General features: G+C 32.5%; 8 protein-coding genes and 1 long non-coding RNA gene across 10 annotated transcripts; 6 read left to right on the top strand and 3 right to left on the bottom strand.

Moving 5' to 3' along the window:
* The first annotated feature begins 2658 nt into the window (after positions 1-2658).
* Positions 2659-5842, top strand: LOC132713000 (uncharacterized). Its single transcript, XM_060695438.1, has 3 exons — positions 2659-3314; positions 4503-4744; positions 5433-5842. Exons 1-3 carry the CDS (start codon positions 3284-3286, stop codon positions 5463-5465), a joined length of 306 nt encoding a protein of 101 aa, XP_060551421.1. The 5' UTR covers positions 2659-3283; the 3' UTR covers positions 5466-5842.
* A 6894-nt stretch (positions 5843-12736) lies between these two features.
* LOC132712994 (phosphatidylinositol 4-kinase beta-like) lies at positions 12737-60894 on the bottom strand. The gene is made up of 14 exons (XM_060695431.1): positions 60751-60894; positions 42710-43904; positions 37706-37823; positions 35985-36119; positions 35226-35365; positions 27314-27480; positions 26692-26782; positions 25829-25965; positions 24066-24253; positions 19514-19703; positions 18468-18733; positions 17764-17899; positions 16429-16549; positions 12737-15860 (listed from the first exon to the last, which is right to left on the bottom strand). The coding sequence occupies exons 2-14, from the start codon at positions 43467-43469 to the stop codon at positions 15676-15678; spliced, it is 2634 nt and encodes an 877-aa protein (XP_060551414.1). The 5' UTR covers positions 43470-43904; positions 60751-60894; the 3' UTR covers positions 12737-15675.
* Positions 60895-64981: 4087 nt separating this feature from the next.
* On the top strand, positions 64982-66358 carry LOC132712995 (uncharacterized). The gene has a single exon (XM_060695432.1). It carries the CDS (start codon positions 64982-64984, stop codon positions 66356-66358), a length of 1377 nt encoding a protein of 458 aa, XP_060551415.1.
* Positions 66359-69057: 2699 nt separating this feature from the next.
* LOC132712996 (uncharacterized) lies at positions 69058-69749 on the top strand. Its single transcript, XM_060695434.1, has 2 exons — positions 69058-69172; positions 69466-69749. The coding sequence occupies exons 1-2, from the start codon at positions 69058-69060 to the stop codon at positions 69732-69734; spliced, it is 384 nt and encodes a 127-aa protein (XP_060551417.1). The 3' UTR covers positions 69735-69749.
* A 20544-nt stretch (positions 69750-90293) lies between these two features.
* Positions 90294-97074, top strand: LOC132712986 (epidermal retinol dehydrogenase 2-like). Its single transcript, XM_060695425.1, has 6 exons — positions 90294-90739; positions 91831-92015; positions 92834-92965; positions 93945-94189; positions 95248-95373; positions 96822-97074. The coding sequence occupies exons 1-6, from the start codon at positions 90586-90588 to the stop codon at positions 96916-96918; spliced, it is 939 nt and encodes a 312-aa protein (XP_060551408.1). The 5' UTR covers positions 90294-90585; the 3' UTR covers positions 96919-97074.
* Positions 97075-97425: 351 nt separating this feature from the next.
* LOC132712987 (uncharacterized) lies at positions 97426-99554 on the top strand. Its single transcript, XR_009623391.1, has 2 exons — positions 97426-98408; positions 98442-99554. It is a non-coding gene; the product is annotated as an uncharacterized LOC132712987 (long non-coding RNA).
* Positions 99555-114107: 14553 nt separating this feature from the next.
* On the bottom strand, positions 114108-116845 carry LOC132712988 (uncharacterized). The gene is made up of 2 exons (XM_060695426.1): positions 116687-116845; positions 114108-114407 (listed from the first exon to the last, which is right to left on the bottom strand). Exons 1-2 carry the CDS (start codon positions 116741-116743, stop codon positions 114123-114125), a joined length of 342 nt encoding a protein of 113 aa, XP_060551409.1. The 5' UTR covers positions 116744-116845; the 3' UTR covers positions 114108-114122.
* Positions 116846-118392: 1547 nt separating this feature from the next.
* LOC132712989 (elongation factor 1-alpha) lies at positions 118393-125970 on the top strand. 2 transcript variants are annotated; one of them, XM_060695427.1, is made up of 7 exons: positions 118393-118415; positions 122196-122373; positions 122630-122798; positions 123339-123517; positions 123750-124029; positions 124602-124858; positions 125419-125970. In XM_060695427.1, the coding sequence occupies exons 1-7, from the start codon at positions 118411-118413 to the stop codon at positions 125776-125778; spliced, it is 1428 nt and encodes a 475-aa protein (XP_060551410.1). In that variant the 5' UTR covers positions 118393-118410; the 3' UTR covers positions 125779-125970. The 2 variants fall into 2 exon arrangements, with proteins under 2 accessions (XP_060551410.1, XP_060551411.1); XM_060695428.1 differs by lacking the exon at positions 118393-118415 and adding an exon at positions 120966-121112.
* An 11181-nt stretch (positions 125971-137151) lies between these two features.
* Positions 137152-138296, bottom strand: LOC132712997 (uncharacterized). The gene is made up of 2 exons (XM_060695435.1): positions 138147-138296; positions 137152-137339 (listed from the first exon to the last, which is right to left on the bottom strand). Exons 1-2 carry the CDS (start codon positions 138259-138261, stop codon positions 137152-137154), a joined length of 303 nt encoding a protein of 100 aa, XP_060551418.1. The 5' UTR covers positions 138262-138296.
* Positions 138297-140248: the final 1952 nt, after the last annotated feature.

The raw sequence follows: 140248 nt of genomic DNA on the forward strand, positions 1-140248 counted from the left end.
TTGATGTGTCTAAACATCATATTATATGACAGAATGATCAATTCTAAACGTTTTTAGGCAAAACCATTATAATTGATCCTTTACAAACTTTCCTACTAGCAACTGCAGGTTCCAAGTGTTGTTATTTTTAGCTGTAAAATATGCACCATACTTATCTCGGTGCTGTACTTTTCTGGTCCTCGGGAACCATTGATTCAAACATTACACGTTAACACGTTCAGTATTGAGTGTTTACAGCCGCTTAAGCCGGTGATTGATTAGAGTGAGGGGAGAAGTGTAGGGCAGAGTCCAGTAAACCAAACATGTAATTTTCAGCTATTTATTATTGTTTTTATTGCACTCTTGAGATCTTCACATGCCAGATGTTTTTCTTCCCCTATTGCAATATATCTGTATTCAATGTTATAAGAAGACATCACGATTCACAGAGCTTACCAAAACAATCATTGTACAATATGCTTTACAGATTCTAGCGATGCTGGACCTAATAACAATAAAAATGACAATGACGTTGATGAATCTGCCCTACAGAATGTGGTCAATGATATTTATAGACAACTAAAAAACTTGTATACAAATGTTGAAAATGGTAGGTATGTTGTAGATATGAGAATCAGTACTGACAATTCATTTTGCTTGAATACAAAATAATGTTTATATATATTCTTGATTTTAAATAAAACTCACGCTAACATCACTCTCAAACAATCAATTTCTATATGAAATCACAATAATAATCTAAAATGGAAAAACACCGAGTTAAGAACGCGCAGCCAAAGCTTCCGCAAGATCAAAGAGTTCACCTTAGGCTCCTGAATGGTGCTAAAAGTATGACCAGAATCCGAAAACATATACCAAAAAGCAAGGAATTTACCAATAAAGTGATCAAAAACCTTACGAACAATGCATTAAGAGGACATGTAAATTCTATGTATGGGAGAGAAACATGTTTCCAAACAATTCATGTGCAGGACAGAAACAAGATTCAACGCAAATGAATAGCTATAATATAAATCGTCACCTTAGTTCAATAACTGGGAAACTCCTAATAAATTTAGGACTGCACTTAGGTGACGAATGTATTTATAACTGGTAGCAAATAGACCGTATTTTTGTAGATTTAGAGGGTGTTGCAATAGATAATTGAAGACAACAGACTAAAAATGCGTTATCGATTAATTTACATTTATATTCAATTTCAGCCGGAAATTCACGTGTGTACAATTCACTTAGTAGTCTTTACGAGATGTTATCCTGGAAATATGGCGAGGACTTTGCGGCGCTTGTCAGAGAAGAGTTACCTTTAGATGATGGTATTATTGTATAGCCAATACAAAATCATTAATATAGTTATATTATACATCATTTATATATAAACATTTCGATAAATATTTTGTACTGAAGAAATCTTAATGAAATAAAACCCAAATGTAATACTTTAAAATGACATTATGCCCACCCATGGGTATATAGTGGGTGAACAAGTGAAAGTCAAAATAAGTTTACATTTTGCCAAAAATCCTTTCAGATTTATAATTTACTTTATATAAACGATAAATAACTAACGTAGTCCAATGAAATTTCTGCAAATATCCATTGGAATTAACCATGCAATGTTCGATGAAAGTGGGGCAGTCTTTTTTATATTGAAGATTTATATTTCATCCTATACATTTTAAAGAAAAATAAATGCATCTCAACGCGACAATGAATAAATTAGAAATTAAACATAGTTAAATTCAAAATATGTCTTAAATATATTGATATCAATACGGTTACTGTCTCATATCTTTCCCTTATATCTATTTGTAGGAACAAAAATGCATGTGTAGTGTTTCTATTGTATGGTAAATATCATATGCTGGTTTCCAAGCAGTTTCCGGCCCCTAGCACTTTTTCGGCCCTTTATCAATTTCGTCCAGTATAATCTACTTTTACCATTAGGGCATCTATGTTATTTCATCAAATCAGAGAGACATTTTTTTCATGCAAACAGAGTTTAAAAAAAAAATAAACGATTTTAAATGTTTTAAGTTTTTACCTAATGTTTAAGTTACCTTTTAGAGAACAAAATTTTTTTTTACTTTTTTAAAAAGGGTGCTTTGGGGCCGGGAAAAACTGCGGGAAACCAGTACCGGGGGGAAAACAAAATTTTGAAACAAATTAAAATAAAATATACAAAACAAATGTAAAATTTAATAAAACCATTTTTTAAAAGGGTTATTCGCCCTTTTTTTTTAAAAAAAAACGAAAATTTTAAATATAAAATTTTTTTCCAGTTTGCGATGATCGGGTTAGACGGGAAAAAAATTTGAAAACCCAAAAAAAGAAAAAACCGGAACCCCGATCTATCCCAATCTCGACATGAATTATCTTCAAGACATAAATAAAATAAAAGTGATGTGTAAGTTTTGTTTTGTTTTTGTTTTCCCTAAGAGAAGGTCTTGATCAGATCCATTTAACGATGTCCATATCTAGTCGCAGTTAAAATAGATAGTTCTTGGACTGTTATATCCGAGTGAGTCACCTATCGAAGAGATATGTCTAGGTTCGGCCTGTCCCCGAACATTCAATTTTTTAAATTTTTTTTTTTTATTATTTTTTTCATTTTTTTAAAAAAAAGAATATGGCGATAGGATTTGGTGAATTAGGGAATCAGTCATTCACTATTCAATAGATATGTCAAGGACGTGCCTGTCCGGAGTCACTCATTCATAATAAAACGTAAGGGATGGGGAGTCAGTCATTCGTAGTATAACAGATAGGTCAAGGACTTGTTTGTGGACCTTTGTGGCCGAATGGTTACGGTAGTTGACTTCAAACCACTTGCCCTTCACCGTTGTGTGTTGGAAACTCTCAGGGACTTTGGATTCTTTCATGTGAGGAAGCTGTCCAGCTAGGTTGTTCTACTCAGGTGCCTGTTCGTGCCTGAAATAATACACGGAAAGACATCTGAGGTTTTCCTCCACCAGCAAAGCTGAAAAGTTGCAATATGACCTATACTGTGTTGTTTTGACGTAAAAACCTTACCAAAAACAAACAAAACCGGGGTCGGACAATCAAGGATAGTCCTATGACTTGTGTATGTCTGAGGACATCACTCATATAAACGAAATAGTTGTAGGACTGAAGTTTCAGGAGTCAGTCATTAATTATCAACTTAAAAGATCTAGGACAGTTGACTTGAAATTATATTTAACGTTCCAAATGTTTTTTTCTTATATTCGTTTGTTTATATGAGACAGTGACTGAGGATGAAAGAAACGCCGACTTTGTTAATGCAATGACACGTGCACTTCATAGGACCTATTCAGGTACCAACTCTATATAATTATTAAGATTTATAGCATCACATGTAGCAATCGATTTTGTTCAAACATAATTAACATATTTATTTTATACTTTTAAAGTATTACCATTATAAAGCACAGCGTTTTCCAATTACTTAGATTAAAATGTTTCTGAACATTTTAATACCAAAAGACCAAAAATCCAGGACTTCTCTTTTATGTCTATTGATAGAGTAATACATCCTTGGAAAATAATTTTAAAAGTGTCTTCCTGGATATATCACTTGGATACACCAAATGATCAAATGAATTCCAAAGGTCTGTTTTTTAATGACTTCCTCTATACATCTGTCAATTGCTGAAAGGTATTTTGTATATCTCTTACTTTTACTTAGAGCTGTCATTGATTCAGTGCAAAGCATATCAACGATATATCGATATGAAGTGACTAAAATCAACGATACACCGATATATCGATAATATCCTATACTCACTTGTCTGTCATTCACTTTCATACCTGTTTCAATCATTTCAGTCAAAAACATGTTCTGTACAGTGTCTTGTCCACTGCATGATTTTTACCAGACAATATTTTTTGTCACCATTGCTATGAAATAATTCCACTATATAACGAAAGCATAACATTAGATATAATAACTGTTTCTGCATATTTTTTGGGTGAATTGTATAATTTCTAGACATTAAAATATATAAGTCAAAAGTATCGATTTTTTTAAATGTGTATCGATTATTGATCGACAAAAAAATATCAACGATACATCGATATTGTCGATATCGATGACAGCTCTACAAGTTTTACTCGTGTTTTACTTAATATTTGCACTTTAGATAATTGACGGAATATTTGTCTTTGACTTTGGGATTATTGATTCTACTAATCTACGGATATTTTTTATTTAATACTGATTTTTATGGGGTATAAACTGTGTTGCCTTTGTCTGTCTATTTATGAACAAACACAAAAGAAAAATATTTGCTGACTATTATGGGTTATAACTGTGTTGCCTTTGTCAGTCTATTCATAAAAACAAAACAGAAGTCTGTAAAGTTTTTTTATCGATTGATTTATTTCCAGTATAATCACTATAAATAATTACCAAGCACATGAGAATTTCACTAACAATAAATATTCATTATTTTTATTATAAGATTTTCATTAATTAATTCTTTTATTAATTTTGCCGAATACAGAAGAATCTAATAGAGCAATGGAGAGTCAAACAAGTCCAGAAACTGAATCTATAGACGGACCGACAACTACTCCCGAAAGTGAATCATCAAATGAAGGTGATGGTCAAACTACAACACCAGAAGCAATTTCTACAAACACGCTGACGACAACTGACGCACCAACAACAACAGACGGTGATATCCAAACAGAGAGAAGAATCAAAGACAATGATCGAAAACTCGAGGAACTGTTGATACAAGAGGTATAGGGAATTGTGAAATAAAACATGTAATAAAATATCTATGCTAATTGCTTACATCGCTTTCTACGAGCCTATGTTTCTTGTATAAAACTTGCGTATTATAGTCTATGCCTGACATATGAGTTACAATTTATAAAAGTTATTTTACCTTTAATTAATTTACAACCAAGACACAATAATGTTATACCGTATTATCTAAACAATGACAAAAATTGGTTTCTTACTTAGATTAAATCTAGTATGTTTGTTTTGTTTTCTTTATATTGAAGTAGCGTATCTATTAGTTACTTCTACATAATTATGAGTCTGTATGCGTTTCTTTATTTATATTTACGAATTCATGTTTTCTTATTTATTCAAGAAGTAGTAGAGAGGCCCTTATACTACTTAAAGACATTTATAAATGACAACATATTATTAATTTCTCATGCACCTTACATCTATTATCGTTAACCTTTCATCTCATTATTTTACAAATAATGTACAATGAACTTGATAGACAACAGCTTTACTTTCAATAATAGTATCTCTATAAGAAGAATGGTTCTAGCTAGTATAAGGAAGAACTCTCTAAGAACTAGTATTTCATATTATCAAAGTTAAAGTTCCTTTTAAATTTTGTTTCTTTATTTGTCTAAAAGCGTGTTTGCATTAACCCGTATAAGATTATGTTTTCTCCCTCTTTCAGATTTTGAAGAAAAGGATTGGAAACAATTTATAGAATCGTGCCCTACCATGTACACGTTAGAGTACAATCACTCAAGAGACCAGGACATTGACAAAGGGAGGGAGGGAATTAATGAGAGAATTAATGAACGAGTGATTGATTGATTGATTGATTGATTGATTGAGTGAGTGAGTGAGTGAGTGAGTGAGTGAGTGAGTGAGTGAGTGAGTGAGTGAGTGAGTGAGTGAGTGAGTGAGTGAGTGAGTGAGTGAGTGAGTGAGTGAGTGAGTGAGTGAGTGAGTGAGTGAGAACATGTACATTGAACATGTATTATGATTAAAGTGATTTAACGGATTAGTTTTATTTTCAATAACCAAACAGAAAGAAAGAAAGAAAGAAAGAAAGAAAGAAAGAGAGAAAGAAAGAAAGAACGTTGCATGCTAATTAAATAGATATCATTTTTTTGCTTTGTAATACAATAATGCTTTGTTTATCTGTTATTAATAAATGATATTCACATAAGGAATTTATTTGATCATTTTTAAGCTGCCTCGACAAATGCTAGCCTCATTTAAAGACATATTGCACAATAAAAATTACATAAAATTATTTTTTTAAACTTTGCAGATTTTTGGGAAAATAAAAACAAAATTTTTTAAGAAAAAAATTGAGGGAAATTAATTTTATTTTCGCTTTAAATTGCCCCTTTAATTAGAAAATTTTATTGCCCATTTAAAGGGTCTTTTTCAAGGGCAGAAAATTTTTTACATAAACCCCTTAAAAAACTTTTTTTTTGGGGGTTTAGGGGTTATGGGTTTTAACAAAATAACAAAATTTTTTAATTAAATTTTTCTTTAAAAACATGTTTTTCCTAAACTCATTTTAAAAGTTTCAGCTAAAAATTTTTTCAAAAATGGGTTTAACTTTTTTAAGAAAAAAGGGAAAATTTTATTCCAAAGAAAATTGCTTTTAATTACAGGGGGGGGGGTGCTTTTAAAAATTTTCCCAATATGAAACCCCCATTGCCCAATTACCTAAAACCTTTTTTACCTTTTTCTTGAAAAACAATATTTTGGGCCCAAAGCAGTGCACGTTTCTGTGTTATTTTAACAAAATTTAATTATACTGAACTAATAAGAAAAGTATCATTTTAAACGAACAAATCTTTGGTCCACATGTGTTCGCCCGGGAATGTAATAATCAGTTTCGTCTTCCCTTTTAAACTACGGATTACATTTTGCCTGTTTTTTAAAGCCCCAATAACTGTCTTTTTCTCAGGGAAAACACTTAATTCAATAAATTAAAGCATATCCCCCAAAAAGGGGTTGATAAGTTTCTGCTAAAGGGCGCTTTATGGTGTTTGCCCCCTTTTAAAAGGTTTTTTTAAATTTTTTTTTTCATTAACTAAAAAACAAATTCCTAGCCCCTCCCAACTCATTAAAACCCTCAAGACATAAAAATTTTCCTTTTTGGAAAGGATTTTTTATCATTGTTTTTTTTTTGGGTTTTTTTTGTCCATTGTTTTATTTTTTACTCATCTTCGATTGACAAAGTTGAACATCTTAGGTCAATTTATGTTTTTGTCCAAATTTAGAAAAGTCACAAAAGGTCACACTTGATGGATGAAGTGAATAAACACAAACCTTTTAGTATTTGAATGAAAAAAGCGATTTATTTAAATGCCATAAATATATAAGGGGCAATCTAAAAACGTTTTCACACAAGAACAATCAACTGGGTGGAAAAAAACCGCCCCGCTAATAAAACAGATAAATTTGACAATTAAAAGAAAATAGATTTTTTGAACCATCCTCCATATGGTTGATCAAACACAAATCTTTGTAAAGAACGGCTTCATTGGGTTAACATATAAATACTGTAAAATAATGTTTGGAAACAATGCAAATGTAAAAAAGGAGAAAAATACAGAGTAATAACAAGAAAAGATTGATGCAAAAACCCTCAAAGGGCTCCCAAACAAGAAAAAAGGCCCGATGCAAATTTAAAAGGGAGATATAAAAATAACAAGATATTTTTATAAACTGTTTCAATGGGTTATTTTGGTTTTTTCCAGAATTGTAATTTTCACTTTAAAGAGGAACGAACGAAAAAAATTGTTTAAATTTTTTTATAATTTTATTGCAAAGCTTTGAAATTGAATTTACTTGTTATTTTAAAGATCGTGGGTTTTTTAGCAACGGGTATACAGTTAAATCATTTAAAATCCCTTTTGATAAAAGCTTGAAAAAAACCACCTTGTTGTAATTTTTCCCCTTAAATTTTGTTATCGCTAAAAAGCGGGAAAAACCCCCCCTTAAAACTTTTCTGTTACAAAAAGTAACAATTTTGACCCTTTTTTTTTACCAGGGTTTGGGGCATAAAAGTTTTTTTACCCCTAAAATTTTAATTTTTTTAATAAAAAAAAAAAGTTTTATGAATATTGTTTTCTTATCTTTTTTGTGTTTTATGCACTAACTTTTAATAGTATTTATTTTTTTATTTAGTTTTTTTTTTTTATTTTTTTTTTTTGAGTTTTCGTTTACTACTAAATTTTAAGAATTCGAATTGTCATAATGACCGGACGATTAAAGTCAAAAACTTAACTGGAAAAAAGCAGTAAAAATTATGTGAAACTTCAATATATAATAATTTTTTATTCTAAACAAGAACTGTACAAGTTTGGTATTTTTCTTTAATCATTTTTAAAATTATTAATCAATTGAATAAATCAATAAAATCTGATTGTAACTTTGAAAATTCCTCGGCAATCTTTTACTTAACACGAAATAAACAAATTAAAATAAAAAATGTTTCAAATTGAAATAGTGCCATCTTAAGCCTAAAAAGTACAATTTTTATCTCAATTTATTTGTAACATATTTAATGTTTTTATCCTCATATAGATAAAATAAAACATACGAATTGTGTTGTTGGGGTTTTTTTTCGAATTGTCATGTTTAATGTATAAATAATAATCAATAAATTTGAAGAGTTGATCTATTTTTTAAATTAATATTGTAGACAAACATCATTATTGAAAAAAAAGCCTTTATTATCTGTAAAATAATTTGTTTTCTTATAACGATATCAAACTCTACTCCAAAACCGGAAGAAGACCGGACAATAAACGTATGGTACTATTCGCCGGGTCGTCAAATAGACGCACGGAGAAGACCGGGAATTAAACCGACAGGAGTACATCACCCTCTAAGAGAAATAAGATTTTCGGAATGTTAGGGTCATCCAATCAACATTCTATTTAACAGCTTTCGGAAATAACATACCATAAATAAACCACTGTGTACTACAAAATGAATAAATAAAAAATACCCCGAAGAGCGCGATATTATTGTAACGGAAAAGGTTAATTAATTTTTGAAATGTTTGCATTGCGAAAAAATTCTGCCCAGTTCCGCTATTCATTTGTACAAAATCGCGACTCAAATTAATAATCAAGCCCCACTTCATACCGATCGGATGATCGGCTTTTATTAGGAAAAACTAAAAAAGGGGCACTCGAGAAGTTGCTGTTCCGCCCTTTCCACAAAAAATCTGATTTCATTTCTATAAAAGGCGCTCGCGCTTCGGCGGCGGACGCCAAATAACGTTTGAACAATGCGAAGGTAAACAAAGGCGAAAACTTCAAATTAAGTTCACACTAAAAAAATTACATAAAAATTAAAGTTAAATTGAAAAAATTGTGACAAACTTAGGAGGAGGAGGCGTTGGAGGAGGTGGTTTTCCAAAATTATATAACAATTTTTAGCGAGGAGCGTTCACGCACGCGAAGCTAAAACAAAGACTAATGGCTTTTAATTGATTGGTTAATCCAGACCACGTGATAAAAACCTGGTTTGTTTGATGGCTAAAAATTTCCTATAAAAGTCTGTTCCTAAAGCGTACTATAATTCCGTAAAAACAATTTAGAATGAATGCCCACAAAGACATAAAAAACTTTATGTCACCATTATCTTCTATTTAATGTTTTGTCCATTAGAGAAAGTCACAAAGTCACACTTGTATAGGATGAAGTGAAAACACAACTCAGTATTTGAATGAAAAATGGGCATTTAATTAAATGCCATAAAATAATATTGAAGCAGAACTAAAAATCGTTTTCACAAGAACATAACTGGGTGGAAAAAAACGCCACAAACCCCACCCAGAACGACCTACTGTGACTTGCCTAAGATGGACTGATGACAAAAAACCTAGTTGTACATTATATTACATTAAGGCAACCATATATACAAAGCCTAACATATAACCAATGACTGAACTGAACTGAACACAACTGATAGGGTATATTATGCATCAAAATAAAAATAAATTTGTAAATATTGTATCAAAAAAATATACAGAACATGACTGAACTGAACTGAACTGAACACAACTGATAAGGTATATTATGCATCAAAATAAAAATAAATTTGTAAATATTATATCAAAAAATTATACATAAGACTAGACTGAGAAAGTCTATGTGAGACAGTGTAAAATATGTGAACATTTGCAAGACTAGAATATAAAGTAAACAACATAGCAATATGACACTGTGTAAATGACCATTGCTCCTTACATTTAACTTCTGATCAAGTAAATGAAACTAATTTAATGGTCTTATGGCAAATGATCGACTTAATTTGACAATAAATATAATCTGAATGTCTTTTTTACCCGTTTGTTGACCCTAGGATCTAGACTTATTGAGTATCATAGAAATAAACAAAGCTTATCTAAAAGCGCTAGAAAAATAATTGATGCCGTGTAAACAGCTGCATTGACAATAACAGAAATTAATGATGTAGTTACTATAGTTACCAGTAAACAAAGCTGGGACTCATCCTTCTTTAAATTAACAGTAATCAGCCATGTGATTGTCAGAGTTAACAATGTATCATCGACATAAATTATTAGATCCTTATCATGATACGATAGTGCATAGTGGTTTCGTCCTTATTTTCTATTGCCCTCGTCATATGGTGCTGAAGGGTCGAAGGCATCCCATTCGTTTCATGTATAATTATAAGCTTTATACTATAACAAAAAAATTAATATAAGTATAACGATAGCAAATAGGAAAATATTTACATATAAGCTTAATCTGAGGCGTCCTGAAAAAAAATGTGTTGACCAATTTCCATTCTTTTTCAAAAGCCAATAATGTGTTTCTTTTGAAAGCTATAAGTCTGTTTTTATTGTATTGAAACTGAAGAAATAAAATGAGTCTAAATGGTAAATAAATACAAAGTTAATAAATTAATTTTAAAATATTTACGTAATGTTTATTATATAAAGTCGTTGATAGGTACATCTTATTTGGAAAAACAAAAAAATAATAGTTGTTTTCATGGAGCGTATAAGGGAGAAAAGTGGCTGAAAAAACGATGCAAACTCGATATCTTTAATAACACGGCTTTTGTAACATTGATCCTCGTAGAATTTTATGAAAAAAAAAACTTTTTTCGAAATAGTTTGAAAACTAACCAGAAGAGAGAAAATTGGAAAAAAACTGGTTTGAAGGCTATGATACGTTCCAAGATTATGTTCTCTTTTTTCATATTAAGAATGTGTAGAACTTACAAAATGATACATATTTAACTTACGGACATGCTGAGTAATGGTCAATTTTATATAGCAACCCATGAAACACGATAAAATGATATTTTGATGATTTTTATATATGTGTAAAATATCCATCTGTACTAATAAGCTAAGGCAAAGATCATTCTAGTATACGCGACCATTTTTAAACCTGCGGGTATGTTTTGTTTAAAGTCTGTAGTTACCAACACAACAAGGCAGTGCTACATACCAAAATCCTAGCTCTGGACATTGTATTTCCCTATATAAGTATGATTTTTTTCAATATAACGGGTATTGCTACAAATTTAAAAAGAAGTAGATATGCACGAGATAATGTTTCATGTTTTAATTGATTTGATATACTTTGAAAAACACTAGAACTTCGCGAGTCGGATGTGTCGCCTTGTGAACAGTATAGCTGTCACTTAGGCATATTCTTCTTTAATATAGGTTATTTATAGACACCACTCTTATAATTTACATGTTCTTGAATTTTAGTGGCATTTGAACTGATTGTAACAATGTTACATTAGGACTGATGTAGCTTGAATAGCTTTCATTGTGTAGGAGAATTGGCCCGGACAAAAATAAAGTATAATAATCAACAAAGGGAAATAACTCTAAGTACATAGTGGCGTTTTTTTAGGCACTGCACTTCTTCTCAAGGAGATATATCATCCTATGAAGTTTCATGTCCATAGCTCATAGTTTAGGAGAAATGGCATGGACATGAATGAAATATGAAAATTAACAAAGGCCAATAACTCTAAAAATAAGAAGTGCAGAGTACCAGTTTTGTACACTGTACTTCTTCTCAATAAGCTCTATCATCCTATGTTGTCTTTCATAGATAAGGAGAAATGGCCTGGGCAAAAATAAAGTATGAAAATTAACAAAGGGCAATAACTTAAACAAATAAGAAGTGCTGTTTCTTGTGCATTGCACTTCTTATTAATGAGATCTATCATCCTATAGGGTGTCAAGTCCATAGCTTTTACAGTTTAGGAGAAATGGCCCGGACAAAAATAAAGTATGAAAATTAACAAAGGACAATAACTCAAATTAAGAAGCGCAGGGTACACTGCACTTTGGGTCTTTGAGATATGCATGCATACCAAGTATGGAGTCAATTCGACTTATAGTGACTGGGTTATGCTGCATACAAGCATTAGGGGAACTCGCTGCGGACACCAACGCCGCCAACAAAAGTAACTTTTCAAGGCGACACAAGACATATTGCTATAATTTGAACAAATTTGGTAGATATGAATTAGAAGATGTGTCCTGCAAAATATCTAAGCTCTAGCTCTTGCGGTTTGAGAGACAGAACATTTTTAAAATTATTTTTTTACATGGAATGGAACTTTTTTTAAAATAGTTACATGCCAGGAACATTCCTGCCTAGTTTATGCAATATTGGCCCTATTGGTTTAGGATGAGACTAGTATTCAGTTGCTGCCTTCAGGTTAGGACTTGAAGCAAATGAACCCAATTTCAGGAGTGGGACAGGTATACTTTAGGCAAACATTAACCATACCATTCTGAACACATATACATTGGTTCAATTTAAAACCTCATGTCATGTAACTAAAAAAACAACGTCAAACTATCTTATATCTCATCACAATTTATTTCACACAATCTACATTTGAATAATGATAAAAATTTGCATTGATAAGATTGATTTAATCATATACACACATATATATAACATATAAATAAATATGATTTTTCTACACACAAAAAGAATATTGCTTACAGCATTGTTTTTTATATTCTATATTATCTGACATAGTAAAATTATACCTTATCTTGAAAACTTGGGTGGCTGAAAAAAATAAGCAAGAGGACCAGGATTGTTCTGCTCGCTAACCTGAATACTATAGCTGGAAAAGGTCATACTTTTCTATATATAAGTACAGAAATAGGTTATCACTGGGTCATGTTCAAGAAATTTAGTATATTAAACTTTAATGCCACATGCAAATTTGTAGTTAGAGTCCAAATTTAAGTATTATAGCTTAAAATTTCAAAAGTGGCAACATGGCTGAGTATTTAATTTGTCAGACAAGTAATCAAACGTAAATGATCGCTAGCCACATGGGTTCAAACCCCGTCAGGTGCAAGTCATTGTTTCCTTGTGCAAGAAACTTTACACTAATTGCTCAGTACTGGTTGGTTCCAGGAACAGATTGGAAAGTGCGTCTATAAGCTTCTAGCTTCCTACACAATCGAACTTAAGTAAATTCTGTATAAACCAAAGGTCAAAATCATGTGATTTACAAATGCTTGGGTAATTATGATATTATAGTTGAGGTACAGTAAATATCACATATTGTCACCTTAGTGCAGTAACGGAATAAGTCTTTCTAAATTTAAGAGAAGTTAATCAGTTATTGCACTAAAGTGGTGATATATACAGATGAGGATTTGACATTATTTAAATAACATAAAAATTTAATGCATTTTTTTTTTCACAGGTGATGAATAATCATCATAGATTTTTATTATTGTTATGAATTCAAGTAACTTTATTTTGAATTTGTTTAACTGTTTCAAAATTGTTGACATAAACATGACATATAAAGTCTATTTCTGAACCAACAAATATGAAAGCCCGCTAAACACTTCTCAGTGCTTTATAGTAAAACAGGAGCCCGACTATTTCTTCATTACAAACTCACAGAACTTGGCATATATGGTCCCATATCACTAGCAGAATTGTGATTATAATAGCCATAAATTGATTTATCACAAGGGCACTTAGGGCAAACCTAAAAGCTCAACATGGACAGGTAAAAAAAAACAATCTTTAAAGAAACGAACTATGTGGCCATTTCTTTCTTAAGTTTAGACTACGATTAAGTTTTACACTATAATACTGGAAACCACAATACTGGAAACCACAATACTGGAAACCACAGTGGAGAAATCATGTATCTTTTGGATAAAGTACATAGCGTTAAACTCTTGTAATACTGCCAAGATTTAGGTGATCTTTAGGTGATTATCTTAATTACTTTAAAACAAATTTTACTCGAATAAAGTGTATTCCTTGAAAAGCACCTTACTTGGTTGTTAATAACTTAAAGAGAAGTGTCTGATAGTCCATTAACCTTTTTAAATTAAATTTTCATAGACTGAGTTATAAATTTGATTTGACAATCTATATTTCACTTCCATTGTTCTCCATTGCTCCTGTCTGACACTAGAACTTCTTCGTAAAGAATGGTAAAATATTTATCGTAACTGAATTTTTATGCTTCTTTACTAAAATGTTTTCACTCTTATAAAATATAAATTTAAACTTATTTCAATACACAGGGTACTAGTACTTCAGAAAACTATATCATTGAAATAAAACAAGTCAAATTTTTACACAATTCATTAGATTGGTATGAAAAAAAAAACTTTTTTGAAAAAAAAAAAAATCATTTACAAACTGGCCATTTATAACATAAAATCACAGAGTTACTGGGGTAGGCTGCACATACAATATACATATAAGGTCATTTAAAACTCAGCCTCAATTTATTACACAAAATGCTGTTGTATTACAAATAAAGCATTGTGAATTCATAAATTAAGCACCGTTTATTTATAAATACAGCATTATAAATTCATGAATAAAGCACTGAGTATTTATTCATAAGTACAGTAGTTCAGTTCATGAATAAACAGCCCTATATCAGAATTAACAAATAGCCAATTCATAAATAAACAGCAAACTTTATGTATGAGAAGTAGTAGTTAATTTCATAGATAAACAGTCTGATCTATGGCATACATACACCAGTTTGTGAGTACCAAGAACAATTTATGCCGTAATCAATGTTGAATTTATGAACAAACAGTGTTTAATCAATTATTCTATATAAATTAAATTTCATGATATATTTTTTTCGTTTCTTTTTAATTAAAGCACTAATTGATGGGTGTTTCAGAGTGAAGTCTGAATAAAATGATTGGAGTAAACATAAAAATAACTTCTTGATGTGATGTAAAAACATAAAATCATAAATTCATATTTGCTACAATGCCTCAGAATTATATACATTCAAATAATAATTGTTCATGACTAAATGTTTTGACTATTTTCAAATTTTCATTGAAAAAAAACATCATTCATTGCATTGATATAAGTAAATTATAACCACGAAAAAATAACATCACAAAATCGTTCCATTAACTCAGCCACCAGCAATAACTGCTTTTTTACCATTTATCACAATATCTTGTCTTATTACCAACCATATAACCGTTTCACCGCTAAATACCTTAAAAAGCGGCTATAAGTCACAACTCTGCATTCGAAGCAGTAACATTTATCTAGTTAAATATCTTAAATGGACATGTCCATCATTCAAACTGGACATAACTGGTCATTACTATTCATAATCTGTTAGGGAAACTTTCCAAAATGTTTGCTGACTGAATAGAGAACAGTGCCGATCAAGATTAGATGGCACGGATGTGCCCTTTGACCTTGGTCAGCACTAGTAAAATCTGTTGCCATCCGCAGAGTAACAGTTATAAGACCACAATCATAAATTAACAAGCTTATCGTTGAACAAAGCACACTCGTTTACAATACTGTTGATTTTTTCGGCTGTTTCCTTTGTCCATCTATTGTATACTTGACTAAATGGTCTACCTAGAGTTAAAGTTCCTTTTATCATCACAATATTCCATTTGTGAAATACTGAAAACCGTCATACAGTTTTGTTGTAAGAGAATTTAAACTTGATTCCACCATGTTATCCACTAATAATTGTAATTGTTCCTCTGTTGTAGTGAGGTGAAATCGGTCTTTTAATGCCCTAATTGTACTAACGCCCTTACTAAAACACTGCAGCTGTGAACCTGTGAAAGGAAAAATGAGTTCATACTGTAATACTAACAACAAAATTTGTCAAATTATGAAATTTCACAGTTTTAAAACATAAAATTTAACAAACAGACAGAAAATCAAAAACATTCAAATCAAGTTCTTAATACTGGTACTTAATAAGAAAATTAATTTTGTAATTTGTTTTATAACTTTTTTTTGTTATGTTTAATGATAAACAAGAGCGGTAGGTAGGACAGCATGACTGACTTTTCTCACTGCTTGATAGTAACACAAGAAATGATGTAGAATTTTCTAAGTTCAAAAAGGGCCATAATTCAGTCAAAATCCAAGGAAGACTTATGTGCGTTAGGTAGTGACCACCAATAATGCTCTAAAAAAAGTGTGTGAAGTTTCAACCCATTCCATCTAGTAGGTTCAAAGATACCAACTTTTTACACAAAAACTTAATCAAAGTGTGACGCTGATGCATGGGTGATTACAATAACTCTCAGTATAACTAAAATTTGATGCCTGAGCGTTATAACAAAAGCTCTTAGTATTCTTCGAAAAGTCGAGCTAAAAATCTGCTGTGTCTGTTACCTGTTTGCATGATCTCAACAAGGGGGATAATCTTGTCCATGTGTTTCCTTGAAGCTACGAGACCTTGTAATATCAGAATCTTGAAATACTCAAACATGTCACTTCCTTCTCCACCCATCACCTACAAGTACATAATATAAAATATACTACATAAAAAAATTAACGAATATGTGTTTATCATGTATATAGGTAACCCTGATAGATGCAACCTTACAATGTCCGTAAGACATTTTTATTTTTGCTTTAGTCAAATGGCTAGCCATAACATAAAATATACTAAATAAGAACAATAAACAAATATGTGTTTATTATAAGTACGTGTATATAGGTAACACTGATAGAAGCAACCTTACAATGTCTGTAAGAAATTTTTAGTTTTGCAACTTTTGCTTAAAGTTACACGGCTACCCCTAAGATAAAATACTGTCTATGCTTGCAGTGCAGATTTAAAGGAGAAATTCCCGGCCCCCCACTTCCCGATAAATTTTACCCAAAAAAACATTCAAACCAAAATTTTCATTACTTTTTTTTAAAAAAATAACCTTTACATAAGAAAATTGCGCCCTCATTTATCTTCTTATACAAAAAAAATTTAAACCCTTTACATATAGGGACCCCCTGAAATCCTTATTTCTTTTGGGGTTTAAGTGTTTTAAAAAGGGCCCATAAGTCTTTTTAGCTTTTTTTGGAAAAACCTCAAATGTCCCTATAAAGCATTAATTTCCCCGCAAACCCAAAGGGCACTTAGCTAGAAACCCCTTTACTTTTTCCCTAAAAATTTAAATGTAGCTTTCCCCATTGGACCCGAATTCAAAGGGTTTAGGCAGGGTTGGAAGCTACCTTTTTGTGGGGAAGGAAAAATTTAAATAAGTGAGCTTTCTTGACCCTTATCATGTTGTATTTGTAAAACTGATTTGCCCTGCTTGGTACCTGAAACATTCTATTCAAATTTCAAAGGGATTTCAATATATAACAGTATAGAGCCTGATCAGACTGCGCAGCTTCACTAGATCTACATTTAAATTTCAAATTTTATATTTTAGGCTTTTTAATCTCAGTTGTACTCCTTTAACCTGCTAAGTTTTTCAAATGGACTGGTCCAGCCTCCATTTTTTGAAACAGTCCATTCCGTCTTAAAGGGATTTCAATACCAAAATACAAAAAATTAAAACTTTCAACAGTATAAAATGCAGGTCAAACTGCATGGATGAGCAAGCTGGACTGACTCTATACTAGTGGGAAAGGCTGACCACTTCCGGTACCGGCAGGTCAAAGGTTATTTCTTGCCTAAAGAGACCTCTTGAATTATCTAAGCTAACATTTACCACAACTTACCTCTGCAAATTCGTGTGTCAGTTTAAAGGCTGAATTTTCAAATCCTAGATTTTTACCAGGAGATGTAGACAAAATGAATCCAAAATCTATATGTATGATATGCCCCTCAGAATCCAGTAAAATATTACCGTTATGTCTGAAAGCAACAATAACAAATATTACATAAGTCTGTATAATAAATGGATATTACATTTAAATCTGAAAAACAAAGAAATGCTACCATCATGTTTGAAAAACAAAATATTAACATTATGTCTGAATAACCAAACAATGTTAAACCTACTCTCCTAAACAAAACAAGTCTAAAATATATGAACATAATTGTTACAGTTATTAAATATGCATAGAAGTAAAATTTGCAGTATCCACCAGGTAACTGTGACTGAACGGTTGTTACATTTCACTTGACAAAGATATAAACACCCCTATTATCACACCCGTTAACATGTATCAAGTAGGACAGCTTGCTGCAGAGAGAATTTGGTTTTAAATCAGTTTAAAATTGGATATCCAAGGTATGGTCTTCTTTTTTGTCTCTTTTTCATAGACATAATTTTCTATGATATATTGTGCAGCAATAGATTGCAGGATATAACAAACTTACCAAATGCACAACTGTTCTACCTGCAACAACTGATCTACATGTAACAAATTAACAATAAATCCATTATCACCATTTTATTGGAAGGAAAGAAAATACTAACCTGTCTTTAACCTGCATTAAATAACACACAAGACAATATCCGGCACAACTCTGCACAAAGTTTTTCTGGGCCGTGAGAAATTCTTCGCTATTCTGTGGACCGAACTCGTGCTCGAAGTACTGTAGGAGTGTAAGCTTGCTGTGTTTCTTGATCTGATGTAGGGAGACTGCGTTCAACACGGGCTCTATCATACCACTGTTGTTAGACGTAACAACGATGTTGTACGGTCGTATCCAGAGTGGTACATGCTCCAACTCCCAAAATGCCTGCGAAATAAATTAGTAAGTTGGATATTATTAAAGGAAAACTAAACAAAGTGATAGTTTAGCCAGCAAATTAGAAATAAATGTCTTTAATAGATGACACTGTAAAAAGATGAAGAAAGAATATGTATGGGAAGCTGCGTTCCCCAGTACAGGTCAAGTAAGGTTGTTCTTTTCTTAAAATAAAAAAATTGCCAGACTTACTTTAATGACATTGTATATTCTTATTGTGACCACCTATAGCGTGTAGAATTTTAAACAATACATATCTTCTTTGTGTGAAGTCAAAGCATGTTTATTGTATATTTACAAAGAGACTGTGTAGCAATTATCAATATTTTCTGATACCAAATTTGAGCATAGTATATCTTTAAAGCTACACCCCTCAGATAAGCCAAAATATTTCAAGAAAATCAATAATGAGAAAGATGTACTAAATTTTTTAGAAATTCAAGATCCGAGTTACATTTTTCATGTTATTAGTGGTTTAAGACTGATTTTTCAGTATTTTATTACCATATTTCTACTGCGTAACTAACGCAGTAAGGGCTATTTTTGCATATGTTGACGACTTTTTGGTAATTTTCTTGGGTTGTTAGTACCAATTGCAATATGTCCCTGACAGCATTTTACTTTTAATATACATTTCCAAAATTTTCATGAAAATTAACATAAATATGGAGGCGTGCTGCTTTAATTGTTAAATTTTGTCCTAATTAACACTATTACTAATTTTATGTGATATATATTCAAATACTGCTGATACAAAACAATATGCTATACCTGTAGTTGTTTTAACACCTGGTACACCATTAATTCTTGTCTCAAATCATCGCCACATTTTACAATTACTGACATCAATCTCCAGTTATGTAGATGACCGTACGGTGATGACTCCCTTATTCTCATCATTTTCTCCTCCCATGGTTCCTTGAGAGCAGCCGCAGACGGGTCTTCTGGATCTCTCTGTAATAAAATTTAATACACAATTTGCTAAAATGGAAGTGGGGAAGTCTTACAATATTTGTTTGATTGGGTTTTATGTTCCAGCTTTACTGGTGAAGGAAGACCTCAGGTACCCTTCTGTAAAGTTTTATGATATTTTTATTTTTATGAAGTAATATTATTGATTACTTCATGTAACAACACCTTTAGACATAGTAATATTAAACAAGCAAATTCGTTGAATTTATATCCCCCGCCGAGTACTGGTTATTATTAACACAACAACTGAAGACATAAGGCTTTATTTATATATTAATCATGGCATATAAACAGTAATATTCTTTGAACTTGATAAATATTCAGGGCAATAATCAGAGCCATAACTTTGTGTTAAATAGTAAAGATCTGGAAATGCCAATGAGATGTATGCATACTACATAACTAAATCAAGGGCCATAAATCTGAGTTATAAGTATCTGACTGGAACAAGCGCGACTATATATGCACATCTCCTCTTAGTATCCCATAAAGTTTCATTGAATTCCAGCCAGTCGTAGCAGAGAAGTAAGCGAGGAAACAAATATTTTTCATATTTTAATGGATACTGCATAACTAAATCAAGGGCCATAACTCTGAGTTAAAGTGTCTGAAAACCGGAACAAGCCGATGATATGCCCGCATCTCCTCTTGATATTTGATGATTCCCCATAAAAAGTTTTGTTGAATTCCAGTCCAGTAGTTCAGAGAAATAGTGCGCAAACGATTTTTACTCCATATGCCAGTATGCATAACTAAATCAAGGGCCATAATCTGATTAAGTGTCCTGACCGGAACAAGCTGACCGATTTTGCGCATCTCCTCTTGATATCTTGATCGGTTCCTATTTAGGAAGTCCGGGTTGCTCTGAGAAACCTTTTCTAAGAAACCAGTCACTTGCAGAGAAACTACTCTCCGGAATATGATTTTTTTACACCATCGAGCTAAGAGTTTTGCATACTGACAATTAGAGCCAATCTAAGGGCCATACGTCATGAGATTTTAAGGGTTCGGAACCCGTGAACTAGAGTACTCGACGATCAAGTCCGCAATATCATCGTCTATGAATATAAGATGTATCATTCCTATAACACAGTTTGAAGTTACAGCAGCCAGTAGTTGCCATGAGAACTTCTCCAGGAAACAATTTTTACTCTCTATGTACTGCAACACTACATATAACTAATCAAGGGCATATACGGCCTGAGTTAAAGGTCGGCACCGGAACAATGCCGGGACGAAATTTTTCCACTTTCAAATGAGCATGACCAAGAGGTCGCATGCCTCCTCTTGAGTCTAATTTTGGAGATGATTCCCATAAAGTTTTCTGTTGAAAATTCCCACCCAGATAAATGCATGAGAAGTAGTTGCGCAACGATTTTTAGCTGGATAATCCATCTAGTTGAACCCCAAATAGACCACTAAGTAGGAGTACTAATTGGCCATAACTTTTCGACTGTCTGAGTTTAAGTGTCTGGACCGGAAACAAGCCATACGATCGATGCGCATCCTCCTCTTGATAGTCCGTGATTATCACGGTCAGTCCCCAATCACACGTTTTTCGTTGATAATATCAGCCAAGTAAGTTGCAGAGAACTACAGCGGAGGGAAATCGTAATTTTTTACTGGCCCTATATGCTTTAATCAGAAGGAGGATAGTATCGATTTGATCTAGCTAACTAATTGCAAGCAGGTCCATAACTCCATTCTGAGTATAAGGGAATCGGGTAGCGCGGAATAATACAAGTCCCGTATTGACCGCTACAGCCAGGCAATAAAAATTCCGGTACGCCACGGGACGCTCGGGAAAGTACATCGTGCGGAACGAGTTAAGCGAAATGGGAGTTTTGCCGAGACTCGTCCTAGGATGCCGCTGAGCATGACTGTATTACATGAACCAACAGGCGATCAAGCGGGCATGACTAGATAGTACAGTAGCGGCGGTCAGGATCGGTAGCGTAGGCTGACGTCACGGTTGGCGGCGAGGAAATCTGGTGATGAATATGAAAGATTAGTGGGAGGATACCACAATGGAGGACTTGTGGAAATGATGTGATGTTTAGAGATTGCGAGTGATAACGTAGACAGAACAACTAACTGAGCATAGCAGGTCCAGGCGCGATCGTGAGGTGGGCTATGGAAGTGTGTCGAGAGTGGAAAAGTGCGTGAAACGGAGCTGAATAGATGGACCGCGGTGCCGGATTAAGGTACGGGAGGTGGGTCTGATACGATAGGGTAGCGCAGTGGCATTTAGGGTAAGAGGGCTGATGGCTTTTGATGAGTCGTTGACTGTAAAATGTGGTATGTAAGGATGTAAATGGATCATGCAGGATCGATGCGGGGAGAGATTGCCTAGTTCTCGGACTTAGTTAGAATAGTCTGGATATTCACGGAGAGAGCTGATCTAGGCTGGGTTATTAAGCTTAAGATCATTGTTTATGGCGGGCGATGGAGGTGTTATCAACAAGAAGGGAGGAGGTGTGTCTAGATTGATCAGGTGACGACAGAGAATTATACTTATGATTGATTGAACCGACGATTGGGAAGTTGGAGACTTAGTATGGGAACACGGTGGTTAAAGGGCCGGTGCTGGATGAAGGTAAGCAGTGCATACAAGGAAGATTGAAGAGAGTTTAATATGTCGGGAGTTAACGCAGAATTTAATGCCGTAACGAAAGCGGAGAAGCAGACTGTTTATGCATCTGGCTTCTGTAGATTGGATGGTAACCACTACTATAAGTAATGGTAATAGTGATAACGGGGTCTCATTCTAGCAGCAATTGTATGTAAACCGAAAAATGTCTCTCTCCTTGATATTTGCAGATAAGGATTCCCTCCATTATAAGTTTCGTTGGAAATTCCAGACTAGTAGTTTTGCAGACTATGACTCTACACGGAAAACTGTAGTCTGTTAACAATCCTGTCTATAATGCATTACACTACCTAACAATTACTGGTAATAATAACAATGATCGAAATAAATACAAATGTATGGAGAGGGATCAATTATTGCCCCCCGCAATACATTATACTTAGCTTTCCCACCCCTACCAACGCGGAGCTACCGTAGCAAGACGAAGAAGTAACATACGATGATTCACTAAGATATAATCATAGTGGCTTATACGATGAATCCTAGAGACTACTAATGGTAGACTCGCAGGCAGCCGGTAACTTAAAGCTCTAATGAGCCTTGCCATTTGACTCCTCTTTAGATAGTTGATTGATATGAGTCCCATATAAGTTTGGGTTCATTGAATTCACAGCCAGTAGTCTTTCAGAGAAGCTTCTCCACGTGAAAAATAAGCACGAATTTAATATTACTCTATATGTTCATCCACTCAATAAAGCTAATCAGGCATCTAACCTCTAGATAGGGTCGGACCGGAACAAGCCTGACTGATCATTGCGCTAGTCTCTCTCTTAAGATTATTGAGTGATGACTTGGATTTTTTCTCATAGTGAAGACATGTTCTTTTATCTGAAGAATGATGAAACTTACCATGCATGATAGTATGAGCAAAGATGACATACTTCTGCACATGGAAGAGCTGCAGTCCTGTCCAGGCAAGGTTGTACGACTCTTCATAGTTGCATCAAGCTACATATACACTATATATCATCACTGGGCCATAACTCTGAGTTAAAGAGTCGGACCGGAACAGCCGACGATATGCGCATCTCCTCTTGATATTGATGATTCCCATAAAGTTTGTTGAATTCCCAGCAGTAGTTGCAAGAGCAACTACTCCGGAAGAAAATTCGAACATACGGATGGATCGGAGGAGGACAACGCAAAAACTATTCCCCCTCCTGATTGCCATCGGCCGGGGGATAAATTTAGCTATCAAAATTAAAATTCATAAAGAATTGTTTGAAATACATACACGGGATTTGATGTTTACTTTTTTATTCTTGATAAACTGGGATTTTTTTGTATAATATACTCCAGTAGCACTTTTGATATCTGGTGATGCTAAACTAATAAGAAAACTAACTTAATTAAAATAAAAGTGATAATAATTTTGGTATTACAATAAAGTTTAGTATTTTAATTAAAAAACAGAAGTAAATTTTTGCCCCAAATTTAAAAACACAAAAAAATTTAAAAATAAAATTTCAAAAAATAAAGGGCAGTTAATCCAAATGGATAGTTTTTTAGTCCTATTAGACATTGCTCATCTTAACCCCACCAACAAAAAATTATATTTTAGGCACTCAGAAGATTCTGAAATAAACAAGTATTAATTTTCCCCATATTAATGTAAGGGCCCGGGGAAAAAAAAAAATTTAAAAAACATATAAAAAACCAAATAATAAATTAAATTTATTTTTTGGGGTTTTTCCCCAAATTTTGCCCTTTGGTGCAGAGATATTTTCAGAGAGTCGTCGTCTTATATCACCAGCAGCTATATACACCGGGTCCTTACTGTCCCCACTTGTAGAACTCTCTATAGAGAACTGGGAGATAGAGTCACATGATTTCACACTCTTCATTGACATATGTAACTGAAATGTTGGAAAAGCATAGAAATTATATCTCTATGTATTGTAATGTACCTTAATAACATGTTATAATATGTAATGTAATAAACCTAAAGTGATATAATGTACCTAAAGTAATGTAATATACCTGAATAAAGTAATGTAATATACATTTATAATTGTAATTTAATATACCTGAATGAAGTAATGTAATAAAGTTGAATAACATAATGTAATACAGTTTTTATACACCTGAATTATGTAATATAATATACCTGAATAAAGTAATGTAATATACCAGAATAACGATATGCGATGAAATTTTTTTTTGATTGGGATTTATATTGCACCAACACTTTATAAGTCATATGGAAACTTTCTAGCTTCACTGGTGGATTTTGTTTGTTTGTTTCATTTTACGCCTTTTCCTAACAATATTTTCAGTCATAAGGGGGTATTTCCAACCATTTTCCTAAGAGTCCGTATAACTCCCTTCCCCCGTGCTAACTCCCCAAAGCACCCCCTTTGGATCAAACCACGAAAAAGGAAAGGGATTAGAATCATCGATTTTAAAACCCTAACCCAGGAGGGGGAAAAGCCCTCAATCCCTCTGTGTTGATTTCATAAAACGGATCCTGAGTAAAACCCACCGATGTTTTAAAACTGCTGGATAGTTTCACATGTGAATGGGATGATGTTCCCCTTATGGATTACAAAAATAAGAAATTTAAATATCCCCGGAATGTAATATAATATACCTAAATAATTTCATATCCTCTTGCGAAGCATTGTCATAAAAATTGTACTCCCATACAATAAAGTGCGGTGATGTTTAATGGGATAAAATGTGGTGAGATCTTCCGGGGAACGTTGAAACGTAGGTGTTTCAAAAATTTGTTTGGCTTTTTACTTGTGGAGAATTTTCACACTCTAAATTAAACATGAAGTCCATATAGTGGGAGCCTGAAAAACAAAAATTGAATATATTATAATAATATTTCGTAAGAATTGCGAATTTTTTTTACATTGGCATCATGAAGTGTGTTAACCTATATCTTTGAAGTTATTCATAAAGAAAAGACATCTTTATTGAATTTCTATTTATTTATGATAGTATGCTATTCTTCCACACTTACACTGTCATGTAAATCTAGTTTAGATATAGCGAATTTACATTTGATAATTTTACTGTAAAATCAAATATTATTCACTTATATATTTTAGTAATCTAAAGAAAAACGTCGAATATTGTAAAATATCAAAGGCAGAGCCTAGAGTGTTATTTCGTTAAAGTTTGCTAATAGGCATATTTCCCCGAAGAGAATTTTATTTTTTAAATTATACTGAACCAACATTTAATAAAAATTTTACTGATAGCATTATTACTATAGAGATTATATCTGATTGCAACCAGGGGAGAAACTGAATTACATTTCTTAGTCTATTAGTTATCTCCCCTGGGGAATATTGCAAAACTTATTGACCAAATTATATTCATTTCCAGGATAATAGATCAAAATAACACCATGTGGCATCACATTATTTAGTACAAAGTTATAAATTTATATAGTAATTAATTAGCATATCCTATATCAACTGAATATAGAAAGATTAGAATGAACGAAACATTACCTTTTCCTTTGAGTTGAGTACAACACTTTGTGTATGAGGTATTCTTACAACATGGTGATTAAACTGTGCCGTGGGTAACCAAACTCGTGCAGGTAAGTTCAGATTTAACATCGCAAGCTCAGCCATTAACCTTGATCCTAAAATAAACAATAAATGTTATTAAACTTCATCTCTCACCTTAATTTTCAAACATTAAAAAATTTTTCAAACAATGTTTAAGACTTGTTTGTTTGTTTTTTGGGTTTTAAGTCACATCAACACAGTATAGGTCATATCGTTCCAGCTTTACTGGTGGAGGAAGACCTCAGGTGCCCTTCCGTGCATTATTTCAGGCACAAACGAGCACCTGAGTAGAACCACCGACATTCCGTTAGCTAGCTGGATAACTTCCTCACATGAAAGAATCCAAAGTCCCTGTCGGGATTCGAACCCACAGCGGTGAGGGGCAAGTGGTTTGAAGTCAACAACTTTAACCATTCGGCCACAGACGCCCCATTTAAGACTTGAGTAACTAAATTTTGTAAGAAGTAATTTGTTCAGAAGTGCACATGGAATAAGAATTTTTGTATGTTCAGTTTAAGAATTTTATTTCATGATTTCATGGCTACAAGTGAGTTCAATCCATTTGTATTTATTTTTGTATGTGTATTTGTTACGCCACAGTTGATATATGCTATTCTAAGAATGCACAATGTCTCACAATTCAAAATAGGTCTACAGAAGTCTACAAACAGACAGGGTGGGGATGGCAAGACAAATAAACAATGATAAAACTATACACAAATCCCTAAGTAGGCCTTTAATTTTTTTATTTTTTTTTTCAATAAGATACGATCACACTGTAGATGGTTTTGACTACAAACCTCTGAGTTCTTTTGTAGGTAGCTGCTGTAATCTTGTTCCTATACTCATCAATGCCTTGATAAACTCTATCTGCGGAGTAAGTCTTGGTGCCTGGTAATAGACAAGCAAATGGTTAACATAAGGGGAAATGGTGAAAGGTCTGTTATAATTGATTTAAAGTGACATTATGCTCATTGAAGAGTAAATGTTGACTGTTCAAGTGAATTTATTGAACGAGTTGAATAAAATCGTATTATGTGAGCCTCTGGTGAGCATAATATTGTTTTATTTAACGAGTTCAATAAATTTAGTATTGAATCTACACGAATATAATACATGTATTCTATTTATCACATCTATAAATAGGAACGGTAAACTCTCAAAAAAAGTCATTTTTCAGTGACACGCCAACAGTGTAATGCTAACATTAGCCTTAAACCCTATGTTTTTATATAGCGAAAAAGATGTCATGTCAAAGTATAATAACACTAGTGTAATATTGTTTTTTTTTGTTAAATGGCTAAATATTACACTCCAAAACGTTGATGTTAGACTTTCAATAAGTAATAAAATTAAATTTTGCCATTTACTATTTCTTGAGACTAGAGATTCAGTTTAGACACATCACATGTAAGTTCTTACCCCACAATGACAAGGAACCTCCTTCCCCGTCAGGTCATTTTTCACGCCCTCGGAACTCTGATGACAATGACAACCACTGTCAAAAGCTCTTCCTGATGCCAGATCCCCACAGGCATAGTTGTGGAGAGTATTAGTAGAGTGACTGTTACCTTGCTTTATATATATACCTGGAAATATATAAAATTAAAGCTTTTAGTGAACAAGATCTAGATCTTCATGGTTATCAAGCTGCTTGAAATTGAATTATCTTTACATTGAAACCCTGTTATAATGCTCACGTTGGGTCCAAGGTTTCAACACTGCATTATAACAAGGTTCTGATAATAATACTCATTGGGAAATTACCACATTACCCCACACGTCGCCAATACACAACGCTTTTGATTTTTACCAACCATTCAATTTTTTATATAAAAATTGAATAATGTAAACATATATTATTTTGTCAAAGGATACTAATTATATCTAAAAGAAACAGAAAACTTTTGCAAGGTACACATTAATCCAACAAAATGTATTTGTGAAGGCAAAGTACATCTAAATATTCCCTCATCTGTTTCCAAATCCCAAATTTGTCATTAATATTTTGAAAGGGTCCAGATAAGTCAAAAATGTTTGTTTAATGCTCAATATGAAGATTTTTTGACTAACTATTTTATATGCCAGAATAAAGAATGGTAAGATTTTTAGAAATCACTCTGGAAACAGCAAACTCCTTGATTAAGAGAAGGTTTAACCCCTCGAAATGTTGGAAGTTGATAAACTTTGTGAAATAGAGGAGTTATATATAAAGAATGGTAAGCTTGTAAATATAACCCAAGCCACAAATTAAGGGTTATATACCAAACAGACATTGATACACTGCCATATAAGTTATAACCAACCCAAGGGGTTATGTCTTAATGGCTAAACATTAAATCATGTATAAAATAAAACACCAAAGTTCTCAAATATAAAAGGGGAGTGGTGGGCTAGTGGTTAAAGTGTCTGCCTCTCAACACAGGGACCATGGGTTCGAGCCCTAATCAGTTCACGATCATGTTTCTTCACATGACACCAGTTCCAGGAATCTAACTCAAAAGTGATTAATATAAGAAGCAAGAACTTGTTTCACAATCGATCTGAAATCATCGTCGGATTTCCACGGCCGAACCATAACCATTTATCATTTAATTACATGTCATGTCATGTTACATGTTACTCAACTGTGGGTATCCGACAATGATCTCAAATATAAATATGTTTAAACCAAACTCATAATCATATACGAGTTTAACAAAGATCTCTTCACATAATAATAACTGAAATGTGTTCAATGTATTTTACAAAGCATATTGCATCAGATTCCCTAATATTATACAACATTAACTGTATTTTCTACAGCGATCATGGCAAGATTCAAGTGCATGAGAAGCTACAACAAATATTATTATGGCAGCTGTACATGGTTCTCCTGACTGTGAGTCATATACTACTCATCTACATATCTGCATTTCTCAACTAGGTCATACTTGTGTTTATATTAATTCATGTCAAAACATAGATATACAGCTGTATATATTATTATTAAGAAGTGCATGAAAAATTCAAACACAGTAATTAAAATGTGTAAACCATATTACACTAAAGTAAAATGTTATATTATATGAATGAATCAGTGGATTTTCCCACTTAATTGAGAATTGATGAAAAACTATCTTTGGAAAGTAAAAGCTGTTGTAAATTCCGATTTTTTAGGAAAACTGTGAATTTACAAATTTTATCACATTTCTACAGATCAATGGTTATCTTTACATATTATGACATGTTTTTAGGTAATTCAAGTTGAATGTAAGTGCATTATGCCAGAAATGAATTGCTTCTATTTTGTTCTGTTCTGTCAGTTTTTTCATTACTGTGATTGGCTGTAGTCTATGCATTGGCATGAAAGTGACCAATAGCTGACAGCGATATGTGACAGACTGGTAAAATCATGTTCCTAAACTAGAAATGTGTCCATAGGACACGGGTGCCCCCACCGCGCCACTGTTCTGTCAATCTTTTCACTAAGTCAAGGGAAATAACTCTACCAATACTGGATAAATCCACAAGCGAAACCCCAGGTGCAAATCTAAATATAATGAGCAACCTGCCCATAAGGTTTAATGACTATGTCAAATCCTTTTTGAGTAACTTGCAATACAAGTTGAAAATTGCAAAAAATTTCTAAGTGAAGGGCAATAACTCTAAAAATACTAAATAAATCCAGACGAAAATACCTGGTGCACAACTGCACATGCTGATCAATATTCCTGTAAAGTAACATGACTCTAGGTCAAATACTTTTTTAGTTACATGAGACACATGTTGAAAATTGCAAAATTTTACTAAGTCAAGGGCAATAACTCTAAAAATACTAAAAATATCCAGACGAAAATATCCAAGTGCATAACTACACATGCTGATCAACATTCCTGGAAAGTTTCATGACTCTAGGTCAAATACTTTTTGAGTTACGTGCGACACAAGTTGAAAATTGCAAAATTTTACTAAGTCAAGGGCAATAACTCTGAAAATACTAAAAATATCCACACGAAAATACCCAGGTGCACAACTACACATGCTGATTAACATTCCTGTAAAGTTTCATGACTCTAGGTCAAATACTTTTTGAGTAACATGCGACACAAGTTGAAAATTGCAAAATTTTACTAAGTCAAGGGTAATAACTCTTAAAATACTAAAAATATCCACACGAAAATACCCAGGTGCACAACTACACATGCTGATCAACATTCCTGTAAAGTTTTATGACTCTAGGTCAAATACTTTTTGAGTTACGTGCGACACAAGTTGAAAATTGCAAAATTTTACTAAGTCAAGGGCAATAACTCTTAAAATACTAAAAATATCCACACGAAAATACCCAGGTGCACAACAACACATGCTGATCAACATTCCTGTAAAGTTTAATGAATCTAGGTCAAATACTTTTTGAGTTACGTGCGACACAAGTTGATAATTGCAAAATTTTACTAAGTCAAGGACAATAACTCTTAAAATACTAAAAATATCCACACGAAAATACCCAGGTGCACAACTATACATGCTGATCAACATTCCTGTAAAGTTTCATGAATCTAGGTCAAATACTTTTTGAGTTACGTGCGACACAAAAGTAAACGGACGGACGGACGGAAGGACGGACGGACGGACAAGGGTAAATCTAAATGCCCGCGACTAACGTGGGGGCACAAATATATACCCGTTTCCTATATTTGAGATAATGCAAACAAAAGATAGGAATTACTAAATAAAAAAAAACACAAAACAAACAAAAAATTTAAAGACGGAAAAAACATGCTTAAAGAAATGACTTTTACTGGTAATTGCATTTTTACAGATTTAACCTTTGAGATACTCTATGTATGGCAAAATTGACATAATTATTGTAATATACCTGTATGTAGACCACCGCGCACTTTTAGCATGATATTACATACTAGTAGATAAAAACAAGGCCTGTCAGTAGGACAGCGTGCTCAACATTTTTCAGTGCTTGAGAGTAGAACAAGAGTCTGGATAATGTAGAATTTTCCAAGTTCCATAATACTGTTAAAATCCATGCTCAATTTATTGGCCTTGAACAATGACCTATTATAATTCTCTCTTGATAGTAAAACAAGAGCCTGTATAATCATTAATGTAGAATTATCCAAGTTCCAAAGGGCCATAATGCTGTCAAAATCTAAGTTAGAGTCCTGGGCCTTGAACAGTGACCTTCTATAATGCTCTCAAATAAGTGTGTGAAATTTTAACCCATTCCCTTAGGTAGTTTTGCAGATACCAACTTGCACACAAAATTTAACCAAATTGTGAAGCTGAAGCCTGGGTGAGTACAATAGCTATCCCTATTCTTGAATAGGTGACTTAAAAATAAGCAATAAAACAACTACAGTCTAGAGTTTTTCTACATAACATTATGTGTATATCACTAGCATACTAAACTTTCATCATAGTTTAACAACATCCCATATTCACAGTAGTATAATTGTAAACAGATTTTCGTGGGTTTTTTGTGTTTTTTAATTTTACGGTGCACCAACACATTTTATGGTCATATGCGTCAAAACAGTAAAGATGATATTGGCTAACCCCTGGTGTTACAAACTTACAGCAGTCAAGGGGTAAAAACCACTTTTGACCTTCAGGAGCTAAGAGATGCATAGACTCCAGTTAGTCACCTCTTACTAGGTTTAAACAGTGGCTTTATTCTGTACATGTATAGGTTCTCATCTAAATAAAATCTTTCCAGACGTAACAAATAATATTTCAAAAGAACAATAATACAACAATTAAAACTCTGTTTGCCACTTTATATCTTTACTTTTGTGGGCTTTATTCAATGGGGGTGGGGGGGGGGAGGGGCAGCAAATACAGTAGTCAGTATAGTTTGGGACAGTGTCAGGTCAAAGGGACCTAAATTAAGGTTATTAGTTATTTAATGAAACTATGATGAAAGTCTAGTACTTGTGTATTATTTAAGTTTTGAATATATATAAGAGAAAAATCCCTCCAAGAACAGATTAAAACCAATAATTGAAGGAAGGTGCCCGCTGGTATACTCACCATAGTGAGATGAATTAATAAGTACAATATAAGCTGAAAATAATTTTAAAAATGCCAGTATAACATAACAACAAGCTGAAAATACTAGTGATGGAAATCGGATGAAATTTGTCCCAATCGATCATCGGTTCAGTCGGATGGGACATAATCGATAACTTTCGATTAAAGTCGCGTTAAGGTTTTAGGACCCTAATGGGCACTATAAGGAACTGAAAAATTGACATCATAGGTCAGATGTATACCTTAAAGTACACCTGTATGCAAAATTTAAACAAAGTTTACCGTACGGAAATCAAGTTATGGCCACTTTTCTGAACTCAAGCTAGGAAGTTATGAGGGCCCTTTTTTAGAAATGATGAACCTTTAAATAATCTGCAATAACTTTCTAATGAAAAATGTTTTCCCATTAATTTTTGGTAAGAAACAAATAGTACCATTCAGCTAACAATCCACATAAGCAAAATTATGGTTTCTACATAAAATTTATGAAATTTGTATAAAAATGTTACCCTACCCCACCCATTTTTACCACGTGTCTGACCATTTTTCTACTTAGGGAGCCTAATTTAAAAAATTCTTAAAATTTACCCAAATGAGTGCCTGTTTTCAAAGTTTCCCTAAATTTTTAAAAAAGTATATTGGTTGATCTTGTAAAATATGAAATACTTTTACCATCTAGTTTTGATTATATTACACTTTGAAAATATCAGGTATCATATTTATTACTAGATTTAGCATTATTTAGCCAATAAATACCTATATAAATTAAAAAATCAAAATTAAACACATTTTTCTTTCCAAATGGGACATGAGAGATACATAAATAATGTTAAAAGAAAAAAAGAAAGAAAAAAAAAGTTGACCCTTCTGGGGATTGAACCCATGGCCCTCATTTTCAATGTAGTTAACAGTATTTCTAGACTATTTGAATACTCTTCAAAGCGGAGGTAATGCATTAGGGTGCTAATAACATTTCTTACCAAGGCACTTGATTATATTTAGTAACATGAATTTCATTTAGCACCTTCAACACAGTTTTAATCTTATATAGTCATAATTTTACGAAATAGATTTTATTGTTCAATGGATGTCAAATAATACCATTCACATCACATTATATTACTATTGTTTACATCACTTATTGATCCTGTTCAACTCCAAATTGTCTCTGAGTGATTTTTTGCGATCGGCGAGGTGTTCCTAAAGGAAAATTACCGTCAGAATTAATTCCCTTTGATACTTTAAACATTTTTGACGACGTCGCGGAACAAATTTTTGTGAATCGATTATTGTCGTTTTACATAACAGTAACTGATTATCGGCGACTTGCGACAATCGGAACATCACTAGAAAATACTGAACAGAAAATCCTGTATTTTGCAATTTTCTTAATACAGGAAAATAGGGCTTTATAGTGTATATGATAATTTTACTAATAGTTTTAATGCAGGCAAGAAGACTGTTGGGTGCCTTTTTAAAAAGTTAATAGAGTAAAAAAAAAAATTTTACTAATAGTTTTAAAAAGGGCAAGAAAGCTTGTGGGTGTCTCTATGAATATAGTGTACAGAAACAACAAATATTAGTATCAAAATTTTCATCCTCAAAATTAATGGACTGTTCCAGAAATTGAAGCTGGACAAGTCCATTCCGTCTTCAAATTACAATCTGGCTCTGGCTCTATGAATGCAAAAGGGAATAATGGCATGTTTATGTCCCCTGGTCTTTTTTTGTTTGTTTGGTTTTATGGCACATCAACACTGTTACACAGTATAGGTCATATGATGCTGAAAAAGGAAAGATGATTTTGGCTGACCCCGGGTATAACACCACAGGTCAAAATCCCCTCACCTGCTGGGGCTAAGTGATGCATAGACTCCAGTAATTCAAACCCACTTAGTCCCTTCTTGCAATCATGAAGGGATAAACCCCGGCTGCAAATATTATGCCTCAACCATTAAAGGCAACCCCTCAGCCACATGTGGCCTGGTCTGTACACTCCATTCAGATTGATAGGACTTAAAATACTGAAGCATTTTTATACAGATACCCCTTAACCGTAACCACACTAAATATCTTAAATTAACTTGTCCTTTTTTCAATATGAACAAAATCATTCACCATTTTCAGGGAAAATTTCAGAAAAATGTACCAATTGAATGATGAACAGTATACGGACCATGATCTTGGCCTGCACTGGTAGAATGTGTAAAATCTGTTGCCACAAGAAGGCAAATGGTTACAGTAAAAACAGACAGTTCTAAAATCATAGCAGGGTAAATCTAACATACAAAATGATTAACAGTGCTGGTTTTCAAGACTGCCAAGAAAGAAGGTGTACAGAAAAAGAAATTCAATCATGAACCAATAAGAAACAGAACAAAGAGCGCAAGATTGCTGTAAAATTTCACTGAAGCAAAAACTCAAATATAAATAAATGGTGTACAATTTGAAATAATTTGCCTTAGTTTTTATCATTACTAATTTCCAAATAAAAAATTTAATGATCACAAGACTTCAATTGTTTTCCATGTACTGAACATTGTAACTAGTACATATTTGTTTACATTACCCATATAAAATATAACATTTTTTTGTGATTTCATTTTGCGTCCATACATTTCAAAACAAAAATGCTGTCCGAAAATGGAAAATGATGAAGCAAGTTAATTTTCATTAATCAGTTTCATTGCATTTTGCCATGTTATAAAAGGAATCTTATACTTGTTGCCATATAATATAAGATTTTATAAAACTCAACCAAGAAAATGCCTCAGACATATATTAACAAAATAAATCCCAGCATTCAACAATATAGACAGAATTATTAAAATTCCCTAAGGTTATTTTTTAGACTCGGGCAAATATCACTCAAACTAAAAGATACTATACTATTTTACAAACCATTCCCCTTTTGTTAGTAAATCTCTGATTAAATGTAACTTCATCACCAATGAATAAATTTCAACGTGCAAGTTAACATCACTACTACCCCAATCAACAGAATTACTGCATTATCTTTATTATTTGCGGAGCACTTATTTTGTGGAAAAGTCAATCCACGAAAATTAAAGATCCGATAAAATTTCATTTCCTTTGCTGTAATATTATTTTGCATCACATTATTTACATTTTACCTTTTGGAAAGAATAAACAGTCCAAGAATTTTTAGAACCCACAAATATTTTCTTTGTGACTATACCACGAAATTTCAAGTCCACGAAATTAAATGAATTCACAGTACTATCCATGTATATAACTATAAAATTTAGTTTTGGAAGAATTTTTTTTTCAAAAATACAAATACCTGTAGCATCAGAGCGTGATCTTGTATGAGTTTTCTTGCCAGACGGTGACAATGTGTTATTCAGGCTGGTATTCAGGGGACTGCTCGATGTTATATGGTGTGACTGATTCCGTCGATGTCCATGTTTATGACTATGATGACTGAAAAAAGAGACAAAAAAAAACTTTTTTGGAAAAAAACACAACAAAAACTATCACATATTCCTTATTTTTTATTATTTTCTTTTGTTTACTTGTTATAGTGATACAGCCAAAAGAATTTTTGAGGTTATTAAAAACTTGGAAATAAGATTCTAGCTCAAATGATCAAGGACAACTCAAAGTATGATTATTTAAGACCAGTAATGAACCACAGATCTTTTTTTTATGCTACCTTGATTTTCAGGCTATAGAAATACTTTTTATTGTGTACTATAAATTAGGTTGTCTGCACAGTAAGCTCTATAGAGAGAGCCTCATATTTTTAATACACAAGTCCCTGGTTCAATCCACTGGCAAGACGAAATTTCTCTCAATTATCAGAGACAGTTACTCGCACATCAAGTCAAATGGTCAATTCATCTCTCACCACAGATTATGATATCATGTGGAATTGGCAGTGGGTCACTTACAGGAAAATTGGTGATAACTTGCAAGTTTATTATCCAGGAAATCCTGTTAGGCAGACTGACCCAAAAAATTTGACTGTTTAAATTGTTGAAAAAAGACAGACAAACAAGTTTCAAATATCTACATAGAGCTCAGCTCAGTTGTAACAAACCTTAGCTCTTCATTTAGAATCATGTTCCTAAGTTTGAGACCCTGTGACGTCTTCCATGTTGGCTTCAACACATCGGCAGAGAAGGCACTCAATAACCACACACACTTCACAGAAAACTCCACACTATTTCTACATCTGTAAAAAAACACAAACAAAAAATAACAAAAAATATAAGTTTAAAAATTTTTCCTATATCTTTGTAAAAAGTTGTAATATTCCTATTAACACTAAGTCTTGTTAGTATAAAACATAGCTTATTCTAGCACATTTTTATCTGTTTATTAAAAGAAAGAAATATGAATCAGGCATAAAAACTTGCACACCGTTGGGGGTGGTAGTGTGTTGGGCGTGGCAGGGCGGGGCAGGGGCTTGAAGTCTTCTGGTGAATTTAGGCTAATGCCCTGTTGAGAGGGCAAATAGGCAAAACCTATAAACCTCCTCAATTCTCAATCTTGTCATGCCATTTGACGACCTTAAAAACAACTTTTATTATTCACTGAATAACTCGGTAAATGTTTTGAATTACACTCAACTTTGTAGAGACATCCTTTGGGAACTGAGACAAACCAGTGTTTGCATGTAGACAAGATATATCTAACACAATTAGCTGAGGGCTGTGGATAAAACTTTCTGAAAATTGCATGACACCCTCACATTACGTTTTAGGAAGACTGCAACCAGGTCCCATGACATTATTCATAAATGGCTGACCACATGTCTTGTATACATTATCAAACAAAACAAAGACATTATTCTGAAAACTGAAATGCTGTCACAAAAGCTGGTTTTTCAGAAGTTTTAAATAGCCTGGTAAACCTCCATAAAATGCTGGTCAAACTGCACTGCACTGTACAGACTGGCCTTGCTCTATACTGGTGGCAAAGGCTGGTCACTTACCCTTCCAGCAAGTTATGGATTAAATTCAGTACCTTAAATCTTTAAGTATCAGTTAAATAGTTATCAGTATCAAAACAATGAAAACATACATTTAGTGACCAACAGTATAATAAAGCCTATCTGCCATTTAAATATTTGTAAATTTTTGTCACTGGCATTCACTTTCAGTGTATAAGTTTTAATAAGTTATTGATTTATTAATGTTAATTTCATTGGAGTCTAAAGACTTATCTTTTTTAAAACCATTTCCAAGTTATGTTCAATACATACAAACTAGATTTTCAATTACCTATTCCTAATTATTTTCGTTATTTGATATTGAAATCCCTTAAACATGGACTGTTCCAAAAAATGGAAGCTGGACCAGTTCATTTGAGAAACTCAGCAGGTTAAAGGAACTCCTAGTGACTGAGAAAAGACAAGATTAAACATTCTTACATCATCTAAGATCAAGTAGCTCTTAAATGGAAAAATCTACAAATGATATGAAAGCATTCAATTGAAAACTGATGATTTTCCTCATTTCTTAGCCAAATTTAAGTGAAATGCAACGCTTTCATTTTTTAAGTCATTTTGCACAAAAAAATTAAAAATTAAAAACTACCAGCAAAGAAAATGATCAGAAAATTTGCACACAAATTATTGCTTCAGACCTACCCATCAAATGGTTTACATATCTGGACAAAAATATTTTCAGTCCTGTCATGTTAAAAAACCTCAGTGGAGTCCCTTTAAGGGTCTGTGAGGCAGGACAAATCTATCGGGTATGATTCTGGATTGAAATTTATTGACAGTTGTAAAATAATATTGATATATATATTTACCTGTTAACAACATAAGGATGGACAGCCTCAGCAACATCGTGCATGTGAATGTACATGTTTAACAACTGTGGTAGGTAGAAATCTACTTCATGTTCAACAAAACTGAACATCTTGTTGGCTAAAATTATATATAAACATCATTATATATTGTCATGTAAAAACTGTCAATTAATAATACATAATGATAATGATACATGTTGCATAATGGATCTTGTAAACAACTTATTTCATATAGACTTCCAATGTATCTATTGTAATACATCAACAACATTATCACAATAATTCATCTTTGTTATAAAAACCTAGTTTAATATTCTAGCATATATAATTATACACAGTAATAAAAAGGAAAAACAATAGATAGGAATAGAAAAGAAAAAAACCCATAACATATCTTTTGGCAATGAGAACAGTTGAGTAATACAACTATCACAGAAATATCAAGGGAATACCAGGAATCTGTTTTTCACTTTATGTATCAGCATTGGTTTTTTTTTTTTTTTGATTTTTTTCTCTCTCTATATAAACAATGATCTAGTAGATGGACAACAAATTATTTGTTTGTAACAAGTCTGGCAGAACATATGTCTGATACAAATATAACTGAGTAAACAAAACCATAATTCCAGGCATAAACTAACAGTCATAATCATAGACATATTTATGTATTCATAAACAAAATGCAATTTTTGTATATGTCTGTTTTTTAACGGTTAACATGCCACCTTTGCATAGAGTACTTGTCCTCTTTCGAACCCGTCTTTTTTCTTTTTTTTTTTGGTTTTATATTGCACAACTTGTCCTTTTTTGGTGCCATCCTTTTTGTTTTTTGATTGGGTTTTATATCGCACCATCTGCTCACTATACAGGTCATATGTCAACTTTCCACCTTAACTGGCAAAGGAAGACCTCAGGTGCCCTTTTGTTTGTTATTTCAGGCCCAAAAAGGCACCCGAGTAGAACCATCAGAGTTCCTTAAGCTTAGCTGGATAGCTTCCTCACATGAAAGAATGCAAGCACAATTGCTCTGCTAAAACCTTCAATGATGCAAGGCATAAGGTGAAGGCATTCTAGAAACAACTTGCGCTTTAATTTATTTGGTAAAATGACCTAACACTGAACTAAGACCTTGACCATGTTATCTTTACGTAGATCAGTAAAGGTTCAACAGATTATGACACAGTAAAGGCAACAAAATAACAGGTGATTATATCTCCCCTCTAGCTACTGAACTGTCAACATCCTATGTTTGTTATGTATGTCAAAACTTTAGATGACACCAGCCAGCCATCAGACAGGTTGGTGAGTAAAAAACTGAAATAATGTACTCCATCCTTCTTTCTGGGGATAAATCATGTTCTGTCCTTTGAAATAGGCATTGAAATAGAGAAGATTGGCCAAAAAGGAAGATAAATAGTTATATATATATATATATATACTGTATGTAAGTGGTATTTTAACAGGGAAGTACAAAAGCTAATAAATCTATATTATTGTATTTTGTATTTTTTCTCTGTATGAATGACAGAAGAATGTGTTTACTACACACATAGACATGTATACAATCTGCCTCCATTTCATGACGCAAGTTTTCTTTTCATGTCAACTGAACTTTGTTTTTATCTTCAATGAAAACTTCAATCCTGATAAACTGTCACACCTGACAGGTGAAAGTCCATTTTCAGGATATAAAAATAAAATGTAGGACACAGTATATGTGTCAAAACTGTTTGTAAACAAAAACGTTAAAATTTCCAATCTAAGATCACACCATGTAATGTACATTTTTTTTCAAGGTGACATAATTATATGCCTTTAATCAGATTAATTATGTTGTACTCAGTGGCTGTACTGTTGAATTCAACTATAACTGTTGTCTGAATACTGAGCAATGAACACAAGTCAAAATTTCCCTGATTTTCACTAACTTCCCCCTACTATATTTCAATCTGCTTTCAAATTGCATGTTAATCGAATAAAATGTTTCAGAATAAATTTAATACATTGCTATTTCAAGTTGCGATTTTTAACTGTTTAGCATAGATTGAGCATTATTTTCATGCATATGATCATAAGGGTACAATTAAGTTATCCACTCGGTCAAAATGCCCACCACGTACAGCATGAAATGACTACATTTAGAACTTGTTTTACTTAGTGCATCTCAAGTAGTATCGAAATATTTAGAGTACATCAAGTAGCAACTTAAGATAATTGGATGATGTTTTTGCAGTAGTGCAGTATTGTTATTAATTTACTCTATTTTGTTTTTGTTTTCAAGCAATGTGTAAACCTTTTAAGTGGCCAAAACAACTTGTTATTTACCCACATTTCGTAATATGACGTATAATTAAGCCTTCAATGCAAAACCGTAGTAACTTAATTTATTATCATTAAGGAAGTTACCATTATATGAAATCATCAAATATGATTGGCCCATCACCGTGGTAATTACAGATTCTATCATCAATGCTTTTTCACATTATATAACAGCCCTGGGCTTTATATAAAAAGGAACAGATAAAAGGCCCCTTCCCAAATGAAATTTTCTTTAATATCATGCAGTTTTCCAAAAAATCTGAATTTATACCAGTTTTTTTACTTCCCAAATTAGCAATATTAACAATATTTCTTCCTATGGCCTCTTCATCCTTGATTAATTTTAAGTGAGAAAAACCACTGATCATGGGACTTAACTTAGTACAATAAAGGCAAGTAAAAGTCCATTAAGTATCAATTCTGAGATTAATTAATTGTTAAAATTCACATAGATCTATATATAAATATATTTATTACAACTATACAAATGATGAATAATATAAAGTAACGGTCATTGCACTTTCTTAAAGCTTTAACATTTTCCCTATTCATTGCATTTTTAAGTAAGAAGGTAACAGTTTCATTTAATCCTTGCATTGCTTTACAAACATTTACTTTATTTAGGTACATGTAACCCCTAAAGCCTTCATAGTTTACATGATTAAAATATTTTCAATACACTTTGATATTCAATTAACATTCTTAAAAAAATATTCTTGAAAAGGAAAAATGAATAACCAAAAGTAAAAAACCTCTATTACTATAAAAGGGCATAGAACTGTTAACCTCCTCAAAATTTTGAAGGATCTTGAAAGTTGACCGTCTTGAAGCTTATCAATTAGATAATAGAAGAGAAATAGTTTTAAAAATAATTGTCATTTTCAAACAGTGAATAATACCTAAATCCATGGACATTGTTAAAACTTTCACAAATACTAATTCATTTATCTGCATATTTCATATCATTTTGTCTGATATTTAAAAAACAGACCCAACATAATGAGGTTCCACATTACAAATATCAGGAAAGCCATCCTGATGAACCCCTTCCAACAAATAAAACCACTTTAACCTTTTATAAACAAGACCATTTTATTATGATAATATATGATGTAATTTAAATAACTGTCATGTATCATATGAATGAAAGGATGAGTGTATTTGTTGGCTGCAGGCAAAATGTTAATGTCTATATACACTGTTGTACTTAAAATGTTTTAAATATTTCATTATTGCTGTCATCTTGTCCGAGTTTTGAGTTCATGAACATGTTTACAATTTGACAAAATGTATAAATCATTATCATAGTTGAATTTCAATGAATATGTTTGAAGCAGGGAAAAACATTAAAAAAACGTACATAAACATAAGAAAATAATACTGGGTCAGCGACAAATTTGTCGGAACTTTTACAAATCAGGAATAAACTAGGTTAGTCTATCAAGCGTTGAATGATTCTTTAAGTAAATGGTTATACTTTTATTATCCGAACTATATCCCACAATTTTTAAATTCACAATTAAACTCATAATATCTTGTGTCTATGAAATGAAAGCAGACTATGATTTTATTTTACTGTATAACTAATCTAACTAATCGTTAATAAATATTTATTTAGTTTTCATGCGAAACTTTTATTTTTTTTATTTTCTGCTTAATCAGGGATAAACACAAACTAATTTTACTTGTAACAAGTTTTAATATTTCAAACCTTGGGTAGATTGTACCAAACTGCTGTTAATAGGCAAACAAACATTAAACTCCCCCACACACTTATTGGGCTATTGATTACCAAAACTGACATCAAATTTTTCGATGATTTAAAAAAAAGGTTTTAAAATATGTCACAAAGTTTGTGCAAATGTTTGTTAAGGCTAAGTTTCACTTGAATGCCTATTTTAAATATTGGAAAAGGTTAAATATATAGATTACTTGTATATGCATTAATGATTGACTGAATGGTTCAAATCTGTAGAAATAATCTGTATTATAAGAAACATTCTTTTACTACTTTTTATCCATATTATGCATACCATTACATGTAAGTACTACCAATAATTTCTATTGTTAAATCAAGTATCATTGCTACTATGACCTATATTGTACATGAATAGGATAAAATTTGATTAGTGCAGAGGTATAAAAAGATAGTATACATGTATATTTAACCTTCCGTATAGTGTGTGCAGTTCGATCATGGTCTGAACTGTTGGCTATGTCAATCAATACTTACTATGTCTATGAAAATTTTCCCTAAAAATGTTAAAGGTTTTGGCCAAAGCAAGGTTGGCAGGGTATTGACCATCAATAAAAACCCAGGTGGGACCCCCGCCCCCCGCCCAATGGGCAATACTCCCTAAACTGGGCAATACTGGGTAATATGATATTTTGGCGTTTTTTTTCTAAAGAATACTGAACATATTTATATTTATAAACAAGTAAAGTAAACATAAGGATAGAACAAATGCATTTCATACAAAATAAGTTCTGAAAGATGGTCCATCTTGATTAGGGTTCAAAATAAAATACATCTTATATTAGAAACCAGACAATCTAATATGTTTCGGATACAATTATGAACTTGTACTGGTCAACAAAACTATGTGACCCATATTTTTGACTTGCTTAAGATATTTGGTAACATGAATTAATAATAACACAGTAATTCTATGTACATGTACTTACCTAAATAAGTCTGAACACCAGGCTCCTTTGAATTGAACAAGTAAGATATGGCAATGGACATGTCAAACATTTTTGACTCAAACAATCTTAGTAACCATGACGATTGTTTTCCTGAGCCAGGTCTGTGTTTAGATTTCCCGTTAGGTAATGGCGGTTTTCCTTGTGTGTGAGTTCTAGGTGGAGATACAGAATGACTAGAATGATGACTTTGTTCACAAGATTTGTCCGTATCCATGGCAACAGAACACTCAGATTCTCCGTCCTGATCCATTTCAGTCTCGTCACCGTTTATATACTCGGACATTTCTGCCACTTCCTCTTGTATGGGACTAGTTGACAAACGATCAAGTGAGCTAATGGAGTTTGTATCATATGGCTTCATTTTAAAACCTGAATGCGTCGTTAATTCCATATTCTTTGTTCTCTCGATGGCCGAATATGATAAGCTCCGACCAAAGTTAAGAGCTGCTAAGTTTTGCTCAGTGTCTAACTCAGATTCACTGCATGTTTTGATCAAATTTCCATCTCCGTCTAGGTCAGCGAAACTTACCCGTGACCCAGTTTTCAAAGAACTTGTTTTGAATTTGTACATGTCTTCATTACAGGCATCCCCGATCTTATAGTTGCCGTTAACCTCGGACGCGCCTGGGTCCGTCTCGTTACCCATGTTACCAGTAGACAGTGAGAAAATACACCCTTTATTTACAGAATTCGGCTGCCGTGTCACCAAATCTCCATCACTGCAATAATTCCTAGCCATAGTCTTATACCACTCCCCTAATATATTCCATTCTATTTCTTCATAAAATGTATCAATATACAATAATTTTTTTTTTTAATCTTAACCTTTCAACACATACATCTTAATGTACGATACTGATATACAGGACTGATATTTTTTTGATGACTTGCCACTTAAGAGTGCACCTACACACAAACCAAGAAATGAATCATTCACATGTGATATATACACTAGTACTATACTGTATAAACTCTCGAGAAGGCTTTCACATGTCATATGAATGGCTGATATATACTATAGACATGGTCTAGTGATCTCACAATGTCACTTTGCTGATGTATCACATTCCAGATTTTGATAAATTTCTTTAACAAGACACCCCCACACCTTGCCTCCAGTTCAACTATTCTTTTTACTGTAGTGACAATTTACCCATTCTTTTCACAACCGCACCTGAAAATATATAACAACCAACACTTTAAACATCGACCATTTTAAACAGACTAAAAACCCCAAAACAAAAACAGCTGACTCGGCAAGATTTTCTTAACTGTAAATATATCATATTACGGACCAGTTAACTTTTACCTGTAAAAACATCTGTAACTATCTGTTACCACTTTAAAACATTAAATGATTTATTCATAACCATATTTATTGACAAATAAACATAAAAAAATTATTATAACAAAAAGTTACAATAAAAGCACTCAATCATAGTGATCTTCATAGATTTCTTGTGCGAAAATAATGTCAATTTTTACAGCCATAATGATCCCAAATAAAAAATATTTTCTAACAGTTAAATGATTCATGACAAATATAATATACTATGATTTTATTATTTCTTCTTGTTAATACAGTAATACAGCACAAACTGCACTAAAAATAAATTGATGAAAAGAAAGAAAATTTTAAATGTCATTATGTATTATCAAAATACTAAAATAGTAAATAACATTATACAAACTGGGTTATATCAGACTTCCCGAAAGTTAAAAAAAAGTGTCAGACATTCGGTCTGACAAACCATGAAAATCTGTCAGACCGAAACGAAATCTGTCAGACCGGATAAAATTAATCAAAATCAAAGGAAAACTTGTGTTTGTATTTCTTAAACACTTTTCGGATTTAATTTTTTCGACGTTAAAATCGGCACAATCAGTACAGCGCATTTTCTTCTCCTCCCTGTCATACACAAACAATTCACAATTTTTCATTAAATTTTGTCTCGGGTCTATTCTTTTCATCCTTTTACTGCTGTTCTGCGCGCTCCTCTGATGTAGATTTTCGTTTTTTCCCAGGTTTGGCACCTTTAGCGACGCCATTTTGTACACATGCGCCTTGGATAAAAGCCAGACAGTCGGACCAATCCGGAATAAAAAATCGTCGGACCTAATCAAAATTTATCGGACATGTCCGTCGGACCGACGTATTTCGGGAAGTCTGTTATATCATTCTATACTCCTGTAGTAATTTATTTATTAATTTAATACTCCAAAATATTTTCTAACTTAAAATAACTTGTCCAATAAGCATATTTCTATAACATAATTAATTAATTAATTAATTAATCAATTAATATTCCATGGTATTTTCTAACACAATATAACTGGTCCAATGTATGAATATATTCATACATATATATATACTAATTTATATTTACATAGAATAAGGTAATGTGAATACAGTTTTCATACTATTATACTTTGCCCACAGTGAGTTATACATTTGTATATATGTTATACATACAGTATCTTGTAAGTATAACTGATAATGTCAGTATTAAGAATGATTACTGTCATGGTTAACATTCCTATCTGTCACTTATTTTGTCACTTGTATAAATGACAGCTCCACTAGCTTACTAACTAGGAGGGACGTCAATGAAATATCTATTTGTTATTAAAGGGACTCCATTATCTGAGGTTTTATGAAATGTTTATTTGCTATTAAAGGGACTCCACTGATATGAGGTTTTTTTAGACATGATGAGACTGGAAATAATTTTTTCGACATTAATATTCAATTTGATGTAGGTCTAGACCAGTAAGTTGTGTGCAAAATTTCTGATCATTTGCTCGCTCCCTTTCTCCAGAATAACTATTCTAAGTGGGGAAATGAACCAAAATTTAAAAGCGTTGCTCAAATTGGGCTAAGAATAGTAAAAGATATGTTTCAATTCACTTTTGGGTATGTTCCTTAACTATCTTGTGCATATCTTTCAGTAATGAGTGCCCTTGCTGATTTATGTAAGAAATTCATATTCTATGTTTTCATGCTTTTAGACCTTAGTGGAGTTCCTTTAACCGTACCAACATTGTGGCATGGCTGGCATTGTTTGAAAAATTCAATAGGTGAGTACAAAGACTGCTGATCACTTTTTCCCAAATCTTGAAAACTAATCATTAGATGCAGGAAAACATAGATATTCCTAGATTGATGTTAATTTCTCAAATTTCAATAGAATTTGCACGAGAAACAAGTAATACATTATGAGATCTCAACCAGTTCATGACAACTTCTCCACCCAATTTTTGGTATGATACAATTGTAAGTGATATTAATGCGACCTTTTCTCAACTTTTTTTAAGTATTTAGTTTAAACTTTAGTTTTACCAGTACTGGTCAGATGGTATGAATGAGAAATCATGATTTTTTACCCACAGAAGGGCTAAAACCTATGATATTTGGTCAGTTGAGAGACAGCTAGACACTTGAATAACAAGGTCACAACTCTCTCAACTTATCAACTTAAAAAAGGTTATTTCTAGCATTAGTGTGCAAATGTTAACCATAAACAGAGTTATAACATTGACTTGTATATAATAACTTCTCTATTCCTGGCCATTATATTTCCCACACGGGGGTACTATAGAGGCGCTACTCTAAACTAATTAATTAAAATTGATTTTTTTCTTTCAGCCCGACTAGAATATCAATATGCATGTTTAATAATGTCTCTTTATGAATAAATCATGATAACAAAACCATAATGTCATCCTTAGGTTAACATATCACTCTGTTAATTAATTTTCACTAATTACTTTCCAATACCATATACGTCATATGAGGCAGCAAAACTGATTCTCGTTTAGTCGAGTAAGCAGATAATTATTTACCTTCCACGGTTTGTCTTGTTTCCTGACACCAAGGTCGTCAACAATCGATACGATACATTATTTCCCAATATACACCAGTTAAACTACTATAATAAATCTTAAGAAAGAAGCAGCTGCTGCATAAGATTAAAAATACATAAAAATAAATGTCAAGGTCATTCTTAGATTAAGAAAGAGGTGCAGTCATTAGGTAAGTTGTCTGTATGAAAGTGAAGACATCATTCTCAATGCACAGACAAATTTATACGGCAAAATATCTTATTGTGACAATAAAAAGAAACACAAGTCTTCTGTATGAAAATAAAGAAATAATTATCGGTCCAGACACAAATTTGTAAATTGTAAAATATACAGTCATGTAAGACAAAAATGTGAATAATGTGACAATTAAAAGAAACGCAAACACGTATCACTTTATTCTTTATATATTTTTGTACTAAAAGGCAACCATATTGTAATAACTTTTGATATTGAATTTATTTAACTAGCCTAGATTGATGGGAACTACCTTTTTTTTTTTCATAAAAAAATATATACAATAATAATTAACATTATGCTCGAGACTTAAAAACAAGTAAATTCGAAACATTCTCATTCATGATCCATCAATTTCAAATATGTCTTTTAAACAAAAACATGAATGACCGATTTTGAATATGTCCTTCAGACAAACCACAAACGGATGACTTCAAACCATGATAAGCAAATATCAAATTTACCCTTAAATTTACCCTTCTAACAAACCAATCAACTTTATACCCACCAACTAAGGATCATTTTCACAACATGGTCTCTTGAATTTCCAGGACATTCACATTTTAGTTCATACTAGGTGAATGATCTAAAGCTCAAACTGATAAAACAATACTGCATTACAAGTAAATAACAACAATTGAGCCAATTTTTTGTGGTCAGAAGTCAATTACATGTTACAAAGATAATGTCAGAGGTTGAGTTGAATGACACACAGTAAACAACACAGAACAAAACAACTACTGCAATTTTACTGCATCTTCTTGAGTTTAACTTAAAGGCCCAATATGCCCTAGAAATGCTTTTTAAATTCATGCTTATCACTCTTGGGTGTTTTCTTTTAGTTTCCAAAAAGTTATTCATTGACCAATTATCTTATAACCATCTATGGTATGAATTGCTTTTTGGCAATTAGTATATTTACATAAATGTAAAGTGATTTAGTATTTTGTATGTAAGTTACAATACTACTTTGTTTACATTTTGCTACTTTTATGACAAATAAATTTCCTATTCAGTGTGCTACTTTTTAAGGTGACAAGCATAACATGCTCTAAAACCATTATTTTAACATAATAAAATCCCTGTTTTCCCTTCCTTAAAAATGAAATACTCATTTCTGAGGCATAATGTGCCTTTGACTTTTGTTTTGTAAAGAATGTGAACAACTTATTTTTACAGTTATTAGGGAATCTGCAACCAACAATCATAATTTATATGAAATTTTTAATAATTAAGTTTAAACTCGGGTAGCAAATATTATATCAATATGATATAATAAATAAAATAATCTGAATAATATAAATAATTTTTATATGAAGTAGTAAAAAATACCTATTCAGCTTAATATTGAGAAGTCCCATTAATCTAAAAGAGAAAATAGCAAGAACAATATCCAACCTAAAGAGTCTTTCATTTTATGTGTCAGGAAATACACATTTTTCCAGACATCACAAAAAATAAAGAGGAATGCATCTGTAAGCATATTCACCTGGTTATAATTTTAGTATTTCAGTGCAGAAACTTTGAACAATCAATTGTTACCCCCCTTAGCTTATCAAAGCAAAAATCTTGAGAAATTCTATAGGTAGCGCATTACATTTTACAGTCTACTGAGTAGGCTAAAACCCACATCGTACCTGTATAATCTAGATAACTAAAAATTCTCAAAACTTTCCTATAATCTCAACAATCAATCTTTAAGTACCTACATTCTGTTCATGCCAACGTAACATAAATTCAGTCAAAGAATATAACACCAGAAAACCACAAGCCAAATTTTTGGCTAGTACAAGATTGTAGACATTGTTGGAAATACCAACATGCCCAACTAGTGTTTTACAAGCCCAAAAAACATTTAACTTTTTAAAATGGAAAATGAAGGTGAAAAGAATAATGATTAATACAGTTATTTTGTGACCATATTTGCCTGAATTGTGGATAAATGAGTTAGTTTTTCCAACTTAAATTCAGTCATTTCATTTTCAAAGTCTTCTAAGGTGATCAACTTTTTCAAAGGCCAGTCTGGTAACAGCTAATGTCTTGGAAAATTTTATTGACCTGACCCAAATTATCTGTTCAGCAATTGGGCTAACAGACAAGTGGTAAATAAGCTGACTGCATTTATATACATTTGTACACATGTTATTGTACTAGTACTTAAAATAGAGAGCTACATGTATTTTGTTCAACAGGCTGCATTGGCCTAAGTAGTTAATGGGCGTGCCTCACGGACCAGGGCTCATGGGTTCTAGCCCTACTGGGATAACAGTCATGTTTCCTCATATATGACACAAGCACTCGTTATTTCAAAGAAATGGACTTGAAAATGATTAATATATATTAGCTTAAATAATTCTGTTTCACAGTGAATCAAACTAAAATAAATATGACACTGTTTAAAACTAAAACTCATTATTATATTTTGTGATTTAGTGCCAAAACATTATTGTTATTGTTTGAACACAATCATGAATGTACTTTTATTTACAGACCTGACACAGCCTCTGAGGGCTCTGATTTTAACGTTTTGGGACTTGGGACCACTGCCTATGCAAAGCTGGAATGTTGTGAGATTTTAAAATACTCTTAAACTAGTTAAAGACAAGTTCAAACTGTAACAAGTTTCAGTAAAACTATAGATATTTGTATCCTTTAAGGCAGGTCTCTAGTTTTCCACCTTTGAATATTTATTGTTTTTTTTCCCCAAAAAATCCTTGATGATTGTAATGATCAGAAAATAATTCAGATGATATGAGCCGTGTCATGACAAAACCAACATAGTGGGTTTGCGACCAGCATGGATCCAGACCAGCCTGCGCATCCGCGCAGTCTGATCAGGATCCATGCTGTTCGCTATTATTTTCTGTGCTTGTAATAGGCTTTGTAAGCGAACAGCATGGATCCTGATCAGACTGAGCGGATGCGCAGGCTGGTCTGGATCCATGCTGGTCGCCAACGCACTTTGTTGGTTTTCTCGTGACACGGCTCAATTATTTGTAATAATCAGAAAAAGATGACATTGACAGATCTGCTCCTCATAATGTAAATAGCAACTGAATAAACATAATTTTTTTGTAGACTTGCATGTAAATGATCACCAGCCACCAAGTAGATATAAGCCTAATTTAACGATAAAACAAGGTTTATCAGTGATGACATGTGTCGCCTCATGATAGCCATACCTCGGCAAAAAGACATTCAACCTAAAAACTGGTGTAATTTGAGCAATCGATTGATCCTGTAAAGTTTCATTGAAATTTTTTAGTGGTATAACAGGAGTAGTCAAAACAAATTTCAAAATTAAAATCATGAAAGGCCAAAACTCTGACAAAAATCAATGAACCGAAAAATGTTGATGAGATGCACAATAAGACATGGTATTGATCATCCCCCTAAAATCTTGTGAAATTGCACAAGCAGTTTCTGAGGAGTAGTCCAGACAAACTTCTGTGTAGCTGGCAACACAAAAAAATCACCTTTTTTCATTCAAGGGCAATAACTCTGCCAAAAACCATTCAAGCGAAAAACTTGTGTATTATGCACAAGGACTTGACCTACTAATCAATCTTGTAAAGTTTCATTGAAATTTCAACAGTGGTATAAGAGGAGTAGTCTGGGCATACTTTATTAACACCCTTTTCATTCAAGGGCCATAACTTGGCTAAAAATCATTCAAGCAGAAAACCCATGTAATAATTACGAAAGTTTTTGAGCTACCGATTCTGAATCCTTTAAAATTTCACTGAAATCCATTTGTGGTATAATTATAAGTAGTAGTCCAGACAATCTTTAATTTAAATATAAGAATTATTAAACATATATATTATATAACACTGACAAAAATTATAGAACCAGAAAATGCTGAAAATATGCACAACTAGACTTGGTACTGATCATTCCTGTAAAGTTTGGATGAAAATGCACCAGTTGTTGGACAAGTTTTTTTAACAGACAGAGAGACAACAGAGAAGTGAACCCTATATGTTGCCACTACTCCACAGAGTCAACACAAAAAGAAGCAATAAATACATTTGCTACTTTGAAACAGATATTATTAAGCTTTTTTTACTTTAAATAAACCAACCAGTTTATCTGCTGCTCTTTTTTGGTATTTTGATACCTGATCAATTTTTCAATTGGTTGGGTTTTACAATGCACCAACACAGTACAGATCCATACTAACTAAATTCTACCTTAACTGGTGGAGGAAGAGGTGTCTTCCATGCATTATTTTAGACATGAACAGGCACCCGAGGAGAACGGTCAACCATCTAAGTTCCATAATCTAGCATTTAGCTACCTACATGTAACATTAAAAAATCAAAAAAAAATCCAAAGATTTAAAAAACGGGGATTTTTATCGAAAAGTGAAAATTTATAATATTTGTTGATCTTTTCCTTCTTTCTCTATGTAATATTTCCCCCCTGCCTCTAAAAAAATAGATGGGAATTCTCAAAAATATGGGTGAATCCCTTTATCCCCCCTCTAAGAATAGACACTGAAAGTCGTGTCAGGATTCAAACACACAGCTTGCTGCCATGACGGGTAATTGGTTTGAAATCAATGACATAAACCACTCGGTTAATGATGCACATTCAAAGCAGGACAAAACCATCATATTTACAAAAAAACTTGCTGAGGCCAAAAAAAAAAAATGTTGTGTTTCCGGTGGCCCGACCGACCCTATTTTTTAGCGCCGACCCAAAGTTTTTTATCGAGTACAAAAAAAAATTGGCGCCCGTACCGAAGACAGGTTTTAGTATCGCGAGTCGACAACGATGTTAGGCACAGACGATTCGTGTTCCAATTAAGCATTAACGCGCACCGGCAAACATGGCGGCACAACAAGCAGCCGAAGTGTCACTGCTGGCGATTTCCTTAAAAACATGCGATCATAGTGTGACAAAACAGGAAATCAAATTAATTGACCACAGCAAAACAGCTCAAAACATTTTTTTGGACGTGCATGGTCATATTAAGAGTGAGAATATTACAATTGAAGCCAGTTGTTCATTAAGAATTAAAAAAAATGAAAACGAAAGTCGAGTCATGCCATTGGTAAAATTTATTTCAAAATGTAAGATTGAAGTCTAGGTTTGGTAGTCTAACATTGTTAAATACTTTTATGCTATGGAATTTACAGACCATATAATCCGTATCATATCTACAATCGTTGATTGACAGCAAAAAAAAAAATCCTACCTACCAACCCTACTTTTTTTGGCCTCGCCACCAGAAACACATCAATTTTTTTTTAGGCCTGAACACGGTTGTAGTAACAGTTCAATCAAATCATCATAACAACCTATAACTAGTGATGGAAATCGGATGAAATTTGTCCCAATCGATCATCGGTTCAATCGGATGGGACATAATCGATTACTTTCCGATTAAAGTCGCGTTAAAAAGAAGTAGGGAAGAAACATTTTTTCCCAAGGCACTTGATTATATTCAGTAATATGAACTTCATTTAGCACTTTTCAACTTTTTTACAGTTATATGGGATTCTGCAACCAGCAATCATAATTTATATGAAATTTTTAATAATTAAGTTTAAACTCAGGTAGCAAATTTTATAATAATATGATATAATTAATAAAATAATCTGAATATTATTAATAATTATATGAAGTAGTAAAAAATACGTATTCTAATTAATTTTATATTGAGAAGTCCCATTAATCTAAAAGAGAAAATAGCAAGAACAATATCCAACCTAAAGAGTCTTTCATTCTATGTGTCAGGAAATACACATTTTTCCAGACATCACAAAAAATAAAGAGGAATGCATCTGTAAGCATATTCACCTGGATATAATTTTAGCATTTTAGTGCAGAAACTTTTAACAATCAATTGTTACCCCCCTTAGCTTATCAAAGCAAAAATCTTGAGAAATTCTATAGGTAGCGCATTACATTTTACAGTCTACTGAGTAGGGTAAAACCCACATCATACCTGTATAATCTAGATAACTAAAAATTCTCAAAACTTTCCTATAATCTCAACAATCAATCTTTAAGTGCCTGCATTCTGTTCATGCCAACATAACATAAATTCAGTCAAAGAATATAAAACCAGAAAACCACAAGCCAAATTTTTGGCTAGTACAAGATTGTAGACATTGTTGGAAATACCAACATGCCCAACTAGTGTTTTACAAGCCCAAAAAACATTTAACTTTTTAAAATGGAAAATGAAGGTGAAAAGAATAATGATTAATACAGTTATTTTGTAACCATATTTGCCTGAATTGTGGATAAATGAGTTAGTTTTTTCCAACTGAAATTCAGTCATTTCATTTTCAAAGTCTTCTAAGGTGATCAACTTTTTCAAAGGCCAGTCTGGTAACAGCTAATGTCTTGGAAAATTTTATTGTTCTGACCCAAATTATCTGGTCAGCAATTGGGCTAACAGACAAGTGGTAAATAAGCTGACTGCATTTATATACATTTGTACATGTACTGGTACTTAAAATAGAGAGCTACATGTATTTTGTTCAACAGGCAGCATTGGCCTAAGTAGTTAATGGGCGTGCCTCACGGACCAGGGCTCATGGGTTCTAGCCCTACTGGGATAACAGTCATGTTTCCTCATATATGACACAAGCACTCGTTATTTCAAAGAAATGGACTTGAAAATGATTAATATATATAAGCTTAAATAATTCTGTTTCACAGTGAATCAAACTAAAATAAATATGACACTGTTTAAAACTAAAACTCATTATTATATTTTGTGATTTAGTGCCAAAACATTATTGTTATTGTTTGAACACAATCATGAATGTACTTTTATTTACAGACCTGACACAGCCTCAGGGCTCTGATTTTAACGTTTTGGGACTTGGGACCACTGCCTATGCAAAGCTGGAATGTTGTGAGATTTTAAAGACAAGTTCAAACTGTAACAAGTTTCAGTAAAACTGTAGATATCTGTATCCTTTGAGGCAGGTCTCTAGTTTTCCACATTTGAATATTTATTGTTTTTTTTCCCCAAAAAATCCTTGATGATTGTAATGATCAGAAAATAATTCAGATGATATGAGCCGTGTCATGACAAAACCAACATAGTGGGTTTGCGACCAGCATGGATCCAGACCAGCCTGCGCATCCCTGCAGTCTGATCAGGATCCATGCTGTTCGCTATTATTTTCTGTGCTTGTAATAGGCTTTGTAAGCGAACAGCATGGATCCTGATCAGACTGCGCGGATGCGCAGGCTGGTTTGGATCCATGCTTGTCGCCAACGCACTATGTTGGTTTTGTCGTGACACGGCTCATATTATTTGTAATAATCAGAAAAAGATGACAGTGACAGATCTGCTCCTCATAATGTAAATAGCAACTGAATAAACATAATTTTTTTGTAGACTTGCATGTAAATGATCACCAGTTATCAAGTAGCTATTAGCCTTTGCTGCAAATTTAACGATAAAACAAGGACCATCAGTGATAACATGTATCGCCTCATGATAGCCTTACCTCGGCAAAAAGACATTCAACCTAAAAAACCTGTGTAATATGCACAAGAATTTGAGATATAGATAGATTTTGTAAAGTTTCAATAAAATTGAATAAGTGGTATAACAGTAGCAGTCCGAACAAATTTCAAAATTAAAATCATGAAAGGGCCAACACTCTGACAAAAATCAATGAAACAATAAATGTTAATGAGATGACAACTAGACTTAGTATTGATGATGAAATTGCACCAGTAGTTTCTGAGGAGTAGTCCAGACAAACCTCTGCGTAGCTGGCAATACAAAAAAAACACCTTTTTATCCAAGGGCAATAACTCAGCTAAAATCAGTCAAGCAAAAACAATCTGGTGTATCATGCACAAGTACTTGACCTACCAATCAATCCTGTAAAGTTTCATTGAAATTTCATCAGTGGTGTAAGAGGAGTAGTCTGGCATACTTTATTAACACCCTTTTCATTCAAGGGCCATAACTTGGCTAAAAATCATTCAAGCAGAAAACCCATGTAATAATTACGAAAGTTTTTGAGCTACCGATTCTGAATCCTTTAAAATTTCACTGAAATCCATTTGTGGTATAATTATAAGTAGTAGTCCAGACAATCTTTAATTTAAATATAAGAATTATTAAACATATATATTATATAACACTGACAAAAATTATAGAACCAGAAAATGCTGAAAATATGCACAACTAGACTTGGTACTGATCATTCCTGTAAAGTTTGGATGAAAATGCACCAGTTGTTGGACAAGTTTTTTTAACAGACAGAGAGACAACAGAGAAGTGAACCCTATATGTTGCCACTACTCCACAGAGTCAACACAAAAGAAGCAATAAATACATTTGCTACTTTGAAACAGATATTATTAAGCTTTTTTTACTTTAAATAAAACCAACCAGTTTATCTGCTGCTCTTTTTTGGTATTTTGATACCTGATCAATTTTTCAATTGGTTGGGTTTTACAATGCACCAACACAGTACAGATCCATACTAACTAAATTCTACCTTAACTGGTGGAGGAAGAGGTGTCTTCCATGCATTATTTTAGACATGAACAGGCACCCGAGGAGAACGGTCAACCATCTAAGTTCCATAATCTAGCATTTAGCTACCTACATGTAACATTAAAAAATCAAAAAAAAATCCAAAGATTTAAAAAACGGGGGATTTTTATCGAAAAGTGAAAATTTATAATATTTGTTGATCTTTTCCTTCTTTCTCTATGTAATATTTCCCCCCTGCCTCTAAAAAAATAGATGGGAATTCTCAAAAATATGGGTGAATCCCTTTATCCCCCCTCTAAGAATAGACACTGAAAGTCGTGTCAGGATTCAAACACACAGCTTGCTGCCATGACGGGTAATTGGTTTGAAATCAATGACATAAACCACTCGGTTAATGATGCACATTCAAAAGCAGGACAAAACCATCATATTTACATAAAAACTTGCTGAGGCCAAAAAAAAAAATGTTGTGTTTCCGGTGGCCCGACCGACCCTATTTTTTTAGCGCCGACCCAAAGTTTTTTATCGAGTACAAAAAAAATTGGCGCCCGTACCGAAGACAGGTTTTAGTATCGCGAGTCGACAACGATGTTAGGCACAGACGATTCGTGTTCCAATTAAGCATTAACGCGCACCGGCAAACATGGCGGCACAACAAGCAGCCGAAGTGTCACTGCTGGCGATTTCCTTAAAAACATGCGATCATAGTGTGACAAAACAGGAAATCAAATTAATTGACCACAGCAAAACAGCTCAAAACATTTTTTTGGACGTGCATGGTCATATTAAGAGTGAGAATATTACAATTGAAGCCAGTTGTTCATTAAGAATTAAAAAAAATGAAAACGAAAGTCGAGTCATGCCATTGGTAAAATTTATTTCAAAATGTAAGATTGAAGTCTAGGTTTGGTAGTCTAACATTGTTAAATACTTTTATGCTATGGAATTTACAGACCATATAATCCGTATCATATCTACAATCGTTGATTGACAGCAAAAAAAAAAATCCTACCTACCAACCCTACTTTTTTTGGCCTCGCCACCAGAAACACATCAATTTTTTTTTAGGCCTGAACACGGTTGTAGTAACAGTTCAATCAAATCATCATAACAACCTATAACTAGTGATGGAAATCGGATGAAATTTGTCCCAATCGATCATCGGTTCAATCGGATGGGACATAATCGATTACTTTCCGATTAAAGTCGCGTTAAAAAGAAGTAGGGAAGAAACATTTTTTCCCAAGGCACTTGATTATATTCAGTAATATGAACTTCATTTAGCACTTTTCAACACAGTTTTAACCCTATTTAGTTATTATTTTACGAAAAAGATTTAATTTTCCAATGGATGTCAAATAATAACATTCACATCACATTATATTACTATTGTTTACATCACGTATTGATCCTATTCAACTCCAAATTGTCTCTGAGATAATTTTTTTGCCATCGGCGAGGTGTTCCTAAAAGAAAATTATCGTCAGAATTAATTCGTTTTGATACTTTAAACATTTTCGACGACGTCGCAGAACAATTTTTTGTGAATCGATTATTGTCGCTTTATATAACAGTAACTGATTATCAGCGACTTGCGACAATCGGAACATCACTACCTATAACAAACCTTTTTTCCCATATGTCAAATTCTCAAACGTAGTGAAAGTAACTGGTGCAGAAGATTGCTCTCTTTAATTTATTTTTGTACAGAGTATTTTCAATCTGAGTTATTCATATATTGATGAAAACACTCCATAAGAAAATAACGGGGAGCAAGCTGCTGCACCAGTTACAATCATTATTTGACATATTCGAAAATATCTGTTTCGACAGACAAAACCAACAATTTCAACAGACAACCACGTAATTGTTTTTTTACTTTCACTAGCTATAACTTTTTTTTCTGAGAAAAGCCATTCGCATGTCACCAGCATCCGATGCATCGACCAATCAGAACACACATAGTTTAATCCATCTATCCTCAATAGCGTGACAAGCGAATAGCCGTCCTTGGAGAAAAGTTAGCAAGTGAAAAAAAACAAAAAAACGATTATGTGGTTGTCTGTTGAAACAATAAAAATAGGTAACCATATATGTATGTTTTGCAAAATAGTCTTTTTTATTGAATTCAAGCCTTTTCTTTCTGTGTACATTGTTGTAAATTGTTTTTTTACTGGATAAACCACATAGTTTACAATGTAAATTATGCTGTTAAGCCAAAAAGTCGTTTTCAGCTAGGTTTGTGTTCGGCATATATATATATATGCATGGTTAAAGGGACAAGTTGCTAACATTTATTAAAAGCACCATAAGTATGCTACATGAACACATTAAAAATACAGAATTTGCTTGTAAAATGCAGTGTTTGCGCATTTTTTATGCAGATCGCGCATTTTATTGAAGTCAGTGTGCGCCAAGTCGCGCATCTGACAATCTTTTCAACTTAATTCAGTTTATCTTCATCGTATCTTACACGCTTCAGCCATGTTTGTTATTGTTTGTTTTCACTCGTGGTTATGACTAAAATACGTACTAAATCGCGTGTAGCTGCCGACTAAGTCATCTCGCGTGTGAAATGTAATATTCGTCAATATTTTATTTTTTCTACTTCCATTTTTGAGCGGACGATAGCTGTCAAAAAGGCCTGAATGTAAAATAAATGAACTCTATTCTGTATGTCATATTGTAAGGTCAATGTATGTCTCCCACATCTTTTCAAATCCCCCACATTTTTCAATTGAGTGGGGGACAATCCCCCATAATTTTGAAATTCTAGATGCAACACTGAAAATGGAAAAGTAATTCGCTTCTCATTCAGCTAAAGGCGAAAATTTCGTTTTTTGGAGTTGGAACCCTTGTCTTCATGTATCTATTAGGGCTGTCACATGTTCTTTGGGTCTGGATCTTGTTTTGGTCACAAATGGTCCTAATATAGCGGCGGCACGAAATACCCAAATATACCCAAATACACCCAAATATACCCAAATATAGTATTATTTATTTTTGTTTGTATAAAATATATATTATAATGAGAAATAAATAAATATTTATAAAATACAATGACTTAGCCTGCTAAAGCTTTCATTCATTCCGTTGAAATGGGCAGTTAAGATGTTGTAAGAAAATAAAGTTGTGACATTTGCTTATGTATTATATAGGATAAGGTTCTTTATGAATGTACTTTCAATTTTAAATCAAGATATGATATTTGTTGTCTACACTTAGATTTTTAAGGTGTAATTTTGTTGAAATTTCATATCATATACAAGTGTCCAATGTTATTTAAAAAAATAGCTTTAATGGAGTACATAATTATACTGTATTTTGGTTCAAAACACAGTGATAGGAAAATGTATATTTGGGTATGTTTGATTGTATCTTAGTGAAAGTGTATATTGTATTCATGATTAAAACAGCACTTTTTTAGTATAAAACCTTTATTTTAAGTATAATTGGGCAATATTTGGGTATATTTTGGCAATATTTGGGTAATATTTGGGTATTTAATCCATCTATCCTCAATAGCGTGACAAGCGAATGGCCGTCCTTGGAGAAAAGTAAGCAAGTGAAAAAAAAACACGATTATGTGGTTGTCTGTCGAAACAATAAAAATAGGTAACCATATATGTATGTTTTGCAAAATAGTCTTTTTTATTGAATTCAAGCCTTTTCTTTCTGTGTTCATTGTTGTAAATTGTTTTTTTACTGGATAAACCACGTAGTTTACAATGTTGCAACTTCTTTGTGGATTAAGCAAAAAAGTCGTTTTCAGCTAGGTTTGTGTTCGGCATATATATATGAATGGTTAAAGGGACAAGTTGCTAACATTTATTAAAAGCACCATAAGTATGCTACATGAACACATTAAAAATACAGAATTTGCTTGTAAAATGCAGTGTTTGCGCATTTTTTATGCAGATCGCGCATTTTATTGAAGTCAGTGTGCGCCAAGTCGTGCATCTGACAATCTTTTCAACTTAATTCAGTTTATCTTCATCGTATCTTACACGCTTCAGCCATGTTTGTTATTGTTTGTTTTCACTCGTGGTTATGACTAAAATACGTACTAAATCGCGTGTAGCTGCCGACTAAGTCATCTCGCGTGTGAAATGTAGTATTCGTCAATATTTTATTTTTTCTACTTCCATTTTTGAGCGGACGATAGCTGTCAAAAAGGCCTGAATGTAAAATAAATGAACTCTATTCTGTATGTCATATTGTAAGGTAAATATATGTCCCCCACATATTTCTCAAATCCGCCACATTTTTCAATTGAGTGGGGGACAATCCCCCATAATTTTGAAATTCTAGATGCAACACTGAAAATGGAAAAGTAATTCGCTTCTCATTCAGCTAAAGGCGAAAATTTCGTTTTTTGGAGTTGGAACCCTTGTCTTCATGTATCTATTAGGGCTGTCACATGTTCTTTGGGTCTGGATCTTGTTTTGGTCACAAATGGTCCTAATATAGCGGCGGCACGAAATACCCAAATATACCCAAATACACCCAAATATACCCAAATATAGTATTATTTATTTTTGTTTGTATAAAATATATATTATAATGAGAAATAAATAAATATTTATAAAATACAATGACTTAGCCTGCTAAAGCTTTCATTCATTCCGTTGAAATGGGCAGTTTAAGATGTTGTAAGAAAATAAAGTTGTGACATTTGCTTATGTATTATATAGGATAAGGTTCTTTATGAATGTACTTTCAATTTTAAATCAAGATATGATATTTGTTGTCTACACTTAGATTTTTAAGGTGTAATTTTGTTGAAATTTCATATCATATACAAGTGTCCAATGTTATTTAAAAAAATAGCTTTAATGGAGTACATAATTATACTGTATTTTGGTTCAAAACACAGTGATAGGAAAATGTATATTTGGGTATGTTTGATTGTATCTTAGTGAAAGTGTATATTGTATTCATGATTAAAACAGCACTTTTTTAGTATAAAACCTTTATTTTTAGTATAATTGGGCAATATTTGGGTATATTTTGGCAATATTTGGGTAATATTTGGGTATATTTGGGTGTATTTGGGTATATTTGGGTATTTCGTGCTGCCCCTAATATAGAGTCCTTGCACCTTTGCAAATTCATATACAAACCCTCTTGATAATTTCTGTCAAAGAGATTGCTTTGAGGCCTTGCCCTTTTCATATTATTCTTATATAAGCCTGAAAATTTTGTTTTTTAAAACATTTAAATTAAATCAAAGAGTAGCAGGCATAATAAATATAATCATGAGCTGATGACAGTGCAAGCATCATCATGAGCTAATCAGCCGGGTCAAATTTATTGAAGGAATCAGACCGAAAAACCAAAGGCTTAATTTTAAGATACTGTATTCAAGTAAAGGAAATTCATAAAGCAGAATCTTTGTGTAAAAACTAAAAAGAAATAGACCAAAATGTCTTACCGTATGAGCAAACATGTCACTGATTTGTTTTGATCACGATTGACAAGCCTGATCAGAATCCATCTTTTTTTGACAGCCTCGTTCTGAAATCCTACGCGTATTTATCCGAATGTTACAAAATAAACCCAACGGATTAAAATATATTTTTACGATACGATTCAAATGATCTTCTGTGAGGGTTTTTTTTTAATATTTAAGAATAACACGGCTTTTATTATTTATCATTTAACATTTGTTAGCCAGTAAGCATATGTTTAGTTTCCCATTTTCAAAAATGGCACATTTGTAAATCTGTCAGACAAATGGTATTTAACGGTTGCCTTGTAAATATGGAGTTGTATTATGAAAATTTATACACTTTATATAAAGAAAGAACAATTCGTTGGTCCAAAAACGACCACGCGAAACTCTCCTGGAAATATTTCTTGAGTTAGGGCTTTGGTCCTTATATGGATCTAAAGAAAAACCCCAAACTTAAGGAAAAAGCAAATATGAAACGGATTCAGAAAAATGATGTTTATACAATGTTTTTTTCTACGAAAATTTATACACTTTAAATGCAGAAAGAACAAATCGACGGTCTAAATAACGACCATAATGTGTATAAATTTGCGTTAAAAGACCATTTTCTTTAGCCAACTATTAAAACATCATTTGTTCAATTCCGTTGTGGGTCCGCTATTTTGCCATCAGTTTGAAAGGTAATGGTTTTTGGCTTTATAGTGTTGTAAAGAAAATCCTCCAAGCTGATGGAGAAACGAAACTGCAACACAACACTGCACAATCAGACAAATGGTATTTTAACAGTTTGCTCGAGAAAATTAATACACTTTATATACAAAAAGAACAAATCGCCAGTCCAGAAAAAAGATCAAGCCACGCAGAAATGTCCAGGACATGTTACTCGTGTTTGGGCTGTTGACCCTTTATTGGTGAAAAGAAGATCCTTTAAGACTGATGGAAAAACTATTCCGCTACGGCATCAGACAAATTGTGTTAATTGTTTTAATGGTTGGCTCGAGAAAATGGTGTTGTTCTTTTACGAAAATTTATACACAGAAAAAATCAAATCGCCTGTCCTAAAAACGACCATGCCAGGCGAAAATCTTTGGATATTTTGCTCGGGTTAGAGCGTTTATGTTGCTTGCTGTAACGGACACCCTCAAAGCCTATTGAAAACGAATCTACAACGGCATCAGACAAATGGTGTTTTAACAGTTGGCACGAAAAATGGCTTCTTTTACAAAAACTTATACACTTTACACACAGAAAAAACAAATCGCCGGTCCAATAAACCAGCATGCCAAGCGGAAACAGTAGCTGAAACTAAAAAGTGTAATTTTGAAAGGGGATCAAAATATATGGAACCTGCATACAACAGATATCCGGCCACATACGCGAGTATACTATAAGAATTCAAATGCTAGAAACAAAATAATTATATCGTGCTGAACATCTGAACATTATATGAGAATCGGAACAATATCTAAGAATCTGAATTAATGTACGGGACGAGTTTTCACCGCCTTCATGCTCTCAACAAGGCACAGCAATGATGAGAAAACAAACATGATAGTCTGATATACATGGCAAACATGGCAAGAAAAAGGTCACAATTCTTCACAAAAAGTCTAAGATCTAAGACATGTTTACAATATAAGCTTTAATAAACTAATTGGCCCTCAGGGCGGTGCCATATTTTTTTACCTCGGTGGCATGATTTATAAAACGTTTGTAGATGTCAATATGCATAAAATCTATAAGATTTGGGCTAATTAGTTTCACAGAGTAAGACTTAATTTTTTTCACTAGTATGTAAGTCAATATCAACCAGAGACCATGGACAGTGCAAATTTTGAACCTTGAAGAGTACTTACATGCTTAGTATCTTAGCCTTTTTCACTGTAGATTCTGAGAAAACTATTTTTAGTTATGATTGCTGTATGAGGATGAACCATTTCTTATCCAGAGTCACGGTTTACGTGTATAAAACGTTTTAAAAGGAACACAAGGCAATGTATCATGCCAAAAACCGTACTTTCTCACAAGAAGGTTTTAATGACTCGTTCCAATTTTTTAATTAAGGCATCCATCTCGAAACATTTGCATAAAATACTTTTATAGTTATTACAAATATTACAAATATTATAAACCTTTAAAGCAGATTTTTCTAGTTTTGCTCGACTTTTTTTGTAAGACCATATTTCAGCACATTTACTGAGCGTTTACCAGCCATATTTTACATGAAGTTTCGGTAAAGTATTTTTAAATGTGTTTAAATTCTTCATCTGTTGACTACATAATTGTATTTAGTATATTTTGAAAGAAGATGCTTTCTAGCATAACATAGCTTACTCAAGAGCTAAAATAGAAAAAAAACTTCATATTGCATTACATATTGGCCCACCCTCGTATGGCGTTATCATGGTAAGCTAAAATAACAATTTTTCAAATGTATGTGCTGAAGTTAAAATCTGCACTAACTACGGAAACAGTATCAACAAATGTTTAAGACCTAACTCTTATTGGAACTGTTTTTAATAATTAACAGCTTATTTTGACCTAAAAATAGCGCAAAACATACCTAGAAATGCCGCAAATCAACAAATATAGGGTTACCACGGCCGATAACGTTTTAAAAAGATACTTCTTGTTTATTATTTAATGAAAATAAACAACACAATACTACATTATTTGTAGACTTATACCATACATAAATGACCTCGATAAAATCATATAGAAAAAAAAACTTACACAAATGTTTAGCATTTGTCAACGTTGTACATGTAATTGCTCACTTCCGCTTTTTGTAGCTGCGTTACATTAAAAGTGGATTGGTCTACAGTTCCGTATTTCATATATTTAATGTAATATTTGGATATTATTATGAAATGTTTACTTGTTAAAGATATGTTTTATAAAATTCTGATTTTGTATGAAACATTTACATGATGGATAAGTTTATTTTGTACTAGAACATGTTGTTATCTGTTGTATTTATGTATGTTATATTGGATCATGCATTTAACACTTACACATAACTGTTTCGTGGTTTGTTGTTATTATGATACTAAATACGAGGGGTGATCCAAAAATTCGTGGACAATGTGTGTATCTCCATAACGTGACGTCCTACCGAAATGAACTCTTTGGATATTATTAATCAATGCTTTTTAATAAATTGACCAAATTTTAAAACACCAATTGCATTTGTTATCTATATATGACAATATAAAAACATTAAGTATCAAATTCGCGGCGCAGCTTACTTTTTCTCTGTGATGTAAACGTTTTCATCTCATTTAAACACATGTAAAACCTGTGCAAACAAAGAAAATTGCGAGAAACGTTATAATAACGTTGTTTTGATGTGTATGACGTCATTCTGTCAGTATTAGAAGACATTTTGAAGTTGCGGTTATTTTACGCTCGTACTTTAAAGAGCAGGTGCTAAAAACAGCTTTATCAAAAATGGACGTCACGGATCCAGCAAACCTTCGGACAGTTATACAGTTCTGTATAAATCTTGGAAAGACCCCTGGCGAGACAAAAACAATGATCGAAAGTGTGACAAATAAACCGTCAATGTGTCGTTCTCTAGTTCTCAGCAGAAGTACTCAGTCATTCACCATATTCGCCTGATCTTTCCCCGTGTGACCTCGCCTTGTTTCCCAGGTTAAAGAAAGAGTTGAGAGGGAAACGTTTTGACAATCTGGACGAGTTGAGAGGAGCCATCCAATGCATACTGTCATCATTCAGCCAGGAATGGTATGCGAGTACATTTAGAGACTGGGTCCGCCGCCATGAAAAATGTGTGCGGGTTAAAGGGGAATACTTATAAAAGTTATAAGGCAAAACGGTAACATAGATTACTTCCTATATATATGATAGCATAACGTCGTTTGTGACGTCGTGAGCTGCGCCGCGTTTTGTCATGTCTATGTATATAAACTGGTGCAGAATCGTTAATTCTTGTACAATCTTTACAATATTTTGAGAATTTGTCGACATATGCTCACTTCATAAGATACTAGAATTTCATGTGATTTGCTTTATTACTTTTTGTTTTATGCAGCGTGTCCACGAATTTTTGGATCACCCCTCGTACCATCAAAGTAATAATTTATTGTATTATAAACCAATGCGCTTTAAACCATTCAGAAAATTTTGTTATAATGTGTTTAAAGAAGTTTCAAGATATATGAAACAATAAAACAATGTTAAATAAAGCATGGAAAAGATATCAAGAAGACTTTCTCGCTGTCTAGACATTATTGGCTACCGTATGGATTTGATTAGATGTAGAAGGGATATGTACAGCGCTTTAGACCGGCAATTAAATATGAAATGGAAAGAATATACTCAACTTACTGCCGGGAGCAAAGCCGAAGGAATAGCTAAATATTATGAAAGTGATGTGGATCGTTTGTTTATTTATAAAAACGTCAACTGCTTTGAAAATGGGATTTCCAATTCAAATTCTGTTGTGTTTCACATGGATCAAGTCGGGTGTTCGCCTGGCTATACAAGACTAATATTAAGCAATTTGAGCAAAGGGAAACTTTCTTCTGAAGTAAGTAATTGTCTAGTTTTTGACAACGGTCATACATATATCTCAAATAAGTTTAATGAAAGCTTTGTTGCGTTTTCTGAATATGGAAGGAATGCACATAAACTGGATGTAAATGGATCACATGCTGAGTTCGTACGAAACCATGGGCCATGCGCTTCATTTAGAAGTGAAAATCTAAAATACGACTTCGTTGCTGGTTTTAAATGTACGAGTGAAAAATTGCTACAGAAATGGAAACAAAGAAAACGAACTTGCAACTGGCCAGATCCTAAATTAGTAAATGAAATATCGACTATAAATGGAACTGTTGTGCCGGTTGCAAATGTAAACAGTAGATTTCCAAATACAGAATGGCGGATTTGCTTCACACAAGCAGAACTGTTGCTGGTTAATTCCCTTGATGAACATCAAATCAAAGTATATTTATTGCTGAAACAGCTTTCGAAAGCAGTTCTTGAACCAATATGCCCGGCAGTTTCATCATATATAGTGAAAAATGTTATTTTATGGCAAGCGGAAAACACTCCAAAGAAATATTTTGCTCCAAATTGTCTTCTACTTAGGACAATTGAAGCCCTTAAATTCCTTCAGGACTGTTTGAAGTCTAATTTGCTGCGGAGTTACATGATAGAAGACAGAAATATTTTCCAAGGAAGGATTTATGAAGGTCAGAGGAAACAACTCATTGATAAAATTGATCAACTTTTGAATAAAGATGAAGAATTTATTAACGAATCAAAGAAAGCATTTAGTGAATATGAATATTTTGATACACCGACGTTCATTAGAAAAGCTGAAAAGGAAGAACAAATTGAAAAACTTCTTCTTATGCAATCTTTAGCTTATTTGAAAGTGTACGACCGGTCTTACACACGTGAACAATTTCTCCATTGTCTGGGAGAAGATCAAGAATACTCAGAACTAAAAGCAGAATTGTATAGTCTAGTTGTACCAGAGAGACGCAATGAACCAATCCATGATATTAACTTTCTTTTATATAGAAAACGATTATTTTGTATTTTACAAAAGCATTGAGAATTGTTACGTTATAGCAAAACAAGAAGTGTTCAAAACAATAATTTTATACCACTTATTTTTACAACAACAATGTTTTATAAGACTATGTGACAAAGAGGAAAATTGTATTATCAATTGTATATGAAATCAATTAAAGTAGGCCAGATACAAATTTCCGAAAAATGTCAATAGATCCTTAAAACTTTTTACAAGGAAAAAGAGCAAATACAAGCTTGAACAAACGTGTTTCTAAATTTTTATATTAAAGGGATTAAAGTTTTTTTTAAAAAAACGTTTTTTTTGTTTGTTTGTTTTTGTTTGTTTTTGTTTTTGTTTTTTTTTTGGGGGGGGGGGGGGGGGCTGGGGATTTTTCATATAAACATATAGGCAATATGAAAATTGTTTGATAGTATTTCTGAAAAGAACCTTTTAAAAAAAAATTTAAGATGTTTGGGGACTATTAATTGTATATTTCGATTAAGGTTTCGATTTTTGAACATTTTTGTTAATATTTTTTTGGGGATTCTTAATTATATTACCGGTACATTAAGTGCTAAAGATGCTACCAGGTGGTGAAAAAGATGCACTTTTTTTGATCTCTCATAAAAAAACTCTGCAATTATCATCTATTTCATTTTTTTCAATGATCTTGGTGATCTCTTCTTCTCCGAATTTTTAATGAACGCAAATTTCACAAAACATATCACCAAACCTCTTTTTACATCGGTCGGATCTGTATTCATAAATGTATACAAACCAGTTATACACAGGAAATATTGACAAATTGACACAATGCAATACAAATAAACAGGAACAAAAACAAAATAATAAAAACGCTAATAGTATGTTCTGAAGACTTTGCTCCATACTGTGTTACATAACAAAACAAACAAAAAGGTGAAATATGGAAACTTTCAAGACATTCCAATGCGGCAAAATGATGCAGGTTCAGTTTTGTTAAGCATGTTCATAAACAGATAGTTCTGGCTTCCAAAACTTTATAAGCCGCTATTTAACATTTTTGTTTTTCATCTGATGCGGCATTAAAGTTTTGGATTAGACCCGTTACGAAACCTAACCAGAATAACATAAGTTGGTTTATTCTTGTTTTTCACTTGCAAATACACTTGACCCAATCAATTCTTGTGCATTTTACGATAAAACAACTATTTTAATATCGTTCTATACCAATTAAAGTATCAAAATATTAATACTGTCATTAAAATTGCCTATTTAACTGTAGACTATAGTCGGCCATGACATTCAGGTGCCACGCGAGACCTCGTATGACGTCAGATTTGAATAGAGTCGTGTACTATATTTAGAACATTTTGTTGACATGATTTCGATATTTTTATTCAAGATAATGTTTTTATTTATTTTCATTAATTTTTTAGTACTTAAATATGATTTTATTGAATATAAAAGTCAGTAAATCACCCTTTCAATATCTTTAAAAAAAAGTAATTTATAAAAAATATTGGAAGCACATGGGTTCATAAAGGTCAATCTCGTAATCACGTGGTCAAACATTTTGGCAATATGGCGGCCAAGTGCCGAAATTTTTACCTGTCGGAAACTATTAGGTAGTTTATATTCGTAATAAGATTTTATTTGTCAATCCTTGGCTTATCAACAGATTATATATAGTTTTATCAATGTATGCTTCACTTTACTTCATGGCATGTTCGATGAATAAATACGAGCGTGTCAGATTCCTGGCACGATTATTGGTGGACTTTCCCTACGGGGTTATCTTCAGCGTTCACGTCATGTCATAGTATATAAAAGTGTACACTGAAGACCTTAAGCTAATAAACAGACAGTGGTTTATTGCAAGCTATCGTCTATGATGCGACGTTTCCGATCCATTTTATGAATCTATATTTCAAATTTCTAAATGGGCGTTGCTTCTGTATTTCAAATTTCTAAATGGCCGTTGCTTCTGTATTTCAAATTTCTAAATGGGCGTTGCTTCTGTATTTCAAATTTCTAAATGGGCGTTGCTTCTGTATTTAATTTCTAAATGGGCGTTGCTTCTATATTTCAAATTTCTAAATGGGCGTTGCTTCTATATTTCAAATTTCTAAATGGGCAGTCAAAGGGCACATGGGACAGGGACAGGAGACCCAGTACCAGTTTACGCATACTGTCTCATTTACTTTTTTACTTTATTTTGTGTTTTGAAAAATAAAAGGTATTATACTGCATAAACAGATGAGGTAGTTTGACTGTGAACAATATACATTATCAGATGATCATTTTCTTTGATTATGATTATCATACGGATCGTATTATGAGGATTTGCATCATAACAGAAAAAATCATAAAAAAAGGATAAAATGCATAAGATATTTCAAAATGAATTTTCTTTTACTTTGTAAAGTATGAATGAATATAGAATTTGTTATGATGATCGATGTTAAAAATCTAATTAATATCATCAAAATTTGGAGTGGTTAACACGTCGGACTAGTAATCTAAGGATTGGTGACCGCGTGGGTTCATACCGGGTACCCCATCAGGGCCAAGTCGTTGTTTTAACCCCTGGTGTTTCTTTGAATTTAATCCATAGAAACAAAACAAACACGACAATTACAATTGTAGAAAATTATACAAAACACTGTTCTATATACTGGTATGTATATGCTTTTATTTTTCTTAATGCATAGATCTACATTGTTAATGAAACACATATAATACAATACAAATAACTAATGTCAAATGAGCTGTTCGTTGAGTCGGTCATAACACATCATGCCTGTAAGAAAAATAAACTTGTGTCAGTACTTGGCAATAAATCAAATATAAATGATATTGTTATTCAAAAAGGTACTGTAGTATAGATAAAATTATAAATCATATACACAATGTACATAATACTTTTATGATTTCTCAACTAATTAAATGCTTGTAAACTTTAACGGTGAAGAAATGTAAGATTTCAGCATTTACCTTTTTCTCCACCTTCCTGTTTCCTCTCTAGTGATACCTGCAGCATTTAATCCTACAAAAGTGATATCGGCACCACCAGCATTTTCCGGCATAATACTCTCCATATCTACACCTCTTTCGGCATTTGCATCTTCTACCATATCCACCGCCATAACCACCGCCTCCACCAGAGGGGTACATTCCCCCTCCTCCACCAGAGGGGTACATTCCCCCTCCACCAATTGGGTACATTCCCCCTCCACCCATGGGGTACATTCCCCCTCCACCCATGGGGTACATTCCCCCTCCACCTGAGGGGTACATTCCCCCTCCACCAATGGACATCATAGAGCCACCCATTCCTTCGCCATACCCGTCACCTCCGCCACCGTATCCATACTCCGGTGTCCCTGAAATTATAGAACGGAAGTTTTACCATATCATACCATATACTGCTTAAGCCGGTGCTATGGAGCATTGACAGTAGCTTGCACTTTCCAGTACTTTCCATACATTACAACAAACATGAAATAATCATATATTGGTATTGTTTGTACAATATCTATTTATTTAGCAGATAATTTAATTTTGTCTAGAACAAAATATTATTGATCATCATATAATTTCATCATATAAAATAACATTTTTTTTCTATATAAATATCCAAGTGATACATTCTATTGTTTTATCAATATTTAAGATACTTATCGAAAATGTGCCTATTGTAGACAAATTCAATTTAATTCTGTTTTAACTATTTATCTAACACCACAGTTTCAATATCCATACGTCACTCACGTGTTAAATGTTACAATTGGTTATTTAACTATACAGGTGAATTTTCTCATTATTATTTTTTTGTTTGTTTGATTGAAAACATAATTGATGAATTAGCATATATTAAACATAATGATGATAAAAAGAAATCGCTTGTCGGTTTCAATTATATTATGATAAATTGTATTATTTATTCCATTGAAATTTAAATTAAGATGTAAGTACCAAAGTATCAATCAATCAATCAATCAACCAATCAATCAATTAATGAAGCTTTAAAACCATTTTTTAAACACGGCGATTTGAGAAGAAAATAAATTTATCAGCTTAGAGTTGAAACTATCATATGAAATTAAATAATATGAAAATATTCAATACGATATAGATACAGATTATGAAATAAAAACAAAAGAAATATGCATTCAAAATATGTTAAACCTTTAGGTGTTCAGTTCAAGAAAGCATCGATATACCTAACTTCTAAATTATATTTATAACTTGAGGTAAAGTTCTTAAACTATAATACTTGAAAATAATGCTCCGTGCAATTGCAAGAGCAGAGACATCAGAAGGCATAAAATGTCAGGTAAAAAAGAAAAGATGTTCTGAGAGCATTGAAAATTTCACAATCAGCTCCATTGTTTATTTAAGGCAGTCTTTCACCAGGCTGTCACCGACGTACGCATTACAAAACTTTTAACAACAAAATACCTAAAGTAGTTTACTTTATTCCACTGGGCAATTTGCTCTTAATGGCATTACTGTGGCAGTGTGACGTAAAACCCAAACAAACAAACAAATCATCATGGCATTACAATCACGGTATAATTAGCGAACAATTACACACCATTTACCTAAATACATCAACATATGGAAAAGTTCGAACAGAAATTTATAAAGCTATTATTATATGTTGATATTCTATGCATTGTATACTCTTGTGTTGCTACATGTAGCTAGAGTTTATAAAGTGTTGTTTTGTTCTGTTGCTCTGTTCTGCTAACATTAAAATGAATAATACTAGAATCGATGACCTGGAAGGACCAGACAAAAGCATAACTGAAATAAAATAACTACTTACCCACAGCCAATGTTGCAAGCACGAAAACAACGAAACCAACGGCAATTTGCATCTTTCTATCCTCTGATGTATATGCTTATCTAGTAAGGAATGGTACGCCTTTATATAGGCTTGAACAAATCCATGACGACAAAGGTTGCACAATGTTTGCTTGTTTGTTTGATTTTTTTATTGATTTTTATTATTCTTTTTTTTTATTTTAATTGAATGCTGTTTAATATCATACCAAACATAAAGAGTAATAACTATCCACGATCACATCTTGGATTTTTTATTTTAAAAAAAATGTACATAAACCATTGCATTTAATGAGACGATTTTGACATGTTGCGCAATAAATAAGTTATTTTGCATATTAAAAAGTTAGTTGTGACGACACTGTTATCTTATTGATAAATAAATTTCTTCTTTTTTTGTAATTTATGAGAATGTATGTGGCATTTGGAAAAAAAATGAAGAAAAAAATCAGTCGCGGAAATTAAATGCTTTTCTAAACGATGATTAGTAATTCTATTTGATAAGTTTAATGATTGATAGCTATTATGGGTTGTTTATTTTCATATTATTACGCTGTTTTGTTAGTGGTTACGTATTGATTTTTAATAAGGCCATGGAAAGTCGTATTTTGAAAACAAATCGTTATGTAAGATCTTTAACTTCTAAACCAACCGGAATGCTTTAGTAAACTACAGGGCTAAAAGATATTATATTTTTTGTTATTCTATAGTGAAGGGCTTAAAGAAATTATATTTCTGTTATTGCATAATTCCGGGCTAAAATATATAATATATGTGTTATTGCATAGTACGGAGCTTAAATATATTTTATTTTTGTGTTATTGTATAGTACAGGGCTTAAAGATGTTATATATTTTTTATTGTATTGTACAGGGCTGAAGGATATTATATTTTTGTTATTGCATTGTTTATGGCTAAAAGATATTATATTTTGTTATTGTATAGTACAAGGCTAAAAGATATTATATTTTTTCATTGTATTGTTCAGGGCTAAAGAATATTATAGTTTTATCCTGCCTATAAGATACACATATAAACTACCGTTACATCAACATTTAAATGCATATATAATAAACACTACACTAAACCGATGACTTCACCATATTTTTAATTGATTCTGATAAATTAAAAGGCTTAATTCATTAACATGTTAGTAAACGAAATATTCTTGTTGATATTTACTGACCACTCCATTAGTTTATAGTTTACATGGATTTATTCAGTTCGAATGTGTTGGAAGCTATTAGCATCTTGAAACACTCTAGAATCTTTTCCTGGCACCAACCAGTACTAAGCAATGAAAGTCAAGTTTTTTGCTAAAGGAAACAACAGCTTGCACCTGACGGGCCTGTTCGAACCCACGCGGCCAGCAATCCTTAGATTGCTTATATTATTCTTTTTTAATAAGGCCACTTCGACCGCCTCTTCCATCTACAATATAATTTAATGTTTAAGTATTTATAATTTTGTCTTGAGCCACCTTATGCAAGGAGACTTTCTACTTAGATTGACCATTCCGAGGTCATCGCCAAGTGAATGTATCTACGGGTCTTTCCAGTATTGATCTTGATAGTACTAAACTATATATATATATATATTGATTTGTGTGATGCTGGTTTCTATCACAGACACGAGTATCGGACCTGGGAAGAAAAAAAATATGACCAGATTGATAAAAAAAAAACCTGTTTCCATCTTAAAAGTGTCAAAAACCAAAAAAAAAAAATGTAAATAATGACCCCCTTTAAAAATATACTATAAGTTAACTTATAGTATATTGTTTGAAATTATTTTTATGATACTGTCGATTTACTAGACTGATTACATTTATCTGATTTACTTAAGTAATCGTGCTACGATTACTTTAGAGATATTGCAATTCTATTAGACAAAAATAATACTAAAATAACTTAATAGATGAAACCTTGAATTATTTGGATTATTTGGATAATGGCTGTATTACCTTTTAATGTGGTTTGTTTCATCAAAATAACCGTAAATCAAAATAACCTAAAATCAAAATAACCTTAAAGTGGCATAATGCTCATTTGTTTATCGTCAAATTGACTTGAATTAGATATCATTTTTAAAAGCCTTCCCGTGACTATTTTAATGGTGATTAATCAATTATTGATAAATAGAAATGTTAAGGATATAAAAAAATGCCTAAAATAAAATAAGACTGTCCAACTCTTCTTTATCAACTGAGCGTAACTAATATATACTGAACATTATTTGAAGAAATTATCGTATGCCACGTGGGTTATTGAATATTCATTAAAAAATTTAATATGAAATTGGAAGCAAATAATGCAAAATGTTGTAAACTCATTTTGACATTTACCTTTTCTCTTAACATTTACACTTGGATGGGCATCATGTCATCTTAAAACTTAGCTTAACAATTAACTTTAAAACGAAATTAATAATCTTGAACAAACAAAGAGATCATTTTATAAAAAAATATTTTGATGGGTTTTGAATGATGTGTTTAGTAGGCTTATATTTATTGTTCAATAATAAACCCAGGGCATCATCAATTTTAAGACGCTTTGTCATTATAAAACGAGATCATTGATATCTATTAATTTCAATTAAACATTTTAAAATGAGGGGAATGGCAATTTAATATTTTAAAAAGAGAAAAAAAATCAGCATTCATCATTGAATTCGGAAATCCCTATCAATATAAATATAATTGATATACAAAAACGTTTTACAAAATGTCAGTACAATAAAATATTAAAAGAAAGTTGTCACAATGCCATAAACGTTTACAGTCTGTAAATGAGAAGCCACAGGATGTAATTACATAACAAATATACATAAAAATTGTAGATTCGTTTATGAGAAGTAAGGAAATATGAAACATCTGTCTAGCCCGTTAGCACCGACCGGCTTAAGCGATTTGTAAATTTCATGGTATCTAAGTATAGTCAGTCAAATTTTTCTTACTGTTTATGTTGTCATATTACGTACCGCTGAGGGATCTCAGAAATTAAATTGTTCATGTTGTCATAATTAATGTTAAGAAACATTGCTCATTAGATACTAAATTGTTGTAATGTTAACATATGCATGATTTTAAGGATATTGCGGATTCTGTTACTAGTTTTATATTTGTACAAGTATGTAAGTAGAGGGTAACCGGCTGTTTTCGGGGGTTAATTGGGAGGAATGGGGTTTGGACTTGTTTTGTTTTTTTAGGGGGGGGGGGGGTTGTATTTATTTTTTATTTTATTTCATTTTTACAAAATCTGGAAAAGCGGAGATCCCACTAAGTTGAGAAGATAAAAATTGCATACGTTTTGACTGAGTATGTTTATTGGAGATAATGTAAGGTGCACCATCTCTTACATCACCCCTCCAGCACCGGCTTAAACAGTAGCCAATCTTCAACAGAATAATTAATGCATTTGAATCAATGATACCGAAGGACCAGAAATATTATATAACAACACTGCCATTAAGACCGAGCGGTCACACAACACTTTTACACCTGTTGTTTTCAGTATAAAAATCTGGAAAATTTGGTATTTTGATAAAAACAGTTCTGTTTTGTATCTAATGTTTCTTTCATTAGTGTTTATTATGTAATGCAATGTATATTACTTTCTTTGTTCACTTCACATGCAATACTTAACTTTTAAATACATTTTCAAAAACTTCATGAAAATAAGCATTGAAATGGAGGCATGCTGCTTTAAAGATTTTCCAATTTGATCTCGAGTGTGCATGTTTGCGTGTACATAATTTAGCAGTAAAATACAAGATATCAGATTTCAAAGTATTGATTAATGAATGAAACGTATCATATTAAAGTTGCACAATAATAATTGTTTTGAGTTTCCAATGATATATTTTCTTGTTATATTGTTAAGTACATGTGTCAACGTTTGAATTCGTGTTCGATTTAAGAAATTTGTAAGCCTGTCAAATATTTATCCGTTACAATGCCGGATTATTTGTTTTATTCTGATAAGCGAGATTGTGTATCAAACAGTCAATTTTTATACTTTTGTGTACACGCACACATATACATATAATACACATACACACTCGTGATTGTTTCCTCATCAAGTGTAGTGACTACTTGAACATTAATACTGACATGGCTGAAAGTGTAGTGCAAGTTATTGTTGGAATTTTAAAATGCCTAGGATTAGTTTTATATTACTGGATTGTGGCGATCGTTAAATCAATTTTGCCAGTAAGTGTCCAGAGTAAAGATATCTCGGGGGAGACTGTTCTCATTACAGGGGCAGGTAATGTATATTAACTTAATGATAATTTATAACATTATTAACCATTAAACATTGGTCACGTCTGAAGTATTTCATAGTGTGGTTAAAGCGACATTTTGCCCCATCAAGGGTATAGATCTATATTGATAAGTGAGTGAACAGGTGAAAGTCAAATTAAGTTTACATTTTACCAAATTTCTTTCAACTTATTCACATGAACGATAAATAAACTCACATGACCCAAATATCCAAATTTAACCTGTATGAGAGAGTCTTTTTTATATTTTAGACAGATTTATAAGTTATCCTAAACATTTCCTAATATCAACTCTTATATAGTCAATCACCATTTGAATAGTCAATCTTTTTAAATATATGTAATCAATTCAACTCAGCTTGACATTACAAGAAAAGAACAAAGCAGCCAAACCACATGTTATTTTCAAAGAGCAAATTGTACTGAGATAACTGTTAGATTTAAACAGATGAAATCACAAAATATTTTTTTTAAAGACGCAGATTAAATCTCCTTTCCACGAGCATTCTGATTGAAGAAGTTGACATAGATATTCTTGATATCCTCCATTTAGAATGCATATCATATTTTCAAACATTGTATCATCGTGACATACACTGTATTTACAAGTATGACATTTACATATATAACAGTAATATCAAATAATGATTTTCTAACAATCATAATTATACACTTTATATAAAGAAACGGATATTTGCAACCATTACAGACATATATAATTACTACACGTAATTTATATTTGTTTTCTTTCACATGCATAACATATATAATCAAAGCACAGAAGGCGCTGAATTTGTTTGGGTCTCAGAATGTCAGAAAGGTGAAGGTTAATATAAACCAATTTGCTTTTGTATAGTGCCACCAATGCTTTCCAGTGTTTTAACTGTAGTAAATTGGCTATAAGACTAATTGCAACACTGATATTCAATTCAATGTTTATTTGACTTAAACAATTGAAAAAAAAAAATGTGTTCCCTTAACTGGGATTTGAACTCCAGACCTTGTGATTCGTAAGCGAGCGTGCAAACCCATCGGCCACGGTGAAGTTGTATGTTAAAGGCCTTAAGAAAACCATATTCTAAATTAGGGTGTTTAACTCTTATTATATCGACACTAAACCTGTTGTTTAACACAGATGTAAATAATCATGGAGCTTACTATAAGTATGTATATCTATAAAGAATAAAACAATATTAGAAATCTTCGATCATTCGGGAACTATTTTGCTTGAAAATTAATGCGCCTGTCATTTGACAATCTTTACGCAGTGATCTCCCCTGATTTTTTCGGCATTAGTGTACATATAAAGGGAAGTAACCGCTTTAAAAAAGCGGACTACTTTCGGCATTTGCAATTAACAGCATCAGAAACTGAAATTTCGCTACCATTATTTGTTTGGTCTGACGACCCAAACAAATAAAAAGGATATTTGTAATTATTACAAATGCATAACCATGTACATTACGTCTACTCATCTGTAAACTGTATTCAATGGTAGAGACATTGATGTATTAATCTAGCTACAGTTTAATAATTATATTTTTCGTAGCCCAAGACATTATGAATGTCCTCAACTGGTGTCTATAAATGTCATTAATTGGACAGAATAACAATACATACTTGATACACCGCAGATTTATAACTGATAACATACTAACTGATTTAATTAATACAAATACAATTGTTCTACAATATGGCAAAAAAATCAGTTGACACAGTTGACTGAACCGCCAAGCATTACAGATGATAGTATCTTAATTAATTAATATGAATATTTAAAGAGGTAGACAATGCATCATCATTTTCTAACCGGCTCTTGTACTCGAAATTTTTAGTAACAATTGCTTTAACATTTCGTTTCCAATCGTTATTAGATGTCTAAACCAGTCTTTGTGTGTGACGTAAGCATCGTGTCGCTAGCGGAAGTAGGACAACCGAAGCTGACACCATCTTTTCTTAAACATCGACTAGAACTCTCAACATTATTTCTAAGACTTATACAGAAAAGGATTGGTACAATGGCCCTGTCTTATTCCCTGTAGTATCTGGAACCATTCTGATGTATGGCCTTGTGTTCTTTCACAGCTGTGAACGTTTCAAAACATTTCATATATTATCCTGAATATATATCAGAATATGTTTAACGATATCAGTGCTATATAATTAAAGCATCAAAACTGGGTAGGAAACGCGGTAAAAAGCCAGTTTTAACAATTTTCCATTAATTTCCTTTGTGAAATATATACTTTCTCGGAGTAGAAATGATGTCATTGTGCAGCTAAAAAGTTTCTGAAACCCGCCTTGCATAGGATTTACTTTTTTCCTTTGTTTTTTTTTATTAACACGATTTATAATGGTTAATATACATTTTTCATACAATTTCAGCACAGTAGAGCAAAGTGATTTATAGCCCGATAACTCTCCAGATTTCGTTTATTTTTATTTGACCCTTTGAATAGTTATAACGCCTCTTTTAAGTTCATCGGTTATGTGCATTGTCCGACATAGCTAGATATACTTTTATTATAACTGACAGCAAAACTCTTCCGCTATGTTTAATATGTTCATAATTTGCTTTTCCATTTTAGTATGCATAGATCCCTGACCTGTCTAATTTTTATTATCAGATTAGATACAATGCAGATCGGATACAATAAGAATATCAACACAACATATTTGATATCAAAAAAGCACATGTCAATGTTTGTGGTTTAATATGTTGTTATTGAAATAAAAGGTCTCAGTAAAGATCTATCAATTTAGTTCCTGTTTGACTAAATCCTGATCAATCTTAATTTTCTCCATAGTGGTATTTCCATTGAGTCATTGAAGTTCTTAAGTTCCTTTCCACATTTTGAGCGATATTCTTTGTTAAAATTGTCGTTTTGAGTAGGCGTAAAGAACTTTTCATAGTAACTTATATACTTATAGGGTCGCTGCAAATTTCATCGTCAAAGTCCATTTCAAAAATAAGATCTTTTTTTTTGTATCAGTTTTATCAGAACTCGTTGCTGTCTACCACTGAAGTTGTGTCTATTTCGTTTTCTTATTTTTCTATGTTGTCGGTATTACATTTTCTTTTTTGTTATGTAAGTGGGTTAACATATATTTTTTGGATGTGCCCAAAAAACCACCCCCTTAAAGCCGGACTTTTTAATTCAATGTAACTGGGGAAAATTTTTTTTTTGGTCTTTTTTCTTTAAATTCATTTAAATTACCCCCTTAAAAGGGAAATTTCCTTTATGAAATCCAGAAAAATGGGTTTTTTTCAAATATAGTTTTATATTAGGCTTAAATATTGGTATTGGTATACACTTTTCTGATATTGCTTGCACTATCTCAATTATAGAAAAGTACGGTATATCTATATTATTTTTTCTTTCTCTTTTTTTCTAGTTTCTGCATCATTCAGTAAATTTACTAACTGAGGACTTTCATTTGTTCTTATAAGTCTGAATAATCAGTTTAAAAAAACAAATTACGACAAGGTTGAAAAGAATGCTAAGCAAGATTGAAATAGATGTTGTTTTGTTGCGTGTGTGTGGGTTTTTTTGTTATTGTTGATGTTGATTTTTTTATGTTGGGTGGGAATAGTTTGTTTGTTTTTTTTCATTTTACTCGCATTGAAAGGTAAGATCCCGGAGATGTATTGTACCAATACATCAATCATGGGGCTTATAATCAATTAAAGTGTATATGTGGTTTTCACTCGACTGAATAGTCAAGACCTATTAAGTGCATCTAAAATGTCAATTTATGAACACATGCAGTTATGAATACCAATTTAATAACTGAATATAAATTACATGTACCAATATTGTTAAATGTCATCACCGTGTATTTTTTTTTTTAAAAAGTTCATTTAAATTAAGTAAATTCAGAGTACAGAGTACTCAAATATTTGTATATCTACATTTGTATTTGTAAGCCTATACTAACATATGCTTTATTTTCGTAAAGGCCATTGACATAAAAGTTGTTTATTGAATCGAAATATTGACCAAAGCAAATGTTTCTAGTCTTAACGGCATTTTAACAAACATCTCTTGGATATAAATACTATTTTAATAAGGCTTAAAATCTCTAATTTCGATTGGTTATTTTTTAATCCGCCCTAGGAGACAAGCGCCTCTCAACGAAGCAGGCTGATGACGTAATTTGATACCATTAGCATTTGAACAAACTGGTATTACTGGCACGAATTTAGGAACGCTAGCATTTTGTAAATGATCTAAACATTCTAATTCAGTCTTCACTGAAAATAGATGCAATTAACATCATTTAACAACACACATTTAATCTTCTAAAATTTTAAAAAAATTGTTTTTAAAACTATGGGGTTTTTTGGGGTTCTTAAACGTTTTTAAATACAAAATTATACAAAGCCCCTTAAAAGGGGCCCAAATCAGATTCCAAAAATTATTTACTTTAAAAAAAATAATGACTGATAAAAATATACAGCCAAACCTGTGATTAAAGGTCATTCCAAAGGGAGGGGCATTTTAAGGGCCCTTTTAATAAAACGGGAAAAGGTTTTTATCCAAATTTTATCTTGTATTTTTTTATAATAAAGGGGTTTTTTAAAAGGGAAGGGGTCTTTTTTTTTACAGGAAGGTGGGTTTTTTTATTTTCCCGGGTTTTTGGGGTTTCCTTTAGCACATGTTTTGACTTATTTTTAAATAATCCCTTGCAAAAAAAAATTGCTTGTACTTAAGGAAAGATTATGAACACTGGTAATTAACATAAAATATTCAAGTTGTACCGGAAAATAAACAATTAAGATAAACATGTACATGGAAATTAATAACAAGTGAAAATGAAGTCATTACAAGTATCTTCCGCCATCGTCTCTTCGACTTAGGAGATACGCGAAAACTAGAAATTATGCATGCAAATTCCACTTTTTGTGCTAAATTTTAAATATGACAATTGTCATACTAATTATGAGTTTTTGACCATTTTTTTTTTATCCGGTGGTCATGTTAGGAAATAAGGATTCGGTCGTCAATACTTTGAAAGAAATGCTCGTAGCAACAAAGGGCGAACAACATCGTCCATATTCCATATCCAGTAATATCTTAAAGATTTATTACTTAGACAAAATATGACTATCCAGGTCATTGCTAGACAAATATGCATTCGTTTCTTAGTATAGTATGGAATGAAAATAGAACTAATCTTATTTTTCATCTTATTTATATTTCAAGGCTTTTTTCATTTTTCATGTTTCATTCGATTCAATTCAAAAGTGTGTTGCATATAAAGTATCTAAAAACAAATGTACAATGCCTATAGAACAATGCAATTTAACATTTCATGATATGGAATTTTCTGGAGAGACAATAATATACGTGTATCGAAAATTAGTATAATGTAAATGTTAATGTAAAGATTGTGGTTTACAACACTGTAGAAATATAAGCAATTTTAAACACAATTGTTGTCAAAACAATGAAAACACAAAAACCACAAACTTATTATTTTTAATAGCTTCATCATTTATGAAAAAAATGTGTTTCTGCAGAAAAAAAGTAAATTTGAATTATAAGATAAACATATTTTTGATAATTTGTTCAGCGGTTGATGAATGATATAGCATGTTGTAACAATGGACAAATAACGTACCGCAAACCAAATGCAAATAAAAGCAACAAAAACAACAAAACAAAAAACTTACATGCCTCATATTATAATTTAACATAATTATTATCCAACGGAAGGACATATCAAAAACTTACTCAATATAAAAAAGGAGGGTTTTGCCTTTCCCCCTTTTCAGAAAGAGTTTAAAAATACCCAAAACCAGGGCAAATCTTAGAAAATTTTTTTTAAAGTTTTTTAAAATTTGGGAAAATTGCTATATTTTTTTTCTTTTTTTTTTCTGTGGGGCCCTTTATCTTTGATGTTATTGAAAACTGCATCCTTAGACTCAGATTCAATCATATGAATATGTCAATGCTTTTTCGAAATATGTTTTCATAAGGAAGACTCAAAATAACCTTAATGATGTAGAAACCTTTGCATTATGCAAAAAATGATTAGAAAAAGCAAGGAACTCGTAGTTCACTACAAGGTATCAGTTTTCGTGTTTTTGAAACGCATGTGAAGTAAAAATAATTGATTTGATACATTTTGTGCCTTCATCTGTGATGCTATAGAACAACCTACATCCTACAAACATTGGCATCATTTACCTTTCACAACATTATTAGAAAACGCAAGAAAGTCGTATTTAATTTAACTAGATTGACTGGATATCAGCCTCGATTTTCGTGTTTTTGTAACGCATGTGAAGAAAATAACTGATTTGATACTATTTCAAGGATTCTTTATGACAACTTCCAATTTTTTAAAAAATTTTTTCAATTTTGAAATGTTTTCATTTGGGAATTTTTGTTTATTTAGTTATATTTTTCTAATTTTGGGTTATTGGGCAGGTTTGCCCTTGGGAATAAGTCTTTTGGGTTTTTAGTGGCCAAAACCAAAGGTAAATTTCCCCTATTGAGAGATTAATTTGTTACATTTTTAAAACTTCTAGTTTAAAACGCAAATGAAGATACTTTTTTGACTTTTTTTTAGTTGGGAAAAAATGTTGATTCTTTTAATGAGCTTCCTGTAGTACAGCTATTTGTGACCAAATAACTTGAAATACTTGAAATAAGTGAATCTTTCTGTTCTACATCGTAGACTAAGAAAGGAAATCACTGTTTTCCTTTTTTGCACACATTTGTTCCTTTTGCAGATATGTGATAAAAGATGTCAAACATCTGATGACCTATAAGAACGCAAATGAATACATCTTTTGAACGAATTAAAAATAAATTCACTCACTAAATGCTTAATATTTTTGCTTGCTCAAAAACAGATATTAAGTATTTTAAAGTTATTATTCAAAAAAACAGACTACTCAGCACGATATGAAAAGTTAGCAAGCGCTATTGAAATTTGAGTGATAGTAGCACAAACTTAGTTTTCTTAAAAATTCATAAAAATGATAAATGTATCTTTCTTAGATCAATAACTAAAGAACAAAACTAGATTTTTGTTATTTTTATTAAGTACTTTCTTTTCTGTATACATTTCATTTTTCACTGCCATTGTAATGTTCCGTATTCATGAAAACTAGGATTATATAATAATAATAATAATAATAATAATAATAATAATAATAATAATAATAATAAGTAATAATGATAATAATAATAATTTTTCCAAATTGAACAAAACCACATGATAATTTCTTCGCACCTTTATAGTGTTCTTTTTCTGTTCTATAATTAAACAATAGGAATGCCACACGCAAATTATACATGTCTTTTGATACCTGTATCCAACTCGAGTCATCCATGTATTTGTAACTTATTGACAAAGGAAAGATCCGTTGCCAATGTTGTTTGAACTTTTAGGCCAACCCTTTGTCAAATATTTCATTTAATGCCAAGTATTGTAATTGACGTAATATGTACATTATATATGAAATATGTTGAATTCATCATTAAAGTTTAACTGCCATATAATAAAATTTAATATCTTTTGCAAATTTACTTGCAAATTAAAGACAGATATGTCTATACAAAATATATTAATATTAACCTTAAAAAATAGTTATAATAAATATACTTCATAACCTTTAACAGATAATTAGTATACCAGCAGATAATCAACAATGTTTTATGGATTTTCAGGAAAATATATAAAACAAACAAAAATCATATATATTTATATTTAGCTATCCTTTTCTATTGCCATCAAAGTTATTACGTAACGCTAATGTCAAATTAGTATGCAAACGACTGAGAATGATTATTTTTGCGAGCCATGCACGGTGCTCTACTGTTGTGTACCTTTTCAGTGGTCATGTGTGGCTGAGGTTGTCGAGGGTTTCGTTCCTGTGAAAAGTGCAAATGGTCCCCCAAAAAATGCGTGTGAAATTGGTGATTTGAGATTATATAAAAGCCTGCATATTACATACAATCTTCAAAAGACAGATTTAACAGAAGACCAACATTATATCTGAAAGGGGTGACCCTATCCTATAGAAAAAAGACAAAAACGAAGACACTAAAGCCATCCGGCAAAAAATATGTCCCTTAAAAGATCGAATTTATAAGATATTTGATTTGATTGAATGGAGGGGCGCGAGTTTTATCGGTTCTCCACACTCATACAAACAACGTGGTCTGTACCAAAATTAAATAAAAAAATGAAATCCCTTTAAAAGAACGGCCCAAAAAACGTCAAAAAAAATGCATCGTGCTGATCTTTTTAACCTAACTTTTGCTAACACAGGATTTATTATATAATTAACATTTATTTTTTAAATTTTTTATTTTATTTTTTTTATTTTTCTACAAGGAACCGGTATTCGGGGACCGGACTTATGGCAATTTTCGGTTTTCGCCAAATTGGGAAAATGTCCCCTGGTGGGTTATGGGATGTGAACGAGAATAGGGAATGAAAGGAAACCATTAGCAATGTTTAAAGAGTATGGTGTCCACCGTGTTAAACATTACAAATAGATCTTTTGTACAGAGATGATGTTTATAGTGTTTGCTAATAAGGTCAAATTTTGTATAATGTAGTAAACCTCTTTGTTTCAGAATGTATCCTTGCCACCGGGTTACCGGAAGACTTTAATTTAAATTTATATATGAATTTTAATCGATAAATAAATTTAGTGACAAGTCCTAGAATTTGCAAAGATAAGAGATGTGAACTATTCATGATTAATCATGTAGACTAATTGGACCTGCCCTGTTCAAACATTGTTTTTCATTTAGCTTACGCTTTCCTCTTTTGGGTAAATATATGAATGTCAAAATTATGAAATTAGGCTCCATGTTTGGAACAGTTCTTGAAGCCCTTTGGACAATACATGTTGGCAGTTTTAATTTTAACTTTCGGTCTCCCGTCTTGCTTTGTCAGACCCCCTTGTAAAGATCGTAATTTTCGAGGGCCGTTTTATGCTTAGGTCACCGACAAATGCTCCCTCTTTATGCCACCAGGACTGGGAGGGATCTCCGAAACCTTTGACAACAAGGGCAAATGTTGCTGTTCGGATTGTTTTATTTATTAATTGTATTAAAAATACAAAACAAAACTCGATTATAATTAAGTTCAATATATTACAGGGTTTAAAGAGATTTAAAATTTTTCAACACAGTTGAAAAAAATGCTTTGGAAAGATTACTAAAAGTTTTTAAAGTAATTTAATTTGTAGTCAACAATTTTTCATGTATAAAACATTTATTTCTTCTAGGTCAAACAGGAAGTTGGGTCAGATCGACATTTTTAGTAAACAATGCTGGGTTAGTAAAAAAGGGAAAAAATTCTGATAATTTGGCCCTGATCACATATGAACAAACAATGGAAGTTAACTGTATTGGCGCATTTTCTGGGTAAGTTACTAGTATCTTAAAATACCAAATCTGACTAAAGTTCAGAATCTATTTATTTATTTATGTAGATCTGATGACCACCGTATTATGTTACCTTCTAATAATTTGGATTTCCCGAGAAAGTTTTTTTTGCCATGCAATCTAACCAGTTTTTTAACATAGGCATTAGAAAAAGTAATCGAAATGCTGTTAAACGTGGAAGCTTCAACAGAATTGTTGATTTGTATTTTTTAAAAACAATGTTTGAAGTAATTTTTAACAATTTAAACATAAATGATAGAGTCAATTTTTAATAGGCAAGATTGTTTTGCCAGTTTACCCCCCGGCTATATGGACAACGCCATGTCGGTTCTCGAAATCGTATAAATTACGGCTACTAAGAATTGGTTTTCCCAGGGTTAGAATTAAAACCACACTCGCTTTCAAAATTAGTGAATAAGCTCGCCGGATGATTGGCTGTGTGAAAAAGGTTCACCGAAATTTGAGTTTGAAAATTTGGTCACGGTCAAGATTAAAAGCGGAAGCATTATGTAAGAGGCTAGTTATCAGATTGCTTAAAATACGCAAAATTTCTTTGATTCTATCTTATGCCCAAATAATAAATAATAACAAAAACTAGATTTTTATCACAACATTGGATGTCAACGTGGCGAATCTGAATTGCGTGTAGGAAATAAAGCTAATTAAATTCACTGTTTTAATTTCATTTTAAATTTTTTTAGAATTTTTTGAAGGGCCCATTACGCCCAGAAAAAGCCTTTCTTATTTTTATTACTCAAAGCTTTTATTTTGATGTCTGTTGGGTTGGATTCCAGAAAAATGACTTATTGGCAAATTACCTGAATCAACTTTTGCTTCTGTTGCTTTTTTGCAAATTAGTGGGCAATTATATTGATTTAGTATTTTGGGGGTATGGAATAAAAAATACCCCCGGTTTTCAAAATTTTGCTAAAATTTTCGACACGTTTTTTGTATGTATATTTATAACTTTTTCCCGATGAAAAAAACTTCCCGCCCTTAACTGGATTTAAAAATTGTAAAAACGCATATTTTTCCTTTTTTTTTCGTTTCTAGGGCTTTTAATATTTTTTTAAAATTTTTTAAAAGTTACCATTTTTAGACTGTGAAATTATTTCTTTCCCGGGCATGATAAAAAACCATTTGGTTTATAAATGTTTTTGTCGCCCGCTCGGCGGGTTTTTTGGGGTTTCCCGGCCTTTCGGATTACTGTGGCCAAATAAATTTGCCGCTGGGGGTTTTTGAGGGGTCGGTTTTTAGAATTTTGAATTGATTCGCGGGAAAAAGATAAACAAAAACGTTGTTGTCCCCTTTCTTTTATAACACCCGGAATGTTTGAGGGGTGCAAAAAAAATAGATTTGTTTGTTTTGAATTTTATTTTTTTAATTTTAATTTTATTTTTGGGATTTGTTTTTACCATTTAACAAATATTTTGTTTTCGGAAACATTTAAGAATTTTTTGATTTATTAAATTGGGTAAAATTGGGTTTAAAAAAGGGCCAAAAATGATAATTAATTAAATTTCAATTTTTTTTTGTTTTACAAATTTTCAGTTCATACTTTTTAAAATTTGTTCCAAAACTTTTCTACTGCTTGGAAAATGATATTTAAATTTTTAGTTTTTTTCCCTTTTTTAAGGTCATTAGGGTTTTCCCGGGGTTTTTTGGGTTTTAACATTCTAGACTTCCGGGGCGGGAAATCATCCGAACGTGGGTTTAAAATTTTAAAAAACAAAAAAATGGGGAAGATTATGAATAATTGTAACTTTTAGATAATGAAAGAGAGGATATAGATTTAAATTGTATAGGCATTATTCATTAGTCTTGCCTAAATAATGGAGAGGAATTTCTATATGTGTAACATTTGAAAAAACAACATGAAGTGTATGTGTCTGCTTATTTTTGTAAACGCCATTTTTATTTTAGATTTCCTCTAATCTTGCCTGTACTAGAGCAAGAGTATGTAGCCACGAAGCAAGATTGTTAGATCGGGCTGTATTATGTAATAAACAATACATGTGTATCCAAAATACCTTATATTTTCTATTTGCAATCAAAAAGGGTATTAATCTATAAAAAATTATTGAATTGAACCATTATAGTAGAGCTATAAGTAGGTACTTAACGTTTTGCAGTTAAATGAGTCATTTTTGACTTCTTGCTTTTATATTATGCTTATTTTAGAGTAGAATATTTTAAACATAGAAATATATTGAAATCAATGAAATATTTACTGAAAATGTCTAATTCAAATAGAATAATGAATAAACTATGTATTGAAAGATGCGTTCCTTATTACAGGTCAAGTAAAGTTGGTCTTGTCTTAAAAAAAAGACATAAAAAACACCAAAAAACTAACAGATTTTAATGACACTTTATATTCACATTGTGACCAAATTTTAAACATAACATGCTAGTATCTACTTTGTGTGAAGTCAAAACATGTTTATTTTGAATAAACGAAAGAGACTGTGTAGCCACTATCAATATTTTCTAAAATCGAATTTGAGCATTACATATCTTTAATCTTGTATCAGATTCAATACTAGTAGTTAGGTATATAATGCAGAATATTAATAGTAGTTACTTTGTACACAAAACACTAATTAGTATAAGATAATCTTGTTTTGCTTGTTTTGCTCGCGAATGATGTTTAAAATGTAAGAAATGTAAGGAAATATGATTAACAAGATCAGCAAGGAAAGGCGGCGTTCAGTGAACGCAAACCTTTTAAAAATGTTACTGGAAATTTGCACAAACTCCAATACTTTGATATTATAGATACCAATGCAGTCTGATAAAAATTATTTTAGTTACATACAGTTATTGAAAAAGTAATATTTTTCATCACATATTTTGTCAATGACAAGAAGATACCTTAAAGTAAGTTTTCTCATTGCAGATTAATTCCTCACGAACCTGGATTTGTGGTTAGTAAATATTTAGGTGCTCATAACCTGATGGATACTTTTGTCGGAAGACAGAAAAGAGAATAATCATTGGACTAAGTGTTTCAAGGAGCCGCTTATTATCATTTATTACAGTATGCTGGGATATACCTACAATATTGCACGGTCGTTTTTTTCATATTTAAGACCTACATTGCTTGCTTTATCAAAATGTTAAATCATGAAATAAAATATGCGAAACAATGACTTTTCTGTTGTCTTTGCTTTGACTATTTTAGTCTAATGCAGCTGCAATTATTCGGCATAAGTTAATTGAATACCATCCATGAGACCTAAATGAAAATGAAATGTATATGATAATACAGGTGAATTATTGACGACGCCGATGAACGGCGTCTCTTATGGAATGCCTTTTTGTGGCACATGGTGGGAGCTGTTATAATATACATAAAATACTCACATATATACATAATGATTTCATCATTGTTTTGGTAAACAGTAGTTGCTATTCATATAAAAGTCCGTGTATCATGAAGTGTAGACAAAATGGGCCTTTTTAATTTGTCTGTATGAATAAAAACTGGATGCTGGTTGCAGAACTGCATTAATGGTACTCAGTGTTTCTTTCTGTTCATTTTAAATTTTTCTTTTGTATGATATATCATTAAAGCTGCGCTGAATATTATTGAAAGTGCTGTCTATGATATGGTTAAATCTTATTTCAAAGCTTGTAACTACTTGTACGTATTTCAGTGAAGGTTTTCAACAGATACTAGTTTAATTCATCGTATTGGTTGCATTTGATTTCGAGAAAAGCAAAAGTCACATATATATAGTGCACTGCAAAACGAAACTATCCTTATATACCACCGATTAGGATCCGTTTTTTCATGAATAACTTTTAAAATGCAAAGACCCCTACATAAAAGCACTTTCTTCGGCTGTTACGTATTGTATGTAAAATTTTCTTATTTCCTACAATATTTTCACACAACTGTCGGTGAAATGTTTTGGGTAACGTGCACGAATAAATCAACTGAGTCAGTTGGGAAAATATTATGGAAAGCCAGAGAGACTTCACACAAAGTCCTTTGCAATCGAGGAAAGTGATTTCTATGCAGGGGGTAGTGGGGTTCACTTTATTTGCAAATAATAAAGGAATTCATCAAACAAATTATGTTGTAGAATTGACTTATTAAAGCATAAACTAAACTGAAATGAAATAATATAACAATGGCAAATGTGAATAATTTTATTCACTACACCGTTTCATTGGCACAAGGCAAGGGGACGTAACTAGTATAATAATATTTGATTTATATATTGCTGAGTTATCCTGTTTTCTACGAACATTCTCCGTGCTGATGTAAATTTCATCGATTAATTATATAATTTGTAATTTTGTTTTTGTTACCATGATTTATATTCCTTGTTACGTATATTGTATAGATCTGTGTACACCAAAATAAGATTTTAAAAAATAAACATGAATTATAATTAAAGGGATTGGAGGCCATGGTAAACGGGTTGAGCCGTTGCTGGGTAATTTCTGTATTCTGTTGTTGTAGAAATTATTAATATTAAATAACAAACAGATTAATTACTTGTCTAGGAAATATCGGGAAATGATGGGAATAAATCGAAGGTCAAGAAGGATTAACGAAGGTATCTTATTTAGCAATGCATCAAAGCATCAAAGATAACACATATAATGCAAAATCTTTTTTCAACAAAGCCTTTAATAAACATATCGTATGATTCCCTGTTTCAGTGACGTCCCAATTTCAGTGACCTTTTTATAAAATGTTGCCACTTTGAAAACAATGTTTTAAAGTATTTGTTCCAGTAGCACGGTTTATGTTAACTTATTTCCTTGGTGCAACCTTGAAAAAATGGTCAGAAATACAAAATTGTGTATCTGGTATACTATTTTTCATGGAAATTTATCTTTTTAAGCATTTTCTTATTACTTCTTATCTACATAATATTTCAAATTTTTTAACAAAAGCTAGAAAGTAACTTTTGATGAATATGTTCAAAGTTTAAATTAGTCTCCTTTAATATTCTAATCATTTTGGACAAAATACTCTTAGGGTCACTGAAACTGGTCCTTCAACGATAAATATAGACATATTTACAAGCAATTATTAAGATTAAAACACTCAGTACATCTTATCCAACAAAGAAGACAGTCATAACATTATATATAGTATAATTACCGGTAAGTATATTGTCTATTATTCATCTTTTGAAAATAATAAATGTGGTTTAAACTTTTGTAGTATTTCTTATTCTAGAAAATACATCGGCCTTAAGTAGAATTTTTCTTTTGTTATAAAGGAAATGTGTCCATCTTAGACAAAAATATTTGTCATTTAGGCCTTAATTAACTGTTATCTGCATTGAGAGAGAGAGGGAAGGAATATATTTAGTAGTATTGTTCCTATTGAGGGGTTTTAGAGTTGTCAGACCTGTTAAAAAAATTTGGTATTGTTCAATCTTGAATATTCGGCATTTTCTGATGTTTTCGTATTACGCATGTTTACAGTAAAAAATACAATACGCAAACTTTCTCTAGTTGCGAAGGAAATATGATATGAAATAACGTTTGACTCTAGATCAACACGGTTGATATGCCTGTAACGTTTTCAACTATATTTTCTAATGCGTTACTGTCAATTTTAAGAGATTCAGATTACATACGTGTTTGGAGAGGTCTACTTTCGGTTTTGAAAATTGACCTTTGACCCGACCGAAGTCCAAACTTATCAATCTCGTATTAGTTACATTAGATTTTTATTTATAAAGAAAAAAAGTCAAAGACTGAAAGATGGCGGAAAGCATTGTTGATATTATAAAGGGTGTTCTAAAATGTTTAGGACTCGTAGTTTATTACTGGATCATAGCCATTGTAAAGGCAATTGTACCCACAAGCTGGCAGGCAAAAGATATATCCGGGGAGACTGTTCTCATCACAGGAGCAGGTATTGAAATGAGGATTGTTTCACCCTCCAGATTCTTCCTCCCAAACTTAATGTTACTGATTTATTTTGTCGAAACATTGGAAGGGTTTATTAGACCGGGTTCGAGTCTGGGTAACACCCTTGGGATTTTTCAGAGACAGTCACACTTTCAGTGTTTCCCACCTAACTAAAGGTGTACTGGTAAGAAATCAAGGTAATCCTTGCATATATGTATCAGATCTATACACTGGGCATGTAAAAGAACCAAGGGGTTTATTCAATAAAAGTTAGGGACTGGTTCCCTGATTCCCTTGTATCTCATAGCTGTCTCTGAAGTTTAGAGTCATGTCTTCGACCCAGTCTAAATTGAATTTGGATGCGCCCCACTGAAGATTCGCCTCTAGAGTGACAATTCACCCTAGATTAGTGACAATTTGCCCCATTTAGAAATATCATTAAAATCCTAAGTTATTAAAATTAGGAAATGATAAGATTAAAAATACCCTCGATGAATCTGTTTGTGAGTGTATGTGTGTGCATGTTTGCTTGCGTGTACTCTCCTGCGCATCACTCAAATGTTCCACTATCGCTCACTCGAAGTAACATGAGTGTATTAACTGAGCTGCGAAGGGAACGTAGGTTGCGTGTAATATGTATACATGTAGTTACAGACTTTATTGAGATAATGAAAATCGTCCTGTCAGGAATATTTGAGAATTGTTCATAAAAAATTTCTAGAAGAATTATCCAAACAGATTCAGAGAGTGTCTTTCAAAATACATGTATTAAGTTAATTAATTCATTAACAGTGGAACACCTCAGTTTTCGGTAATTTAAATGTACTTAAAGTTTGTGTATTGTGACCAAAATTGCCATCAATAACTGTGAGTAATGAAATGGTTATTGACATTCAGTAATATTTCAACTGATTCTGAAGGATAATTTAAAACTATTTTCAATATAGAAAGTTAGAGAAAAATACTCCCCATGTATATGACTACAAAGAGAGGTAAGTCATGACAATATCTCAGAAAATATTTCGGTTGATTGCACACTGTGTTTAACTTTTTTCCCCCCGTGTTTAACTTTTTTTCCCAACAACATATTTACAGGAAGTGGTATTGGACGACTGATGGCATTAAAGTTTGCAAAGTTGAAATGTCGCCTTGTATTGTGGGATGTTAACCAGTCAGGCAACGAGGAAACATTAGCAATGTGTAAAGAGTATGGTGTCACTGTTAAAGCGTACAAGATAGATCTTTGTGACAGAGATGATGTATATCATGTTGCTAACAGGGTATGGGTTTTCATGTACTTGTCAAGAAGATCTTGATTGTTTAATTTGATACTGTTCTTTTATATATAACACAAATGAGCCGCGTCACGACAAAACAAACATAGTGTGTTTGCGACCAGCATGGATCTAGACCAGCCTGCGCTTCCGCGCAGTCTGATCAGGATCTATGCTGTTCGCTTACCAACTCTATTACAAGTAGAGAAACTGATAGCGAACAGCATGGATCCTGATCAGACTGCGCGGATGCGCAGGCTGGTCTGGATCCATGCTGGTGGCAAACCCATTATGTTGGTTTTGTCATGACACGGCTCGAATATCTGTCAATACTACTGACTGCAGCACTACGTTCAAAGTGATATAGTTTTTACTTGCTTACCAGATGTTTTCATCTCAGTGCCTTGCCCGAATGTAGTTCATAATACATGTAGTATTATTTTTATTCAATGCATTAAAATGATCCTGTCAGAAATGTATAAATTGATTCTGTAAATTCTTTCATTTAAATACTGCAACTCATATTTTGGGCATGAAGATTACTTTTTGCCATAACACAAAGAATTAAGGCTAATATATACATACATGTATAGCTTTTGTTAAAAATTAAAGGAGAGGACGTAACCATGAGCTATTGCAGCTCTCGGTCCAATTCATTCCTGCTTTAAATTGTAAATTACTAACATGTGTATATACCTTGAATAAAAATATGTGTAAAAGTAAATACTAAAAGCTTTTTTGACTACTTTTGATTAATTTTATACAGTATTTAAAACATATACAAACATATTTTCATTAACGTTCGAAGTTCCATTTTTTTTTAGGTGAAAGAAGAGGTTGGTCAGGTTGATATACTTGTAAACAATGCTGGTATAGTGACTGGGAAAAAATTCTTGGACTGTTCAGATATGATGATACAGAAAACTATGGAAGTGAACATAATGGCTCACTTCTGGGTAGGTTTGATTGCTTGCTATTATCAGTAAACAAGTGCAGACATTGAATTTTCATAAAAAAAATTTCTTCCCCATTTGCAAAAATACTGTATAATTTCCCCCCAAAAATTAAGTGCGGCGCTGCTTCCTCTACTGGTGAAAAAAGCCCTAGACTTAAGAACCATCTTTTTGTTGATTTATATTCCTTTACATGGGGAATCATTGATTCCAATACTATTTATGTATCTAGGGTTGACGTCAAGACTGTCGTAAGTCTGCCTTTATTTCATATAAGTTACTGCAGTTTTGCAGTCAACCCTGAGTATAGTATTAATTACAGTCTAAGCCTTTGCATATTATTTTATATAAAACATTCATGAAATTTTTTTTTTAATACATGTATATTATTATATCACATACCTGTTCCAATTTTGCGACTCCTGTCGAGAATATAATTTAACACAACGTTGTTTGTGTTATACAAACATAGTGTAAAGACGTGCTAAATGTTAACATAACATACAGGTGGGTCAATGAAAAATGATTCTTTTGCACCTTAAACTGTTGTCATAATATTGGGTATGTGATAAATAGAATATTATATTCCTGTAGGTTCATTACTGAATTTATTGGACTCGTTGAGTAAACTAAAATTTTATTAAACTTGTTCAATAAAGTCAGTATTGAACCTACACTCATTCAATATCCACGATATATTTCATCGAAAACAAGCTGTATGATATGATTAAATGAGCCGCGCGTCACGACAAAACCAACATAATGGGTTTGCGACCAGCATGGATCCAGTCCAGCCTGCACATCCGCGCAGATGATCAGGATCCATGTTGTTCGCTTACAAACTCTATAACAAGTAGAGAAACTGATAGCGAACAGCATGGATCCTGATCAGACTGCGCGGATGCGCAGACTGGTCTGGATCCATGGTGGTCTCAAACACATTATGTTGGTTTTGTCATGACGCGGCTCAAATGTTATTCAGACAGTGAAGTCTTTCCTACCTGACATGATGAGCAGAAATCACGGCCATATTGTAAACATTGCAAGCTCTGCTGGACTCGTAGGAGTTACTGGCCTTGCCGACTACTGTGCCAGTAAATTTGCTGCCGTTGGCTTTGATGAATCGCTGAGATTCGAACTTGAGGCGCAGGGTAAAGATGGTATATATACAACTGTAGTTTGTCCGTTCTTTATCAACACAGGAATGTTTGAAGGTGCCAAAACAAGGTAACTTTTCTTGTAAATATGTTACAGATTTGATGAAAGTAGGATAAATAAAGACTGCTTTGGTACTTTAGTGAGAATAGACCATTAACATGGGGCCAGTTTGCTAAGGCCTTTGGGCAGCCACTTTTGGAGGATCAGATTTTTGAAAAGTTAATCAGTCATGAATTATTTGCTTGTTTAATTTCCTTAAAGTCAACTGAAGAAATGGTGTATATGTTTTTATTGTGGGTTTAATAGAAAAATTGAGCTGGACTAATCTTAAATTCCACCAAGAGCATGGTTTTTCGTATGGTACTAGATTACAATCAGTTATTAAATCATATTATTAAATAACTATACGTTATTAGTCCTATAAAAAAGCACCTGTCACGTTCAATAACACCGTGGCCTGCCTTAAAACAGGGCCAATATCTATATCACTTTTTCGGCCCCGGGCCGAAAAGTGATATAGATATAAAGCCCGCATTTGAAGTAATTTGATTGGCTAATAAAGCAGGGCCAAAAAATGATATAGATTTCTGCAAGAAACTGGGAAATGACAGCCATTTTGTTTTAACTCGGTCTATGTGTAGACGTCGACAGGTTGCATAAATGAACAAAAAAAAATCTCAGTTTCTATACAATCACAGTCTGACATTTTTGTTGTACATGTACAATATAAGTTACAAAATGTAGGTTTTCCATACAAACTGATATAATGTAGTTATTTTTACAGTTGCCCTTTGTTATTATTAAAATATGTTAGAATTAAAATAAGAAGAAGTGCCTTAGGCCTTGGGCCAATACGACTGCCCTCTGACAAATAACAGGGCCAATATCAAATCACTTATTTATTAACATATAGTAATGACTAAGTTTTTCTGTGAAGTATTAGTAAATTATAGGTAGACATGTGCAATCACAAGATTTATAGTACATTAATTAATTAAGATCCATAATGCAATGAGCAATTCATCTAAACTAATAGTATTCATTATTGCCAATTAACTTACCATGTCTACAGACTGATTATATAAAACAATATTTATTGATTGGCAATTATTAAATCTCTCTTGTAGGTTTCCATTTCTGTTACCGATCGTAGAGCCGGAGTATGCAGCCGGAAAGATTGTGGACGCTGTGTTGTGTAACCAGTCGATGCTTCTCATACCTAGAATATTATACTGCTTTTTTGCTTTGAAAGGGTAGGTAACTCTTATTTGTCTTTGTTCAGTTTGTTGTTACATATTTATGTAGTTACCTCCCTTACTAATTAGGGCCAGATTGGTTATTTTTTGTTCTTTTTTGCCTAATTACTTTGTATTTGCCTGATGGTATGAAATCATTTTAAGCTCTTCTATTTGAAGAATAGGGAGAGCTGTTTAATTCACCCAGGCATCTATGTCATACTTTGGTTAAGTTTTTCGGTGCAAGTTGGTATCTCAAAAACTTTTGAAGGGAATAAGTTGAAATTTCACACACTTATTCGAGAGCATGATAGGAAGTTACTGTTTAAGGCAACACAACTCTAACTTAGATTTTGACAGAATTATGCCCCTTTTTGATCTTCTATATTCTATATTATCCAATATTGTTTTACTACCAATCACTGAGAATTGTTGAGCAAGCTGTCGGTATGACAGCTTTTGGTAAAAAAAAGGATGAGTGTTTGGGTTTTGCTGTACAAAGGAAGAAAAAAATATATCAACTATACAAAATGCTAGTTTCTGAATTCTTTAGTAAATGCTTTTTGAGAAATCATCAACAAAATAAGGTGTTGAACGACTTGCCATAATTGTACATGTAAAAATACAAAAATGTACATTACTTTCTCAACTTAATCTCAAGGTATAATGTATTTTTTCCACTTTTGGATTTTGAAATGTACCATGATTTTTAAAATCAGGGGTTTTGATTTGTGATATCAAAAGCTAAAATTAGCCAGTCAGTAGGGATGGGTTTTGTCAGGCTACAAGGAGATTCTAGCACTTGTCTGTCATCAACATTAAAGTTAACTCATAATATGCAAATTTCTAAAATGGACATGTCCAGTTTCGATTTTGAAAACCATCCATTATCATTTTAGGGGTTATAGAGCTTAAACTTTGAATTGGTTTGCCAACAGGACAGGGCCTGGTGAGACAGAACAAATGTACAGGCTAGCCAGGCCCTATACTGGTTACAAAGACTAGTCACTTTAAATTGCATTAGGTTAAAGGAACTCCACTGAGGTCAAAAAAAGGCTGATAAACATTTGAAATTCTTACATAGATCAAGTGAAGCACTTAAAATGAAAGATCTGCAAAGGATTATAAAGAAATTTACTCCTAATTAAATTGAATATCAATTTTTTGGTCTGTTTTTTAGCTCGATTATATCAAAAATGATTTTATTTTTGGGTCAGTTTTGTTGTTATTTTTGGGTCATTTTTGCACAACAAAACTGATTATTCTGGAACAAGGAGGTGAGGGAATGATCTGAAAAATTATAATGTTCATAAAAGTTATTGGTACAGACTTTCAACAAATTAAAAGATGATATTCAAATTTCTGAAAAATATGTTTAGTCCAGTCATTTCAAAAAAACCTCAGTGGAGTCCCTTTAAAGCTTAAATGTATGTTATGCAAAGGAAGTTCTATTTTAAACATTACAGGTTTCTGCCGACGTCATGTCTACATGTTATCAGTAAGCACTTGTGTATTAACAACTGTATGGATGACTTTAAGGGGAGACAACCTAAACAAGATTAAGAAAGGAGACAACAACAAAGGGGCCATAACAAGCTTTGAAATTGTGATAACAAAGTATTTTTGTGTGTATGTCGTGTTATAGTCACAGCTTATTCTATGACATATACTGTAACCATCTTTCTACGTATTTCTCCTTTTTTTTCTTCTTTTTTTTGTAAAATGTTTATTTTTTCAAAATCAGATGGCACGAATATACAGGCTGAAATACTGGCTGATTTAAGTGTGCTCTTGTCCCAGTAGGCCTAGAGTCAAAGTTGCCACCAGTAGGCCTAGAGTCAAAGGTGAACTAAAATCCCTTATCAAATGGTATTTATAATCTAGAAGACTTCTACAAAACTTGGATTACCGTATTTACTCACCTGTAAGACGGACCACACATTTTGTCACGTGATCATGCACTGGGTTATTTTTGTTGCATAGCATTTTAAAGAAACAGAACTTTAAAATTCTTCTAAAAAAGGGAATCAAAAAAGAATTTACGCATAACGGAAAAAAAACGTATCCTTTTTTTTCTTCTTTTTTTTGTAAAATGTTTATTTTTCAACTTTTGATTAAAACAAAATGTAATTGTTAAAGCAGCATAGCTCTAGATTCATGCTAATTTTGATGAAAATATTGAAAATGTATTAAAAAGTATAAAATTATTAAGTGAATACAGAAAATAATTCACACATTGCAAATGACATATAAATTTATGGGGGTCAAAAGGGCCAGGATATGCAAAATATTTCTTTTCACTGTATTAAATCCCGCAGTAGAAATAATCATTAGCATATAACATGTAAATTATTTCTTCACTTGTGAATGTTTTTACTTGTCTAAAATCTTATATTTTTCTCAAGGTTGATTTTCTTGAAATATTTGACTCATCTGGAGGCGTGCAGCTTTAATTGTGTTGTAGGGTAATTTTGACATGTTTATTATCATTTTGTATCTATATTTACATAAATTCATATACATTGACCAACTGAGATTTTTTTTTCATAACTTTGATTCCATACTTTATTTTATCACTTACCAGTGCGGCCTGCACCTTTAACGACTCCGTAAATGTGGTATTGCATGGTCTTGCATATATTTTAATGTGACATCATTTGCTTTATACAAACATAGTGTAAAGACGCACTAGGCGCATCAATGAATAATTATTCTTTTTACTTTAAACAGTCTTAATTTTGGGTATGTGATAATTAGAATATTATATTCGTGTAGTTTCATTACTGAATTTACTGAACCAGAGGCTGGCATAATATGATTTGATTTATCTCGTTCAATAAATTTAGTATTGAAGTTACACTCGTTCAATATCCTCTATTTAATCAAGGACATATGTGGGGGATTTATTTATAGTAAATATTCTTAATATTCTGTCTTTTAAGACTAAAATGAAATAACTAGTCACAAATACATAAAGTCCTTGAAATTCATCCTTATGGTCTGTCATCTATTTCATCTAATATTGTCATTCATTTATATGTACGATGTTAAAGGTAAGTGGACATAATATATGTACAATGTTAAAGGTCAGTGGACATAATATTTACATATTAAATTTTATCATGTAGAGCAAACTTAAGTAAGTTTATTTGACCTAAAACCGGAAGTGACTTACATTTATATCCCTATGTATATTTTTGATTATTCATGATAACAATGTTAATAATTGTGCTCAATTAAGTGTATTGCTTGAATGATTTTTATATTATAATAATACAACAAGATATTTGATGTTTAGATATTATCTTGGATAAAAGATAACATTTTGAAGTCCTAGATATTACTTACTTTTAAGACTTACCAAACTTCTGCTGATGTTTTTGCCTTGGTTTTATTCTGGTCATATTTTTCTTTATTTTTATCCACCCAGTATATCCATATAATGCAAGAATGGTAAAATTCACCGAGAAATATGCAAAATAATGTGAAATCTGTGCAAATCTATGAATGAAATAATTATTGCTGTAAGTAAATGAAACCATATATTTTAGAGAAAGTAAACTAAACTGAAAGAAATGAATTAGAGCATATGGCTGTTTTAACATCATATTTCAACCCCTTTTACAAATTTTACTAGGAAAGTCTTTTTTTTTATGATCATTCATTTACAAGTCTACCTGGCTACTAATTTCAACAATATATATATTCACGTTTAGACATTGCAGTTGTCAATCTCCGGTGCATTATTTTCTCATTTATATCAATCCAAATCCCAATTAATGTATGGTTATATCATTTAATATGTTTCTATGTTAGTTATTCCATGACTTACAAACTTGTTTCTCAATTGGAAATAACTTGATGGGTTAATTGAATTTAATTTCCTATATTTCTGTACACATGTAGATATCAGTCATGAAATATTTTATAAGTTGTTAGATTTTGTAACTTTATCCTACAGTGGATATCAAGCGAGCAATGTTTGGCCATGTAAGGCCTCTTGTTTTTTTGTTTAATCTTGATTCAATTATGTTCATGTTATCTTTGTAAAAATATGATGTGTAAAATGTATTAATCAAATAAATGATACCCATCAGTATTTTATGACAACCATGAATGTACATTATATATACGAGTATGTATAAACAAATATAAAATAAAGACATTTTTGATTGAATAGATTGGAATTTTGACGCCTGTATAGAGTTTGTTATTTATCTTGTTTCAGTGAGTGAACACATTTTACCGGTATTGGTATTATAGCATATTGCATGTTTCGTTGGTTTGTAAGATGTACATTCATCTAGATTTTTAAAGTTACATGAATGTTGGACTATTATGTCAGAAACTTAGAGTAATTTAATCATTGTCACTCTTTCTGATGCGACAAAACCATTCATGTTTTAGGGAAATTTTAAAAATAAGTGCTGAATAAAATTAGATGGCATATAAATGAAAGCGAATAGTGCTGACCAAAATCAGATGGCATGAATATACTGGCTGAAATACTGGCTGATTTAAGTGTGCTCTTGTCCCAGTAGGCCTAGAGTCAAAGTTGCCACCAGTAAGCCTAGAGTCAAAGGTTAACTAAAATCCCTTATCAAATGGTATTTATAATCTAGAAGACTGCTACAAGACATCTACAAAACTTGGATTTACCAGAGACATAGATATCTATGTCTCTGGATTTACTATATTTACTCGCCTATAATACGGACAACACATTTTGTCACGTGACCATGCACTGGGTTATTTTTGTTTTTATTTATCTTTTATAATTTATGAGAAATGGCCTGGACAAAAATAAAGTATGATTATTAATAAAGGATAATAACTCAAAAATAAGAAATGCAGAGTACTAGTTCTTGTACACTGCACTTCTTCTTAATGAGATCTATCATCCTATGAAGTTTCAAGTCCATAGCTTTTATACATTAGGAGAAATGGCCCGTACAAAAATAAAGTATGAAAATTAACAATGGGAAATAACTCAAAAATTAGGAAGTGTAGAGTACCGGTTCTTGTGCACAGCACTTCTTCTTAATGAGATCTATCATCCTATGAAGTTTCAAGTCCATAGCTTTTATAGTTGAAGAGAAATGGCCCGGACAAAATTAAAGTATGAAAATTTACAAATTAAGAAATGCAGAGTACCGATTCTTGTGCACAGCACTTCTTCTTAATGAGATCTATCATCCTATGAAGTTTCAAGTCCATAGCTTTTATAGTTGAAGAGAAATGGCCCGGACAAAATTAAAGTATGAAAATTTACATAGGGCAATAACTCAAAAATTAAGAAGTGCAGAGTACCGGTCCTTGTGCACTGAACTTCGTGTTATTGAAAGAAGCATGCATACCAAGTTTGAAGACAATCCGACTTATAGTGACTGAGTTATGCTCCGGACAAGCTTTAGGGGACGCCGACAACGACGCCGACGCCGCCGACAAAAGTAACCCCTATATGTCACTTTTTCAAGGCGACACAAAAAAGGGAATCAAAAAAGAATTTACGCATAACGGAAAAAAAACTTATCCATGATGTTATGCATAAAGTCATAAACTTAAGTTATTTGGATATAATTTTAGTAATGGCACGCTAATTCATGGAAGAACTGTAGAACGTAACGAATATCCTGGGATGAACATAATCTTAGGAACACATTTGGTTTAGTTTTACAAACATAACCAGTACATCCGATCAAATGACCAGAAGTAATTCGGTCGCGATGTATTCACATTTTTGCTATATATAATTTTCAGTTAATTAACCATTTGGGAAGCTTTAGGCTGTGACGAGACGATACCACATACCAGTATTGAACCGTATAATGTAAAGTTTATTGTTCAAATCAGATATATTTTGCCGTTGGCAAACATGCAAAAGATACACTTAAACTTTAAATATTATACTATTAATAAATACAAATGACATATTATATTTAAGGACAGTCCATACATGTTATTTTGGCAATATTCCATTATGTACATTTTCTGTACTCTCTCAATTAAATATGGAGCGTTTTTGATATTCCCTTGATTACAATAGGACATTTACTCTATTACACCGATTACAATAGTACTTTTTATAGACAAATTTAAGTTCGAGCGAAAGTAGATATTCTAGCGATCCAAGTTCAAGCAGTTTATTTAAATAACAAAAACTTCCGAATTTGTTGCAATTAACTTATAGCAAGTCATTTTTAATATTAATAATGAAAAGAAAACACACTTTCATTTTCATTTTTTTAGATATTAGCAAAAAAAGTTCATAACAAAAGAACACATTTTTCAGAGGTTAAACACCAAAAGAAAGTTTAATAAAATGTTTAAAATTATGCAATTTCTGTTTGTAATTCTCCTGTGTGAGTCTGATTTTATTGTATGATATATTCCTTGATCATTTTCCAACTTCACTACATTTCAACTTGTCCTGCAATAATGGCCTTAATTATGGAAAAAGGTCCATCTCGTGTGAGGTCGGGCTTTTAACCCTCAGCTTGGTTATAGCAGACCACAACATGTACAAAACAAGGATGAGGCCCTCATTATTATTTGAGATGACACTTTCTATCTATATATATTTATCCATATCTGTGTATCGGCAACCTCTCGAATTCGGATGTTATATTATTCTTCAACCATGTTTTATCTTATAAATAATCTAACATAAAATTGTACTGGTATATGAAATGAAAAGTACTTGATTTTTATCACGAAACCTAACTGTACGTGCAGTTCAGTTTCAATTTAAATTCTTCTGACCGTTGTACGCTATTATATATGTACACTATTATCTATATCTGTATCATATTCAGACTTAAGTAGAAGATATCTTTAAAAGTTAAAGAATTGTACAGTCGAGGCTACCGCAGTCACATCCCCCGCAGTCACAACTTCCACAATCACATCCCCCGCAGTCACAATTTCCACAATCACACACTCCGCCGCAGCAGTTATCGCAATCACATAATCCACAGCTACAATCACATATTCCCTCTCCGTTCGAATCGCCGCTGTTAGATTCGGAACAACAACAACAACAGCAAGCTAGACATAAAATGCATTCGTCGTCGCTACTGTTGTAAGCAGCGTGGTTTTGTCTGTTTGCTTGCTTCTTTTCTTCATTTTGCGCAAATTCAACGCCTTTACTAACGGGCTGCGAATCAATATTCATCTAGTGACCGGAAGATTTAAAAGTAAAATTTTAAACCAACAAATTATTAACATGTAAATATAAAAACTTCCTATAGGCACGTAAAACTTTATTATGGCTTGTTTTTAACAAATCACATCCTTATAACTGCTGCACATGTATATAGGTGATGCTTGACTTAATTAGTTAAGTAAAACTAATACAGTCATTGTAGTAAACATCCGGAAGATAGACGCTCCTGCGGTGACACACGTACGTTATAATGATGTTTATAATAGTTCACACATCGCTGAGTACAAATGTATACATAGTTGTACTTAACAAAATTGTGACATTTATCTTCCTTTTCCCCACTGTATTTATATATTGTTGAAATAATAAACTCCTCTGTAAATTAGCTTTCGTGTTAATGGCACATGAATTATACAATAATAAAATCTCATCTGTATATATAATTTATGTGTGTATATATTCTCTCATTTCTATATATATATATATATATGTTTCATCCATACATGACAACATAAAACAATTCAATTACATAATTGTTATTAATAATCGAATGGAAGGGAGACAACTCTGCCATACATCTGAATGTAAATCAGTTTTAGTTATGCCTCAGAAACTCATGAATTGCGTAATGTTTAAATAATGTTTTAAAGAATATTATATACTTGCTACCTGTTGTGAAATAATTTGTCATATATGAAAGTAGCAAAATGTAAACAAAGTACATGTAGTATGTTTACTTCCATGCAAAATATTAATTCACAAGCTATAACTACTCGTATTTATTGCCATTGGTTTTTAGTACACCAAAATTAAAAAGCTTTTGAGAAATAAAAACTAAAAACATTTCTGTGTTATTAAAGGAAGAAACATACAAGAAACAAACATGAATTTCCATTGTCCAGAATTTGTCATTTTTTGGAAATATTTTTTTTGGGCCCGGTTTCTGTCCATTTTCTTTTACAAAATTTCGTTCCCGGGCCGGCTTTTTCCTTTTGCAATTTCAGGCGGGGAAATTCAAAAAAACTTTATGGGGAAAATCAATACCATGAGATGTGCATTTTTCTTTTCGACTTTTCCAAATGGACCCTTCCAAGACAGAGTTTTTGGCCCCTTTTGTTTAAGTTATGTTGTATGCTTTATAGAGCAAAAACCCTTTTTTCTGCGCTTTTTCCCTCTGCAACTATTTGGCTGGAATTAAAACAAAACTTTGGGGGGGAAACCTTTCAAGAAGAGATTTTTAAATATAAGTTTTTTTTTCCGGGGGGCCCCCTTTCAAAAAAGATTAGGGCCCCCCTTGATTAGAAAATGCATTTTTAGAGAGCCAATAATCTTTTTCCTCACTTTTTGACACTGAAAGTACGGGCGGGAAATTTCCCAATGAAACTGCCGGGTTTTAAATATTAATGATCCCAAAATTTTGACATTTAAAAACAGTTGTTAGAAAAAAAGAAAAATAAACCAGTATCAAAGAACCATAACCATGCATTGCTTCGATTTTGAATTATTTTCCCTTTTTTAAATTTTAAAATTAATGTTTTGTCTGGGAAAATTAACTTTAAAAAAAAAATTTGTTTTAAAAAACCCTTTCACATGTGATAAAACCCCAGGTAAATTTGGAATTAAAATCCAGTGCAAAAAGATTCATTTTTTAAGAGGAATCCATTGTCAAAGAAGCAAAACCCTTAATTTAAATTCCCTTTTATTTTTTTTTAAATTTAATTCCCTTTTAAAATATAAAAAATTTTTTAAAAAAATAATTCTGGGGGGTATTTTGGCCTAACTTTTAATGATTTCTCTTTGAAACTTCAATAGTTGGGGGGGCCCTAGTGGGGGGGAAACTTTTTCCCGGTGCCCAAAAACCCATAACAAAAACTTTGGGCTTATTTTTGAATTACCCCCCTTTTAATAATTAAAAATTTAATGCTTGTCGAAGAGAACAATTTTGAAAAATTTTTAAAGGGAAAATTTAAATTCAAAACTCCACACGGCCCAAAGGATTTTTAGAGGACCCTTCCAGGGGGGTAAAATTCTACCCACGTACCAAAAAATTATCTCACTTTTAAAATTTTTTTTAAAAAACAATCTTTTTTGGCCCAAAAGGTTATTACTTATAAATTTTCATAAAAATTACCTTTTTTAAAAATTTTCCACTTTTACAAATAGACTAGTAAAAGTGGAAGGGGTTTTCCCAATTTAAAATTAAAAAAACATTAAAACCCTATACATAGTTTTTATTTTTTTAAAAATTTTAACCCCTTTTTAAAAAATTTAAATTTTTGAAAATTTTTCCTAACATATCACACAAAATAGAGGCTGGGATGGGAGATTTTGTGGTTGTCCAAAATTTTATAATTGGTTCTTTGTTTTGATTTTAAATTATCTCTTTTTTGGGTTATTTAAAAATTCCCTCGTTACATTTTGGGGGTTTTAAAATTTAAAAAAAGCCTTTATATTATTCTTTTGGACTGTTTGTGTTTTTCATATTTTTAAAATAAAACCTTTTTATTAAAAAGTAACCCCAATGTTTTTTTTTTAATTTTGGGTTACACAGCTGAAAGGTCACTGCTGCAAAAAATTTAGATTTTTCCCAATCCCTTGCTCAGGGGCCAGATTCTGTTTTTTTAAAAAAATTTTTTCTAAATATTTTTTCATTTTATTTAGAATTTAAAAAATTTTTTTTGCATTGTTTTTTTTGCAAATTAAAAGGTTCTCGGAGCATTTAATTTTTTCCCAAATTTTTTTTTTTGCCTTTTTGGGTTTACTTTTGAAAACACTCTTTGCCTTTGGTTGAAAAAAGTCAAAAAGAGATTTTTCCCTTTGGTTTTTGGGCCCAAAACTTAAGGCGGGTTTTGGCCCCTGAAAATGAAAAAAGTTTTTGTTAAAATTAAAGTTTACTTTTTGAAATCGCTCTTTTTTAAAAAAATTAAAAAAGTGCTTTAAAGCTATTGAGACTGGCCCCTTTAGATATTTCCAAAAAACAATTCCCCTAAAAGTAAAAAATTTTCCCTTTTAAAGGGTTAATTTAAAACCAAATTTTAAAACCCCCAAAGCCCCCTTTTTTTCTAAAAAAGTCAGGACCCCCGGCCCAGCTTAACTTCTTTTGGCAAAGTTTAAGGGGAATCAATGCGCCAAAAAAACGTTAACCCAAAAGAGCTGAAAAGGAAAAACATTGAAACCCTTCCCCCCTTAAAACGTTTAGCTTTTTTTTCCTTTTTAATCATCTCCCCGTTTGCCCTGTGCCCTTCCCCTCTTTGAGGGTGGCCCCCTTTCCGGGGGGGGAAGTGAAAAAGGGCCCCTAAATAAAACCCCAATTTAATTGTTTTCTATTTTATTTTTCTTGGCCCAAAAAATAAAATCAGGCCAAAATGGTTTTTACTGATAAAAAGGGAAAGGTTTAGGGTAATTTAAAAGGTCCTTTGTTTAAAAACCGGGAAACCAAATAAATTCCCCGGGTAAAATTTAAGGGGGACCATAAAAAATTTTGGGTTTAATAAAATTTATTTCAAATTCCCAAAATGTTTTTGCTAATGTTTTGTTTTTAAAACCCAAAGATAATTTTAAAATAAAAAATTTATCAGGTTAAGGGAAATTTTAACAGGAAAAAAATGCCCAAACTCTCCCTTTTCTAAAATATAAAAATTTATTCTATTTCTTTCCATTTAATTTTGGCCAAGGCTTTACCATGGAAACAAAATTTTTTATAGTTTAATTATGATCAAATTTTTAAACCTTATCCCCTTATCCCCCCGGGGTGTATTTTCCTTTTGCTCCCAAATAATTGAAACTTTTTTTAATACTGTTTTTGTGGGGCTTAAGAGGTTCCCAAATTATCCCCGAAATGTTTTCCTATCTTTTTTTTTAAAAATCTTTCTTTTTATTTATTTTTTTTGTTTCCAAAAAAGTTTTATTTATAAACCCAATTTTATTTAAAAGGGGTTCAATTTCCCTTTAAATTTTTTCATCTCTTTTCTGTTGCTTTTGGAAATTTTAAGAACATTTTATGGCTTAAATTAAATTTTTCTTAGGGAAAGCCAAAATTTACTGTTTGGGTTTACTTTTTGGCTGCTTTTTCTGAAAAATATTTTTTTTTAAAAATTTTAGCGTTTATTTTTTATTAAGGAAACCCAATCATCTAAAAAAAATTGGCTTTTTAAAACCCCATTTTATTTTAAAAACCTTGGTTTTTTTCAAAAGTCCTTTATCAAAAAAAAATTAAAAATTAAAAAATTTTTCCATTTCTGGGAGCCAGGGCTTTTTTTCACATTTTTTGGGAAAGCAGCCCAGCCCTTTAATTTTGGGGTTGGAAAAAATAACCCCGGTTTAAAAATCTTTTTAAAGCCGGGAAAGAAATAAAACTTAAGTAAATTCTTCTTTTTTTGGGGAAAACTGCTTTTGATTTTAAAGAATTTTTTTTTTTGGGGAAGAAAACCCTTTTAAAACCGGGGCCCCTTTGCTTTTTAAAAGGGAAAAAAAAAGCCCGGGGAGCATTAATGTGCCTTTAATGTGGAATTTTTAAAAATTGGTCTATTTTTTTATGTAAATTTAGAAATAAAAAAGGGAAAAAAAAGTAAAATATTTCAAAAGTTTGACAATGGGTTTGACCAATAAAATTTGATAATAAAAAAAGGGTTATATAAAACCCAAAGGGTTAAAAAAAGGGTTTTTTCCCCTTAATTAAAAAAATTTGCTCCACTTTTTCTAAAAAATTTTGGGACGTTTTACGGGTTTTCAAAATTTATTTTAATATTTTTTTGGGTCAAGGGGTTTTTTGACCTTTTTTTTTTTCATGGAAAAAGGGCTGAAAAAAAGAAATTTTAAAAGGGAAAATTGATTGAAAAATTTTTAAATTTTTTTTTCCAATTTTTCCCCTGTTTCATCTGACCAGCTTTTAAATTTGGGGTTTGGGAATAAATTTCACTTTTTAATTAAAAAAAAAAAATGGCATTCTTTTTTAAAGCAATTCCCCCGGGGTTTTGGTTTTATAATACAGGATTTGGAAATATTTTTTTTCAAATAAAGTTTCATTTGTTTAAAAAACGAGTTGCAGGAAATTCAGAATCAAAAATGGGTTACAGAAGGGAAACTCTTATTGTTCTCCTTTGTTTTGTTCGCAGTCAGATCCCCCTCCCCCTCCCCCCACCTATCCCTACGGACAACCAGGTGCATAACATTATATGCCAAATTTTTTTAGGGCATAATAAACATTTATGACTTGTCATTCAATATCTTCAGTTATAACAGGCAATTGAGCTGTATAACCAAACACCATGCAATTACATGTAGTTATAACCAAAATAAAAAAATAACGTAACTCTTTTACTTTTTAAAATAAACATATTCATGTTAAACAGTAAAAAAATTATACCCGGAAAATTTTTACAGGATGGGCCCATTTTTTAAAAATATATTTTAATTTTAAAATTTAGCCCGTTTAAAATTTTTTAAATTATTTACAAATTTTTACTTAAATTTTATTTTTTGGGGTTTTTTTAATGATTTTTATGTTTTTGTTTTACTTTTTTTCCCGTTTAAATTTTTTATTTTTTTCATTGTCCTAAAATTTTTTTTTAGGGGGGTCCGGCTTTGTATTATTCACCAAAAAGGTTTAAAAATCCCAAAAATTGTCCAATATTAAAAATTTCCCGTTTTTAAACCCCTATCTCTTTTCCCAAAAACTTTTTTTTTCAACACCAAATTTTGGAAATTTAAACTTTATCGTTTTCCAAAAACCCTAATCTGTTTGCAACAAACTTAAAAGTTTTCCCGTTTATAAAACCTGCCTTTCCAAAAGCTCGAGGGGGCCCCCGACAATTTTCCATTTAAACTGCATAATGGTTTTTTACAAATTCTGCTGATACCCATTTGTGTTTTCTTGTGCCGCCCTGCAAAGACCTGTCAGCGCACAACGTGGTACGACAGCCATTATACTGCTCGCTCTTGGCTCAGCTTCTTATTTCCCCCTTTCGGGTTTAGCCTGAAAAACAGTATGTACGTATTAAATTTTTTGGTCACAAAATAACCAAAAAGGTTTTTTTCCAAAAACCTTCATTTTTGTCCCGTAAAAAGGGAAAAAATTTTTAGACACCCGAATTAAAATTGGCCCCAAAAAAAACGAATGGACGACCAAAATATTTGGAGATAAAGTTTTTTTTTTCTAAAAATAAAAAAAATTTAATTTTTTTTAAGTTAGTTTTGGTATTAAAAAACCCCCAAAGCGGGTTTTAAAAAGGGGGGGACCCCCTCCCCGATAAAGGGTTTTTTGGGCACAGAAAAAAAAAATCTTTTGTTAAATTTTAGAGTTTAAAAATTTCCCCGATAAATTTTCCAAAATGGGGGATAAATTTCCCAAAATTAAAGGGAAGGCAGATTACTGTTTTTTTGCACTCACTTTTTTACTCAATTTAGATCCCAAATTTGTTTGGGAAAACCAAATTTAAAAAAAAAAAAAAGGTTTTGGGCCCCGGGACACGATTTTTCCCGCAAGGGGGCAATTTTGTTTACCTTTGGGCCTTCCCCCGGAAAACAAACCCCAAATGGGTTTCGCGCGGAACCCTGTTTGTCCAAAATGGTGGGTCCATTTCGTAAAATTTTTTGTATAATCCGGGCTGGGAAAATTTTTGGAATTAAGGGGCCAGACACGATTTTGCTGGTTAAAGGTTTATCTAACCTTTACCTTCAAGGTAGCGACCCAAATTGTTTTGCGCGCCAAAAAGTCGTCTTTAAGAACTCAATAATTTGGGGATATTTTTTGGGGAATAGTTAAAAAATTTCCCACTTTTTAAATTTTGAAGTTTATTGACACAATTTTGCTTCAAGGTCATGCTTTTGACCTTTGGGCCTTCAAGTTTAAAGACCCAAATGTTTCCCCGACACGTCATCTCAATTTTGGTTTATCATTTCTTTTAAAAAAGTTTTAAAAAAAAGGCTTCAAAATAAATTTTTTGAGCCAACACAAAAATTTTGGGGCATTACGGAAAGGAAACCCCAAAGACTTTTATGCACCCCCGAAAATTTTTTGGGGCAAAAAAATATTTCTGGGGCCCGTGCCATGAGTGCAATATGATAATTTTCATACAACAAGATTAAAACAAGTGCAGTACTGGTTGGAAAGATAACTCTGACTCATAGATAACCCCCGACACTTGGTTAAATTTTTTTATTTATCTTTTTTTTGTCAACAAGCAAGCACATGGTTACCTGGTAATAAAGGAGAAAGACAGACTGTGATGAGGTTTTTAAATTTGGTAAACTTTTAAATGAGCCGTGTCATTTCAAAACCAACATAGTGCGTTTGCGACCAGCATGGATCCAGACCAGCCTGCGCATCTGCGCAGTCTGATCAGGATCCATGCTGTTCGCTATCACTTTCTCTACTTGCTATGGGTTTGTAAGTGAAGCGGCATGGATTCCTTTGATCAGACTGCGTGGATGCGCAGAGCGGGCCCCCCTGGATGATGCTGGTCCCGGCAAACGCTATGGTTGGTTTTGTCATGACACGGCTCAAATGTGTTTTATGTTGATCCACAATACTGGAAACAAAATGGGTGGAAAGGCCCGGGTTGCATATGTATACAAATATCATGAGGCTGTGATGTACTAAATTTTTTTTCTACCACACCATGATGTTGAAAATTTAACTTAGTTGGTAACCGAAAAAAGAAATGAGCATTAGACCTAAAATGGAATCCCACATGGGTCACATGTCAATGCTGTGAACCACAATATCAAGAAGCTGTGGTAAGTAGTTGCTGACAAAAACTTTTATGAAATTTCCTACTATCTATTGTTCATTAATTATGTCAAAATTTAACTAAGTCGGCATACAGGAAGTTGTGGATGAGCAACAGACCTGAAATCGAATCCCACTGGTATGGGGACCATGCTGATAATACTGTATATCAAATAATCAAAAGGCTGTGATAAGTAGTTGCCAAGAAAATGTTACGAAAATTTCCTACTACTCTATTTGAACATTAATTATGTCAAAATTTAACTAAGTCGGCAGACAGGAAGTGGATGAGCAACAGACCTGAAATCAAATCCCACTGTATGGGACCATGTGATAATGCTGTAATCAAATATCAAAAGGCTGTGATAAGTAGTTCTGAGAAAACTGTTACAGAAATTTCTTACTATTGACCATTAATGTTGAAAATTTAACTAAGTTGGCAAACGAGGAACGTGGATGAGCGACAGACCTGAAATCAAATCCCACAGTATGGGACCATATGTTAATGCTGTATGCCAAATATTCAAGAGGCTGTGATAAGTAGTTGCTGAGAAAAACTGTTACAAAACTTTCCTTCCATTGAGCAATTAATCTAGAAAATTTAACTAAGTCGGCAAACAGGAAGTAGATAGCAAACAGACCTGAAAAATCGAATCCACAGTATGGGGACCATGTGTTTGATGCTGTATACAGTAAAAAACTCTGAAAACGGGAGTCCTCTCGGGACTTACCAACAAAGCCGGTTTTCAGAAGGATTCCCGTTTTCAGAGGTTTTATACAATTTATTGATAATTATAATGTGTTTGAACAATGACTTTGGTTAAAAACATTTTGTATTTACTTTTTTAACATTTTTGATTAGTCATATTTTTAATTTCTTTTAGCAATAAATGTCTTAAGTAATTTTATTATGCAAATCCATGAATATAATTCAGAAAATCAGAAATTGAAACAACACATTGTCTGAAATATATCTTTTTAATTGGCTTTTGAAATATGTAATTAATGGAATTTAGTATTACTATTTTTGCATGTAATAAATATCCAAAAAAGATCAAATATTTAGCAAAACAGGAGTTATTTTACAAAAGTTTCCTATTCTTTTAGACATTTTATATTTAAAGAAGAAAAAAACACAACACATTAAAAATATTTAGAAAAATCATACCTATACAGGAAAAGACACAATTATAATGAAAGAAGTCAATTTAATTGCCAATAAGAAATTAACACACACACACAAGTGTTTTCACACCTGCATAGATAAAAATGGTGACCATCAACTGGTAATTGAACATGTCACCTGTTTAGATTATGTTTAAATATACTTTAAAATAAACAGAAAGTTGACACTTAAAATAGCTGTCCGGTTTTCAGAGGATTTTTTAAGCATGTTTAGCATTAGAAGCCACAGAAAAGCGTCCGGTTTTCGGAATTCAGAGGTTCCGGTATTCAGAGGATTTTTTTCAATGAACATATAAGAAGAAAATACGGAACTTTTGAAATGGTCCGGTTTTCAGAGGATTCCGGTTTTCAGAGGGTCCGGTTTTCAGAGTTTTTACTGTACCAAATATCAAGAGGCTGTGATAAGTAGCTGCTGAGAAAACTGTTACCAAATTTCCTACTATTGACCATTAATGTTGAAAATTTAACTAGGTCGGCAAACAGGAAGTAGATTAGCAACAGACCTGAAATCAAAATCCACACAGTATGGGACCATGTGTTGAATGCTGTATACCCCAAATAACAAAAAGGCTGTGATAAGTAGTTGCTGAGAAAACTGTTTACGAAAATTTTCCTAAACCATGGACCATTAATGCTGAAAATTTAACTAAGTCGGCAAACAGGAAGTAGATTTAGCAACAGACCTGAAATCGAATCCCACAGTATGGGACCATGTGTTGATGCTCTGTATACCAAATATAAAAGGCTGTGATAAGTAGTTGCCTTGAGAAAAACTGTTACATGAAATTTCCTACTATTGACCATCATTAATGTGAAAGTTTAAAACTAGGTCGGCAAACAGGAAGTATTAATTAGCAACAGACCTGAAAATCGAATCCACAGTATCAGGGACCATGTGTTTGATGCTGTATACCAAATATCAAAAGGCTTGTGATAAGTTAGTTGCTGAGAAAAACTGTTACGAAAGTTTTTTCCCCGCCCCGCCCGCACCGCCTAACATTCACCATACTATAACCCGGGTTTGCACCAGTGCAACCCCGGCCAAAAACTGCCACAAAACGTTCTTTTTACTTAACTTCCGGACGGTAGTTAGTATCATCTCAAAACAGGTTACTGACATGTGAAAATTTCTTTAAAAAATAGTTAAATTATCAATTAGCAGGTCTTTGGAAAAGTGCTGCAAAGTCTGAGTCTTGTCAAAATCCACAACAGATAATAAGTACTACTGTGTGAAATGGTCAAACAATGTATTTCTGGTATAAATGCTTAAAGGTGTAGTAAAAATGCCAGATGATATGATTTTAAAGTCCCATAATGTATATGATTTTAAAGTCCCATAATGTATATGGGGTTTTTCTTTCTATATCAAAAGGATATTGTAACTTTACATCAAATACAAAATATATAGTTCTTGAAATCACCACTTTTACTCATAAGCCCCTTTCATCGTTTATGTATTTTGTGCTTTGCACATTTTTTTATATGGAAATTTAGTCATGACAACTAATGGTTATGACCTAAGGTGACGAGTGATACCTAAAATAGATAAAAAAAACATACAGTTTCAGGGAAGCAAAATCAATTGTCTACATTGCCCAGGAAATCTCTACAGCTGTTAAGGACAAGTGGAAATTTTCAGCATTTACTATATATCAATGTCACACGGAAAAGTTAAAACATGCTTCACATAAAAATGGACAAGTAAGTAAAAATCAGATTTTTGCCGGCGTTGCAGTTTTCCAATTGATAGTCAGGTTTGCAGGTTAAATGATATTGATTTAATGACACTATGAGCATGCAGAATCAAGAAAAATGACATATAACCCTGCCCGCTAATTAGCTTATGGGACTGGCCAGGTATTTCCTGTTAATTTTGTAAATTTGTAAGTGAAAAAAACATTGATTTTTTTTTGTTTTCATCTTATCAAAATTATATCTTTGGCTTAAATTTTTGTATTTTACATAATTCATGTACCATAAGTATGTGTAGAGGCTTTAAAATCTTATCATCAATTCTATGTGAAGAAGCTTTAATTGAACACTTATTTTTCAAAATCCAATAAGAGTTATAAACATAGAGGTGATTTAAAATATAGAGTATATGAGTCGCATCACAACAAAACCAACATAGTGGGTTTGCGACCAGCATGGATCCAGACCAGCCTGCCCATCCGCACAGTCTGATCAGGATCCATGCTGTTCGCTATCAGTTTCTCTACTTGAAAAAGAGTTGGTAAGGGAACAGCATGGATCCTGCTCAGACTGCGCGGATGCGCAGGCTGGCCTGGATCTATACAGGTCACAAACGCACTATGTTGGTTTTGTCGTGACGCGGCTCATATGTGTTTGTTTTGGAGATGTTATTTAAATATAAATGTGAACAAATTTTGGGCAATTTTAGAAACTATTCTGACATTTCTTGTTAACAACATGGGGGAAATTGCATACTTGTAGAAGATAAGAATGGGGTTGAGTTTCAGCTCCAAATAGTCCTTAAAAAACACTGAATGAAATTATGGATGACATAACACAAGGGACAAATATCCCAACAAATTGTGCGCTTTAGGGCTTTTTATTATTATATGGATGATAGTCGCCCTTTGCAAAGACAGACATCTATGAAATATCAGATTATAAAATTGGTCGGTCTTGCAGTCGAAATATTGAAACTGAATGGACAACATGCTATCACAAAAGCCCATCTCTTAGAGTGTTGTGCTCTTGAGTCAGAGTTAAAATTAAAACAATTTCTAAAATCACAAATCTCACCCTTAATTCTACTGGCAGAATTGTATTTTTTATTACTGCATTTAGCCTCATACGTTTAATATGCTTCTCAGTTAGAATCTTTCTTTTCATGTAGTCTTTCTTCATGCGCCAGTTTGTAAACCCATACCTAGAACCATACCCAGGCCAGCTGTATTCTGTTCGAACTTGTATATTTTGCAGTGTTTGTACAGGTTTGGCACACACCTAAAAATAATATAAACAAACAGACAGTTGACAGGAAATTTACTGAACTCGTATCAAGGTTTTCTGAAAATATTACAAATGTGAAAACAAAATACATCTGATCTACAAATTGCAAAAATTGCAAAAGTATCCCTAAAATGATCAAATTACAACAATGTTCACAACAATATGCGCCAGAGCACTTGAATACTGTCATTCTGTGAAAATTTGGTCGAAATGACTTGTGCGAAAATTGCCAAAATTCATAGATCTAAGAAGATGTGTAAGCGACCGGAAAGCTCATTCGGTAGAGCCCGCAGGTCCCAGGTTCTGGAGTCCTGGTCAAGCTGCATTTTTTTCTAACCCTGTGACAAAAATAAATTTGGACATCAGGGCCTGTGACATGCACAAGATTCATCACCTACTAAGGGACCAGACCGACATGTCGACTACATTTCACAATTTGACAAACACATAAAAAGTTCAATCCCCAGCTATGACCTTGAGCGAGTACTGCAAGCAACATGATTATATCCTCTACTTATGTTGGTCATATCATGTACAATCAACCAATTTATTTCTTAATCCCATCATGCATGCAAAAGTTATGAACAAGACACAAATTTAAGTTTCAAAGTTTATTTGTTCCATAGCAATTAACCATCTGGCTGTAGTGAAATTTACCATTCTACATTTTATTATCAAAATTTTATTTCACCAATGGGGGTAGTTAATCAGGGTCCTTTTTTTTGCCAGTGGTGCAAGACACTTAGAAAGTATTGCAGATGGGGACGGACATGTGTTGTAGGTTGCAGTTTTGACCTGTTTGTTGTCAGTATTGTCATTTCTTTCAATGAAATAGAGAGAATATATTGCTTTTGAGGAGATATTGTTGATGTGTTTGCACCAATTGAGATCGTATGGAATGTTGACTTCTAATTGTATGTATTTTGATTCTGTGGCAAATTTAAATTCAATGTTGTGAAGCCTACATGGGTAGATTGTCTCAGGGCCAAAACACCATTTTTGGGGACGGGGCCTCAGCCTTTTTCTTGGGGAAATTCCGAAAATATGTGTGATTTTGGCATACTTTGGGAAAAGGGGTCTCAAATTTAAAACAAACTTTAAACAAGTTCTTTAAAATAGAAAAGCAAAAAGCACTGGGAAATACTAATAAAACCTTAATTCAACACCATCATTTAATTTTGTTCTAAATTCTATGGGAAATTTCAAAAGACTGCTTACTGGGAAATTTTTATACTAGCCATGTCTGGTAGGCTCGTACTTAATTCACAGACTGCGGTATAATGGATGCCAAAAATAAGAATTAATTAAAAGCAAATTAATAAATTGAGACAGCAAGGAAAAATGAGCATATCATACAATTTAAAATAACTATGCATGTAGCCACAGGAACTTGAAATTCTATCAATATAAATGATAATATCCAAATATACCCCCTATATACTATAGTATATAGGGGGTCTATATACTATAGTATATAGGGGGTATATTTTGTATATTATCATTAATATTGGTTATTTGATAGAATTTCAAGTTCCTGTGATGTAGCAGTGGAAGGCAAAGAAAGAGAAATAAACATTTAACATACTTAAGATTTCGCATTTATCAGGCTTTAATACCTTATTAGACCAGACTGTTTACCATATTTCATGTTCTAAAGAGATACACGGTCATATTATATTTTGTTCCAGGACGTATTAAAAAAGTAAAGGTCAGGGTATCGCATTGTAACATGGCCAGCGATTGGCTGAAAAAAAGTGCAGGGAAAACCGTATGAGTCAATTTATACATGAGGTGATTGGATGGAAGTGGGGTATTTTTAAGTAAAAAAACTAATTTAAAAAGTAACACTACACTGTTTTCTGAAGAAAATGAAATATTTCATGAGTCTCTGTGCTAATTTTGACTTGGATATTTGCATTCATAAAAAGTGTATGTCAGTCCTGTGATCAGCAGAAAATTTCAATGAAATGGGGGGTAATCATCTCTGAAGTCATTTTGCAAAAAATTTGGTTGGCTACCCCTACATAACAAGAACATTTTCATGTGTCAGGCATTTCATTCTGCTAGAAAAATTAGCTCTTTAGCATGAAAACTCAATTTTAAGGTAGGATTATGGACCATTTCTTATAATGTAAGTCTATGGAAATATCAATGTGAGTGTCTGACCTAAAGACCCTGTGATAAAATATTTCTGAACATTTGATCGCGAAAAAAGGTGACAATTGAAATTTTGCTGTAAAATCTGTAAAGTTAGATCATTTGTATCAGTTTACCTGTTTCACTACTAAAGGATTTTGAAGAATCTGTAAAATTTTCAAGCTTTTTGACATTTTACCACCTAATAAACACGAATTTGATCATTTACATTATTAACCTTGCGACACTGTAATAATTCGTACCCATGTATTTTCGTACCTTTATAATCTCGCATCTTCGTCTTAATATAATAATTTATTTGAAGTAAGGCACAGATAAACTCAGATGTGTCTGAGATGTGGTTTTTACTAAAGAAAATAATTAATATGTAGATCTAGTGAAATTTAAGATTATCTTATTTCGTTTGCAAAGCTAACTGGAAATAAACTTGTCAGCCCATATTTATCTAATCAATAGAGCAGGGTAAATTGAAAATAAAAATGCTATTAATGTAAGCTGTCACTTACGTTGTTTACATCAAATAACCTTCAGATTTCTGAAATTGTGAATTTCCTTTTTTAGTTTTAGAATGTTCTTCATTCTGCCTGGTATATATAAGTAATAGAAAGAGCACCGAAACATGAGGCTATCAGATTGCCGAGTGTTTTGGTGTTCTTTCTTTTTTGTATCATAGTCAAACATAAAAACAAGTTCCCTGTTGTCACAATTTTAAACCCCGGGAAAAAGTAACCAATGATCGAGCATCTGAATATGATATTTCTGCCGCTTTCCCTTTCTCTGCCGCCACAATATGTAAACCCCAGCAAAAATAAGCCAATCAACGGGCATGATCTGGAGTGCGGGTAACTGATACCTGCACACCAGTTACCGCACTGTGCATGTATATATGTATACGATTTAACTCTGACACTTTTTCAACAGAAAGGTCCCCAAACTATGATACAATTATATATATATATATACATACATGCATACATGTATATGTCCCATAATGATATTCTTTTGATCGATCATTGTACGTATCTTAAATTTCTTTCTGTATTTTTCATTGTCGCCTTATAAAAGACAAAAAATATGTGCACAATTGAAAAAACGGATTGCCTTTGTTTATTTTCAGATGACTATGTTCGGTAAGGAGGTAAGTAATAGAAAGAGCACCGAAACACGAGGTTATCTGATTTGTACGAGGGGGCGTAGCCCCCGAGTATTAATCAGATTACCGAGTGTTTTGGTGTTCTTTCTCTTATGTATCATAGTCAAACATGACAGCACGATCCCTGTTGTCATAATACGAAACCCCAGAAAAAAATGAACCAATGAACGAGCATTTGAATATGATATTTCTGCCCGTTTCCCTTTCTCTGCCGTCACAATAAGTAAACCCCAGCAAAAATGAACCAATCAACGGGCATTATTTGGAGTACGGGTAACTGATACCTGCACTCTAGTTACCGCACTGTGCATGTATATGTATACGATTTAACTCTGACACTTTTTCAACAGAAAGGTCCCCAAACTATGATACAATTAATTATAATTAAGCCATTGAATGTCTGGTCTAAAATGTTCACTTCTTTAAAAAATTAATTAATCTTTCTCGATTTTTTTAACAGAAAGAAATGCATTGAAGTTAAGACGTTAACAAATTACGCCAACAATATTTCTATATTATCGATTTTATTTCTATCACCTTTTCTGCCTTTACAAACAGTTGGGTTTGAGAATAATTGATTCACGAAATTTTCGTGCATTTTCTTATATAACGCGGGAAAGTCATTATGCTTCGAGGACTCAAGAAGATTAGTGTGTAGTAAACAAAAAATGTTGACGAAAATCCGGAATGCGGTATTATTATTATTATCATTCTTTCTTTTTAAAAAAATGTCTTCTTTTTTTTACAAAATTAATGCTTATCTTCTTTCTTTTTTTTTCTCTTCTTTTTTTGGCACTCTCGTCCTATATAAATATGATGCAACTTTGTGATAGCAAAGCATAGTACTTTATGACAAGGGTATACGTCTAATATTTGCATTTACCCTTGGTGTAAATTTAATAATTCGAGCAAATGATTATTTCTTAAACAGTATTTGAATGTATTCTTTTATGGCACTGCATTAGAAACTCTGTATTATGTAGATTGATGACTTAGTGTTGCCGGATACGCATGCCTACGGAGAGAGCACATTTGCTGGCGAAACTAAGGCCCGGCATGGTTGTAACCTCAGAAGTTGTCAAGAAGGCACGTGACACTTGCCTATACCATTCATTGCTTAGAATGACCAGTGTTAACATGAAAATCCGGAAAATCGCAACTAAGGTTTGTCATATAATTATATTCATGATTTTGATTATTTTAAATAACGTTTCGTCTATACATTTTCAAAGTGTTTCACTGTGTTCATGCAAACATTTTGCCTGTTAAAAACAAGTTTTGCAATGACTGTTGGCAAAATAAATCTGCCTAGAATAATGAATGTTGCAAAATGAAGTTAATAACTCTATAACTATATTTTGTGTAGATTATGGTAGATGATAACCTGCATTATAAATTTCGTTTGCCACATTTAAAAAGGCTTAAGCCTAACCTTGATGGAACCACACCTGCTTAGTCTTTGCCACCAGTATAGATCCAAGCTTGCCTGCACATCCTTGTAGCCTGAATAAGCTCTCTGCTGTCGGCTGACTTATTTAAATATTCACCATAATAAGTCTTTGTGGGTTCGAATCCCAACAGAGACTTTGGATTCTTTTATGTGAGGAAGCTATCCAGCTAGCTTAGGGAACGTCGGTGGTTCTACTCGGGTGCCCGTGTCTGCCTGAAATAATGCACGAAATGGTACCGGAGGTCTTCCTCCACCAGTAACGCCGTGTCGATGTGACGTTAAATCCATTTAAATGGTTTCATGATGATGCAAACGATTAAATAAGTGCAATTTTAGAAATTGTTGTAAATATAACAAAACAGTTGCAGATAGTAAGGAAAGTATATTAATAATGGTAATTCGTCGAGTGTCTTAACAAGGATAACAACGAAAATGTCTCAATATTTCTAAATGTCTCTGATATTTCCTTCTGGTTTAGTTACTGTACATTTTGTATAATAGATTGTTTCAATGTAACTAAAATCAAACAAAATATAATAAACATTTTATTGTAATTTAGACTTTTCACTTTTCATTGTTTTTTTAAACATCCAACCCATTTTAAATTCGCACTTTTTTGTCACGTTCCATTGTTAGTGTTATTTTATTAATGGTTTTAAAGCTAGTTATTGCTTGCGCACGATAGTATTACGTATGTATAACTATTGCGTACGTGTCCACGCGATACATGCGCATGCGTAAATTGAAATATACCTATCGCGTGCACGCCTAATACAGGTACTAACGCATGCGCACGTGATACATTTGTGGCCACGTAATAACTTTCATGACGTGGTCACGTAGTAAATAAAAAAAACTTTCGTACCGTAGAATGGTGGTATAAATTAATATTTGTATGGACAAATGTCAGACGAAAGAGAAATCAATGTTTTCCGTCGTTTTAGAAAATCAGATTGGTAAATTGGTAGAATGTCATGTCGGCATTAAATATCAGCGAATTTTATTTTGGTAACTGGATGCGAGCGATAGACCAACAAGTCATATAAACACACTGCAATAAAATCTACAACTTGTGAGTGAGATACTGGAAGTAATCCGCTTTATTAAATAACATTCGACAGAACATGTACACGCATGGAAATCAAACTTACAAATGAATTTTGAATAAATTACGCAATGTATATATGTACAATTGTATACTCAAGTTTAACTTGAATTTGGATCACTTCTCAAAAGGCAAGACGTTTAAATTTGTACATGTAGATATTGACATAAACGTTGACTGTAAAATTTCTTTGTCTGACAAAGTAAACAATTGTCATGTATTACATGACTGGTTATATAAATTTTATGGTCGTAGTTTTATAAATTAATTACAGTAATGCAAGTCTCTGCTTTAATATATATATCTAGTTTAATTCAAATTAAGGAAAAATCATTAATAATTATTTAGCTTGGACTGAAAAGTTAATAAATTAAATGTACTGAAGATCGCCGAAAAATGTTGCCACATTTTTTTTTTAATTTAAATAATTAGAAATTATTTTAATTGTTGACTGCTCATACAGTGGAAATTAGCCTATCGCTTCTTGCAAAATAATGAATAAATCATTGCAGTCTAATAATAGTAGCTGCGTAATTACTACTCAGTTATTTAAATATATTGCATGGTCATTTGAAATCTTGATTATCTCCCGCGGAGAATATGACACAAGTTTCCTCTCTGGGACCCCACACCTATCGACTTTGACCGAAACGTTGCGGTTTGTTCAATGGTTCCTAAGCCGCCTGAAATTCGATGTGAATATAATAGGAACCAGCCTCACATCCTTGCACAATATCTCGAGAATGACGTCAATATCTCGACCCCTCTAGTAAAAGTATATATATCACGTGACTCTCCAAAATCTTTCCTTTTTTACTGCGGCGGCATATTCTGGTGCGTACAATAAAATTTTCTAATTTATATCGAAAAATATCAATGAAAGTTCGTATCATCTGACACTAATTTTTACTTAAAAACTTGGATTAACTCTTTTATATTTGTTTTGGTATGTTTATATTCGTACAGGATATGTATTTAACACAATATTTTTACTTTTTAATGTAGACGGTAGAATTTCATGACACGTAGTGAGTGATGCTCGCCATGCCGGCTTCAGCAACTGTTGTTTTTCTTTGTCAGTTTAAAAAGAATTCAGCAAGTGTTTGAAATATTTTATTTTTGAAAAAGTAATCTGAATTTGAATTGTTAGTCCATATGGTCTAACGGTTTCATAATTGTACATTTTAATGTCTTTATTCTGGGTAACATGCCGGCATATGTCACGTGCGTTTTCGGGCGTTAATATATCAGTTGAACAGGAGATTCGGTTACTTTAAAACGATTAAATATTCAGATTTCTGCATTGAATGATTTTTTATGGTTATTAAATATATGGTGATAATTCACCGAGTCACGTGAAGTCTTGTCTGCCCATCCTTTGCGCAGGAAGCTGTTCTATTTCATTTCTGCATTTATAATGTTAGAAGACCTAACCAATTATAGTGTAGAGAGTAGGATATTATTTAGATCTAGTTTACCTTGTATATTGACTTAAGTGCGTGCTGATTTATGTAAATTTTGAGATTGACATGTGGCATTTTATTGGGATATTTATTATGTAAATGCACACGTACCCCCCTCCCCCACTTGAAAAAAAGATGGGAAATAAGGAAATGTTTTTAACTTAATCTTTCAATGTAAATGATGATTGTTTATGGTCTTTGGTGAACATTTTGGCTAAATCCTTTTTCTTTGGAGGACAGCCAAATTGCAAAATCTATTTAAACATTGAACAATAGATGGATCTTTCATGTTCAGGATAATTATTTGTATATATGGTCAATAAGGAAATAATTGGCTACATCCATTTTTGGAGGATAGCCAAATTTGAAAATTTATCTAAACGCAGAGCAATGGTTGCATCAGTCTGATCAGATTTTGATTTTACCTTTAACCTGGGTGTGATATACATTTCAGACTGATATTAGCCAAGCATCAGAACAATCTCAAAATGGGAAAAGAAAAGATCCACATCAACATTGTCGTGATTGGTCACGTCGACTCTGGCAAGTCAACAACCACAGGTCACATGATCTACAAATGTGGTGGTATTGACAAGAGAACAATTGAGAAGTTTGAGAAGGAAGCAGCTGAGGTAAAGATTAATTAATTAATTGATAATTTCCAGACTGTATGGACATGTTTCTGTTGCTAGGAATAATAATTATTTTAGAACTTTGTGATCAAGATCTCTCTCTCTATCTCGATATAATTATGATTGGTTGAATGGAATTAATGTATTTATCAGCTTTCAAACTCTTGTTTATACACTGTAGAATGAAATTTGTTTACTTCTCTTTGCATGTTTAGAAAATATATTTTATTAATGAGTTAACTATCTTATTTTACAGATGGGCAAAGGCTCCTTCAAGTACGCCTGGGTGTTGGACAAACTGAAGGCAGAAAGAGAACGTGGTATCACCATCGATATTGCCCTGTGGAAATTTGAGACCACTAAATACTACGTCACCATTATTGATGCCCCAGGCCATCGTGATTTCATCAAGAACATGATCACAGGTAAATGAGTGCCAGTTGTAGCTTTTGACTGTGTATAGAAATACTGAAAATGCCTAAAATAAAACCAAAGATTCTGTGAGATGAAAAATGTGAAGAAAATGGTGCATGAGTTGATATAAACTTAAGTATATTGTTGAAAAACTATAAACTGTAAATATACGTCGCATACAGAAAAGATTATATTAAGTTTTGAGGTGGTCTTTTGTAATGACTGTCCAGGGTGTTTAGTTGTTGAATTTTTTTCTGCACTTGAGACATGGTATACTTCAGTTTGCTTTGCTCATCTTGGCAAGGTTGATGCAATTATTTGCAAGCCAAGAATTAACATTATTGTACTTGCAGTACTGGTAACTCTTTTAATAGGTGTACTTGAAATTATGTGTATATTTTACTGTAGACCAGTACTTTTCAGGAATAGCCTGTACTGTCCACAGAAAAAAATTGATTGGGAATATTGCACTGCAAATATGTTCTTTTTTTAAAAGTTGGTATGGTGTTCTTTTAAAAGTTTGTATTTAATTTGATATTTTTTCCTTTCAGGAACATCCCAGGCCGATTGTGCTGTCTTGATTGTAGCTTCTGGTACTGGTGAATTTGAAGCTGGTATTTCTAAGAACGGTCAGACCAGAGAACACGCTCTGCTCGCTTTCACTTTGGGTGTGAAACAGCTCATTGTAGGTGTCAACAAAATTGACAGCACTGAACCACCATACTCCGAGGTAAATTTTGATGCTAGTAATAATGAACCATACAATGCAGTCATTTAATGTCAATGTGGTAGTCTAGATATGCAATTTTGTGTATCTACAGAAATTGGTTTAACGTTGTTTTAACTTAACAATTGAGCATTTAAAGGCAAAATTAAAAATATAGAAAAAAATGAGAAATTAAAAAAATTGCAATTAAAATTCTGATCTTAAAATCCTACATGAAAATTATTTCTATTTTCAGAAAAGATTCCTTGAAATCACCAATGAGGTATCCAATTACATTAAGAAGATTGGTTACAACCCTAAAAATGTTGCTTTTGTGCCAATTTCTGGCTGGCATGGAGATAACATGATTGAACCATCCAGTAACATGACTTGGTACAAGGGGTGGTCTGTAGAGAGGAAGGAAGGAAATGCTTCTGGAAAGACCCTATTTGAGGCTCTTGATTCCATCCTTCCACCAGCAAGACCAACAGACAAGGCTCTACGTCTCCCACTCCAGGATGTCTACAAAATTGGAGGTAAAAATATGGCCTTTATATTTGATGACAGAAATATTGTTAATTATTACAGGGCTTTTAAGCTTCACTTTTTAAAAGATAAATGTGGATCTATTGTAAAGGTTATTGACAGCATTGATTAAACCCATTCATGTAGGATTTCTCAAACTAATAAGAATTGCAATGTTTGCCATTCCAAAGTGCCAATAGTAAAAAATTATATTTGCAAAAGAGTATGTCCCTTTTCCTCGGTGGCTTTAAATATTCAGCACTGAGAAAACTGGATTGACATTGACTGTTGACATCTTTATTTTAAATTAGCACAAAATTGACTTGTTGATCGTTTAAAAAAACAAAACAATAAGACTTCAGAGAAGAATAGATTGGTGAAATATGGTGTGAATTTTTGAAGTTTTGTACATTGTTCTAGTACAAAATGCTCCAGCACCAATGTGTTATAATGAAAGAATCTTAGCAGCGGATACGAGTCGAGAGATGGAGGCCATTACGACTATAATGTTTTTTAGTAGTAAATTAGAATAACTTTAATTATAACATTTCTTATAATTGATAATTCATTTATGATTTGATAGGTATTGGAACAGTGCCAGTAGGTAGAGTTGAAACTGGTATTATCAAACCAGGAATGGTTGTTACCTTTGCTCCTTCCCAAATCACCACTGAAGTTAAGTCTGTTGAAATGCACCACGAGTCCCTCCCCGAAGCTGTACCAGGAGACAACGTTGGCTTCAACGTGAAGAACATCTCCATCAAGGACATCAAGAGAGGAAACGTTTGTGGAGACTCCAAAAATGACCCACCAAAGGGAGCTGCAAGCTTCTATGCCCAGGTAATTTCTTCTTTGCCCAGATAATTTTATCAATGTTACTTAATTTAAAGGCACAGAAGTGCAGTTTATTCTGGCTTCACACAGCTATTGTAAGATAGTGAGAAATTGCAAAAAGAAAATGTTATCTGATTAATCGAGATTTGTTTCATGATAACACTTGTGTTTTATACGTGTTCAAAAAGTTTGTGAACTTGGGCCTGATGGTGAAATAAGCCAGGCATGTTCCCTTGCTTGAAGCCTACTTTGCCATTTTGCAACACTTGTCAGCAGGCACTTGTATAATATTGCTACCAAGCACAGAGTAACATACGTGTTAGGCACATGTAAAAATGTAAGGAAGCTTTCATTTGAATTTGTTGGTGAAAGTGTTGTGTGTAGGTCACACCCGTAAAATTCAGTACAAACTGTAATTTAAAATAATTGCTAGAGTGATAAGTTGAATGCGTTTGTGTGATTAATGTTTTCATCCATTGTTTCACTTGAAAGCAGAGATGGTAATACCATTTTAAATTGGAAGTATTTTCTGTATTTCTATAGTTTTGTGTTCTTTATTCTTAAAGGTCATCGTTTTGAACCATCCTGGAGAGATCAAAAATGGATACGCACCGGTATTGGATTGCCACACTGCCCACATTGCTTGCAAATTTGAGGAGATCAAGGAAAAGATCGATCGTCGTTCTGGAAAGAAATTGGAAGACTTGCCCAAAGCAGTTAAATCTGGTGATGCTGCTATGGTCACATTGGTACCAAGCAAGCCTATGTGTGTAGAAGCTTTCTCCAACTACGCTCCACTTGGACGTTTTGCTGTACGTGACATGAGACAGACAGTGGCTGTTGGTGTCATCAAGGAGGTTACTAAGGTTGAAAAAGAAGACAAGAAAACCAAAGCTGCCCAAAAGGCTACAGGAAAGAAGAAATGATTATTAGAGACCTTAGGAAAGAACTGTGGACTTCATTTAGAACACTTACAGCTATGCCGCCATAGTCCACAGAATTTATTTAAACATCCAAGAAATCACTCTGAAATAAAGAGTGGTAACAGCTTTTGTTTTAAGTTCTTACCAGATAAGTCGCTTCTTTTTAATTTCTGGACTACAATAATACATAGATATCACATTCATCGTAAAGAAATACGAAGGAAAAAACTGTTAATGGCTAATTATTATTTAATTTAAGTAAGTTTTTTTAAAGTAATGCTTTTAAAAAACTGTAAATTAAAAAAAAAAAAATCAGAAAAGACAATTTGTTGTTTGTTTCTTTAGGTTTTAATTAAGTGAGAAGTTTCATGGCATTATTTCCAATTTATTGGAGATGAAAAGTAGAATATTTAAATTTGAATGCATAGGACTACTTGAAACAGTATCTGTAAAACGTCGAAAAGTGTTGTATCATAATATGATGCAGTTGATTAAAATTTAGTTGCCCCACCAACCTGATGCCAACTTGTACTTAAAGCAAACTACATCTGATGGTTCCTGAATTCAGAGTACATACATTCAATCGAAATGTCTTTGCTTAGTAGTAAAAGTTAAGGCTGCTGGATAAATGTTCCTTATGCGTTCTTTAAAAAAAAAAACCCCTTTTTTTTTGTTATTTAAACTAGTAATGTGTAGTGAAATAATGGAATTAATTAAATAATATAGGTCTCGCATTTAAATAAATGTCATGTAAGGTAATTTGTTGCTTGTGATAATTATTTACCGAACTTAAATGAAAGTGTAGATTGCATACAGGTTGTGTGGTCTGAAAAAGATGGAATTTACTATGAAGAAATTGTGGAATTTCAAAAAGTTTTTAAAAGCCTATAAGAAAAGGCATCTGTATTTAAAAGAAACTAGCGAAGATTTTATGCAATACACAAAATGGCTGCAAGGGAATGGTCCACTGTGCACTACATTCCTGAAGACTATCTTGAAGGTCATAGATTTGCGCAGTGATTAGATTGAAATGAAAGGTGAAGCATTGAAGTCGTGACAATTCCATTACAACCATACTAGTACTCCCTAGCTTGACTTTGAAGAATAAAATGAGAGGTCATTTTACCATGATACTAGTAGTGCACCGGTTACTAGTTAAAAATGACGTCTCCTTAAATACTTGCAAACATATGCGATTTAAGTACAGCTTAAAGTTTATTAGTATGTGTTTACAAAATTAAATCTGTCAACCATGAGACCAAGTTTATTTTGTAAATATGTACTACTAAATTTTAACCAGCTTGGGTTTTTTTTTATGCCCCCGCCATGTAATGGCCGGGGCATATAGTGTTACCCTGTTCCATCATTCCGTCCTTCTGTCCTTCCATCCTTCCGTCATTCTGTCATTCCGTCATCATCAGTTTCCGTTCATTATCTTAAGAACGGTTGCACACATTCAACTCAAATTTGACATATGGATATGTCATGAGAAAATACAGGTCAAGTTCGAATTTAGTCATGGTTCGATGATTTTTGGCAGAGTTATGCCCCTTTTACTTTGAAAATAATATGAAATTTCAGTTTCCGTTCATTATCTCCCAAATGGTACAACACATTCAACTCAAACTTGACATATGGATATGTCATGAGAAAATACAGGTCAAGTTCGAATTTGGTCTTGGTTTGATGATTTTTGGCAGAGTTATGCCCCTTTTACTTTGAAAATAATATGAAATTTTCAGTTTCCGTTCATTATCTCCCCAAAAGTACAACACATTCAACTCAAACTTGACATACGGATGCGTCGAAGGAATGCGCAGGTCAAGTTCAAATTTGGTCATGGTTCAATGATTTTTGGCAGAGTTATGCCCCTTTCACTTTGAAAGTAATATGAAATTTTCAGTTTCCGTTTATTATCTCCCCAATGGTACAACACATTCAACTCAAATTTGACATATGGATATGTTTTTGGAATGCCCAGGCCAAGTTCGAGTTTGGTCATGGTTCAATGATTTTTGGCAGAGTAATGCCCCTTTCACTTTGAAAATAATATGAAATTTACAGTTTCTGTTCATTATCTACCCAACAGTGTTACATATGCAACTTAAATTTGACATATGGATATGTCAAAGGAATGGGCAGGTCAAGTTGGAATTTGGTCATGGTTTGATGATTTTTTGGCAGAGTTATGTCCCTTTCACTTTGAAAATAATATAGATACATCTTAGGAATAAGCAGTTTAAGTTTGAATTTGGTTGTAGTTCAATGATTTAAGACAAACTTATCTTTCCTGAATGTTGGAAAAATTTTGAACTTTCACTTTCAGCACTCATTATTTTGGCTACAAATATGCAATATGCTATTTTTAAAAGGTTTAGACTGAATAATTTCAGTGCCTTGAACATTGTATGAAAATGGTTTGTGTTAACATTGAAAAGTTTTAAGGGCTTTGAACTTAAAATGAAAAAAATAATTAAAGCACCATCTGAAATTTTGGCTGCATGCGGGGGCATCCGTGGCATGATGACACATTTCTAGTTAATTAATTATATCATCAGTCTAATAGACTGTTTAACAGAATGCTGATATGAGAGAGTAAATGTGAAATACTGCAGTCCTGTTGGACAAAAAATTTCAAACCCTAATGTTGATATATTTCACACTATGAAATGATAATAAAAAAGTTCTTTAAAAATGTCGAACTGAACATTTACACAATATTTAGGCAACGCTGGCTGGTCAGTAAAATAAAGACGTTTTGGATAACATCAGTACAACAAAAGAATTATTTTCATACAGGGAATCGTGTGAAATTGAAGATTATTAAACAAATTGAAACCACTTGCTTGAACCCAATTTCTGTATTATGAGTTGATGACATGTTTGTCAATGGTTTTAATTTAATTAGTAATTTATCAATGGATTATCTTCATACTTGGACAAGACCTAAAAGATTGAACTGACCTTGAGCTTTAAATGACCGCCAGGTCAAATTACTGAATTTTGGTTAAACTGTCGTGATTTTATTAAGTATGGATTTGATTTCATATACATTGTCACTTCCATATTAATACGGATATTTCCATTGAAGCATATTAACACTTCAAAGATAATAAAATTTTAAAGTATATAATAACCAAACTGGTGCACCAATTAAAATTCTGACAATTTCAAAGCCCTATGTTTATTGTTTAACGGGCTTGTTAACTCACTAAATCCGTAATTGGTAGATAATGCAGTGAAATCTCTTAGAAAAAATCTGAAAACATGTTTACAGTATTTTGCCTCTCAAAAAAGTGATGAAAATTTTTTATTGTTAAGGCCATCCTTAAAAAAATGTTTGTTTGCAGTAACGCGACCGACTCACAAAATTTACCCGTACTCAAAGTTTATTTCATGGTCTGGATAAAAAATTATTTTTTTTGAATCGGAAAATTATGCCTTGTGCTTTGTTTTCGTTCTTTTAAAGGTTAATAGAAGAAATAAAATGTAGGTCTTATTAAATTAGAATTCACTTATCAATTTATTAATTGTTACCAGATTATCAAGGCATATATTGTCCAGCATTTTGAAATTCCATGTTTATTTGGGAGTACAGTTCAATAAAAAAAAAAAAATCGACCTACCTACCCACCTTGAAAATTCTGGGTCGGGTTACTGCACACAAACATTTTTTTAAGGATGGCCTAATTCTTTAAAGTAAATATAAATAATTATCAAGCCATAGTCGATCAAAGCACAGAATGCGCTGAATTTGTTTGGGTCTCAGAATGTAAGAAAGGTGCAGGTTGTGAGATTATAAACCAATTTGTTTTTGTATAGTGCCACCTATGCTTTCCAGCGTTTTAATTGTAGTAAATTGGCTATAAGACTAATTGCAACACTGATATTCAATCCAATGTTTATTTGACTTAAACAATTTGAAAACAAGGGTGCCATAGTCACAAAATACGCCCGTTTACGAAAGCTTTAGATGGAGATGGGGGCATTATGGATAAGTGTTATCTAGCAAGCAAGTTTTTATTCTTGGCACTGTGTTGTTAAATGAACCTTAAAACAAATCAGTAGGGAATATATGCACAGGATGTGTGACCTTGACCTTGGGTCGCAGGGACCTGAATTTTATGCACGGCACTCAGCCTCACAATGATGAACATTTGTGCCAAATTATATTGAAATCCCTCTGCATGTAGAAGTTTTGCTCCAGACAAGCGTTTTTCTGTGAGCTCTAACTGTGACCTTCACCTTTGACCTAGAGACTTGGTTCATGTGCAGGGCACTAACGTCTCACGGTGGTGAACATCTATAAAGTAAACATGTAGAAAATATATGCTCCGGACAACATACTGGATATTTAATCATTTCCAGTGACCTTGACCTTGCAAATATTACCTAAATTAAATGTGATCACACCTGTAGTCATGATAGTTTCCATTTGTGCTACAAATCCATCAATAAATGATGACTAAATGGTCCCTATACACATCTTTTTATCTTATTAAATAATTTTTATCTGAACTTTGACCTCTATGTGTAACCTTGACTTTGGTCGCAGGGATCTAAATTTTACGTGCGACACTCCGCCTCACAATGGTGAACATTTTTGCCAAGTTATATATTGAAATCCCCCTATGAATGTAGAAGTTTTGCTCCGGACAAGCGCTTTTCAATGAGCTCTGAGTGTGACCTTTGACCTTTTTGACCTGGATCATGCATGGAGCAATACCTATCATGGTAGTGAACATTTCCATAAAGTATTATAATAATTCTTCAATACATGTAGGAGATATGCTCCAGACAAATTCTGGATATTTCACCATCTTTAGTGACCTTGACCTTGCATATATTGACCTAAAGTTCATGTGTCACAGCCGTAGTCATGCTAATGACCATTTGTGTTACAATCCTCAATAAATGATGATTAAATCGTCCCTATACACATCTTCATATTTTTATCTAAACTTTGACCTCTATGTGTGACCTTGACCTTGGCTGCAGGGGACCTGAATTTTGTGCGCGACACTCCGCCTCACAATGGTGTGAACATTTGTGCCAAGTTATATTGAAATCCCTCTATGCATGTGGAAGTTTTGCTGCGGACAAGCGTTTTTCAATGAGCTCTTAGTGTGACTTTGACCTAGAGACCTAGTTCATGTGCATGACACGGCTTCTCATAATGGTGAACATTTCTATGAAATTTCATTAAAATCCCTCCATGCGTGTAGGAGATATGCTCCGGACAAAATCTGGATATTTCATCATCTTTAGTGACCTTGACCTTGTATATATTGACCTAAATTATATGTATCACAGCCATTGTCTTGATAATGACCATTTGTGTGTTACAATCCCTCAATAAATGATGACTAAGTGGTCCATATACACATCTTCATATTTTTATCTGAACTTTGGACCTCTATGTGTGACCTTGACCGGCAAGGACCTGAATCTTGCGCGCACACTCCGCCTCACAATGGTGAACATTTGTGCCAAGTTATATTGAAATCCCTCTATGCATGTGGAAGTTTTGCTCCGGACAAGCGTTTTTCAATGAGCTCTCTAGTGTGACCTTGACCTTTGACCTGGTTCATGTGTGCGAACACTGCTCCTCATAGTGGTAAACATTTCTATGAAACTTCATTAAAATCCCTCCTTACATGTAGGAGATATGCTCCGGACAAAATTGGACGCCGCCCGCCCGCCCGCCAGGGGCGTTCCCATAATACGTCCCGTTTTTCAAACGGGCGTATAAAAAAATGAGTTGCTTAAACTGGGATTTGAACTCCAACCCACTAGCTTCCTAAGCGAGCGCGCAAACCCCTCGGCCACGGTGAATTTATATGTTAACGACCTGAAGAAAACCAAATTATTCTAAATTAGGGTTTGTAACGACGCTAACTGTTGTTTAACACAGATGTAAATAATCATGGCGCTTACTATAAGCATGTATATCTATAAAGAATAAAACAATATTAGAAATATTCGACCATTCGGGAATTATTTTGCTTGAAAATTAATGCGCCTGTCATTTGACCATCTTTACATCTGACGACCCAAACAAATAAAAACTAATGTCTTTTACATGGAGCTACTGTTACACGATTTAATTTTCGTGAAGTTTATTTAGCTAATAATAAATTGAGATTGATTCATGTAAAGATGGCTGATTTTAATGGTAGATGACAATATAGCAGTCAAATAACTTTAGTAAGGACCAAGGTGAAGATGCTACATGCCAAATGTCTAAAGATTTGATTTTAGTTTCCAAGGATATTTTTGACATATTTTAATATTACATGCCACTTGAAATATTGGATTGCCCCTTAATGGCAGCCTTCATAACTGTCTAACTCTTCTAGGAAGCGTGGCAGGCAAAACTAGGGTCCCAGGTATGACTAAGGTCAAAATTCAGATAAAAATACGTTGGTATGGACAATTGGGTCATCTTGAATTGATTGTATAAAAGGCATTGTTCACAAGTCATGAGACAAGTCTTGCCAGCAAAATCCAGGTCAAGATATGCAAGGTCAAGGTCACCAGAGATTAAATGCTATGTAGTGTTGTGCATATGAATGGAAGAAGGTAACAGGAAAATGTCTTTCTTTGTGCATTGAGGGGTTTAAATACATTAAAGCACAAATATACACCATTATGAGGTGGAATGTCACTTGCAAAACCTTGACCCTTTAGTCAAGGTCACACATACAGGTCAAGTCACATTAAATGTTCACGATCTTGAGACTTGGTACTTGAGTGCATTTTTTTGACAATGGCACTCTATTTAAGTTTATTTTTAGCTCTTTTGACCTACTTTTATATCAGATTGGGACCATTTACGTAACTAATATAAAGGGCCACCTAAGTATCATTCCTGTAAATTCCTGTGAAGTTTGGTCAAATTCACTGCATTGTTTAAGACATTATTTTAGAAATTGTGGACAACAATGGACACACAATCAAATTGCCATCACAAAAGCTTACCTGTGGGCACTAATGCTAAAGAGCACTCAGTGGGCTAAAAAAAGATCACTCAGGTGAGCTAAAAACAGCTGACTGTGGTGATAATACAACATATTGAAACCCTTGTTGCCATCCCCTATCTATAATTAAGATACAAAAATTAATGAACTATTGACAACTTTGATAACATAAATAAAAGAAACAAACTACACAATTCAATAAAATTTAATTTGTTTTAAATAACATCACAGTTCTGAGTAAACAAAAATTAATCAATAAATTTATGAAATTTACAAAGAAACCATCGCGAATTGGCAAAAATTTACTAGTTCAAACTAAGAAATATCGTTAAAAAAAACTTCAAGCATTTATTTAACTAGCGCTTTATGGTCAAGACTTACCAAGTCATTCAACATTTCATAAAAAACATTGCTATTCTTTAATAACAATCTTATTAATTTTCCAGTCCGTAATGGATTCAAGAAAGCACAAAATGTTCAAATAATGATCTGCAACATTTTCTTTGGCGTAGGCTGCGACAAACTTTCATAAAACAGTCCTTACCCTTCTGTGACAAAACATAGCGAAAGAAGTGTCGTAGAACGTTGATAAAAACCCTCAGAGTTTACTTTTTGTATTAGTAGTTTCTCTATAAAATTAGTTCAGAACACAATTCAGTATACATAATTTCAAGCCTTCAAAATTATTTATAAAATTATCTTGAATCAGTTACACTGAATACAAACAAATGTACATGTATGATTAACATGGAATGAACACTGGGTATATGTTAAAAAATTTGACACAAAATGTGTACAGCACTGTATTGGTACATAACATTCAACAACAAGAAACCATGTTGTCAAGTCAGAAATCTGGTCCCCCAATAACAATGCTGAAGATTCTACATCAGCTTTGATCATGATTGTCTTATTTTCTTATCCAATACAATACAATACAATATCTTTATTGCTTCATAGGCCACCAGCCCAAAACAAAACATAGTTTACAAGTTTTTGTTTACATATGTACAAAAACAGTGTTAAAGTATTATGGTAATAGTCAAATACAGTAATACATGTATATCATCAAAATTCACTGCTATTTTAATAGAAAAAATCTTTCTATAAAGTTTGTCTGAAATAGAAATTGTAATTGAGAATTAAATTTTATACATTTTCAACAGTTTTAACCTTATCGAAACAAAATGTAAGGCAAAACATGCTAAAACGTAGTTTATCGCAAACTCAAATGTATACATTGAAAAAATTTTGAATCAACAATAATAGACTTAATGTAGAATTTAATCATATTTGGCATTAATGATTTGCACACGTTTGCTAACAATGTATAAATAAAGCATAAATGTTCCTTCAAATGAAGAAACCGACACTTTATTTGTATCTATTTTAGTATGTGTTATGTGAGTTTAACTTCATTACATTTAAAAGTAAAATGTCAATAAATATTGTGGTAGATTCAATTTAACCAATGTAGTTCAGATTAGTTTGTGGACGGCTATATTGCAGAACAAGAAATCTTGAATTTCATGCTAAAAACAAACGCGGATCTAGAGATATATTCATGGAATACGAAGTATAGTTAAATTGTTATTGATGGAGAAAAAGCCAATATTTTCGAATGTATTTATCACTAGAGAGTATTGAAATTGCAAAACCAGAAACAAAGTGATATTCTGTATCAATAGCATTGGTCTATCTTGACATGCTAGAATGCCACGCTCGCTCAGTTGTGCGTTATGTGATCTGTAATATACTATATCGTTATCTGATGGGTACATCGGTAGAGAGAGCTTGTAAATCCACACCTTAAACTTTTGGCAAGGCACTTCTAAATTTACTTGATTAAACAATTTCAAATATTTTCGGTGTCCAAAGTGATAGCTGGGTATATTAGAGACTGTGATATAGAGATAGAACAGCTAGGTCGTGTATATTTGACGACCATTCTTGGAGAAATTGGTCTTTTAATCTTTGTGTGAAACGTATGTATAAAAAAAATTTCATTTGAAACACACTGATTTTGCCATATGTATCCAAAGCCGTTTCTTAAAAGTAGGTTTTTTAATTTCGGTGGCCCAGTTGTTGTTTTTGACCTCTTTTTCATCCAAAATTCATAAGCATAAGATAACACTTTTTTAACTAGCCGATTTTCTTTCATTTTAACAATCTTTAACCAGTACTTTATACATTTTTAGCTGCTGCTATGTACAGAGGGTGCCTTCCACAATCACCTAGGACAGCCATATTGCTTGCTCTCTGTTTCACACACACATATATCTTTTGCAGGCATAATTGTGCACAGTTTCAATTGATTCTTGGCGACGTGTTCCCCATATTTCTGCACCGTACAAAAGTACAGGGGTTACTTTGGTATCAAAATATTGAAATAAACATGTCGTGTTAATTGACCATACTTATATAGTTTGTTTAGTATTGAAATTAAGATTCTTTTGGCTTTTAAAGATTGTTCTTTTGCCATATTACACATTGAGTTTCGTTGCGTAAAATTTAAACCGACGTATGAAAAGCAATTTACAACTTCGATTGGCTTACTATTGTATGTCCACTTTTCATGTTTAGTTAATTTTCCACCATTTTTGCAAATACTAGTATTTTAGTTTTTTTTGGTATTACATTTTAAATCCTTTTCAGCACAAAATACTTCTAATAAGTTTAAAAGTTTTTGAGACCTAATACAGTGTGTCTGCTGTCAATGCCAGGTCATCTGCAAATAGTAATGATAATATTTGTGTCTGATCTGGGAAAAGTTGTATACCGGTATACCCTGAAGTGTTAATTCTGTCAATAAAGCTCTGTTGATGTAGAGGATGAATAGAGTTTGTGCTGGCCAAGCACCCTTGCTTTAATCCATTCGGCAAATTGAAGTCTGTTGTTTGACCAAGTATTTGTTATGACAGATGCTTTGACATTTTTGTAGATACTTTGTAGTGCATAAAAAAGTTTGCCACGTATACCATTCTTCTAAGGACCGACCATAACTTTTGTCTATTAATAGTGTCAAACGCCTTTTTCAAAATCAACGAAAAGCCACATAAAGTTTTCCTCCCTTTTTTGATAATTGTTTTTGTATAAGAGCATTTAATATGAAAGCGTTGTCAATGGTGCTATATCCTTCTCGAATCCAGCTTGTTCTTCTGCAATTTTATCGTATAACATTTATATAAATATTTAGTCTTCTAGTAAGTATACCTGTATATATCTTTCCAAGTATATCTAACAATGAGATTCCACGAAAATTATTCGGATCGTTTATATCTCCCTTTTTGTGAATCACTACAATGTTTGCTTTATTCCAGTTTGCTGGAAATTCACCGGTTTCGGAAACAGTCTATTATATAAACATCGTTAACAATGGTAGAATTTTATCAATAACTACTAAATGAAAGATTCTGGTATGAGTTTGTCTTCACCACACTGGAAATAGTGTTAGTGAGACTGAGCAATGACAATAATTTAGATTTTTATAAAACTTAAAGGGGACTCCATGAGGTTAAAAGCCTAAAAACATAACATTTGAAATTTTCTTACATAAAATGAGCTTGGACACTTTACAAAGATAGTTAAGAAATATACTTTGAAATAAATTGAAAATCGTAGTTTTATGCTTTTCTTATCCCATTTTGAGTGAAAGAGCGTTTAAACGCTTTTCATTTTGGGTCATTTTTTTACAATTTAAATAATTATTCTGGTGAAAACAAAGTGCGCAAATGATCTGAAATTTTGCCTTAAGATTAGTGGTCTAAACGTCTACAGATCAAATGGTATTTTATCTGGAAAATAATATTTTCAGTCCCATCAATTTCAAAATCCACAGTTGAGTCCCCTTTAACAAGGATTTCAACACCAGACATCTCACATCAAGAGCAAGCATCTTAACCCCTGGAACACAGGCTGCCATATAAAAACCAGGAAAAAAAGTTGAGAAATAAACAAATGATTCTAAATATAGAATTTCCTTAGGGTTCTGAAATTCTTTAAAACTTTTCAGTAATAGTCTTGTCAATATATAACATCAAAAAACAATTTTCAATGACAAGGACTTTCCAGGCTTTGACCTTATGATCCTAATAAACTGAGCTTATCAATTCGATAAGCTTAATTTCAATACTGTGAAAATTATTATATCATTTACATTTCAGTTTTTTCTGTGCACTGTGATGCACATTTCAGTTAATCTGTTTTCATAATGGTAGGGATAATTTCAAGTTGTAATGTTAATGTGTTGAATAGCATGTAAGAGACACTGTATTATTTCACATATACATCTCGGTGTTGGTTGTTTCTTTGTATTAGATTACAACCAGGATTAGGTCTCCGTCGGTGCTCGCGTCAGTCTACATAGGCAGCTTTCATTGAAGTTTGAAGACGACTTCTACTTTTTCAGCATGACTGCGCACCTCATCTTATTGACTGCCTTTTGTTTTTGTAGCTCCTCCCCTTCAGTTTTTTTCTCTTGTTTAAGTGTTACTTTAATTTTAGCCCAGTCCTTCCTGGCTGACTGACTACCTGCGTAAGCCTGACTGCTAGCTAAACTTGATGATCGACCAGGAGTAAATACTGCTGCAAAATTAATAATAAAAATACTTTTCATTTTGTATCAAAAATATATGAAGATAAAAAATTACAAAATCCGATTTCTAATTACATATAAGTTTATATATGCAGATGATAATTTATAACAAGACCTCCTCGATAAATTTACAATATAAAACCTCCAGGATAAAAAGCATGTATCACGATCCATCAAAGCTATATACATTTGAACATGTGTCTACTGGAAATATTGTTTGAACTCTAAAAAAAAAAGTACTTCTAAAAACTTGTATAAAAGATAGAATATGTAAGTAAATTGCCCGATTAAGTGAAAGGCAAATGCACGAAATGGTTTTGACTGTATAAATAAGACATCCATTTTTACCAATTAAAGATCCTGTAACTCAATTTTTTATGGTTTTATATCATATATATAATGCTCAAATGAAGATTTATCAATATTTTAAGTTCCAAAAACATTAATTGTAAAAGATATTACCGAATTCACATTTCATGTTAACAAAGGGAGGTAATTACAAATTTATTTTCTATAAAGTCTAAGTCAAATTTTTCAAGAAAAAATGAAAACATATATCTTAACGATTACAAATAATCTGGACAAATATTACAAATAATCTGGACAAATATTTGCAGTACATACTTAACATATTCTTCAATGTTTGAAAATTGTTTCAGAAGCATAATAATTATATACATAAATAAAATTTCACTTAATTAAGTGTGGTAACAACCTTAATTACAACATACAGGATCTTTGATAATTACATGTTGTGTACTTAACCACTTGGTTGAAGAAGTTTGTTTACCACATACCTCTACTAGATGGTCCAGCCATCAAAGATTCCTCCTCAAATCGATCATATTCCTCCTCTAGGTCATTAATGTTCATATGCTTAGACTGCATCTCTGTATTGTAAACATAATACATGATATCAAATTACGACAATGAATCACAGTCTATGCTTAGACTGCATCTCTGTATTGTAAACATAATACATGATATCAAATTATGACAATGAATCACAGTCTATGCTTTGACTGCATCTCTGTATTGTAAACATAATACATGATATCAAACTATGACAATAAGTTCTGTCAAAATATCAAACATTTGATGGTGTAAAATAAAGATGGAGTGCAATACTTATTAATATTGAGACTTGTAACAGCTGTCAACACTTGCATGAAAAAATAGATGGCAGGATGATGTACATTAATCAATAAAAAAAATTATATGTGACTCAAACGAACTGAAATTTTTTATAATTAAGTTCATAATATAAACACAGTATCATATAGTTTCATAGCATTTCAAGGTAAATGCTTACATGTTTATGCATGTTTATTTTTTTTCAACACTTGACCATGAAAAAAAATCGTAAAAAATGCAAAAAAAAAAAAAAAAAGATATTTGTATGTTTGTTTGTTTTGATTTGGTTTTATGTTGCACCAACACAGCATAGGTCATAATGGGCACTCATCCAGCTTTACTGGTAGAGGAAGTCCTAAGATGTCCTTCCGTTCATTATTTAAGGCACAAACGGGCACCTGAGTAGAACCACAGATGTTCCATAAGCTAGCTAAATAGCTTCCTCACATGAAAGAATCCAAAGTCCCTGTTGGGATTCCAACCCACAGCGGTGAGGGGCAAGTGGTATATATAAGTATGTACAGTTCTGCGCATCCAGCTATAAACCGATTGTAATACAGGTACAGTTTGTTCTAGCTAATAGATAGATGATATACCTGTGGACTTGTTCTAAGGTCTCTATTATCTTGTCATGGTAGATATGGAACATACTTCCTGGAAGCAGGACGACTAGTGAAAACTCCAGTGAGGTTTTATCATATATGAATTGTATAAACATTTCTTTTCAATCATTAATGGTATTGATTCATTTATCAATTTTATTTTCAGATTGGACACAATTTCAACTAAAATTACAGGATCCATGTTTTTGCCCAACTTTTGCTAGTAGCAAGGGAAAAGCTGGGCGACGTTAGAATAGTGAGACACTAGCGATGGGTTCCCAGAAGGAGACTGCAACAAAATGATTTAAAGCAAAATACACTTCTTTTCAGGCAATGTTTTGTAGATTTTTGTATCTGTCTCTGTTTTTGTATCATTTTGGAAGTGACAGTTGAACAATTTTCTGTGAAACTCTTTCTCACTGTTTATATATAAAAAACAAGTAATTTGTAACTATTATCATGAAAGTTGCAACTTAAAACATTGCCAATGAATTATGATTTCATATCAACTATGTGGTTTAAATACATGTATTTAGAGGCATGTGGTGGACACTTTCCATTATTTTGTTTGATTTCGTTTCATTTCCTTGGTTTCCCAAAGTATTGCCTAGTCATGTAGGTAGGTCGGGCTGTTAGAAATTTGTGATATACTATATCGTTTCCTGCGAGGATGTGTACGCGCGTAAGAGTAATAGATCTATTACCTTCACGTGTTTAAGTACCGCTCAATAACTTCAAGAAGCAACCTTGCCGGTGGAATCAGAACTTCATACGGCCAGAGAGTGTAAGTTTATGGATTAGAAGTACGTACGTTCTTTAATCACTCGGACTCGATGAGGGTCACTTAGCCCTATATGTTCATACCTATTAAAAGCGCAGATCGACGAGATGTAATTATTAATGTGTTTGTTCATAGTAAGAGAAACATAACTACCAACTATTAGTGTTAAAGTAAGTCTCACGTGCATTGTGATATATGAGGTAGCATAGCTCGGATGATTATGTACAAAGCTACCTACCATATAGAAATATAATATGGCACTATTAACGAACGTTGCAGTACAAGTATGTTTTATCCACTCGCTACGAATAAAAACAAAGGCTCGTCTTTGATGAGATTGTGACCATTCGTAAGTAGAGGGAAGTGTGGCTATTGAATCAAT

The sequence above is a fragment of the Ruditapes philippinarum genome, unplaced genomic scaffold (genome assembly GCF_026571515.1).
Source record: "Ruditapes philippinarum isolate M1 unplaced genomic scaffold, ASM2657151v2 ctg3235_1_1_1_1, whole genome shotgun sequence".
In the NCBI taxonomy this organism is placed as follows: Eukaryota; Metazoa; Mollusca; class Bivalvia; order Venerida; family Veneridae; genus Ruditapes; species Ruditapes philippinarum.

Coding starts and splice junctions, on each gene's coding strand:
- LOC132712994 (XM_060695431.1), bottom strand. CDS start 43,469: ATGGCTAGGAATTATTGCAGTGATGGAGATTTGGTGACACGGCAGCCG. Junction 24,254..25,828: donor TACTCAACTCAAAGGAAAAG/GTAATGTTTCGT, acceptor TACAATACATAG/AGATATAATTTCTATGCTTT. Junction 17,900..18,467: donor TTAATGCAGGTTAAAGACAG/GTTAGTATTTTC, acceptor TGTTGCTTTCAG/ACATAACGGTAATATTTTAC.
- LOC132712996 (XM_060695434.1), top strand. CDS start 69,058: ATGTCAAATGAGCTGTTCGTTGAGTCGGTCATAACACATCATGCCTGT. Junction 69,173..69,465: donor TGATATTGTTATTCAAAAAG/GTACTGTAGTAT, acceptor CGCCTCCACCAG/AGGGGTACATTCCCCCTCCT.
- LOC132712997 (XM_060695435.1), bottom strand. CDS start 138,261: ATGTATTATGTTTACAATACAGAGATGCAGTCTAAGCATATGAACATT. Junction 137,340..138,146: donor GGCTGGACCATCTAGTAGAG/GTATGTGGTAAA, acceptor TTAATTTTGCAG/CAGTATTTACTCCTGGTCGA.
- LOC132712995 (XM_060695432.1), top strand. CDS start 64,982: ATGGAAAAGATATCAAGAAGACTTTCTCGCTGTCTAGACATTATTGGC.
- LOC132712986 (XM_060695425.1), top strand. CDS start 90,586: ATGGCGGAAAGCATTGTTGATATTATAAAGGGTGTTCTAAAATGTTTA. Junction 92,016..92,833: donor TATATCATGTTGCTAACAGG/GTATGGGTTTTC, acceptor ATTTTTTTTTAG/GTGAAAGAAGAGGTTGGTCA. Junction 95,374..96,821: donor TGCTTTTTTGCTTTGAAAGG/GTAGGTAACTCT, acceptor TAAACATTACAG/GTTTCTGCCGACGTCATGTC.
- LOC132712988 (XM_060695426.1), bottom strand. CDS start 116,743: ATGTCAAAAAGCTTGAAAATTTTACAGATTCTTCAAAATCCTTTAGTA. Junction 114,408..116,686: donor ATCCTTTAGTAGTGAAACAG/GTAAACTGATAC, acceptor TATTATTTTTAG/GTGTGTGCCAAACCTGTACA.
- LOC132712989 (XM_060695427.1), top strand. Junction 123,518..123,749: donor CTGAACCACCATACTCCGAG/GTAAATTTTGAT, acceptor TTCTATTTTCAG/AAAAGATTCCTTGAAATCAC. Junction 124,859..125,418: donor CTGCAAGCTTCTATGCCCAG/GTAATTTCTTCT, acceptor TTATTCTTAAAG/GTCATCGTTTTGAACCATCC.
- LOC132713000 (XM_060695438.1), top strand. CDS start 3,284: ATGACACGTGCACTTCATAGGACCTATTCAG. Junction 3,315..4,502: donor ACTTCATAGGACCTATTCAG/GTACCAACTCTA, acceptor TGCCGAATACAG/AAGAATCTAATAGAGCAATG. Junction 4,745..5,432: donor AGGAACTGTTGATACAAGAG/GTATAGGGAATT, acceptor TCCCTCTTTCAG/ATTTTGAAGAAAAGGATTGG.